This window comes from Thunnus maccoyii, chromosome 9 (genome assembly GCF_910596095.1).
Source record: "Thunnus maccoyii chromosome 9, fThuMac1.1, whole genome shotgun sequence".
NCBI lineage: Eukaryota > Metazoa > Chordata > Actinopteri > Scombriformes > Scombridae > Thunnus > Thunnus maccoyii.
The window spans coordinates 33,040,399-33,184,577 of NC_056541.1; the positions used below are offsets into that span (position 1 = coordinate 33,040,399).

Consider the following 144,179-nt stretch of genomic DNA (forward strand, 5'->3'; position numbering starts at 1 on the left):
ATGGGGGACTGACGGCGGCACAGACCTGAGACCCTTTAAAAAAAAAAAAAAAAGGCCTAAAACCCTTTCTGTTCATCTTAACTCTTATTACTATTTTCTTTATGTTATTTTCATGATGTAAGTGCGGTACAAATTAAACGCATTATTATTATTATTATTATTATTATTATTTAAAACACTCTCATCCATTCAGTGTCTTTACTGTCACTTGCTGGATTGTCAGCTGGCTTCAGTCTCTGCAGTAAAAAGATGGCTTCCCTATCTGCAGGACCCTGATGATGTTATGATGATATCAGTCCTGGTAAAATTTTCCAGACCACTGGCTGTCCTTGAGGAGGTGGGGTCCTAAGAATGTTCGTTTAATTTTCCTGTAATTCAGTTCACTATAATTGTCTCAATGAAACAATGTATCCAAATTAATGTCGGACTTATAGATTTTTCTCTCGCAGTTTAGACTGTTCATTAAGACAAAATACAAAACTTGTATGAGACAGACGAATCCTTAATAATATTCAAATGCCATCTCCCTTAAATTAATATATTTAATACCTCTAATACCCCTTATTCATTAAAAAGCAGACTGAGGGGCATATATATTAAGAAACCATTCCAAAGTCACCCATATGAGCATTTTGATGATTTGGTACTAAGAAGACATACTAGCAGTAAGTACTTTTATTCAACTTTAGGAAACTAAAACAACTTATTTATGATTTAGGTAAAGATTGAAGATTGAACATCAACTTTGGTTTTGAACTCAACTGCATTTAACTTAAAAATAATTGTTTGACATTTGTGGGAATAAACATATTAGCTTTATTGAGTAAGATGAGAATATCTATGCCGCTGTCATATATCTACATTCATCAGCCAGGTAGCTGAAATTAGCATAAAGCAAACATTCAGACAGAGACCCTTTGGTCACCTGAGGAGACTGAGGGGGCTATATAGCTGATTATTTATATATATATATTTATACACACACACACACAATTTATCACTCTGTCTGGTTGCAAGTGGTATCGTTACCAATTAGAAAAATGATTGTGACTCAGTGTGACCCTGAGTGAAACTATATTTAATCCTGTGATTTTTTTTTATTGATATAATGGTGAACAAAAATGTCCACAAATCCATTTAAAACAGACTTAAGTTGATAGTTTGGTTATTATGTGGTAGGACACCAAGGGATACAAAGAAAATACTTTATAAAACAGCCTCATTTTGTTGTTTGTTGCACCACTTTTCCCCACACAGAACTTTGCAATAATTACACATGTTGGCGGTGCATCATATCAAATGCAGGGATTTTATAACAGTGAAATGTAAAGTGAACTCATGCCCTGTCCCTGTTAAAGTTGCCCCGCCTCTGAAATAACTTGCACAGCACATCTCAGCCATAAGACTGTTTGCTCAGCAGAAGGTGCATACGGGGAGATAACTTCTATCTATCAATCTGTTTCACCCCTGACCTCCCAGAGTCACAGCAAGGTCCTCGATTAGCCTATATCTGCACATCCAACTATTAGGGAGCACAGGCCAGAAAACAAGCTGGGCTGACTGGAGGAGGGGCCCCTGCTGAGCTGGGCCCTCTGTCATTGGGGCCAAGAAATATGGCCTATCTGCTGTTTGTTTCTAGCGTGATTTTGTTTTGGAAGTGTGCTGTGGCTACAGGTCAGCGGAGCCCCAGCATCAGACAAGCTCTGTCTATGTCTCCCAGATATATTTGTACAATAAATAAAGGGGAAGGGCTAAGGCCTGGCTCATGTTTTGACTTCATCATTTATATTTTGTTCATTTTGTACCCCCCCACCCACCCACATCCATTTTCTGCTGGAGTGGCAGGGTCTTTGTGGATAAAAGATGATAGTGCTGCAATCACTCTGGGTGAAAGCTACAGGAGGATGAGTTGTGCAAAAATTGAATTTGTAAGATTAAAGATTCTGTGCTTGTTCATCGTTTGTTAATCAGCTGCCTTCATCTCTTCTGTGAAGAATACAACATCAGTTGGTTTAGTGGTTTAAAAAACCATACAGCTTTTAGTACACAATACTTACTCAGAAGCAAAACTTGTGCAACAATGTTACATTGGAATGAATTTAATTTATACAAAAAAACGCTGAAAGCAGATATTCTTACTGGCCCTTCAGTGACATTTAAATGCAACTTTGTTATTCGTCGGCCCTCTACTGAGCTTTTCAGACTATTGTAGCACATTGCTTTTGTATTTGCTACACTGTGACACTGTGGTGTTTTGAATGTATAATATATATATATAAATATATACTGTATATACATATAAATATATTTTATGTCTATTTTTGTCTAGTTGGGCCTACCATCAGTTGATAAATCAGTGAGATAAAGAGTATACAGACTCCTGTGTAGTCCAGCTCACAGAATTTAAATTGACACAATGAGTCTCCAACGTACTGGATCAGAACTCCTTGTTGGATGGTCGAATAGCTTTGGAAAGCCCTTCTCCCTACTTATTACTGTGACACATCCAATATGCGTTGCACTTCACTTTACTCAACATGAAGCACAGCAAACTCAATACTTGTAATGACAGACAACTTTTGTAAGTGGATATCCACTCTGAGTCAGGTTGCTTAGTAACCATCAGCTCAAAGTTGATGGACTCAAAATCTTGTCCAAACTGAGCATCTTGGTCTACAGTTTATCTGGGGTGTCATGTTGCTTTTCTACCCTTTTTCAACCCCAATATTTGTTTAAAAAAAAAAAAAAAAAAAAAAAAAAACTCTAGCAATGAACGGGCCCTTGCTCCTTGCAGGGGCAGCAGCAGTCGCGGTGACATTACTGGAGGTCGGTTGACACAGCTCTGAATTTTCCGGATCATCGAACACTGTGTGAATGGGTAAAATATTATTTTCTGTGTACAGCACTTGGCACTGGAGATGACATATTGGAAACTGTGTATACATTTGATGAACTATGTGTCATTTAGGTTTCACTTCCTGTTGTCAGTAGGTGGCGCTATGAATATGACTCAATATTGGCATGTAGATGTGTTTGGGCCTGGACTCTTATCAAGCATGAGAAATTTGGGGCAAATTGGATAATGTAAAGTGGAGTTACAACAACCAGCACACCATGCTAAGGGCATTCCATAAAAATTCAAAAGCTTTGCAATTTAGCATCGCAAAGGTCTTTAGATGTCACCTACCAAATTTGAAGTCTCTGAGGTTAATTCCCTAGGAAGGGTTTGTTAAAGTACAACGCCTGTAAATGGCTTCACTTTGCCAGAATTTGCACAGTAAATTCAAAATGGCTGACTTCCTGTTGGGCTTAGGGGAGAAGGCTTTTTTTAAAGTCTGGAGATAGTACGTCTGCCTACCAAATTTTGTGTATCTACATCAAATCAGAGGTGGGTGGGCTTTGACTTTAAAATCTTCCAGGGGGCGCCCTCGAGCCATTTTGCACAACCAAGCACAAGACTTATATCAGATATCAAGCAAAGTTTCGTAACTTTTTATGCACCCCTAGCACCTCAAAGATGCACAAAAGTGCCAGGGACCGTTGTGACCTGGCATTCTTGTGCATGGGCCCCGAAAAGTCACTATGGTCAACTGGCTTTCTCAGCTGCCAACAGACATAACTGTAAAATGTATAGTATATAATTAAAGGCTAATTTGTGCTTCAGCAAAAAGTGTTGTGTGACTTTGTCTCTGTTTATAATTTGTGGTTTAGTGACAATATGTTGTTACTATAGCACATAGCATTGTTATTATCATTGTTAAATTCTTACTTTATAACATATTTTAAACCAAGCATGCATGAAATAAGGGTTGACTTGTCATGTGATCTATCTCTGTGCATGCTCTCAATTTTTGACTTGAAGAATGATCACAGTTTCAGTTTGATTTTTGGCTTGCTTAATAATTTTGGCATTAATAATCTTCCATATGCCTCATAATATTGAGTACATTACCAAATACAATTGATCCTCTCATTGGTCTTAGCAATGAAAAGATTTCCAACTCCAGAAAGGCCTGTCTTCCACCTGTGATACACAGTCACAACCTTCATATTTAACTAATTGGTAAATCTATACCGCTGAGGAGAGATGTCTGAACAGGTGAGAGCGCCAGAGCTTCGTGTTCCACAATAAGAAAAGAAGAATGGTGAGATTTTGTGCTAAACAGACTGCATTCAGTGTCCTCATGTCTGTCCTTGACCAAACCGGGGCACAACCACAACAAACCACTTAGAAAAGGGAAATTAAGTAGAACGACTACAATAGCATGGAGAGAAAGCAGACATGGCAGGGGTTTTCCTCAGTGTCATCCTACAAGGTCAAATCAAAAAAGAACCCTAATCTATCTCTCTGATCCCTATAACACACAGCTTCTCAAAATTCACTCAAGAAAATTCAGTCTATCAACTGAACTGCATTGGCATTGCACTGAATGGTGGATTGATTGAAGAGGATAATAAATCATAGCTCATAGTTAACTTGTCTGATTGACTCATGCCCCCTGCTGGTATATTATAATCACTGACAGACTGACAATGTGGTCACATTTTTATAATTGAGCTACTACAGAGTAACATCTGCACATCATGCAAATAAAGAACACAAATAATTGTATATTTAATAAGTCGTACTAATTAATAGCAGACACTAGTTGACAATAAGTAACCAAGCGCGTTAGTATTAGTTGAAAAAAAAATGCTTCTCCTGTGATATACCTAAACTCATACAACTAACAGCTTTCATACACACTTCTACATGACATATATACAATAAAACTACATTACACAAATATGTGGACACCCGAAAATTTCACCTGAATGTGAATGTGGAACACGTCGTTCCGAAGCCATGATCATCAACAGCTTTCGCTCTTCTGGTTTCAGGCTCTCCACCAGATGTTGGAGCTGAGCTGCAGTTATTTGCTCCCATTCAGCCACAAGAGGATCAGTGAGGTCCAACACTGATGCTGGGTGATAAGGTTTGGTTTGCTGTCTGCATTCCAGTTCATCCCAAAGGCGTTGGGTGCGGCAGAGGTCCGGGGTCTATGCAGATCAGTCAAGTTCTTTTGCACCAAACCTGGAAAACCACCAGTATGTCCCCATTTCCATACATGGTACTTGTATACAGTATATACTACTGTCTTAGTGAACTGTTTTTACTTGCAAAGTAATCAACATACTTAAATGTTTCATACAAACAGGAAATGATACATAAGCTCATGCATGTCAGTGAAACTGTCACATTGTGAAATAACAAATTAAAAATAAAAATAAACAGAAAAATGAGCACTTCACCATCTTTGGGAAAAATTTATTTGATGTGTACTTTGATTTTTTAGTTTGGCTCATGTCCCATCTGCTAACATGGAGGGGGCGGGATTTATGACCTATACTGCAGCCAGCCACTAGGGGGCGATCAAGATGTTTTGGCTTCACTGTTGGAGAGCTGTTACGATGTCCATGTTCATATACAGTCAACGGCACTGTGCCGTTTAATATAATTAGTAACCACCATTAACTACATGCTGTCAACAAGTTAATGGTTCACTGGACTTTCCTCATTTATAGAAAACCACAGCAGCAGCACAGTCTTGTGATGTCTTTGTCAGGACCAGGAGTGGAAAGAGGAAAATCAGTGCTGATGGAGAGACACCACAGAGCAAGAAGAGCGTCTCTGAGTCTGGTTCTAGAAGCCACTCTGAAGACAATGTCAACACAGCAGCAAGATGAAGATGGGACTCTGCAGATGAAGCGGGGACAAGGAAGACACAGAGGACCTCTGAGCCTGAATCTTCTGAAGCCATTGTCAGAGTGAAGGACACCAAATAAGAGAGAGACCAAATAAGAGACAGAGGGTCTCTGAACCACAACAACAGCTCTGCGTCCACTTCAGAGGATACCAGCAGACAGCAGTTTGAGGTGAAATACCACCAGCTTACCCGTTGGGTGAGGGACACCACAAATCTGTTTATGCTGGTTACAGGAGAGTAGATAATTTCCCTGTGGCTACAAAACACATTCTCAGGGACAATGTGATCTCCAAACACATCATGCAGAACAGGAGGACGCTCCCTCTTGAGGTGGTTGTCATGAGAAAGATGGTCAGTGGAGCAGCAGGATCAGTAGGGAAATCTGTAGCCATTCCCCTACTGGATTACTATGATCAGGACCAGGATGAACTCCTGGTCCTGGAATGTCCTGTCCCCTCCATTGACCTTAAATACATCAAGGTCAAAGGGGGGTCCCTGCAGGAGGAGGAGGCTACGCTTCTTCTCAAGCAGCTGGTGGAAGCAGCCAGGGAGCTTCAGTCCAAAAACACAAACCAGTACATCAAGGTGGAAAACATCTTGATTTAAACCAGCACTGATGTACCACACCAATTTTGACCTCATCCTACAGGATCTTCTATGGGAGTTTGGCACACATCCCTCCGAAATGGCACCAATGCTGGACCTACAGATCCGGTCCCACCACAATGTGACAAGTGGGACTGGTCCTGTACAACATGCATGGTTCCTGAGGAATGAACTCAAGATCAGTGACAAGTTATCTCAAAATTGCCAGGACGTGTTGCACCTGTATCTGGGTAAAGACCCTCAGCAGCGTCCCTCTCTGGAGCAGCTCCGTCTTTACCCCTGGCCCGCTTGAGCCAGCTCTACACCCTCTGGACTCCCTGACTCAGATTTTTTTTAAACCAAAAATCTTTAGATTTATATGGAACCTGGAACGTGTCATTGAGAAAAAAGTTAATTTGGGTCTATGATTTTTGTGTGAATTCAGTAATTCATGCACTCAAATTTCCAATTTGTGCTCCCGATTTCATAGTTTGTGCACATGAAATACTAATTTAATGGGATTATTAATAATTGTAAGTAATTTATGAAGTTACAGCTGTTGTGCCATGTGTGTGAAAATGTGCACAGACCCATTCCTAATTTGGCAACACACAAAAAATATTTTGAGCAGCTCTAGTTTACTGTTTCCGGTTCAACAAGACAAGATGAAGTCAGTTCAAATTATGCCTGAAGAGTCATAAATGAATTTTGGATTTTTCAGAGGTACAAATGCCAAAAAACTTGCCACTTAAAGCAACCAAACATCCTTAGCAATCATTCCTTCGACAGAGACCTTGATACCGTACTGGAAGAGGACAGCCAAGCAGCAGCTAATGTTAGCCCATCAGCTGCAATTTTAAGTGTTTTGGATCAGAAAATGTCAACTGTGTATCAGACCAGGCTGGTTTGAAAAATGCCCTGTGGTTATATTATGTGAAAGACAGTGATTGTGTTAATTGCTTTGCATGTGTTACAGCAGTAAAGAAAAAACTGAGAGTGGAGACACCCAAAAATTCATGGAACATGAGAAATCACAGTTGCACAGAGTCAATTCAAAGAATAGCTGCTCTGAGTCACTCACTGATTTCTGCCCTGCTATCAGACATAGCTGCTAAAGAACAGAGCATGGCAAGGAGTGTACTGGAGTTGAGGTGCAGTTATGTTTGATTCCTTTGCCAAAAAGGACTCCCATTAAGAGGCAACAGTATATAGGACAGTGTGCTTTATGAGTTTATGGTTGAGGGCAAATACATTTAGCCTCAAAGAACAGGAATGGCTACAAAGGAGACTGGATGTCAGACACCATTCAGATTCACATCATTAAAGAGTTTACTCACACTGAGGGAATTAGTGTCACAAGCATCAGAATGCACTTTTTATGGACTGACAGCTGGTGGAGCATCTGAATTATGGAACAATTTGCATGCAGCCTACATCAATCACAATCCAGAGCCCCATTTTGAGTTTTGGGGATTTTACAATCCCCCAGCTCTCTTGCAGAAATACTGTTCTTGTACACTGTACATTTCAAACTCGTTGACATACACTGTTTTGGGTCTAAACCTTTATCTAGATTGCCTTCAGGGATATTGTTTTGATGGGTCCAGCAACATCCATCCATCCATCCATCCAGCCATTTTCCACTGCTTATCCAGGACCAGATCACGGTGGCATCGAAATGAGTAAGGAAACCCATACATCTTTCACCTTGGCAATGCCCTCCAGCTCCTCCTGGGGAATCCCAAGGTATTTCCAGGCCAGAAGAGATATGTAGTCCTTCCAGTGTGTTTTGGGTGTGCCCTGGGGTCTTCTGTGGGATGGACACTTCCAGAGGGAGGCATCCAGGAGGCATCCTAACCAGGTGCCCAAACCACCTCAGCTGGCTCCTTTCGATGTGAAGGAGCAGCAGCTCTACTCTGAGCTCCCCCTGGATGTCCAAGGTCCTCACCCTCTCTCTAAGGAAACTCATTTCAGCCGCTTGTATCCGCAATCTCATTCTTTTAGTCACTACCCAAAGCTTGTGTGAGAGCTTTGCCGTCTGGCTTGGCTCTTTCTTCACTACAATGGTTTGGTACAGTGCCCGCATTACTGCTGATGCTTCACCTGTCAACCTCATACTTCATCTTACCTTCGCTCCTGAAGAAAATCCCAAGATACTTGAACTCCTCCACTTGAGGCAGTAACTCACTCGCAACCCAAAGGGAGAAGTCTACCTTTTTCCAGCTGAGCACCATGGCCAGCTGGAGGTCACAGTGTGTTGAAGTCAACAGAACCACATCATCTGCAAAAAGCAGAAAAGCAATCCTGAGGTCCCCGGCTGCACCTTGAGATTCTGTCCATGAAAATCACAAATAGAATCAGTGACAAGGGACAACTCTGGCAGTGCCCAACACCCACTGACAACAAGTCGGACTTACTGCTGAGAATGTGGACACAGCTCTCACTGCGGTTATATAAGGACCGAATGGCTCACAGCAACAGCCCAGTACCCCATACTCAGCACCTGCCACTAAGTGCCACAGCTGTAAGCCTTCTCTAAGTCCACAAAGCACATGTAGACTGGATGCGCAAACTCCCATGACCCCTCAAGTATCCTTGCAAGGGTGAAGAGCTGGTCCACTGTCCAAGGTTCGACAATTTGTCAGAGCCTCCTGTCCAGCAACATGTTGAAGCATTTTTCTGGTGTTCAAGCACGAATTAAGCACATATTTCCAGGGTCACTGTATGCACACTGCAGTAACCATTTTCTGGACCTGTGTTACAAGACGTTGCATGTGAGGTGATCCTGATGACTGACTCACTAAACTGTGTGGAAAGTTTAACAGTCATCAGCACAGAATCATCAAAGCGCAAACAGCCTTTTCATTCACTTTTCGGTGTTGAAAAGTTTTATTGTCTGTGATTTTGTAATGTAACAGTATTGAAATGAGAGTAGTTGTTGAGTGGCTTACTTTTGAACAATCATATCCTTCATTGGTTTATTAGTGCTGCAGCAAGATTCATACATTGTAGTTCAAGTAGCAATAATAATAGGGCTGTGCAATTAATCAAATTTTATTTTCGATTACAATTTTGGATTCCAATGATTATGAAAACAAGATAATCAAGATAAAACGATGATTGTTTATTATTGTCATTTTGTAATGATGCTCTCATTTTGTCTTGTGTTGCAAATTTAGCACACCCCTTTCCTTTACAGCAATGCACTTTCACTCCTCCCTAAACGCCTCTGACAGGCATTAAGCGTCTCTGTCCACAGAACTGGCCGTCTATCAGCAGCAGCTGCTGACCAGCGGCCAGCTAACCTGCCTTCACCAGGCTAACTGACAACTGAAATTTACTGAACCAAAATAGTTTGCATGTTGGCTCCACGACAGACCTGCTACTTCTTTCCACCTTAACCTTAACACTTAACAGCCAGTTAGCTTCCATTAGCCTCCCAGCTAGTCCTGGCTCTCCATTTGGATCCAAGTGGAGCACCAAGCCCCGGTTTGTTATTCAGGTTAAAGTGGGAAGAAGCAGCGGGTCTGTCAGGATGTAATAGTCCGTGGAGGTGCTGCGGTGTTCGGCTGCACACATAGGAAACCCCTCGGCTGACAGGATGTACCACTCTGTTTGAAAAACCTTTTTCTACACAGAAATCCTGTCCTGACTCAAAGAAAATTACTGGTCCACCCACTGGGCAGGTTCATTAAAGTTTTAATGCTGAGCTCCACAACTCGAACTCGTCTTCCTCTGTTCTTCCCTCATATATTGCTTTTCTTGATCATTAGTGCGATCTATGATTGTACTAATGTGTAATAGTCTCCTCAGCCAGGTGGAAAAAAATATGTGCTTATATTGACATTGGCAGTCGGCAAAAATGAGAGTCAAAAAGTAATCATGGTAAATAATTGTGATCTCAATATTGACCAAAATAATCGTGATTATGACTTTTGCCATAATTGAGCAGCCCTAAATAAGAATGACAAACATATGTCTACTCTTGAAAATCTGTTTTTGTTAAGGATTTATTTCTATTTTGCCATTTTTTACTGATAATAGCTCGACTGATGGTGACATGCACAGATGCTTGTAATATTGCCATTATTTGTGTCTTGCAGCAACATTTTTGCACTGTCATGAGTAACTCTCTGGCCTGTAGCGACATTGTTTTGCACTGTTATGGATGCTATGCCTATTCATTGAGATTATCAAAGTACAGATCTTAACTATTTTCTTGTTATGCTTTTTGGCTGACATCACATCAGTGGTCCTGAGATTTACATGTTGCATGGATGTGATATACTTGGATATAGATGGATACATGGATGTGTAATACAATCACAACAAAAAGTTTGGGGTTTGTCAGTCTCGAGTGCCACACCTCCTACTCAAAACATGTTCCCATGGCTATGTCAACGTAGAGGTCGGAGTGGTTGGATGTTTCAACAAAACGTTGGACTTTAAAACGGAAATCAAATGCTTCTCATTTCCTTCTGTCAGTCAACATTGGTTTCTTATAACCATAACAATGAACCTTAACAAAGTGTCTTTTTCCTTATCCCTAACCAAACCGTGTTTGTGCCCTAACCTAACTAAATCTTAACCACAGGATCTCAACAGTGTTGGGTAGTAATGCACTGCAAACAGTAATGTAATTACTTTATTCAGTAGCAAGTAATGTAAGGTATTTTACAATTTGAAATTAAGTATTTACATTACAGTTACAAATGCCAATGTTCCATTACTTCAACACTTTGAATGTCAACTTGTTGCCATCTTACCAATAGTTTGATGTAGAGTTGATCTCAGTTTGGTCTTTGTGTGTTCAGTGGACAGAGTGGTCCACTAAATGCTAGCTTGGTGTGAGGGCTGGAGGTGAGGGGACACAGTTAGCCACCACCAAAAGAGGAGAAATGTGACTCCAGGTAACTCCAAAGTTGTTTTATTTACTAGTTGTATCTTCTCAGCTGGCTTGCTAACATTAGGAGGAGTTCAGAGGATCACTGAAAAGATAGGGGCTGACATTAAGCTAGCTGTTGATGGTCAATAAAGACCTCCAAACTGTAGGCTGGCTGCTTGTTAAAGGAGCAGTGCATAAGATTTAGTGGCATCTAGCAGTGAGGTTGCAGATTGCAATGACCTGAATACCCCTCCCCTCACGTTCCCCTTCTAAGCGTGAAAGGCCCTCTATAGAGACAGTGTTTGGTTTGTCTATTCTGGGCTGCTGTAGAAATATGGCAGTGCAACATGGCAGCCTCATTCTAAGGTAAAAAAAACAAAAAAAAAAACTCAACGATTCTTATTTTTCGGTGATCATACACTAATTAAAACATACTTATGGATATTATATTTCATTTCTGCCAAGTCTGTTCCGCTAGAAGCCACTAAATCTTACACACTGTACCTTTAAATTACAAGTAAATACATAAATACAACAATAATCAATCAAGTATATAAGATTGATGTACTTAGATATGACATTTCTTGACATGTTTATTGTATAAAATTATTTAATAACATTTCTACAGTAACATGCAGTAAATTATTTGCAGAGATTTCACACTAATTTCAATGTTATATATTTATCTGGAAACTATTTATGACCTAAAAAAAAATAGTAATTCTTTTATAAATGAGTACCAAGTAACATTTTAAAAGGTCATTTTCAATATTCTGTGAGAAAGTCATTATCAGGACAGTGAATGCCAGATGAATAAGAGCACAAAAATATCATCTTAGCAATATATGCTGTGTGACGCAGGGCATTTAAGAGGTGTGCAGCATTGATGGGGAAGGTGGGTGGAGGGTCGGGGGGTGGGTGGGGGGAGGGTACACAATAAATCACCACCACTTCTTGCCCTTGACAAGGTTCCTGATTTTGAACAGCCCCTATTCTTAACAGTGCTACTTTCAGAACTTGGCTTTTGTGTTCGGTTAACAATAGGAAAACGCTGTTAGTTAAGGCTAAATTCAATTGCAACCTTGCTCGCTCTTAAATATATCTTTTGTATAGTAATCCATCACTGAGGGCTGGAGCTCTTGAATGAACCACTTGGTTTGCATGAATTCACATGTGAAACAGTAAGGCTGTGCTCGGTGATTGTAAACACATTGATTATGAAGAAACTAAGGATGGAAATCAATGTAACTCAAGCAAAAGGGAATATTCATGTTAATTTCAGAAAATCATCTCACTGTCACCACAGCTGTTTATTCATTTAGAGTAAACACCTGCATCGACATCTGACAGCTGCTAAAACACTATTTAAGATTTTTAATCAGTAGGTTTGAATGTTACTCAGTCTTAGTCAGTAGTTAACAGCCATCCTGATGCAATAGGTTTTCATTACACCTACTGGTTATTACATCATAATTGAACTGAAACACCGGTCCTGAATACTCCCTGTCAAGAAAGTGAAATTGAAAAATATATCATTTTATTTAACCAGGACAAGGCCTCGCTGGGATTCACAATCTCATTTACAGGACTATCCTTGCAAAAAAAAAAAAAAAACAGCAACGCCACATAAAACATAATAGACTTGTAGAATAGAATAGAATAAAAAAAAAAGATAAATAATCAAAATTCAGAAGGATGGAATAAGTTTGATAAAATCACAGCAAGAAACACATCATAACAATTCATATAAAAACAGTATTTATATGTTACTATATTGCTGCTGTATGGTCTAGTTGAATTCTAATCTATACTAATACCACAATACCTGCTTACCTCTAAGAACATTTAATAAAATTTCTTATGGGCTGTTGTTGATGTTACTACTAGTTGTTTGTGTTTTGGCTCAGTAATATGATGTGTTATAGTCAACTATATTATATGAAAATAGTGTTTCTGATATTTTGTCCACCTCACAAATTCACAAACTATAATCATAAAAGTCACCATAGACTTTGATCTGACCCAGTGTAAATAACAATTGTAATATTATACGTTAGAATCATTATATCATCCTAACATTGTACAGGGGGTTTCTACTCATATGTCACAGTGTGACCATATGAGTAGTGATGTATCTCCACGTGGGTTTTGGAGGGATCGTCTGAGTCCAGTCCATCACTGCCTACTGAAGACATAAATCTCACAAAAACAGCTCTCAAATATACAGATACATTTTTTAAAAAAGGCTCAAAAACTTCCTACAACAGCTTTAGTTTTTTAGCAAACATCACTCAAAGAGGAGGAAATAGTGCATTTGTTGGGGACCATTTTCCACCGTGAATTAATACACACTTGGTGCTCTAGTGAATATTTCTCAAGTCAAAATAAACTACAGTGTGCATGTGTCCATGGTAATGAAGGAACATGTCACCCAGTGCAGTAGTGTGACTCATTGATGTGTTTTTAATAATTTTAAGAATGACAATGGAGCTCTATGGTACAGAGGAATAAGATGCTGTATATTAAGGCTTTGATACACACATGATACTTGTTAATAGATCGTTTCATTGTTGGTTTTGGTCTTTTCATTTGATTTGTTGTAGAAGCCAAACGGATGTCAATAAATACATTTTTACACATACGTCTTTCAGCAACTGTCTATATGAATTTACAGTCTGAAGAAATCCAAGTCTGCAGACATCCTACAGTGCAAATATTGCCATAAACTGTGCCAAACACTGTCCAAACCCCCTTCAAATAATCCTTGACCCACACACCCCTCTGAGAATTTGGAGAGAGATCTTAAAGGTTTATTGCATACATCTCATAACATCTGAAAATTGGCAATAAAACTGACTCCTTTTGGTTCCTCTAAATCTCTTCTCCTCACCAGATAATTGCAGGTCTTATCACCATTTATGTTGAACATGAATTTATTGCATTATGAGCGTGGTGCTGAGAGATTTTATTATCTGGACACCAGATGTTCAAGTGCAGATTTATGCCAGAATCACATTCATTTTCAAGGCTACAGAAGGCTGGTTGGTAATTAGCTGTCATAAAAGAGGACTTTACAAAACCACGGTCATCAGACTAAAGAACGAGCAAAACACGGAGGATTCATTCTGAGGAATGCATTGACTCACAAAACACAGTGGCAAAATGTGAATTGAATTAAAATCAATTGAGTCTCTTTCCTTGTCTAATTGTTCCAATCAAGACTTCCTTATATGCAAATCAATTCAGTGCAGTCAGGGGGCATGTGTTGGTTCAGGTGCCCTCCCGGTTATTATGTTGTTAGTGACTATTCACATGCACATTATTCCTGATTTCTGTGAATACCTATAAAGCTGTGATAGCTCAGTAAATATCGACAGCACAGGAGACTTTTGTGTGAATCAGATCTACTTAATGTCTGTGTAGTCGTGGATGACATGGTATGTGATTATATACTGAATACACACATGAAGACCAATGTTACATTTCTGTTTGGTTGGTTAAATGTGGTTCAAGGAATTTTACATTTTTGTCTGCTTTTTTACAAAGAACCTTTATGCAACTTTGACTGCATGTCAAGCTCAAATTATACTTTCTGCATCCGCATAGCTGCCGGGGTGACAGACGTGGACAGCGGATGTGTTCACACGGTGTTGGTGATCACAGTCCACACATTTAAGTCCCATGGTCATAAATGGAATCTCAAATCTGAACAGTTGCCAGGCAACCAGCAGAGACTCCAGTAAGTTGCAGCTCACAGCTAAGAAATAGTCCAGCACACAATCCCTCTAAAACAACAAATTGACATTTTTTTCAATTTTAGGATTAAACACAGCAGATATAATGTGTTAATCAATGAGCTTTAGAGTTGCTGGCAGGAGGGTTTATTACCTTTGGACAGAGCCAGGGTGGCTGTTTCCTCCTGTTTCCAACCTTTAAGCTGAGCTAAGATAACCGACAAATATATATATATAAGATAACTGACATATATGAAAATGGCTAAATTTTCTCATTTAACTCACTGCCAGTAAGCAAATAAGAGTATTAACCAAAAGGCTGATCTATTCCTTTATGAACTGCAGTGTTCCAGGTTTGCGTCTGGCCTGGGACTTTTGTTACATGTTGTTCGGCATCTCGTTCTCTCTTTGTTTCCTGTCATGTCTCTTCTATTGGCTGTCTGATACACACTAAAAAATGTAAAGAAAAAAATAGTTAGAAAAATAAACGCCCATGTCCATGACCACCAACGTACAGGCCAAAATTGATGACTGCATGCATGTGTGCAGACATCCCGTGTAGTATGAACACACGGGATGAGTATATCCTGCTCTTTAGAGCTGCACACGGATGTCCTCGCGTACATGGAAAAAGGGGAAATTTACTTCAAGTGGACGCTTGCGGCTATACAGACATAGATAATTTGAGCTAGAACTGCATACTTGTAAATGTCTGCTGTCCAGATCCATGTCACTTTTGGAGTATACCAGGGATTTCAGGTGTTAAAACAAACCGCTGCTCCTTTTACAAACACATCTTGATCACTCCATGAGTTTCGGGGTGTGAGCATAGAATCAAAACCCCCCCAGAGGAAATCACTGTAAGAGTACACCAAGATCATCTCAGAGACAATCAGAACTGACTTACCAAATGCAATGTAAAGCCTCATATCTCATCTGTTGCATCTAAACACAGCAGTGAGGACAGCTGGCTATAGTCCTCACTGTGTCTTAGCTGGTAAGCTGAGTATTTCTTTAAGCATATTTTCAGTGACTATTACTAAGCAAAGACACTTTCATTACGATTCAGATCTAGTTCACAGTTGAATCCAGTGAGTTGATCAGCTGTTACGTAGAGTTAGGACATTAAATATTCTGTTTGGAAAAATCATTTGTTTCTGTTATGGGTTTCTACACAAAAAAGTTCAGCTAACTAGTTAAAAATTCTTAAAATTATCACTTCTTCTCCCTCATTAAAAAATCCAGAATCTATGAATATGTAAATATTTTTCATTTCTAAAGTTTAACAGCAGGTCACACGATGTCTCCTACTTCACCATTCTTAGTGTAGATGTACTAGAAGCTTCAAGTTTCCACATCACACTTGTGTAAGTTGCATACTGAGCTACAATTGGCTCCAAACTAGTTGTGATGTCACAAATCATGCTTGAAGGTGTACACCTTAAACTTTCAATGTTTGCTGAATGTGAAAACAGCCTCAGTGTCAAACTCTGCACAAACATCATTCTGTACAGTGAAGCTCAAACAGCCACGTGAAGGAAGAAGTATTGCATTGAAATCCAGACATTTTGAACAGTAAAGCAAATTTATTAGAGGGAAATGCAATTTGTTGCAAATAAATGGTAGTTTTAGAAAGAAACTAAAGTGTTTCATTCTTGGTATTTTAGGCGCTGTGCAGAATTCAAACACTATGTCCTATGTTATTATATGTCTTGTTGCAGTACGGGTTGAATATGTGTAATAATATTTTTTATCTGGTTTGTTCAAGTGCATAAATTGGTATTTTGACACTTCATCTCCTCCGTACCATTCAGCCCTCATGGTCACCTCAGTATCGTTGTCTCTTCTAACATCTAATTGAAGTTGTGGTTGCGGATTGTATCCAAATTTACACATTTACTTACAAAGCCCTAACACCAGGCCAGTTCCAGGGTTCGGTATTGGTGAAGGTGTTTCACCACAATTGAGATCTTTCTGTGTTTAAAAGCTGCATCACTGGTGAAAATCTCAAAGTGGACATTTATTTGTATGGATATGTCATGCACTTGCAATTAAAATTGAGTGGAAGGAGACATACAGAGTCAGAGGGAGAGAGTGCTCTCAGGAGCACAGAGGAAATGGCAGCAGAGGCATCAGAGAAATGTAAGGGAACAAGGTTATCCCCCTCTGGAAGTGTGTCAGTTGGCGAGGGGTGAGGAATGGCGGGGCTGTCGTCCCGTTATCAGCGTTTAGGTCCCAGTGTGTCAGGGTCAAGGGGAACAAGATGAGAGGGAGAGGGGAGGGAGGAGGGGTGCGTGTGGTGGGGGTGCACGGAGGGAGGAGGACCACACCTGGTGAAGGCACGCTTCGGGAGCGTGGTGGAGCGCACGCTCTGAAAACACGAGCCAAAGTGGAAGAGTTTAGGCAGAGCTGCACAGCCAGTTCTGTCCTTGACATGTGTCCCGACTGACGTAAATACAGTAGGCAACAACCAAACTAATGTGTGTTTGTACGGCAGGGAGAGGGAGGGCGGGGGGGGGGGGGAGGGGTCCTCTCACTACACAGTGCAATCTCTTCATCTGCAGAATAGAATATTGTGGTATTTTAATATTGAATTCAACATACACAAATGATCTGTATATCAGGCTGAATTAACTGGATAATAATAGAGTTTTGAAATGATGGATATAACAGATTTATGGAGATAAAAGAGATATTATATTCCATTCATGGCTGAAAACTACAGATTATTTACATCTTATTATTTACCGACTGGTACAGTCCTTCAAAATCACATATCAGCTTAAGCAGACTTAAACATAATCACACAAGCATATTTTTATTATTTTATATGAGTCACACAAAGGCACACTGTGGTGTATTTTCATCATGAGGTACAAAATATTCTTCAAACAACTCGTCAGATTGGATCTGTGCAGTAACGACTGGCTGAATCAACGCTGGTGTTTTTGGACAGTTCACAGATCTGATGTCAGAACTGTTCCATTAGGGAGACACAAGTGACGCAATATGTTCCCTCAACCTAAACAGGGTCATTTGTTGAAATAACAAGCGATGTTATTGACATAGTGATTGTCACAAAGAATGAACACAAATACGTTATAGTACAAACGTCATTAAACGCAGCATGTGGCCATGATTTGTCTCTTAGACACAATGACGTGATGTAGTGTGCTGCTAGTTTTTGGTTATATTTTTGATTTTTTTTACCTTTTTTTGTCAAATTGAAGTTACAGTTGTGTGGTCCTCCTGGGATGATTTTCAAAGTTTTCCTTGGTGCTGCCAAAGAGCATTGGATTCACAGTCTAACCCAGACAACAAATAATAGTCAACATGGATGTTTCTAGCTTGTAAAAAATGCAATCTCAGTTCAGTCATTGAGAGGGCTGTAAGCCAGCATTTTAGAAGAAGAATGTAAACTGCCACAAAGTAGCAAATAAAATCCCATAAAAATTCTAGATAAACATCATAGTTAAGCAATGCAGCTTTGTTGTCTGATCTGAAAGCCATCTCATATTAAAAGTCATCAGAGAGAGCAGCGATATAGTGTTATCTGTGTATTTGTGAAAGACTCGTTAAAATGTCAGATGTATCATAAAAATAGTGATGTGATTCAGCTTGCAATGCTGTTGGCGAGTGAACTGCACTTCACAGTAGCAAGATCAGCTTAAATTGACTAACATGTGAACAGCGAGGATTTGTTGATGGTGTACTTTAGCTTGCAAAGTATTAGTATCACGGTTAGCAGTAATAGCACTAGATGTATAGAGTGGACCTCTGTGGTACTTAAATGTGTAGGTGTGAAGCTGCCACTTAGAGAGATCAGCTGATGTGGTGGCTGTTAATGACTCCATGTTCCCTCCTGAGTCTACACCGTCAGTTCCTTGTCAGAAGTCCTTGAACGAACAATCAGAGTTTTCAAAAAGAATGGTTTTGTCACAGCTGTATTGCCACACAACAATAATGCAACAACAAATGTTGACTGTGATCAGTGACCTGAGTGATCACACCCCTGTCTGCAGGTTTATTTTCATAGTGTACTGAGAGGACCTGAACCCACTGACTTCTGTAAGAAAATCAATCTGAAAACTTACAGTACGCTTTGGAAATCAGAGGCAGGAACATGACTATGATGTAAAATATCATGAGAATCCATTGCTGTGGTCCTTAAAATGAAGACAGACTTATAAATATATTATAATAAAGATATTCCAATATTCCTTTTTGCTCTGCTTTGGATCATTGCATTCCCATGTTGGCTCAGTGAAACCCCTCTAGGATCCAGCTTTTTCATTATCAAGCAGACATCCTCTTTTCTTACTCATAGGCCATACTCTCTACGTTTAGAATACATCCATCTGTATCCATGCAGTCGTCCTGAGTACAGTAACTGGTCATGAATGAAGCCGACAGCATCCTGCAGATTACCGTACTGCTTTCTTCTGGAGAGACCTCTTGATCTAAGAATTCGTTAAGTTTACTTTCACTAATTATATAACCGTGCCTACTGAGCAGTAGTGCTATATCAGCATCCTTAATGCCCAGTTCAAAGTAAAATTCAATGAGCTGATCCATACTGGGACGTTGAGCTGGGAGCAGCTGAGCGAAAATAGACATATGGCTCAGAAAGAAGGGGCACTTTTCACATAGAGCAGGTCTAGACAATAAATAAATATTGTGACAATAGTCCGACTCAGTGTGAGTCCCAGAGCCCAGAACTGTCAATCACAGCTGTCAATCAACACCCACACAGCAGACATCAAAGCTACTATTAGTCTTCAAATCTTATTAACACAGCAATAATTTCCAAAATGACCACCAGCACACTTATTAGAGGGTCTGAATTTAGTGATTGAGACCAGAATGACTCTAATGATTTCTAGAGAGAAGTTGATGTTTTCTGAACGGGAGTCAGTTGGAGCATCGTCTTCCACATCGGCTTCAGCCTCAAGCCGTGGTAGTTGCTGCTTGGACCAGCTGCCAACAACTATTAATTTTGCTCATTAGCATCCCAGTATGCAAAGTGTACTTGTGTATGGGAGCTATTTAGCTCAAACTTGCAGAGAACACCTTGTAGTTGGGTTGGGTTGAGGTTGGGTCATGTTCCCACCACAAACAAACCGCTCCAGAATTCTTTTGGGACTGGACTGAGACCGCATCATTAAAAGGTCTCAGAACAACAACAACACCGGAGCATGATTGCTGTGTTCAGATATGCCCAGATGAATCGTACCAAGGGAGAAAGTGAACCAGAGTCCGGACTAAACAACACAGGTTTGAAAACACGCCTAGAGGTAATTGATTAACCACATTTTACACACTGATCTAAGCAGTGGTCCCACTGTGGATTTGAGATCCAGCTCAAGCCTTATCATTGTGTATGAAACATCAGTGTGTTTTATCACAGAGAAAGAGGATGTTGGACATTTGGTACAGATAACACAATCGCAGTGGTTAGCATTTGTGAAGGGCAGCGTCTGATGCTGCATGCCAAGGTGAGACCAGAAACACCAACATACCAGGCAAATAAACACCCTTCACACTGATAATAACCCGTCTGTTCTCCTGCAAGATGGCTATCTCCCAACAGATAGTGAGGCTCAGGTCCTGCACTCTTATATAATCATGTACGAAATCCATCGTCCGACCACCCCCCCTCACCACGCACACCCCCACCCACACCCCAGACCAGCCTTGACTGGCTCTGATCTGATTAGAGGCTTGTTGGGGAGGGGGGGTAGGACGGCCTGTCAAAAGCCACGGTGTCAGCCTTGAGGAGATGAAGTGATGCCTCCTGGACCTCTAGCCTGCTCCACACTCATGATGCAATCAGCAACCCCAGTGACAACCATCAGTCACTGACAAGGTAACGAGTGTGTGTGTGTGTGTGTGTGTGTGTGTGTGTGTGTGTGTGTGTGTGTGTGTGTGTGTGTGTGTGGGCTAAGACTGTAGTTTAATTTTGGCAATGCACAGGGTGATATTAGCATCATATTAAAGGTAAAGTCTTTGGGTAATATGTCTTTGATAGTCATGTACAATAGTTATGTATATCCATTTGACCCTCCAGCCCTGTACAGAAAAACTGTTCCTATTGTTTTTCTATAATAATCATCTAATATTCATATTGTTTGACTCACAGTCTTTTTGGACTGAGTATGAATTCTATTAATGTTGGTTAATAAAGTCTTTATAATTGAATTTACTACATTAAAACCCTGTAATAGTCTGGTATGACCTCACACGCTGCACAGTGCTACAGGGAAACATAATCTTTATTACAAGCTGCTAGTGTCTCAAGTCTCAAGGTGAGTAAAAAAAATGCTAAAAAAATATGTTTGGGGATATGCACCATTAAAGCACAATATCAATTGACTTGGTGGTCCTAAGCAAGTCATTTATTTCAGTGTTTATGCATATTCCTAATTAATCAAACTACCACACAGTGAACTTGGGGCCAGATTGTTCCAGCATAGAAAAACTGTACATACTGCACAGTTTAAGGAATAGTTAAAGGAATAGTTCCACATTTTGAGAACAACTCTCTTGACAAGAGTTAGATGAGAAGATAGACACACTCTCATATCTGTCTGTTAAATAAGAAGCTAGAGCTAGCAGCCTGTTAGCTTAACTTAGCTAGGAAACAGCTAGCCTGGCTCTGCCCAAAAGTAACAAAATATGCCTTCCAGTGCCTTTAAAACTGACTAATTACAGGGTTTGAACTGAACAAAAAATGTGTAATTACATGTAAAAATTACAAGTTGTGGTTTTACCAACCTGATCTCACAGAAATACATGAAATGACCAGAAGCTCTTAACATAGCATTACCTGCTGGTGGCACATAATGTGTTAAAATGAAGTTAAAAGGTCATTTCATTCTGTGGGATCAGGCTGCATTCGCTGTGCCTTCCAAAACTGTTACAAATTACTTTTAAAAAATAATTATGTTTAATGGCGTACAAATCTTGTCATCTAACTCTCTGCAAGAAAGCAAATAAGCATATTTTACAAAATATCAAACTATTGCTTTAATACTGTCCTAGCAGCTCATATTTAGCAACAGGTTAATGCCTCCATGCTTCCAACAAAGCTGCTCCAGTTATTTGCATGTTGCATACTGCACAGGTCACCAATGCATCCTGTGCAGCCAGCTATTGTTGGTCGAGATATAGCCCCAGTAGTTCAGCAGCATGTGTATGTAGGAAGTAAACATCAGAACTTTAAATCACTCCTCACAGTAACAGAGTCATATCTGAGTGTGTAGTAAACAGTTTACCCAGTATGTGCACTGATGTTATCGGTAGAGTCAGTTAATAATTTAATCTCAAAGCAGAAATGGTGACATTAGTTGACTCTTATTTATTTATTAAGTGTTGGTGTTTGTAAAGGAAGCATTCATAAATCCTAGCCTTGATCCTGGACTGCAAGTGAAAACCATCTGATACGCTGCCTCATTACTTTCAATCAGCCTCTGAGAACAGCCCTTTTTTTTACTACTTGTAGATGTTTGTGGTGTGTGTTTGTGTAGGAGATATTATTGTCCACCTACAGAGCTGCCATTTGTAAGCTGTAACACTTAGTGTTGCACTCACCAAGGATAAGGAGTTTGCTCTTGTCACAGCCCCAGAAACACTGGACTTGATGAATTTGTCCCCTTTGTGTTTCCAGTTTCCATCCTATTTTCCCTTCGTAGCTTAAAACTGAAGATCTACAGTATATAAAGACTTTAATTCATTCTATATATGTGTGATATTTAGCTATTCATATTTGATATTCATATGTGAGGCCTGCTTTGATGTAAGATACTGCAGCACCAGATGTACTGTATATACTGTATCTCAATGTTGTTGTTTTTTAAAAATATTTCATTATGCATTTTTCTTTCATAATTAAAACCTTTTATTTTATAATTATGAGATTGCACCTAATTAATTTGACTTGTGACTTAACAAAATTCTTTTCACATGTACATACTAGACTACTGCAACTCTTAACTGGCAGGCCTCCCTGCATGTTCCTTCAAACCTCTACAGATGATCCAGAGTGCAGCAGCACGTCACCCTACTGTTCATATCCCTCCACTGGCTCCCAGTTGCTGCCCACATCAAATTCAAAACCCTGACACTCGCTTACAAAGCAGCAACTTAAACAGCTCCTGCTTTAGCTAAACTCCCTCATTTAGGTCTACGCTCCCTCCCGCTCACTACGCTCTGCCAATGAAAGGTGCCTGGTACCACAACAGGGCCCTAAGTTGCTAGCCAGACTCCTCTGTTCTGTAGTCTCCAGGTGGAGAACAAGTTACCAAACTCTGTTTGATCTGCAGAGTCCCTCTCAGTCTTTAAGAAAAGACTAAAGACCCAGCTGTTTCACAAACACCTCTGCACTTGATGGACTGAAGGATCTGCTTCTATGCAGTCTATGCATTGCCTCTGTGCACTGCCTGTTGGCATCTACACCCTACTGGACTCAAACTTAGCTTTATAGCACTTACTCGTGTTGTTCTCTCCTGACTAGATCCCTGCTTGTGTTGTATCAACTCTCAGATGTGCGTCTGCGAAATGAAATTGTAATTTGTACTTTGTACTTCTACTCCATTACATTTCAGAGGGAAACATTGTACTTTTTACTCCACTAAATTTAATTGGCAGCTTAAGTTGCTAATTACTTTTCAATTTAAAATTTGACATAAAATAACATATAAGTTTATAAGTCACATAGTTAAAGATTAAGCCTGTAGATTCTAGCTTTTATTTTTGATTATTTTATGTCTTATATAAAATCAGTGTGTAGTTGTGGCATATTTCACATGTCTCTGGACAATGTGTGGAGAATCAGGTCCAGACATTGTCTAGAGTTGCCTTTTCACACATGTGGCACACAGCAGGAGATTGTTTGTGTCATACACATTTTCACCCACTGGTTTAAGCAAAGGGTGGCGACTGTGTACAGTGTGCAGCAGTACAGTGGGCAGGACATGATGCGGTTGTAATACAGTGTTTTTAAGGTTTTCACCAGAAATAAAACAGCTTTTATTTTATGAGAAATCACAGGAAGTCCTCTCTCCCATTAGTGCTAGCTTCAAAAGCAAGTTTTATAAATATAAATCCTCCATGGATCAAAAATTCATAATAGAAAGAATCATAATTGACCTTGTTTGCAGTTCAAGGTGTCCTGACACCAGTTTTACAGTGGTGATCTGTGGGGAAAATGCTTTCTGGGCCGCAGGGGGATTTTTCATTGCATTACCACGAATGACTACTGGGAAAAAAATGGCTGCAAGGCTGAGAGCTATTAAGCAGTATATATAATACATTCATGGTTGAGGCCCAGAACAAAAAAATGCAGCTTAGTTGGGCTGCTGCGTTTATCCAGCACACGCCGCATGACAGACATCAACACGCCCACTCGCTCACTGTCAATTCTCCAGAAAATGAGCTGCTGTATCCACACCTGGGCTCAACTGGACATTACACGGACTTTGTACCAGGGAGCTAGCAGGGTAAAGTCCATTTAAGGTCTATCTGGTGACCCTTCAGAGGGGCCTGACCCCTTGGTTGGGAACCAATGGATAACTAGCTCCACCTGAATCAGCTACCATCAGTACTGACCATGTACTTTATGAAATATATTTAGTATATGAAATTACTAAAGTGTCAAAACAAGTACATAAAATACTTTTAACTGATTATACTTTACATTGTGGTATTGGTACTTTTACTTAAGTAAAGCATCTGAGCACTTCATCCACCACTCAATATATATCAGTAGCATGAATATATATATGCCATTAGAAATTCAATATTTTTTCTATGTAGAAATGGATGAAAAATTAAAATCCAATGAAGTATGAATGACAAAAAACAACAAAAATGATCTAAATCTACATCATAAGAAAGATGTGATGGCTAAAAGTGCAGGCCCGTTACTGTATATGCTGTTATGCTCTAAACAGTCAGTGTATTCAATCAATTAGTAGTTTGTAATCATTTGTGCATCTTATGTAACAACTGGATAAATATATAAAAGTTTAAAGACACATCACTGCCCAACAGGCTGAAACCCACTGTCCGTGTTTATTTGAATGAAAAACATACTGGAGTGCACCGAGCAGCAGGTCAGGGACAAACACGTCTGTGGAAGTCCACATAGCTCCACACGGCGTTCAGCTCTCTACCCCCTGTCTACTTACCCCTCAGTAAGCTCAGTATCACTGACTGAATAGAACATCATCTCATCAGCTGCATGTTAATCTAAAAAAAAAATGGAGGACAATCTGTGTACACTTGCATAACGTTCACATTTATTTGGTTTCAAGTCCTAACACATTCTAAACATGCTTTTAACACGTAATGGATCACATTCTTCACAGGTAGTTAAAGTAACAAGAGCAGACAAGAGATTTCTGAAGAGAAAAAACATAAAGGCGTTTCAATTGCCTGTTCACAGGTAATGACAGTGTGTAAATCTATTTCTTCCCTGAGATATGTCATGATTTTTCTACTCTTTTACTTCCCCCAAACTCTTCTCATCTTGTGCTCCTGTATGACAGGGTTCTGACAGCGTTACATGACCGGGGTGGGACACATACTGTATGATGGTTCTGCACAAAAGTCTTTCTGGCTTTAACCTTTGATTTCTTTAAATAAGAAATCTGCTTTTTTTTTACAACCTGGGGTCTTATTTTTGCTCTTTTGGACAGTCACTCTAATTAGTTTTATCAGGTACATTACTGAGATCTGTGGACACGTGTCGATTAGACAAGTAAAATACACAAATTAACTTCTGTTTTAACCAAAACACAGCTTAGATCTTATGGACGTTTTAGTCTTTTTGGTTAAAACTGTGCACTCTGCATCCACAGAAGTCAGTGAGTGAAGTGTTAAAAATGACAAAAGCATTAAATAAGACCCAGGGAGTTCACTGGAAAGCAGAGCTGCTTTGTCATTTGTCATGCTGTTATATATATATGAGTCCAACCCCAGTGACAACACTGCAGTAGTCTGTGAGCGAAAAGCATGTAAACACAAGGAGATGTCAGTTTGACCACAATTACATTCTCTGATTGATAATCGATCATAAGCAGCATTGACAGAGTCAGATATGATAGCAGTCCCATTGTTAACACTCCATATAACCTTGAGCCGCCTTAGCATTTAACAACAATCATGGAGCACAATGAAAAAACACTGGCATATCATGATGTGGTGAATATAGTGTACACAGCAAACAGCCATCCACAAGAAGACAAGACGTATGCAGAAAAGGTCAGCAGAGGAAAATAAAGCACAGGTTAACTGCAGCGAGAACGCATCACTTGAATGCTTAATCAGTACTCTGACATTGTCATTGACATTCTTTCATCTTTGGTATTGGATTCACGATAACAGGGCAGAAGTGAAATAAAAGATGACGCTAATTTAACACGAAACAAAGCAAAAACAAGGAGGAAGAGGATCCCTGAAGGGAAAGATTAAGAGTGTTTGAGGTCAGAGGAAATTAAAGCTGCTGACAGAGACGGCCAGCAGGTAGTCTGAGGTAGAGAGGAATATGAGGCAACATGTTTACACGTTTAAAAAAAAAAAAAAAAAAAAAAAATCAGGTGTCAGCGCTTGTTATAAATCTGAGGAAATAAGAGACACAAAATAACAGAACATTGGTGCAATGAAACCAATAAATAAGACAAAAAAATCACCTATTTGAAAAGTAAGCAACATGATGACAAATAAAGAGGTAGTTTAGGTATAGAAATTGCAAATGACATATCCCTTGTCTGCAAAAAATACAAATACAGAAAATAAAAAGAACACTTTCCTCAGCACATGTGTATCAAAACATGACAGGTAGGAAGTCAGAGCAGTGGCAGTAAGGTAGCAGTAGTGAGGTTTTTTTCTGGTTGATTAGCAGAGACCCGTATTTATATTATTTGCTGCTCCATTGAAGGAAAAATCCCCCTTCAGATCCTTTTCCACTGGCAGATCTCAGCAGTCAGTGCATTCCTGGAGTTACTTTGAGGTGAGGAGTTGTTAGTGACTTTGTTGCTGGACAACCTGAACCTTCCTCGTCTACTCTGTGTAGCCCACCGTCCTGACAGCTGACACTTTCTGAGATACATATATTTTTTTAATTCTGCCATGAGACACAGTTGTAGTTGTTTCTTGGAAGTGGTAAAGCATTTAGGGGGATTTTTCCTTTAACATGATACATCTCATCATTCAGACTTTTGTCACATAAAAGTATAAATCCCTGAGATTATGTGGTTTAAAAGGTCGGTTCACCCAAATCACTAAAAATTAAAAATCTCACTCACCAGAACAGAAGTGGTATTTAACCATGCAGATAGTTTGGGCTTTTACTTGTCCAGGTTTCAAATATCGGCCTCTGAGATTTCTTCCTACACTCCAATACCATAGAGGTCAAAGGTCACTTGTGATGCTCACAGTTACATTTTCCAGAAGCAGCATCCCTGTAACAATCCACAGATTCACGGACTATTTCTTTAGTAGAAAGTGGTTCCAGTGAAAATACAGAGATGCTGCAGAGATGATGCCGAGTGACCAGGACACAAAAACACAAAAACAACTAAATCCTGTGTACCTCTGTTGTTTTGGGGTAGAGGCAGACATCTCAGAGACCCATATCTCAATGTTTCAGCAGATAAAATACCTGCATAGCCGGATACCACTGAAGATAAGTGAGAAAATGTTGTGTTTTTTGCAATTCAGGTGAAACGTCCCTTCACCCAGTCCTGAGGCTGTTCCTCAGAAGCCTGTATGATGACTGATGTACATTTTATGAAATGGAGAGAGCTAGTTTCCACACACCCGTCTCAGCTGCTCTGAGAATCCTCGGTGGCAGAAAATGAGTGAAATTTCACCCGAGTTTGGAACCACAGAAAGCTCCAAAACATTACATTTGCATCATAAAGGATTCAAATAATACATAAAAGGCTCCAAGATGTCCATATAAAATGTGGCTGACAAGGCCTGAGTAATACTTATATCATAAACCACTGTGGACAAGGGAATGAGGTTTTTTTTTTAAAATCATGTCCAAAAAAAGTAAAGAATTCAAAGTTTAGAAAATGATAGGAGTTGCCTTCACTCCACAAAAAAAAAGACAATGAATAACGTGAAAAACAACAAAAACCCAAAACATTCACAATAACTACAAAGGTACATGAAAATGTATAAAAATCAAAAGATGAAAAGAGGCTAACTGAAAGTTTTGAAAGAGGAACACTGCATTGGACTGGTGTCGTTGTTAAGGCTGCACACAGACAGGTGGATGGAAGCAGGAGAGAGAAGCCGCCACATCGGCACGAGCCAACATTCTGGAGATGCCACAGCGTCTCGCTTCGCCCATCACGAATGCCAAAGAGAAAAATCTGCCCTGCGTGTCTCACCTTCAAACTACACCCACTTTCACTGAATGAAGGGGGGGGGGGGGGGGGGGGGGGGGTGGGGGGTGACCTTGAGGGAAATAAAGTGGAAAAGAAAACACTTTTCTACAGAGGACCTACTATGTCCTGGAACCTACAACTAAAACTACAAGTACATCAGCATGGTCACTGAGTTACTCCTGAATGCAATACATAACACTCACTTTACCCTGTTTAGATCCAGGTCGGCAGGGACCTGAGAGAGAGGAACACACTGGGTGGGCAGTGGCCGAGCTCAAGGGTCAAGGTCTCTGAACCTCACCGTCGTGTGCAAAAAAGAGAGTCGTTGCGAGGACTGCATTTTTGTCTGCATTTCTAATTGTTCGCACATCATGAAACGGCTAAAAACTCAAGGAATCAAAGAAGACACTTCAAGCGGTTTGAAATGATCATCTCATACTTCAAAAATAAAGACCATTTTCTATGGCTTTTTAAAACAATGTGCATATCTGTCACAGAGGGTACGCAAGCCGGAGGTGAGTCACCTAAATTCTCTAAACCTAGCCTGGATTCATGGAGACATGGCCCCGATCAATCACACCGAATCCACTTCTGTCCAGGTTAAAGTGGTAATCTGCTAACTTTTTGTTAGATGACACAGCAATATTATGAAACCTTGTTGGTTCTCTAGAGATCGTTGGTCCAATCTGACCCCTAACCCTGATAAGACCTGACCTGAACTGGATTTTAGATCCACACTTCCTAAAGCCCCTCGGATCTGGGTCAGGTCCAACTGAAACTGCTACTGGTCTTGGGTCTGTGCAAAATTTTGATTGGACCAAACAAAACCTGAGAACAAGAAACAAACGCTGCGTCTTTACTCAGCCAATCAGAGCACTGCACACATCAATGACATGAATGTGGCATCATGTTAGAGGTTGAACTATTGAAGGACCGGCTGGATTTTAGTTTTCATCAACTGCTTTGAAGATGGCTCAGCTAACTTCACACCAGCTTCAACTAAAGAGGAGCTAGAAGACGCTCCTTTTCATGGACTCGAGTCCTGTTCACGCTCGGTTCCGGCTCCATTTCGGTTCTAGTAGGTCAGGTATTTTTTTGACCACTGAAGACTTCCAGCTGCACCAAGCAATTTGTTTTGTTTCTAGTTTGTTCTGATTAACTTGAAGAACACAGGATGTCAAAGATTACCACTTTAACACAGCCAGTATTGTGAACCTTATTTAAGTGATGGGTGTACCAAGTTCCTGGAAATAACGGCAGCGGGGCCAAAAAAACAACCCGTCTGACAGAAACCAGAGGGAGAAACAAAGACTAGGAATCATGTCTGCTCTGTGTGTGCACAAGAACGTGTGCATGTTCAGCAGCATTTAGAATGAAATCCGGCAACATACTCATCTGTCCAGCAGAGGGTCTCCCTCTGACACAGATTGATTCATTTCTTATCCTGATCCTTCATTGATAAGAAATCTTTTCTTTTTTTTTTTGCGGAGCTATCAGCTCCCTACCCATCAATGGGTGTTTGAGAAAAGCATTGCATAAACACTTTGGTCAAAAAAAGAAAACAATAAAACTAAAAGCAAACCTAGCTATCCTCCCCTTCCCCTGCAATAAAGCCTTACATCCCCAGTCTATGATTGTAAAAAATACCCGTATGCTCCTTTTTCAATGAAGATCCCACAGATCCAAATAACTGTCACCTTAACTCATGGAATGTTAAATTGACAAGACCGCCTCCCATAAGCAGGATGTCTGAGAGTCCATGCAGATAAAGTAGCTAAATTTTGCTAATTCAATTTGCACTTTCAGTGTGACAAAACACTGTTTTTCAATCTTTGATTTACGCAGCTCCTTTGAACATTCAGACTCTGATTGAGGTGCCAAAGCATCCACAGGGATTTGGTTTTAGACTGGACAACTCTTCATTTAACAGCAAGAAAAGGTACCTGAAAATAGCAACAACATCTTCCTGAGGTAGTCTCAAAACACTCGTCACATGTGTCTATCCGCCCCCGTCTGAATAAAATAAACTCTTTTAAAGTCTAGCTCTAACAATGGCAACACTGACACATTGAGCAAACTGGATACACACTTGTAAACTCCAAAGACCAATGCATCTACGAGCATTTGTTTTGTACAGAAGCATGTGCACAGTGTAAATCAGCATACATTCAGCTCTGTCGTGTAATAAATATATAAAGAAAAAAGTTACAAAAAACAAACTAGCTGCTTGTCACATTCACAAGAGGGGAGACCAGTCCCTCGACTTGGGGGGTCAGGGGGGGGTCTAGTTTCCAGAGGAGGCGGTCACACAGGGTGACGGGCCGGTCCTGTAGCTGGTCAGGCTGGATTTGCAGGAGTGCAAGGCTGCTTTGAACAAGAGGGGGAGCTGCTCCAGAGGGACGTTCACCAGCTTCCCTGCAAACACACACAACACACAACACACAGGGCTCAGGATCAGCTTCCATATAGGATCCGGGATTTATCGGGCTCTAGTTCACACATACAGATACAAAGAGGCAGGCGGTAGTAGTAGTAGTTAATTTCTCTTATTTAAGTCCATGAAGCTCATTAAAGAAAAGACTATGTATATAACAAGTGTGATTGATTATCAGCCTTGTGTGTCAAAGGACGTTTACCGAACATTCCTCAGCTTCCACACATCACACGACTCAGAGCGCCATTTGAGTGGATGTTTTTTTGAGATTCAGTTGATAATGAATGGCATCTTGTTGCATCTCCAGTGTTTGAGTCTGTTCGTGTGAACAGGGTATAATACTGCATCAGACAGTTTCACAGGCTGGCAGCCGTAGGTGTTCTGAATCAGAGCAGTTTTATGTCTACAAACTGTTTCTGGTCATTAGTTGAGTTAAACCTTTACTGTGTGAGACTATACAACATCTGCTAATTGTGCTATTCTCAGAGGCCTTACCTGCGATGCAGCGGATCTCCGGCAGACACATCATGATCTCAGGGAAGCGTTTGGGCTGGTGTGGATACTTATACTCAGTGTAGTCCTGACACACATACCAGTAGCGCTTGTTCAGCTGCTCGAGCTGGGAGATGTTGGACAGACCTCTGATATCTGCAAAGGTAGGAGAGAGTCAGGTAGTGATACAATGAGAGTGATGGGAGGCTTGGATTCAGTAATGATAGAGCCTGTCCTGTTACCTTGGTTGAGGAAGTTGATGGCTTTCATACAAGCATACTCCTCGTTGCTGATCTTCAACTGGTGGAACTTGCGGAACAGATATATCAACCTCTCCATCACCTCCATGCCGTCCTCACTGAAGCTGAGGAATCAAGACAGACTTGTCAACTGTGCTGGAAAGTTTTGGAAGTAACTGTCTCTACAGGGTTAGGGTTAATACCATTTTAAAGCTCTATTCTCCAAACAAAACGGAAGATTAGTTTTAATAGGTTTACTGTCCACATGTTCACATTAAAATAGAGCAGCACATCAAAAAAAATGTAAAATCCGCTCAGTGCCACTATCTAAAGTTTCTATGCTTCAATGAACAAGGCAGAAATGAGGGAGGGAAGATGTCAGATCCACTGAAAGTGCTTAAGAAACATCTTGCTGATCACACAGCTTTCAGAGGGAGTTTGAAAGATCCACAAAGTTTAATTCCACTCATCAAGAGTCTCACAATTCTAATCTCTCTCACAGAGGAACATCACAGACAGAAGAGCTGCCTCTGTAAATCAGATACTCACTCCTAAAAACCCCTAAACATCAGGCAAATTGATTGAAACAGTGCTGTATATTAAGAGAATGTTTGTCATGAGGTCAGATAATTTGGGTCTGATTTACACAGAACCAAATCCCCCACACATCCCTTCTCTACCTATAGCGAGGGACATGTGTGTATTTCACATGCCGGATAGATGGTGCTAGCCACAGCTCTGTCCTGAGGAGTCCTCCCGTTCACGGACTGCTTCACTGGCCTTCATCCAACAACAATACTTCTGCTGTGATAGGGAAAATTATCAAACCCTTTTGGAGATACTGAACTCACAGAGTGGAACGTCTGGCCTTTGTAGAGGATTGTTGTTGCAGTGAATTATTGAGTTGGCAATATTCCAGGAAGCTAAATCTAACATCTTGCATTTGTTAATGGTGTGATAGCAAAAGAGAGGTAGGAGGCAATATGGGTCTTCGTTTAGGTAATATCACCAACACATTACAAATGAATTTCTTTAGTCATTTGTTTTGACATATGTGAACACGAAAGTCAAACCACAAGCCTTATCATTGTTAAGACAATGTCTAGCTGATTTAGTCAGCTACCAAACATCTGGCAACATCTGGTACAAATACTTTTTGGTTACTTGGGGAACAAGATGTAAGCACATTAGATTCAAGATTCAAAGATTTACTGTATTTCACCGTATTAGCTTGAAATGACAAATGGTTCTAGCAAACAGTTATCTATTAACACACTCTGCAGACATGAACAAGCATTTATCTGTCCACCTGATGAATGTAAGTCCAATATTCACTCTCCTTTAGCTCTGCTTTGGTCTTCAGCAGCTCTTGTAGGAAATATCTGGCTCTTTAGTTGTTAAATGGTAATTATGCATTTGCCACTATCGATGCAGCTTTAAGTGAATGAATGCACCTCGAGTGCAGTCAGTCTTTACCTGTCGTGTTCCATTGTGTTCAATTTTTTTAAATGGATAGTTAATTCACGTTTATTACAATGTGGGTCATCATTCCTATCCAAAAACATACTACACAGGGTCGCTCGAAGCATACTCCGAGTCGCTGCCACTCACCCCTGCAGCTCGTCATCAGAGGGCGTGTACTTGGCGGTGACGTCGGCCAGGTCTCCAAAGATCTGGGCGCTGTAGATGGTGAGGCAGGACAGCAGGATGAGCTCTTGCCAGGTGGAGCTGAGCAGGCAGGTGTAGTCCTCTATGGAAAGCTCGCAGAAGAACGGCAGCTTCTTGATCCAGGAGATCTGGCGGAAAAGCAGCTCATCTGCCAGGCGGCACAGCAGGGCGAACAGCTCCACCTGTGTCACTTTGTACCTGGGACCCACAAAAAGACAAAAGACTGTTGTGAGAACTATATATAACGGAGATAATGGCTTGTTGAGTAAATCCAGAGCTGGAGTGTTCACAGTGGATCACCTTTGACGAGATGGATATGATGCAATCTGATTGATCACATATTTCAAACTGAAATGACCACACTGATACTCAGAGCTTGAAATAATACCTACCAATCAGCCAAATACGAGACTGAACTGTTCCGGGCTAAGTTATTAGCCAACTTAGCAGATGCTACATCAATTATGAAACATTAAATTCATTTGGAGAAAACTGTTTCGGCTGCTAGTATATTAGCCATTTTACCTGTGATGCTAAAAGGTTGATTGATACATATGGAAAAAGCTCTTTATTTCTCCTGAGCTAAAAAAGTATGGTTCGTGTCTGCCAACCTATGTGACGAGAGAGATGAGGGAAGATTAAAGGGTAAGTTCACAATGTTTCGAGTGTGTCTTAAAACAGCAGTCAGGCGTCCGTATGAACAGTGAAAGAGGTTTTCCTCGCTGTAATCATTCCTCCTGTTCATACTGGATATTAAAAGATCTCCTTCAAATGTGCTTTCAATAGAAGTGATGGAGGCCAAAATCCACAGTGTGTCCACACAGTCATTTAGAAATGTCTTCTGTAATGATGGTTTGTACCACTAGGTGGCTACCTTATCCTGCCCTGTCTGTTTTCTAGTCCTGTCACATCATCAGTATGGAACCGGCTGCATTTTATAAACATCGAGAAAAAAATTTCTTTTGGCACAAATTCCAAAGTTTTACAAGGAGTCTGCAGTCTGTTTAGCCTTCAGCAAACTTTTCAAATATGTTAAGTGTGCTGAGTCACTGACTGAGACAAAATTCCAGCAGACGCACTAAATTCAAAGGTCCTTTGCCATCATTTATTACAAACATTTAGCAGAATTTATAAGAATAATAAATGGACACAATAGGGATATTTTTGAAGTATTTTTGTAAATGAAATAAACAGTCTAATTGTATTTAAAAGAAACTCTACACTAGCGAAATGTGGTGTTGAACTTTGACAAAAATTTGACAAGAATTTTTAAATGACTAATAACACATTGAAGATAAAAGTACGTCAGCATGAACTGTATATCGTGACAGTTCATGGTCTATATTACATATACATACTGTAATCTGTATCTCCTGTATATATCGACTCACCCGTCTTCTATTAGCATCGGGGTGGCCAGGGGGGCCAGGTCTTCAGCGGCCACCAGCTGCAGCACCAGTGGGTGGGACTGTGGGTAGAGGCTGCGGGGCTGGGGGGCCAGTAGACCAGACTGAGCGGCATAGCTGAACAGGTGAGGCAGGAGCTGGTAGTGTGTGGACATGGAGGTGTTGATGTACTGGTCCCTGAGGGCCGCCGTGTAGCCGTTCATTTCCACAGAGCGACTGGAAACACACACAGGGGTCAGTGTTTACATATGAGGGGAAAGGTATTTGTTTTTATATATTGAAGAAAAGTCTGATATTTTGGGAAATATACTCTGTGTTTTAAAAGTGAGGCTAGCAGTTTGTGCTAAGCTAAGCCAAACACGTCCCGAACCTACTGTATCTGTGCACTGGACATACAGACTGCTCCTTTAAACTTCATAAGCTTTATCCTCTACCTAGAGGAAGGTGGTGCAGCTCCAATCTCTTTCCATGTAAAACAAAACTTTGCAGTTCATTTTCTACCTGCATACCAAAGACTATGCTGCATAGGCATAGTCTGTTATTGTTGTTCATTTCAGCTCAGATTTAATGTGATAAAACAACTATTCCTCTGAACAGCTATCAGGCTGTGTGGCTGCAGAGATAAACCTAATGTTTATACAAAATGAGTCTAAAATAAATGACACCATGCGAGTAGCTAGACAATATTTGTCCTTGATGAGCGCAGATAGACAATGCACTCGTCTCCAAGAACAGCAGATAGTGCAGTGAGTTCTTTGTACTTGCTATCATCACCGAGCCTGAGGAGCTGCATATTCAGGCATTCTTCGGCTGATGAATACCTTAACTAAAGTCTGGGTGAGATGGGAACGAGGTGTTAGACTGTCAGGGCCGGCTCATTATCTCAATGATGGGGCGAGTGCCGGTGCTGCGCAGCTGAGTGGATGAGACGAGCAACTCACTTGGATGACAGAGTGGAGGCGGGTGATGGCTGGTTGCCCTCCGAGGCTCCGTTGCTGGGAGAGCTGTGGTCGCTGTCACCGTTGTTGCCCCAGGTGTGCTCGGGGGCGTCCTCCTTGAACTCCTGCCCCGACATGATGCGCTCAATCTCCTCCTCTGTGATCTAAAACACACACACACACACACACATACACACAAAATGAGGGTTCTGGGTGTTTTTGTGGAATTTACAGCACGTCCTCATGTGACCAAAAGCAATGTGTGCCTCAGTTACAATTGATTAGCATCGACTAGCGCTGCGCCGCTTTTCACTCAAATGTTGAGGAGCAAGGACGCCGTCACACAATGAAACAGTCAGCTATAGCAAGAAATAAAGGAGGCAAACAGGTGTGTGTGTGTGTGTGTGTGTGTGTGTGTGTGTATTTGATTGGCTGATACACAAATGCCTAAAAAAAAAATCCAGGTCCGTGCAGGGAGAAAACATAGACAAAAAGCCATTTTGAAAGGCATTAGCATGCCAGAAAATGTTGTGTCTTGTATCTGTGGCCAGGGTCAGCTCTCTTTCATTTCAGCAAATATACTGAAACAGCAATTCATTCCATATTCATGACAGAGAGGTCCTCCTTTCATTAGAGTTTAGAAATAAAGCCGTCTTTTAATGGAAGCGGGCATTCCTGTTATAATTTCTTTTTTTTTCTTGCTGAATTGAACTGGAATGAATTGACCACATCCCTCCCCCTGAATAGTGGCTCAGTGGTACTTGGCCTCATGTCACACATTTTCCTGACCATTTGTTCTGCCGCCAGAGTTAATAATGAAGCCAGCGCTGAATAGGGAATAATCGGTACAATCATGATTATACTGATGATATAACAAGGTCAGGGCTCTCTCTCATTACATGCTTCACGAGTATCCCTACACCAAAATCATTAGCATCACAGCACTCCACTCAGTGTTATTTAAGTGAATGGTTTGCGCTGTGAATGCATTCAGGGTAAGCAAGCTAACTCCGGGCTTGAGCCAGAACAATGTGTACAGCTGGGAGTTGGGAGAGGGTCAGTGAGTGTCACAAAAACAACATTTTTTGTGATGATCAGATTTTCAGTCAGTGATTTACCTGAACAGGGCCGATGCTTTTGTTTCTCCCTCCTGGCATGCCATCCTCCCTGATTGCTGCAAGACAAAAAGAAAGATACATTTTTAGAAAAGAACTTCATTAACGAAACATGATCCATCATTAGTATCATGGCTCTACCTAGTGGCTGAAATAAATCACATAGTGCTTTGCGCTACATTTACAGAATTTACCTCAAAGTGGTAAGTTATCTCTCTAGCTCTAACTGTAGCTTTCCTGTTTTTGTTGGCAGGCAGACATGGATTTTTTTGCTGTCGCCTGGAGAGCAGTTCTAGGGAGTGGTTTGTTAAAAAACTGGGAGTTAAACAAATCTATTTCACATGTCAAGACAAGCTTGGCTTAATCAAAGCATTTGGAAATAAATCATGTAAAATGAGAGTATCAGGCTGGAGCAGAACTGAACATTTACAATTTTCATCCACAAGGGGGCAGTGTAGAACCAAGAATCAAACACCCTTCTTCTGATGCAGGGGACAAACTGCAACTCCAGACTGCTTGCTTTACATTTTACTGCATGTGTATCACTAAGCATTGCAGAAGAGCCGGTGGTATAGATGATTAGTAGAACTGATGTGTTACAGCCTTTTTCAGGGCTTTGAAAGCAGCAAGTCAGAGCCTGAAAACAATGAAACTATGACGTCCCAGTGGTCACACTTTACCTTTACGGTTCATCCCCATTTGCAGACACTTGAGCAGGCGGCAGTACTGGCAGCGGTTACGCTGCTTGCGCGACATCTCGCAGTTCTTGTCCCGGCTGCAGCGGTACACGCGCTTGTTGCAGATGCTGCGCTTGAAGAAGCCCTTGCAGCCCTCACAGGAGATGATGCCATAGTGCAGGCCTGTGGCGCGATCTCCACAGATAAGGCAAGTACGCTGGTCAGCTGGATCATCTGCAGAGGAAAAAGGGAAAGGAAGGAAGGAAGGATTTAGAACCATATCCACCCACTTTTAACTGGGATTTTTAGCACTAATTCATCCATACCATGGAAAAAAAACAGTGGGTGCAAAAACCTTGCTGAAGACACAAGTTTTTAATTGAGATCATGGGGGCGGTTGGGGCTTAAACACTAGCCAGGCACTGGCTAATCCAAAGGGTTCTTAAGCTCTAACTCTCATTTTGTGAAAGTGGAGGTGTAACAGGCAGCAGGACGGAGAGCGGAGACGTCTTGCACATGTTTTATTCAGGAGAGAGGAGGCAGCAAGCTCGAACGACGAGTGATTTGTTTACAGTCTCTCCTTTCTCATCTCCTAACAACAGCCGTATCACATGAAGGGCCCTCTTTCTACAAAGACCTCTGAGGCCTATTACTCAGTCTCTAATGATGATGTGCTTTGTCAAATGTTGTTCCATCAATCCCTTTGTGACATGTGATTCAAGGTGTTTAAAATTTGATTTACTCATTCAGTGCTATATAGCAGTATACCTTTAAAAAGCATCATCTTGCCACTAGTTCCTTGGATGTTCCACACAGATACCCTCTCAATCATTAACCTTGTTTCCTACGAGGGTGGAGACTTTTTGCTGATCTCTCCAAACTGTGAAAAGTTGTTAGGACAGGAATAAGCGAGGGCGGTAATTTGGAACACATGTGAGGGGATATTTAAGGGCTCCGGGTGAGAGGTGGGGGCTCGCAGCAAGGAAGTAGTGTGGAACAGGATGTCCTGAACAAAGTACATTAAAAATAGTAGCTGAAATGACATAGCGATGTGGGTTCGTAAGGCTGGCTGGCAGCATGCTGACCATGAAAGAGGGAGACGTTAAGACGGCAAGGCGAGAAAACGGACCCAAGTCTTACAAAGTGATTCGATATGACGTTCAGGTGTATCGGAGAACCTCGGAGACGGCGTAGGGAGAGGATCAAAGAGACAGATCCTACTGAGGACCTTCCTCGTGAAGCCGCTTTACTAATCGTGAAGGTGCTCTCAAACTGTTAAGACAGCAATCTGAGAACGCTGCTGAAAATCTTCTCTTAATCCCCCATCTACTGTACCTCCAGGCCACATAATGCACATAATCAAACTCACTGAGGAAGCGGAGAATTAAGTCGGAGCGCTTATTCTCTGCTGTCCATGGTGTTAAGCTTTATCACGCACACACACAAACACACACACTAGCAGATGGGTTGGACTCCATGGTTACAGAGAACAGCCTCGCTCTGCAAAGCCCGGCTGCAGCGGGAATGTATGCTCGCTACTGATCTGTATCAAGGCCCAACTGGGATCGAACACATCAGGACCAGATAGAAGTCAGACCGATACAACATGCTGATGTCTCTGATATGATGGATGTTCCTCTCTGACCACATGCCGAAAAGATGTGCTGAGAGAGCTCCATTAGTGTCGGTTTCACTGGAGAGTCAAGCGATGGTCTAGGGATACAATTCCTGAGAAAACCCTAAATATCTGAGATGTCTGTCACGTGTAAAAGGAATTTTGAGAGACTGAATAACTAACGGAAGCTGTAATACAAAATATTTAAGATAAAACACCAATCCCAGCCTTTGGTGAAGCGTTTTTCTATTCAGAATATGAGCGAGCAAGTTTCCTCTTCCATGCTGCCTCCCTAACTCTTGTTTGTAAATAAGAATATATATTGGAAGAAGAATTAAATGATGGAAAATGAAAAATGGAACCAATTTTAAAAATGCCATTATTTTAACAAGCTATTTAGCCCAGTATTGTCTCTTTTAGTGATAAATATGACAGTATTTTGCAATGATGTCACATATTTACTTTGCTTTCTGAAGGATTCTACCTCAGCGGTTCCCAACTGGGGTTGTACGATAAATCTGAGGAGTCTCAAGATGTCTCACCAGATAGGAAAGTAGAAAAAAATTCCTAGAGAAGTAATTTAACCCCTTTAGGCCTCTGAATATCTGAAAACGTAATTATTCTAGTAATAGTCTTCTCCAATCCTGTTTGATTTTCATCATTATCCTCTTTATTACTTCAGGTGAGCTAGCTAACATTTATGACATAGCTTGTAAACTGTAACTTTTTGTTGCGTAGCAACAAGGTAACACTCCTTGTGCAGTTTGAGCTCTTGATTCCTCTGTTGCTGAGTACACTCACAGCTCAGCTTTATGTTTTTGTGCTTGAGCAGGAGATAAAAGCCTCCTGCAGGTACCTGATCACAGCCTGAAGAGGAATCAGGACCACGGACTGTGGCTGATGTAAAGAGCTGAAATGTTCTGCTGAAGAAAGGCTGCGGTCAGGACAAACAGCAGAATGTATGCAGACGGCATGTGTGCTTTCATGAAGAGCCTGCGCATGCGTCACCACAGAGACAGCGTGGAGTAGACATAACAGGTCTAACGCTGCTGTCCAGCAGGTTAATGCTGCCTGCTGAGCCTGGAGATTAACCTGGACATCTGATTAATGTAAGACTCTTGTGTAATGCAACAAACTGCACTACACACGGGCGGGACCTTTACCCTCCTATGGGATTCTGTGGTTGGTAAGCCAATAATGGAGGCAGAGAGGCAGGTTTCCTCCGTGGCTCAATGAAGGCACCGTGTCCACCCGGGGGTTCAATTCCTGCTGCTGGTTGGTTAAAGTGCATCTTTGTTTATTTCTAACTTTATGCACCAGGGGAGGATTTACTGAATGTATGCTTTTTCAGCAATGCCCTACTGACTGACTAATCATTCACTTAAGCCTTGGTCACACTACACACACACACACACACACACACACACACACACACACACACACACACACACACACACACACACACACACACTACTTGTCATTCTCTCATTGGTCCAGACTGGGGATTGATTTAGACATGCTGCCTTTTTATACCATTTAAAATGACACTTTAAATGAAGTCATATCCTTCTCTAATACTGCTTCTATTACTGCATAACAGTCTGAATAAAAAGAAATGAAAGCTTCAGTGAGGTAACTATTTTGGGAGCTTATGTGCATGATTATCAGGGTATAAGCTACAATCATTTTATTATCAATCAATCTATCTGGTAGTTTTTCAATTGATCATTTCATCTATAAAATGTCAGGAAATACTGAAAAAAGCTCATCACAGAGTTCAAAGTGATGTCTACAAACTGCTTGCAAATTGTCAAATTCTAGAGGCTCAAACCATGTTTGTCCTTCTTCCTTGATGAATGACTTCAGCAATTTAATTCATTAATTCATTTTCTGTTGATCAACCAATCAAGTAATCACCTGATCATCTGACAGATGGGGCCTGTTGCAGCTGGAGCTTTTGCTTGGAAAATCTGGATCGTCTTCTAGAAAGAGTCATTTCTAGAAAGGCCGGTGGGTCAAGAATCAACACTTCCCCATCTACAGCACGTCCCCCAACAAAATGCTTAAAATCGCTTAAAAAAAGTCATCATGATAAAGAAAGAAAGGGAATGTGGGACCTGTTGACGGGTGTGGATGTGGTCACCACATGGGACATGATAGAGGAAACCTGACACTGTTGTCAGAGGTTGACCCAGTCACCCACCACTGGTTAAAAGGTGCAATGTTGTGACAATAAACAGGCCACAGTAGCATAATCTTTAATATTCAAATGAGCAGGATTAAGCTTTTGTGTGTGTATATAATTTAAAGGGGCAGCTCATCAGAGGCATGTGACTGAGCTAAGCCTCCCAGAGAGAGAGAAAGAGAAGGGGGGTTCATAGTGGGCTGCAGGGTTCATGTACTAAAGGTAATTAGAAGGAGGCTGGGGGGGTGGGGGGGCACATGGCATAAAGCCTCTCCCAGATAAAGAATGGTGAATAGAGGACTTCTAAAAGCCCAAAGACAGATTACCATTTAAATGGTGTGAGGTTTAAGTTTGCTGCCTGCAGAAGACTGCAGGGGCAGCCATACTGTACAGAGACAATGGGGCGTCACACAGTGAGCCCATCCTGGGATTAGAATTTAACTATTTTGGTGATTAACTCTATACGGCACAGAGGTTAAGTCGACTCCGAGAGGAGGCACTACCAGTCAGAGAAATATCCTCGCTGCTGTTGACTCCTTCCTAAGTCAGCTTTGCAGAGATGATGAACACTGTTCTAACATTAAAAAGAAAGAAGAATATAGCATATTACCTGTTTTAGTCTAAAATCTAAATATATTCAGTTTACTTGTACACAAGGCAAAGAAAAGCCTGACATTAGAGAACCTGGAGCTGAGAGATTTCACAGTGTTTTTCCTGAAAAAAATGGCTTGAACAACCAAGATTATTGGAAATGAATCAATTAATCAACTCAGCTCCATATAACATACAGGAACTAACAGTGTAATGTAAAGTAATGTGTGGATTTGCCTTTAAGGATTCATATAGATGTTGGTGAAAAGATTTCCTCTATTTAGAAAGGAAACATTTTGTGTTAAAAAATGTTACTGAAAATCTTACTTTCAATCCAAAAATGACTTAAAAGCTTCTGTCTTTGGCTTGTTAGCACCACACCATCTTTAACCTTTTAAAGGGGGGGGGGGGTCTGCAGTAAAACAAATGGACTGTTTATTTGTTAGTCCCTTACTTACAGTGGGGACATAAGAGTTTTCAAGGATTTATTACAGTATTGGACTGCCAGACTACTGTGAATGCAAGTAGTAGAGCATGCACATACAGTACATGTTCATATTCATGCAGCTTTTTGTGAAAGATCTACACGTAGTGATAGTGTCCCACGGGCAGTAAAGGGTTAAACGTAATGCTTATTGTCACACATGCGTACTGGTTACAAACTAGATACAGGTTTGTTGCGTCCTCTGTGTTCATCTGCAGCAGCTAGCTCTGTATGAACTTCAGACTGATACAGAGTATTCTCATGTGTGAGTTGAGGGGCAGTTCAGCACAGATTCAGCTAAAGTCTCAATAAAGAGCTTTCCGGCTGCTAAGCTCCAGAATAAAGCAGAGCGACACCTCCAAGAAGCCTGAGAAGAAAACTTCTCACCATCCTCCTCAATCAGCAAAAGTGCAATTTCAGCTGAAAACTACATGCTCTTACTGCAGTGGTCACCTCAACTCTTAGGGATGATTTTACTGTAAGTAGAGCTTAACATGAGGCCACATGAGAGACTCTGGCATCATAAACCATGTGGAAGATCAAATAAACGACAGTATGGATCCTCACCTCCTTAAGCCAGCCATTTGTCAGCCCATGTGCCCATTCAGAGAACACATTAAAACCATATATTTCACTGGCCACCCTATGTGAAACGCCTGACTTCCTTCAATGAGGAAAAAACACAATGGCTATTAGTTGCCTTCACTCGAGCTTATTTGTCAAATCTATCACCCTGTCTTTCAAGTGCATGGCCACCATATAAACAGGCTGATTCACACCTTCACACACTTGATCTCAGCGTGTCACGTCCTATGACTCCTCCTCCTGCTCCCTGTAGATGATAGTTAAATATTCATGACATTTACTGAGGGATTTCACTTGCTAAAGGTTCTGAGTTTAACATGCCTGCAGCATGTTTAACCCTGAGTCTCTGGACGTCTGGAGAAGTCACAGTAAAGAAAGAAAAACACTTGACCTTCCAAATTCCAAAGTATGAATTAAGTGAGGTCAGTTTACCCAAATTAAGAACAAACAAATGTTCTCATTCATCTCTAGTGGTAGCTTTTGAGATATTGGCCAGCCGTCAGATTCTGGCTGAGAATGTGAGTTGAGCTGCTGATTGTAAGGCCCTGATACACGGACAGCCTGCCTACGCGCTACTATACTAGTCCAGTCAAGTCAATTTTATTTATATAGCGCCGAATCACAACAGAAGTTATCTCAGGGCACTTTTCACATAGAGCAGGTCTAGACCGTACTCTTTAATTTGCAGAGACCCGACATTCCTTCATGAGCAGCACTTGGCAACAGCGGCAAGGAAAAACTCCCCTTTAACGGGAAGAAGCCTCGAGCAGAACCGGACTCTAGGTGGGCGGCCATCTGCCTCGACCGGTCGGGTTCATTTCGGTGTCTGTGGATGTGGACGTGTTCCACGCATACACACTTGAAAAACTGCTCACTGAATGAGCAAACAGCAGTTACACTTTCTTTGAAGAGGAGATGAAAAGAGAAAAAAAGGGAAATGTGAGTTGGTTGCTTAGAAGGATATTCAGTCATTTAGCCCAGGATAATCATATTTCAGTCTGTCTAGACCTGTTGATGTTAGACTAACATTAACTTAGCTGATATCAATACGCTCTCCTCAGGTAATGTTGCTACTATGGTTGGTGAGCAGCCCGCCCACATATTTCCAATGGCAAAAAAAAAGTGATTTGACAAACTAAATATTTAAGGTGGTTGTAAAACAGCATGCTTTTTCTATTAACCTATGTAATTTGAAAACCAGTCCACCTTAAACTGCAGCGAGTATCGGTCAACAATGTATGAAAAGCAGAGATGAGATGAGGTGGAGGTGACGATGGAGGACAGGGAGGGCGAGGCAGCACTGAGTTGCAGGTTATATGAGCTGTTTATCAAAACTCATGCTGAGCTGTCACATGATTTGTTAAATAGCTCAATCCATTAATCTCAAAGTGATCACTAATATCATCAGCATTGATTTAAAAGACAAAAAAGTATTTTCTTCTACATTTTTTTCATGAATTAAAAACATCAGGACATTATTATCAAATGAAATAATCAATGTAATGTCTGGAAATGCAATGACAAGACCGTTTAAAACAGCTTTTTCTTATGCATGCTTATTGTGGCAGAATCTAGTATGATGACCAACTTCATTATCCCCCCCCCCAGAATTTGGGTAAAATAGGGCATTGATTATGTCATGTCTTACCTAATGTAAAAATGAATGCTCCTTTTCCCTGATGACAGTATGTGGTGATGATTGGTGGTGAGGGAAAAAGGTCACATGATCATGTTTAAACAGAGCTCTAAGTTTGATTGTCCAACATCTATTACTTTAACTGATAGATAAAGATTCTAAAAGTTGGTTTGTTTTTAAAGGCGTTAAAGGGAAACTCCACCAGTTTTACACACAGAGATTTGTCAGCTCTGATGATGTCATCGGGGTTGTCTCGGCTTGGGCATGGAGACTGCAAACTTTTTTTTCCAACAAGTAAAAAAAAAAAAAGGTGTTTACTAGGCTGAGAAAAGATGCTATTGGTTGCATTATGGGAAATGTAGGATCTGGCATTTTTTGAGCTCGGCCCACACTAGGGACTAAAAGTCAGGATATCTTTGTCTCTACTGCATCGATTTTCATCTTTTTTTTCCTCACTGTTGTGAGAAGCTCAACTACAAAACACTAGAGATTCCCTTTAATGTGTTATTATTATTGTTATTAGATATTATTATTATACATAGTTTATTATACTTTGAAGTCTGTAAGCATGTAAGGTTGATTTAGCACAAATTTTGAAGGAGAGTGGAGCATTCTGCAATTTTGGTTCATTTTTTTAATTCACAGATTGCTGGTATTGTTGAAATAACTGACAAATGATAAATGAACATAAATTCTAATGTGTGAATTCATCACAGGGTCAAAAAAAAGGAGACATGATGATGAATCTTCCCTGATGAAGAGTTATAAAAGCACTGCTTCATCTTGAACTCCACCCTCTTTCTCTCTCTAGCTTGGGTGCAGGCACCCCCGTTGCTCTGTGTCACCCCACCACACACACACACACACACACACACACACACACACACACACACACACACACCCCACCCCCCCCCCGCCCATTAAAGGCTGCATTGTTTCCCAGGGGTCAGCCTGGGTTTCATTCCAAACTTTAACGCAAACCAGGAAATGCAAGTCGTGCATTTTAAGCCCCCGTCAATGGCAAAGACAAACAACACTCTTGTTTCCCACTGCTGCCAACATGTCCCAGCAAATGTTCACTGTAAGCCAGCTGACTGAGTGAGACGTACATCACTTGTCACGTGGAACTACATGGAAGGCTCTTTTCATCTGGCACGGAGGGAAAAGAGTTGTATGTATAAGAGCAGCATGATTTAATAATGATTTAAGGCTGAAAGTGTTGTCACAAAAGAAAAAAAAAAACTTCACACAGAAACGCTGCTGCAGCTCAACTTTTTCATGCTCTCATTTGTGAAAGTGCCTGCTTTAAAAGTGCCCAGGTTTCACCATCTCTTTTAGCCTCTGCGAGCTGCTTCACGCTGAGAACAGAGATGTATCATGGCCAAATCTCCCTATTGTCCACACCCTGCACACACAAAGGCTGGTGTATAGTGTAAAGTAGCCTTTTGAGTGGCTGACAGAGCAACAAGGCCTGCTGCTGAAGGGGTTTTCTCTTCAGGTTTTGTCTCAGGCTTTCCATCACAATCGTGCCCAGCTGAGAAAGGGAGCGGGGGTTGGTGGAATCTGCTGTACTTTTCCGCTGCTGGAACCCTCCCTCCCTCCTTCTCTGCCTTTCTTCTTCCCCTTTTTTTCCCCTCCTCATATCTCTTCTTCTCCTCTGAAACTTATCTCTCCTACCTGGGGGTGAAGGGGAGGGAGGGGAGTAGGCCCTCCCTCACTATGACTGGTATGTACATGCCATGGACACACATCTAACACATTCACAGAGGTTAAAGGCATCTAAAGACCCTCTGGGACTCAGATCCAGCATTCCTGGCAGCCCACATTGTGATGCTAATCTTTAAAGTTACGTGCATGCAGTTGCAGATTGGGCTCCTCCACGAGACAATGGCAACCTGTTGACATTGCTGTCTTGATAATATACACCAAGGCTTAGAGACTAAATCATTAGCATTGAATAATACCACTCCAAAGATAGGCTACATATTAATGTTATGCTAATGCCAACCACATGTGATGCTACTTTGTTAAGTAATGCGGGAAAAGGCCTTGACTGTAGGAGTCTGCTCCACTGTCACAGCTTTGTTTGCATCTGAAAAGCTAATTTAAATGTTTTTTTATTCAATGTAAATTTAAAATAAGAATTGATGTCTGTGTAAGCTTAAAACATATTGTTTGTCATGTGTTATTAACACTGGAGCACTTTGAGTTTCACTATGAATGAAAAGTGCAGAACACATATTATTTATAATAATATTTAGTTAGTATAATATTTATTTGTGTTCACAGGCCATATAATTCAGGGCATTTTAGTACCAATAACAACACATTTCTTCAATGAAAACATGCTTTTCTTAAAATCACTTTTTCTTATTTAACAAAAAAAAGTCCAAACTTCTCAAGTGTTGAATGTTGTTAAAAAAAGTGTCTGAAAATAGCAAAAATTTTGATTCAAATCAGAAACTATCTGATCAAAGAATATGTAAACAAGATTAAGAATATGATGATTTAATAATAGAAATAATTAGGGACAGCCAAATACCAAAATATTTGACAGTTTTGGTTGCCAGCAAAAGAGTATTTAAGTTGAAGTTTTAGGATTAAGCTACCGAAAAGTACATTTCAACAGGTTTTAGATCCATATGTTGCTTTTTTGCACAACATCTTTTGACACAGTTTGTTGTTTTCATTACAGAAAAAAGAGTTACAGAAGTTACCAAATAAATTAAATGGACATTAAATTATTTTCATGACTACAGTCTTTTCTTTTACAACTGTCAATTAAAAAAAGATTACACTGAATTTAGTCAAACAACAGCAAAGAAATTCCTGTTTATTCTGTAAATCTGTAAAATGTAAATGGTGTTTAGTGTGTTGAACCAGACCAACAATAGTGTTCTACTTGTGATAAATGTTATTTTTATTTATTCCATGCCATAACATTTGTTGTTCTTTTTTTCTACACTATCATTAAAAAAAACTGCATGGAAATGAAAGACAGCGGAAACTGGTTTTGGCCCTGAGCTCCAATTTAATGTCGGGCCCCAAACAGCCAACACACGCTGATATGAACCATGTGGTGAGTTTTACAACCCAGGCTTTCTGATACAAACTCATATTAGGGAGTGCTGTTAATGAATGCTGAGTCTCCCCCGTATTAACAGGAGAGGGGGATGGGGGGGGGGACTTCCCAGAGACCGCAGAGCCAGAAGGACAAACTCCTACTGATATTTCCCATGCATGAGCAGACCCTTCAATATACTGTAAAATATCTACATTCGATCATGTGGGAGTTTGTTCTGCAAGTTCCCATTTCTGGCATCTCCTTCCATAAGAATAAAGACAAAAAGTACATTTGGAATGCATCAGATAAGTTAAACCCTCTGTGTGTGTGTGTGTGTGTGTGTGTGTGTGTGTGTGTGTGTGTGTGTGTGTGTTTGTGCTGGGGGGAAGGGCGCAGGGTAGTTGAAATAAAACACCCTTGAAAGACAAAGATCTGCAACATGATGGACCTGATGGTTGGGTTTGACAAGGCCGGGGTTGAGGAGATGGATACATTTCAGTGAAATTAGGAAAAGGAGCGTGTGTGTGGCTGGAATGAGCAGCCTCTGTCATTGGCTATTTATAGGCGAGCATTACAGAGTCACAGGAGTCCCTGACCTCCCCCACTGTTACTATTGATCTTCACACAGCTTCTGTCCCCTGCATCGACATCCAACACATAAACAACCTCCCATGCGCCCTTCTCTCTCTCTCTCTCTCTCTCTGTGTTTACCTCTCCCGCTTTTTCTTCCACACACAGAACATGTGAATTCTCAAATACAGAATAACATGGAAAAGAAGGTCTTCTTGCAGATTTAAGGTGATGTAATGAGTTGTAGCAGTGTGAGGTTAACCCTCCCTCAGCTGGAGCACAACCAACATGGCTGCTGGCTGGGGGATTAACATGCTGGGGGGAGGGGACGAATACAGTAACATGGTTCCTCCACATGCTACACCAAAGTCCTTGAAGGAAAATATCAAATGAAGGACAGACTACCAGAAATGGGATTATTTCATTGTCTCAAAACTCCCTGAGCACCAATTTTGTGTCGAGGATTAGCAAGTTATGTCGAAAATGATGTGAGTGAACTGTACGATCAATAAAGACATTGAGATAAGCACATATCAAAGGACATGCAACCAGTGATGAGCAGCCCACTGCTTAGAAAGGATCACATTCCAAATTCCTGCAATACAAGAGGAGGGAGGGAGGAGGTGATCTGGTGGGTGGGTGGGTGGGTGCTCTGGGTGGAAAGTAGTGTGAAAATTGCCAAAAGAGGGTTATTTTATTCTAGCACTTAAAATAATTCACACAAACAGTCAAATGAAGCAACAAAAGAGCTAAAAGGTCTAAGAGCAATTTGGGGAGAGCAACATCAACAAAGTTCAAGGAAAGATCGGCCATTTAACAGTCACACATCTTTAAAAAGAGTCCTCTTTGTGTGAAACACAAAACATGAAAGGAGAGCAGAAGAAGAGGAAAATGGGAAAAAATTAACAATATGTAAAAGTATTCTCTGTGTTGGGCTGATGGTAATTGGTCAGCAGAGTGATCCTCAATCATATCAACACTACTGACTGTGTGCAAACCCACAGCCACATACCAAAGATCAATACATATGGAGGCACAGCACGCGATTCACCACTGAGCCGAGATAAATCATAACACACACATAAACAAAGCACTCGAAGGCATCGATTGCATAGACGGCTGTGAAAAGCTCAAATATCTCTGTGCTCATTAGCCTGGTCTGAAAACCCTGAATGATTCCCAGCATAAAGGGCTAATCCCATCAAATGTAGCGCAAACCTAAAAGCAAGTTTGTTAACTGCAAACTGCAAAGAGGATTCTTGAGAGCTGCACATATTTGAAAATAATTGTGCTTCTTTTTCAATAGTTTTTCTTTTAAAGTCATTTTAAGAACATTTGACATTTCTCAGAAAATCCTACAGCAGAGATTGGTTGGATATGAAGTCATGTTTGACAGATTAGCAACAGAACAATCAAACACGTTTCAAAGAAAACAAAACTGAAATTAGCCACATTAAACTAACTGGAAAAAGCATAAAAAAGAAAACGCGCAGTCGCCAAAAAGCAGTTAAATACATTCTCTACTTAATCACACACAAGCCTCCTCTCTCATTCACACATAATTACAGAGAGTTCAAGCATAGGCCCATTACAAGAAAGTAAAAGCCTGCTCCACTAGCCTCCCTTACCTTCCCATGTATCCATTTCATGCTTCTCCCAGTCTGCCTGGACCCCATTCAAGCATGGACTGGGCTAAAGAAAAGCCACTGGGCCTGGTCTCCTCATGGCTCTCTTTTCTTTCTCTCTGTTCTCTCTCCGAGCAACCTCTTTCCTCAACAGCCTGCCCCTCACTGACCACAGCCTGAGCAGAGTAACACCACTTGGTCACATGACTGCAGAGTTCAAGCCCCGGGGTCACGGCTTGGCTTGAGGTCCAATGACAGCTAGGGGTTATCTGAGTGGAACTGATAGTCCTATTTTCGCTGCCGTTCAAATTAGCCTCCCCACCCCTCAACTATGCCTCTGGCACTTGTGAGGAGGACCAAAGTGCACGTCCAAGCATAAACACAGGTTCAAGCTGACAAAACACACAGACATTAACTAATTAAAGCACTTAGTGCAACAATGAAGACGGTTCGAGCTAAAGTTTCACAGCTCACTTGGTTACGAACAGAGCTGAGGGCCGATAAGATGGAGACCAAGAGAAACACCGAGGTGAGACTTGTTGAAGGAAGCAGGTTCTGTAGATTCCCTGGGGGCCGGAAAACTCCCGCTACATGTGGCTCAACATGGACACTCCCAATGTTATGTTAACTGATGCTACAAATGACTAACAGTAATAGCAACTTAATCTTTTGAATCTGTAATTTGTTTGATTTCTTCATGGACTTAAATTAAGTTCATGTAACGCAGGGAATCAAACATTAAGAGGGATGTAAATAGATTTAGAGGCTATACTCATTTCAGAAATGATTTGACAATCAATCATTTAGTGGGTCAACTGAAAATGAATCAGGCAGCCTGGTGGCCTTGTGGTCTAAATGAATTGCAATGTCCCTCATTTGATTCTGGTTTTAGAATGATCTAAAACATAACTTTGGGTTCTGGATTGTTTGTCAAACAGAATAAACCATTTGAAGACATCACTAGTGCTTTTGAGAAAATAATCAAAGGTAAATAGTAAAAATAATGGTAATAGTGGAAATAAAGGTAATAGTGAAAATAATGTTATTCTACAGATGTTCAAAGTAATGCTTAGCATGAACCTCTTCATCTTAAACCTGCTGGTTGTGGCTACTGAATCTTTGGCAGGAAGTATCTAAAACTGTTTCTTACCAAAAGCTGACCTTAAACTTCTGATCAGATTCAAAATCTTCTCATTTGATCAGAATCTCGAATTACATCTAAATGTTGCCAGTTTCAGGCAAAAAAAAAGATCCTCAGTTTCTTGTGTTTAGACTTTTAATATGAGATCTTTGGCCTCTTTGTTAAATAAAAAAACAGGTCTAAGATAGGTATAGTGCCTGTACTCAGATTCAGGTATCACAAATCAAAAACACCTCTAACTATACTCAGTCCTACTAAACACAATTAATGGTCTAGAAAGCTTTCTTCAGTTTTGTACTTGCACCACTGACTTAAATGGCCAACCCACTGAAATTCACCTGGTAGGAATGCTAATTTCCCAACGTGTTCTCGTCAGTATGATTTAGCCAAACTGTATCTTGGTGGCACTGTGACCAGCCGTAAAGGTGTGAGAGCTACAGAGGTTTCTTACCATCTAGTGGGTTTTCTTCCTTCATCCCATCCAGTGGCCTGGCTAGGGGACCATAGTGAGAAGCATCCAGTGTTTCACCGGTGTGCCACACCCTAAACTCTACTGCCCGAGCTGATGCTGTGCACCAAGCGATCTCCTAACCTCACACTGTAGTGGACAAACCTGACCTGCTCATCCAGTCAGGCTCCCAGCCCACCCTCTTCACAGCTCCACCCTACTAATACCACTTGTACACTCTCACAGCAGCACCCCACCCTCCCCCAAGAGCCCAACCCGCCCCCCCCTCCACCCCCTCCACCCCCACCCCCATGTGAATGCTAATGACCTGGCCACACTAAGTCACATATAAGAAGCTTTTCACATTCAAATGCAACACAGAGAGATAGCTCATGAGAATGCGTACATGGAGAGAGAGAAAACTGAGATGCGTCGCTCAGCTCGGGAGGATTCTCAAAGAAAAAGGAAAACACAGCGGGGCTGTCACAGATTGATAAGCGAGTAGAAATATGAGGATGTGTGTAACCTGTTGGTGATCAAAGGCAGTCTCGCCGTCTCCCAGTTTACTTTACACTAATACCATAAGAGTGTGCTACCATATGTCACTGCGTCAAAGACATGGCTTAGGAAGGACCTGACCAAGGTGTTGTAATTGGATACGTCTTTACATGCAGATTTGAGCATTAATATTCTTTACAGTTCACAAGGGGTTAATGGCCAGGGAGTAGTAAACCCACCTAAACCTATTTGCAGATTTTCAAAGACTTTCTTCAAGCTTGACGTAAATATTTGCAACATAAATTCTAATGAAGGCGTCACAGTGGTGCAGTGGTTACAGCGAGAGGGTTCTGGGTTTGAACCCAGCGGCCGGCTGGGGCCCTTCTATGTGGAGTTTACATGTTCTCCCTGTGCCCATGCAGGTTAGGTTAACTGGTGACTCTCTCTATACTATATGTTAACCCTGTCCAGGGTGTACCCCACCTCTCACGCAATGCCAGCTGAGAAAGGCTCCAGCTTCCCCGTGACCGTCTAGAGGATAAGCGGTAAAGAAAATGGATGTATGGATGGATGGAATTCTCATAAGCCTCTTTCAAACATAGTTCCTGGTAAATTACTGGGATAACCTTTCAGGCACTGCTAGTGATTCTCACTATTCACACATGCAGCTTTATTCAGGAACATTTCTGTCTCGCGCCTTTTCACGCATGCCATGGCAACGCCGGAATAGATGGGGCGAGGGACAGTCCAACAGATGGTGGTCATGCAACACTCAGACATACGTCGCTTTGGATAAAAGCTAAATGAATTGTAACACTTACGGATGCCAACCGAGCTGCCTTATTCCTGGATCTGTCCAGTTTCCAGCCATTTTGAAAAAACACCCTTTACATGTTTGTCCCTGCAATGTAATGGTTTTCATTCACAACACAGCCGTACTGGCATTTTCCCAGACATGTTACTGGGTCTTGAGGTGGCAAACTGGCGGTACAGACTTCCCTGAATATCGATCCCTGCTCCGACTCACTCATGACCGATGCAGGAAATGTTCCTGAACATTTTAGGGATAGTATGAAAGGAGCTATAGTTTAAACAGCTTATTATTCCTGGTTTACAGAGACATTTCTCAAAGGTTATTCACAGAGAGGAAACCCAGCAGGAAAAACAATTTTCTTGACATTCAATTGAGCACAAAGGGAAAGAACAAGTGCTTTCTTTTACATAAACAACCTTCATTTTTCCTCCATACAAACAGTGTCAAAAGCAGGCTTTGCTGACGAATGGCATAACCTTGCTTGTTGATACTAATAGGAAATCAAACCTGAGTCGTGCGGGGCGAGGGAGGGGGGGGGGGGGGGGGGGGGGGGGGGCACCATATGTCACCCTTGACCTTAGCACCTTTCCTCCCATGTGTTGAAGATGAACAGCATAATCAGCTATGGTGCCTTTAACCTTGAAGTCAATTGAAGCCAGGACAGCGCAGAGACCGACTGGGCCCCAGGCTGGGGGCTCGCGACATGTAGGGTACAGTGCCGGTACATCCATCAAACACTTCCTCTACTTCATATCGGACAGCTTCTCTAAAATGACACCTTTTACTTGAATAAAAATATACTATATGTCACGATTTCTCTTGGAGTGCAGGCTTCCATTTCCTCAGGTCTTCACTATATTTTAGATGAACATGTATTTGAATAAGCAGACAGTAAAATTTAATTCAATACATGTTATTTAATCAGACTGCAATCAATCAAATTCATTTCTTGACTACAGATTCCTTTAAAGAGGAAGCAAATGTGTGTTGAAGAAGGATTTGTAATTAAGAGTTTTATACCATCATAAAAGTCACCATTTGAAAAAAAAATGACACCTACTTTTTTAGTAAAATTATAAAAATAGAAACATTACTAACAATCATGAACAGACATGAAAGAAGCTGAAAGACTTGCCAAACAGTATCTGCTGAGCGTTCTGTGCAGCTTTTAACTAAATGCTAATAAAATTCATATATTCAGCACATACAGTAAATGGACATTAATTGAATTTGCACTAGAGTCCAACTGATATATCTACATCAGAGTTGAGTATAAATCATCAGAACCTTTGTAGCACAGAACTGAAAACTGAAAAAGTTGGCATCAATTTTTTCCTCTCAGATAGTTTCTGATGTAACTTCAAACATTTCTCATTTTAGACTATTTGAATCATCAGTAACAAACAGGGCCTGGTAGAAATACATATTTTTGTCAAAGTAAGTATTCACATGTTTGACTGGTATTAAAAAACAAACCCCTGGAAGCATTTTGTTGGATTTCTCAGACATGAGAAGTTTATTTGAACTGAATATGTGATCTTAAAGCAGCCTCAGGCAACAAGCATACCTAGTACGATACGTTTGTCCCTGTGTTCTGGACTCACACGCACCAAAGCCCTTTTAAACAAGGCTAAGTTGTTAGCTGAAATGCTAATGTGATTAAATGTCAGCTCGAATGAGCTGTTTTGCGGCTTGTTTTCTGCATTTCCCTAAACATAGGAGTAACAAAGGGCATTTCTTTTGTTTGAGCTCCCCTCCCCCCCTCTACACACTGTCACATAGGCCAAACCTCTCCACTCTTCAGACAAAGAGCTTCAAGAAAAACAGGAATAGACCACATTGCTCTTGCTCTCCTCTAAATATGCATATACACAGTCTGATTCCCAGATGCGGGCCGCAGCATGAATCTGTTTCCTGAGTGTGAAAGAAGAACAATCAGTGTTTCATGTTAGAGAAGGATCAGAAGCTTTCCAAAGCACTTCCAGACCTTCACCATCCCTCTGCAGGAGAAAACACACTGTAGGTCCTGCTGCCTACTGAATATACTGTATATAACAGAGCCAGACGGAGGCAGGGATCCCTCAATGTGTTCAGATAACACTGACCTTTTATTCAAATTTAGGGAATCCACTGCTGATTTGAAAGAGCTTCTTCTCTTCTCTTTCAGCTCCAGAGTTCTCAGCTGAAACCTGCCTGAAGGGCAGCGAGACCACCTCAAAGAATCTCTCTTCATATGTACTCTGCTCACGGCCAATGTGTTCCTTTAGTAGATCAAACGGGAGATTGGGGTTTTTTTTTTTTGATAGATATTGATTGTAAATATCTTAAAAAGTACAATAGTCACAAGAAGACAATATTAGATCATTTGGGTTTTTATAGGAATATATTGTTGCTGATAAAAGAACAGAATCATTAACACTGAGATTCTTTTATTAGTTCTTTTTTTCTTTTTTATTTACTGAATTTGTTTAAAAGTTTTGATTTATAGTGATGTGAGGCTAAAAAAAAAAAAAAAAAAAGGACCGAAAAAGGTTTTTGCACTTGATCAGATGCAACCAGGAATCAAATCTGTCACTGAGTAATCTCCTGTCAATCAACTGATCGATTCATTCAGTGGTCCCCAACCTGGGGCTCAGGACCCCAAAATAAATGTGAATAATCACAAGATCAACTAAAAGATAATAAAAATTCAATTTTTCTGACATTTGTCAAATTGTTTTGCTTATTTGTGAAATACTGGATACTTTTCCCTCTTTAGGCCTTTGAAAATCCTTTAGAATAAAAAAAATAACTGTTCACCTATGACGGGGGCACAAGCCAAAAAGGTTGGGAATGAATTGATTGATTATTTTGATGTTTAATCCTACTAAATACATTTTGCTCTAATGTCTGTCCTACAAGTGCCAGAGGATGTGAGTCGCGGCCGTACGGGAGCTGACCTCAGCATTTGACGTCGTGTCCACTCCTGCAGATTGGATTTACAATGATCCACGTTACATTCCCCGGATGCATTTGCTTTTCGGAGCCCTGATGACCAGCAGATCAATGGTGCTGTTCTCTCCCTGAACTTCCAAAGGGCAAATAAAACTGAGGTGACCTGGCCACCATCTTGAAGTTAATGACCTCTAAAAACAGCCACTCACACGAGCCGTCCTCAACAGCCGTTCATCATGCTTTTAATTGCACCGACAGGGAAGAGTTATCAATAAATTCTACTATTCTGTTCCCAAGTGTTTCCCATCTACGTCTCTGTTATGTAAATGTTGTGTAACGGTAACATAAAGGAAAGATTACATCTGGTACATGAGCGGGAGCGCTGTGACAGTGTGTGCTTCATATATAGCAAAAGATGTAAAAAGATCAACTGGTGATCGACTGGAGGAAAATTCATACGTTTGATGATTATGATCTCTAGTAGCATCTTTTTTTCTAGGATTTCAAAGTGGATTTCCTGAAGTTTATCCATAACACATCATGGAGAAACCATCTTTGTAAAGGGTAGCTTCTGCTGACCTTGTCTGTGCATTCTGACTTTGAGATGAAGGAATATGAATTTTGATGTAAAATGCCTCCTTCAGGCACAAAAGGGGTCAAGTATTAAGCATTGAAATGAATGAGGGGGCAGTGCTGATGTATTTATTTTGGACAGGCTAGTGGTTTCCCCCTGCTTCCAGACTTTATGCTAAGCTACGCTAATCACCTCTTGGCTGTAGCTTCATATATAGTGTAGAGACAAGAGAACAGCATCAACACAAGAAAGCAAAAAGGTGTGGTGCCATCTCAACAACACAATAATGCCGGACTTGTTTTATTTGATACTGTACTTAAATAGTACTGAGTATATGTGGGGATTTTGGGGTCCCTAGGGGTCTGTGGTTCCAGGGCTGGTCCTCAGACTTGTGGCTGGATATTCATACAGTAAGCAGGAGGCATGAATGCAAGTTGAAGATTGAGGGAGACGGATGGTGTGATGATTATTGTGGTTTTCTGTGGTTTTTCTTTAATGTGATGCTGCTGTCGTCTTTCTGTTAATGTGACAGCATTCAACGCAGACTTGTGCTGCGGCTTTTAAAATGAAAAAGAGACTTGTGGGATGATTCAATCATGAGTGGGACATGTAAAAAAGATATTCAGGTAATGAAGGGTTACTATCACTAAGGCCTTGTTTGGATATGTGTGACTTTAATAATGGGTCTGCAATGCAGATGTTAAAGGAAAACATCCCCCATCACATCCACTCTCACATCTCACCAGCCTGTGATGTTCACTGCACTCCAGTTATTCTGGGATGAAGTGTTATAATCTACTTTTTTTTTTTAATACCCACTCTCCCTCAACCTGCCTCATCCACTACCTCTTCAGCGACTCATCTCCCAGAATTCCTTTCACCCCTTACTAAAAAACCCCATGTCTTCTTGCTGCATTGTGGCTCTCATACAATGGATTTTTTTTTCTCTGTATGATTGTTGACTGTAAGTACAAAATAGCGGCTCTGGATAAAAAAACTCTTGGATTGTGAGGGACGAAACCCTGACGATGACTGTTGGTGTGTTCGAGCTCTCAAGCATTTCATGATATCAAACTCTATTGTAGCGACAGAAAATATCTCAACAACAGGGTGTCATTTTGACCAGTTATTGACAATAAGAAGAAAAAAAAACGCTGCAGGTTGGATCTGCGTCATAGTCGCTCACTCCGTTGTCTTTAATGTTCCTGCCGTCTTATTTCTCTGCCTGGTTTTTTAGATGGTTTTATTAGCAGCATGCAGTGACCTCTGACCTTTATGCTTTACTGTTGGATGCTTGTTATGTTTTCAGTCGATGAGATTAAGCATGATTTATTACCGCTTATCTATTTTATTTATTTTCTTTGATCTATTTTACTGTTTTTGATTCATTTTAATTAATATTCTATTATTCTATTGTGCATTAGTCTCAAATTGTCTTACTGTTTACATTTGTACTGTCTGATTATCAGTCATCTGTAAAGCACTATGAAATAAAAAAGTTGTATTGATTGATATGAATATATGAATTATTTGATTCATTGTTTTGTATGACACAAGCACATTGAAAGTCCTTCCAGCGAGGGCTTCAAGGATTTTCTCCTGATTGAATACAAAACAGAAACTAAGAAATGAACTTGCGCAACGTTCCTGGAATCGATCTGTCCTGAGTCAGATTCTGAGGCGGTGAGAACAGGGAGCCGTGTCAGCATAAGAGAGAGGTTAAAGGTGAAACTGCCTTTTTCACAAGACTAGGGAGGAAGAGGAGGGAGTTTCCCTGTCGCACCGGTTTTCACAATGAGTTTCAGGCACTTCTCAACACTGACTTACTGTCTCAGATCTACAGTAAGCAATGTGCTGAATAATTCATTTTAGCTGAAATCTTGTAAGAATAAAAGTCAGAAATGCTGAACAAGAAGATTTAAGTTCTTTCATTTTCTACAATTATGCTAATCTAAATGTACATTATTACAAAATACATAAAATAGAAATAGGTGGAAGTATAGTAACAAAAAGAGGGACTTTGACACTAAAAAGACTGTAACGTTGAAAGATATCTACTTGATTTGACTCATTTGGACGCTGAAGCTTCATATTAGCTTTAGATAAACTTTGAAATACATTTTTGCACAGAAGGAGGACTGTGGATTTTGTCCTCCATCACTTCCATTGTAAGGTCATTATGAAGGGATCTTCTGATGGTCAGTATGAACAGGAGGAATGATTACAGCAAGAAACACAGGTTCATTTGGGCTTCTGACTGTTTTTTTGAGACAGACTCGAAAAACAGTGAACCTGTCCTTTAAATAAACTACAAAACTAGCTTTCAATCATTCCATTGATCCTGTCATGCCTCCCTGTCATACATGCAGCATCAGAAGGTGGTGGTGCTGTCTGAGGGCCGATGGCGGCGCCCTTCTTCCCCACCAGAGGGCGGTCTCGTACAAACCTGGAGCCCCTGTGAGCTTTCTGTCAGCAGACAAAGAGCAAGATAAGTCAGCAGCATGAGCTGACTTGTTCGCTCACAAATACCAACAGGCTGATCAAAGTAGAGCAGTGTGTGACCTGTGAGGCAGCAGAGCAGGCATTATAATCTATAGATGTGGGCCAGCAGCTTTAATGATGGAGGGTGCTGAGGCGGGCGGCTCTGACTTCTAATCGTCTTATCTGCTGCCAAACAACCAACACCACCTTTGATGTTGTTTGCTTTCTGTTAACAGAAGTGGTTTCTCCTCCAGTGGTGACTTACTATTCTGGAGCAAAACTATAGATTTTCACCCAGCTCTCAAAAAGCAAAGTATGGGTTTCGTTACAAAACCTAATAAATTCATTTCAGAGACAGTAAATGTTCGCCTACTGATACACAAGACTGTATTTTGTAAGACAAGTCTAGTTCCTAGCTGGATATTTTTTAAGACAAGCTGTACAATTATTCAAAAGCCAGTTGAAACTCCTCACACAGATCAAACAAATGCAGACAAGCCCAAACAAAAAGCTCTACAATCAGGTTTTAGGTTTACAGAGGAGACCCCACCCCAAAGCCCATGTGCCCAACTGACATGAAGCCTCCACACACAGCAGCTGATGGAGGATTTTCCCCCCGTTTCTCATTTTAATTGAAAGACAACAGTTATTTATAAGTGATATTTATAACCCTTGAGCCAAAATAATAATAATAATAATAGTTTTATACAAGAAACATTCCTTGCTGTTAAGGCTTATAAGGCAAATAAAAAAAAATGACAATGCAAAAGTAAATGGAAAATATGACATGAAATAAAAAATGTTTCTCTTGTTTTAAGGCTACAAGACATTTTGCACCGAGTGTGTTTATAAATGTGCACATTCTCATACTTTCCATGTCTCTATGTGTAATATATTTGACAGATCTGAAGACTAACCCCGCAATCAGACATAAATCTCACATCTCCGAGTGCATTTTAACAGAGGACGAGACAATGAGACGCAGCATCTCTGCGTCTTTCTGCCATGTCGGTAATGACAGGTTAGGTTGGCAGCAGGGTGTCTGCTACGCCTCCTTCAAAAAGAAACTGCCGCTGAAGACCGAACGGGACTGGAGCCTGTCAAATTACAGTGGGATCCCACCTCACTTCCCACTCCTTCTTCCCTCCATCTGTCTGCCGTCTATCTCTTCACTGCCACTCCTGCTTTTGCTATGTTTTGTCTATCTTGTCAGTGTTTAAGCAGTACAACTCATTTGAAGGATCCTGAGACATGCAAAAACGGGGGAATTTTTCTCACATCAGCGTGGCCGGCCGTGCCCTCGCTCTCCCAAAATCTTGGAGAAACGTTGGACAGAAATGTGTTGTGCGGTGCTTTGAGAGCATTTCTGGAATTCCCTCAAAGGCAGATTTTCAAAATGGCAGCCGTGAGCGAACGTGTCCCACAGTGCGAGCGCACAGGGGAGTCTGGATGTGCTGCACTCTGATAAGTATTTGATAGAATATCTAAGACTGAGAGATTGCCAACCTTCAGCTCCTGCTTTGAGGTCCGGACTTCATCTGCGTATTTCGAGAAAACGTTTGAATATTTGGACTTTTAATATGTCACGCTGATAAAAAGCGATGGCTCTCAGAGGCCATTTTCTACAGCGGGTAACAATAGAGGTCCCTACAGTATCGCCTCTTTAGCCCTTCCCCTCCCATATCCCTCATCCCTGCTTTGTCCATATCTAGCTCATCCCCTATTTCTCTCTCATCCAACACCCCCCCTCATATTCTCCCACCCCCACCCCCATCCCACTCTATCTCTTAACACCCCCCCCTCCCCCACCCCCCTTCTCTCTCTCCTCCTTTTCTGTCCAGCCCTCCTCTTCTTGCTCCAAAACTGTCAGATGGCATTAGCTCCTTTCACGCTCATGGCCTGTAGGAATAACAGCCGTGAACCTCGCCGAACAGCGCCATTCTCCTGCTCCAGTTGGCTCTCCACTCAGCACAGGCTGTTGCGCAAATACCAATGTTATTCACGTTGTGCCCCTTCACTTACACAACATGCCCCACTAAAGGGCAAAGTTAGGCAGACGCAAATCTCAGCGGAGAAGGTCATGGCGCTGACTAAAGATGCGCGTGTATTGTATAACACGGTCATGCTCGCTCATAATTATCAGCTCGTCCCCCTGACTCAAGGATCGACCCACAGCTTTGCTAAGATCTGGCTCACGTGGATCAAAAACGGATCCACTTCTTATCTACTTATAGAGCCACAGGCCTGAAAATTTGTTAAATATATCGTGCTCAGCTTATTTCCCATGAAGTTTCAGCTGCAGGGCAAGTTGTGGTTGGTATTAAAAGCCCACTGTGACCAATAAGCTGTAAAATGTGCAGAAGTTTTTATTGTGCGGAGAAACAGGGTAAAATGATTCCGATATGGCATGCACACATGTAACAGATGCTTCATGCAGACTGCTGCTTTTCAAGCCAAAGCCTGTCCAGTAGCTAATGTATTCCTCTCTGAAGAGATTTCAGTATCTTTCAGAAGCTTGTATTTTCCACATCAACATATGTAACATAATCACAAACAGACGTATCTGAATGTTAATGGTGTACATGGCTACTGACGATGGGTAGGAGACCACAAGTTAAGAGAGCCAGAATGAGCCAGGCCAGGCTAGCATCCCTCAGGGTAACAAACCCAACACCTGAAACTAATAGAACCCAGTTGGAAAGGAGATTTCTATTTGTAGCTGTTGTCACTGTGTCCTGACTGATTATCTTTAAATTTCATCTAATAGTTTTGGGGGTTTGAAGCCTGTAACACAATGTTTACTTTGATTTTGTTTGAAGGTTAGCTTGCTTTTCACTTAGCATTTTACAGACCCTTATAAACCAGACTAAACACATGTAAGAAAGGTGTATAAAAAATGTGGTCGGAGCAGAAACATCTTTAATTAATAGACAAAATATTTACAATGCAGTAATTGATTAATACACTGCAATATCACCCGCTAGTGTGAAGGGGCGTTTGCACGTGTGAGGACGGAGTAAAACTGCATTCTGCAGTACATTCTTGAGGGGGTGATGTAAACTATGGGCGATGCAATTATCAGTTTGACAAGTAAGCACAGATAGATTAATATAAATATGAGAAGAGTGTAATTTCTCATCACTCCGTACTCGACAAGCCCAGCGTGGAAGGAAGGCTTAGAGGCTAATAATCAAAGCAGATTAGCCCGAGCTCTGATAGATGCTACGCAAGCCTGCTAATCATCCGAGTGATAACCATGAATCATCCAATCACAGTCAGAAATGAGCAGTGTTTCAAATTACGATTTTGATGGAATGATCTCGGTATCAGCGACCCATCAAAGTGCCTCTCTTTGACTTCCATTTGCCTCCTCTAGCCCATGTCGCAGTAATTCCTCCGTGTTAATACAGTATGTGTAAGTTGGTGCATATTAAGTGCGGTGAGGAAGGATGGGCGGAAACACTGCAGCTTCAGAGCACCGGTGTGACTGTGATCTCCGGCCTGCCTGCCTGCCCTGTGATTTAGCCTCGAAATGACAGACTTGCCCCTCATTGGGCTACGGGTGGAGAGCTAATGACATGCTGCGTGGGCTAACGTAACTATTAGCCCACTCTGAGCAGCAGGAACTGACAGGAACACAATTCTGTCATTACGCCCTGAGGAGACCTCTAATCAGGGAGGCAGGGACACTAGGAGAGGCCAGTCGCACTGGTTTCGGTGCGGAGACAAAGAGGTAACGGACTGACTCTGTCATACCTCAACCTTTAGGGAAGGCCTACAGCCTGATGTGCAGGTTTCCTTATCATGACGTGATCAGAAATTATACCGGAAACCATTTCAAAGGATTCAAAGGACTTAAATTAGTACACATTGTTGTTTTACTTGCCAGACAGTAATAGAAAGATTCAAGAATCTTTGACCTAGTTGCTGCCACTTGCAAATGAAATGTAATAAGAATGGCAAGATATATTTTTTTAATATATTTTTTGATTTGTCTGCCTGCAATTGATTTGTGCACAAGAGATTTAAAATGAATAAAATCCTGTCAGTATATTCTAGGGCTGCAACCATCGATTCATCTGCTGAATGTTTTTAATTGATAAATTGATTAAAGCAAGACTATGGAACTTTTATAACCTTTGTTTAATCAGGAAATCTCACTGAGAGAGAACACAAGCACAACCAGACAACAAAAGGACAACACATAGTTCAAATCATAATCAACTAAACATATCCTTAATCAATTCAATATACTCAATTCATATGTTGTGTAACTGACTGACTTTATGACCAAAAATGAACTGAAATTGAATCCTAAATTATTACATATTTGACACTTGTGGCCACAGCGACCACTGTTCAGTTAAAGTCTCACTTTAATTTGTTTGGTCTATAAAACATCAGAAAGGAGTCAAAAAACAGCAAAGCCTCAGATGTTGAGAATGTGGAACAATTAAATGACTTCATCAGTTACCAAAATATTTGCAGATGAATTTTCTTTCGATCAACTACTTGATTAATGGTTTCAGCTCCAGTAAATACCAGTCCAACTAAACATCACCGTGGATTTCCTTTTTGCTAATAGTGAATTGTTTTAGTGATACTGAATACGGCAATGTAAGCGTGTAAGCGTGTAAGCTGCCTTGCCTTCCACTGCACCCCAGATGTTATATAGTCTGTTTCTTAAAACATACTACACATGATCTTCATGTTTTATGGTCTTGGATTGCCAACATCTGTGGATTTTTCCTGTAATTACCACTCAGATAGTGACAAGAAATTCTTTTTCAGTTAGCTCGTATTTATGGCAAATCCTAACATGTGAACGCGACATTAAAGCTGCAAATTTAAAAGCCTTCATGAGCTAGTATATAGTGAATCACTATGGAGAGGCTAATAGAGAGTATGAAGAGAAATCCATTCAAACACTGTCACGTTACTTTGAAGTTTGTACTAAAGAGCTATACATTCAGTGCCATATAAACAGCACACATACATAATCTTTCCCCACTCCCTGAAACACAGTATATACTTTATACTAGCATCAATATAATTTCACCACATACCTGACACTGTGTGAAATGTTCTAAAGCAGTAAACCCCACTCATCTTACACTTCAAGTGGATTAAAGCAAACACTGAGAACTATTAGGAAACCGCACTTCGGCAGGTTTGCCCGAGAACATTCCTCCCTGCAGTAGGTGGAACACACGAGTATGACAAGCCTCCGTCTTGCAGCCCACAGCCTATATCACTGTGTTAATCATACATTATAATCAGTGCAGGCACATACCTACCTGTCTGGGTGCTGAATTGTGACGCTGTAGAAAGTGTTCGAGAAATGACTTGGACTAGTCATCTGTTTCACACCAGATCTCTCCGCTCTGGTGGATGAGCTGTGATGTGTAATGTTCCTTTATTTAAAAACTCTTTTTTTTTTAGCATTGTCCAAAATCATCCAATTTTTAGAGCTCTATTTTCAAAACTCTGCCTCCATGATATTTTTGGATATTTGATACAACCTCTGATTGAAATATTTGGTATCTCAGGCAAGAACGGCCACATAATTCAAACCAAATATATAGTTACAACCTTAGTAACACTATGTTCATTTTACTGAACTGGAAAAACCACCAACCCCCCAGTCACACTCTGTGGTTGAGGGAAGTGATGCAGCACCTTAAATTAAAGGAGCTCAGATGCTTAGTGGCTCCCCTGAAATGTTCAAGAATATATGGCAGACTTCTCTTAATTATGCCATAATGCCTCCACTAGTTCACTGATTTAGACACTGGGATGATAATCTTTATCATTAGTTGTTCAGGTTATCTCTGAAGCAACTACGTGTCTTTTTTGATGGTTTTGTTTTGCTGTTGTCATCTTTGTATCTTCTGTTTTTGTTCAGCATTTGTATGTTCAAAAACCTAATAACAAACTTAAAAAAAAAAAAAAAATCACACTATAACATAATAATTCAGGTGCTCATATTCACACTTCAGAAAGTGAGAAAATGACAGAAGTCAAGGCTGACAAGTGAGAGAAATCTGCAGCGAGTATGTTCGGTAGTAAACCAGTCTGCCAACAAACATGAAAACTCCAGCGAGCAGGTGGGTGAGTCAGCAGTCTGAACCAAGCTAATGTCACAAAGTGTCCTGAAGACCAGCTAAGCTAGGAGCACGATCTGGTAAATGTGTCACTGGGCAGATAATGATGCCGAAGGTGGAACAGAGCGTGAACTACATGGTTTAGATAACTTTCTTAGACAAACATTGTTCAGGATGCAAACAGGGTTTGTCACCATGCCTGTTTTTATCTATTAACTTAAAATGAAGAAAATACTGAAACTGAAAGCAATTTACTAGGAACGTACTAGCAGTTGTCACAAAAGTAGTAGAAAAATATCACAGCATTTTCAGTATATATCAAGGATTTAGTTGCTCTGAGTATTCCACTTACCTAGGTTACTTTCATTGATTGCATCTGTGGAAACATAAAACAAAACCCTTGTCAATACACATGATCAATAGAGATGGAATGTCAGGACATATTTAAGGAGTGAGGCTCTAGCCTTGCTCACCGCTAATGTTATGTCTATGTGCTATGTTGGGACACTTGGTCTGACATGCTGAGGCCTGTACAGCTGGAGAGAACAAGTATGCACGCTGAACTCAGTGCAGTGTTGCACTATGGTGCAAGCAAATCACTGTCAGGTAGGTGGCTCCAGTAACCAGAGTACATTTATCAGATATCAACTATCCTATTATTTGTTCTTATGCTAGCAGACTTATCTGGAAAAAGAGCATTCCATTATTACAAATATTATTTGGTCAAGATTAGTATAGTCACCGAATTCTCAATTTACAGTAACTGGGTCATCTGTGCTGAAAGTTTCTTTACAATACATGTCATTAAAAATGCTTTATCTTTGCTGTTATAGTTCCAAAAACTACAAGTTGATATTTAAAGGATCAGTTAACCCAGTTTATAAAAAACACATTGTCTCACTTACCTCTAGTGGTATCTACTAGTGCACATAATATTGGTTTTATCTGTCCAGGTTTTGAGATATGTACGTCTCTCTGAGATTTCTGCCACCAACCCAATATAATGAAGTTAAGTGGAATTTCATATGAGCTGCTCAGAGCACTGAAAAATTACATCTACATGGTGATATTCTGTATTTTTCTACCAATGGCAAACTGATCTGCTAGTATTGTGAGTGTGTTTCTGCCATAAAAATTCATTGTTGTCCAAAAACTAAAGTACGTCAAAAATACGTCAGTGAGCCACGCTGTCGCACTGAGTGATGTGTTCTTTCATTACCACGAACAAGGAGAGTCCGACACATACATCCCACATACACCGTCCTGGTGCCGTGAATATTCACTAGCACACCAAGTCTGCAGCTGAAAATAGTCCCCAACGGATTCACTACTTAAGTTGAGTAACGTTTGCTAAGAACTACAGTGCCCAGCTGCTTTATGAAATTTTAAAGTATATATGTGCCACCAGTTTTTAAAGATTTACGTCTTCAGTAGGCTTCTTCTCTTCAATGGGCTCCAGGCTGAGTGCCACAAACGGGCTGCAAGTCAGAAAGAATTGAGCAATGGACTAATGCCTTGTTGGTTTTTCATGAGATTTGCTGACAGTCAGAAAAATATAGAAAACCACCAGAGTGATTCTTTAACAAATTCAACAGCAATATCTTCTTCCAGGAACAAAGTCATTGTTCGCCTGGGTAATTCTGGGCAGTAACATATGTATCTCATTATCTGGACACATAAAATAAATATATCTGCATGAATAGATACCACTAGATGTGAGTTAGAAAATATCTGTAACGTGTAATTTGGATAAATCAGCCCTTTAAAAGTATCAATCATGATAGGGTGACCTCTTATAATGAGCACAATAGGGACAATAGCTGTACCCACACCTCAGAAATATCATCGTGCAATGCCTGTTAAACCATTATTCATTATATAAAAAATAAGTCATGTCAAATATAGCATCAAGGCATGTGTGAATATTTAACACTGGTTAATAGATGTCTTAAAAACTGCACATAACAACCCCGGTTGACTTATCAGATTAATCTAAAGGCTGCACAACCCCTGCCCTCCTCATCAGCAGCTTAGCGAAATGCTCCTGACATCCTCACACCGAGCGCCGAGAGCGAGGCAGCCTTACGAGGCAGAAATGGTGACATCACCCGAACAACAGCTAAACAAAATAGGCCACAGCTGTTTGGTTCTTTAGGCTACAAATTAGACTCAATATGTCACACAGCATCAAATCACAGGGAGGACTGCAGAAATAAGCACCGTTGGACTGAGCTGCCGCTATCTCTTCCTGCTTGCTTACTTTCTCTGTTCTGTTGTCAGAAATACAGATACAGGGCTCATGCTAATTTGTGCTAGATGAGAAATGAGCAACGGAGGGTGTATTGAGGGGAATGGATGAATTATGGAGGGATTTAAATAATAAATGGGCCCTCTTCAACCAGACGAGAGAGTCTTGAAAGAGGGGGGTACTCAGGGAGGTAGTGGGACACTTTGTGGAAGCCATAGACTCTCTAAAGAGATCTGGGGCATATGAATTATACCTTACTGGGTCCATTATCGCTTATCAAAGCATCAAATGAATTATTCTGCGGGGGCCCTTGCGAATGTGCATACAGCGCCGCTATAGTTCCACTTCAACAAGAAAACAGAAGGATGGAGCAATGTTTCCATATGCACACATATGGAGCAGAGATGGAAGCACCTGGGAGGAATCAGTTAGCTGTCAGCATGGAGACATTAAGCCTTCATATATAAAACAGTTCATGAAGCCTTTAATGATGCAGACGCTATATTTACGCCACACGAGTGAGGAAACACAAAACATCATTCTTACATTTATCCTCTCAGATAAGCATGAAGCAATCCTTGAAGGGTTTGGGCAAGCCAATCCGGAGACAGATGAAGCAAAAGGAGAAGAGAAATGGGGGAAAGGGTGGGGGATCAGTAGTGAAAAGGGAGCGCCCCCCCCCCCCCAATAAGTGTTGTTTCTCAGACCTCCACTTATAGACTGTAGTCTAAAAATACCCCAACCAGGCTCAGTGGGAAGGCTTCCCCCAAAACCAGCTCAATATTTCACCAGCAGCATGTGGGGAGCACCAGACAGTCTCACAGTCTTCACTTCCTGCAACGCAATGCAGAACATAGAAAGTCTCTTAAAAACCAATTATTTTGATGAAGGCCAGCACTGAATGCCAATCACAACAAGTACAATAGAGGGCTTTCTAGTGACCAAGTAACCAAGGAAATATATTATCTGAAAGCAAGGAGTGTTTGGCCCTGCTCGCTCTTCTGATGATTTTCCACACTTTTCAAAAATGTTCCACAAAGTTCTGAGAGATCTTGCACTTGTACGTTGTGTGTCACTGTAAAGCAGGTTCCTGCTCCACAAAACATTTTTTCGCAAATTCCACCAATATGTTCCCCACTGCTACAAGGTAAGTACAAGCAAAGACAAAGGAGAGAAAGGTCTTGTGACATGGAACGCAAAGAAACTGAGCAACAAACTGCAAAAACGTAGCATAAGAACCTACAGAATATAGAAATGTACATCCAAAACCCTACGACTGTCTTGATATCATTGTTCAGCATTGATGTTGATCATGCCTCTGTTGGGTTCCACTAGCATTTTGCTAATATGTGGAATTGCTTTGTGAATGCAACTGAGCTGCGCAACAGCACAGTGATGATGGTTTTCAAATAGTAAGTAACCTGAACTGAACCAAGCTACAGTAATATTCTAATCCCCAAATGCTGATCTGATATTGGTTATTTACTACCACGCCTCAATCAATATAAAGTAGCTTCCCAACCAGTGTCATGCTAGTTTCTGAACATGTAAGTTAGACAAAACCAATGTTTTACCTTGAACATGAACTGTACGAGGTAAATTGTTCTTTTGAAAGAAATTAAATGCAACCATGTTTTTGTCATTCTTGGACACAAGTAACAAAATTGTGATTGTGTGAATATGCTGTCAAGAAATATGCAGGTCCAACACAACATCAGGCATCACGGCACGGTGCTGAAGCTCCTGCTGGTGTGCCTTAAGATAAACCTCTGCTAATGACTGCTTGAAACTGGCTCCAAAACAACAAGAACTTGCACAGAGGTCACTTTAACAGTCCCCAAAACACAATGTTAGACATTTGACAATGTCAAATTGTTAAATTAACTTCTTATAATGTTATCCATACATCCATTATGTGTGTCCCATTGTTAATTTAGAGAAGTACTGTTTACCTAAGAGGGGCATGTTTAGCAGTGACCTTGCTTGCTCCATTGATCAAGTACCCACTCACTGCATATGTGCCATATACACATACACTATACTACTGTTTATGGGTAATGGCATGCCATTAATAAATCCCTATGGAAATATACTAAGTATTACTGTGACCTTATGCTATGGCCAGTAAACGTCTGATAATGTTATGACTGCTAAATGTGGCTGCTAATGGCTGCTCACCAATATGTTCACTGTTCTCCCTGCTTCTTCAATTACACAGAAGTAGTCGTTACTTGATAGTTGTGCATTGTAATGCAATGTCTGTTATGTTTGTGTAGTTGTTGGGAAAGCACATATGCTTCCTTTGGTAGGTGGACATGATAAGAAGCTTGGGTTTGAAGAGAAATCTGTCAAAATAAATGCTGCTTTAGTGGTTATAGTTTTAATGGGATATAGATCCCCAACACAGCAGTGGACTTTAATGAGATTAGCAGTAATCTGAAGTGCAGCGCCAAACCACTACTACAAAGACTAAATTAAACAAGCACATTTGTGACAAACTGAAACCATCCCGTCGCTAATGTGAGCTAAACACGAGGTGATGCAGTGTGCTCATTCACACAGCAAACATGCACACAGCCAATCAGATCTTTGGGAAAAAAGATTTAGGTTGGTAATCAATAAGCATGTTTACTGTCACTGTTCAACTTTATTTCAGTTTGACTTTGGGCATTTAATTATTTGGAATACAAAAATGCATAGTTACAGTAGTCCCTCTTTCCTTTGCTGAGTTTTTTGTCATTTACATGCACTTATGAAAGAGACCCGTAAGCATATACCTGATCGGTTTCTTCAGCAGAAATCGAGCCGCACTGACCACATTCTTCTCATCACTGATAGAAACCAGGTTTTTATTTTAGAATACATGTTTTATAAAATCATGTTCTTCCAGAAAGCTCTATGGAGTTTCTAGTTTCTGTAGTAGCGCTATGGAGCAGCTTTTTTTTGAGTGGGTCCCGTTTTACTTTACATACGCACATATATGCAGACATGTGCACACATATCATATGTGATACACTGTCCTGGTTTCACACTATTCTAATGATCTACAGGTGACTGTATTGCACCTAAAAACACAGCAATCTATCAACAGAGGCAGTGAAGAAGAAGAGTGCAAACTAGTAAACATGGATGTAAACAACGCAGGATTTAAAATCCTTCCAGAAGTCGGCTTTGCAAATGTTTCATGAGGAAGGAAATGCTTCTTTTTTTTTTTTTCCAAGGACACAAAAAAAATTCTCATTAAAAATGCGTTTTAATGAGTAAACATAACTTTTGTCTGTTTACAAGAAAACTATACAAGATACCTTTAAATGCAATGAACTAATAGAGTCTGTGTGCTCTTTTTCTGCAGCACAGTACAGTCTCAACAGTTCATACACAGCAATAAAAAAAAATTAGGACTGATGAGTCGCTTGCTACCAGCAGTTGGACACCACCACACAAATGAGCATCCGAATACAGAATCTAAAACTAAAGACAAAAATGGAAATGTGGTTGATTACCATTTAAATTAACAGATTTATTCAACATTTTTGGCATAATGAGCACCTAAACAGCCATGTTCTTTGATGTAAAAGACAGAATAGACCAACTGTAGGAGCAGTATGTGTCCCAGCGTGTTGAGACACCTCCAGCAGCTCTGCACTGTTTGTGTTTGGTCCAAAGCTGCAACAGGATCTGAGGCCCAGGCCAGGGATGTCACTCCTCAGCTGGGTCCCCTGGGATGTCCACCCAACCTACAGCTCTCCAGCCCCTGAGGAACCCTGAGAGGGGGGACTGGAAGCGGTGGGGTCACTTCAGTGACGTCCCTGTTCACCCTTGCATTACCCCTACCAGCCTCATCTCGACACCCAACCCCTGAGAAGCCATGGCACTCAAAGTGAAGGTCAAAGTGCTGAGGAGGACACACTGAGACTGTCTGATCAAAGTCCAGAAGGACCTCCGCGTCTGCTCTGGAAATCTGAGCCCTTCACAAGTTGTTTTCAACTCAATTCTCTGGAAAAAAAAAAAAACTTTTTTAAAACCAAGCACTGAAATTTTTGTTATGTGAACTAAACCTGTTTTTTAAAGACAGGAATTTGTTTCGTAGAAGATAAAGAAGTCATCCATGGTTGAAATAAACAATGCCGATTGGGAAAACAAATGTAAAAGGGGAGAGGAAAATAAATGGGAGTCCCCTATTCAAAGGCCAGTACCTCAGCATTTACATAACGTATAATCCACATTCCACATATTTTGACATATTTATCCAGGCCATCCAATGCACCTTGTTATTTTAGCATCTATGGCTTTTCCAAGACGCGGTCATGAATGACACTGCTGAAATGAGGGGAAATATTTTTCATTTAGCAGGAGTTTGTGAGTGTTTCATCTTATTGCTCAAATGACGGCATTTAATGCCGCAGCATTCATAACCCATGCCTCTTATCACGGCTCCCTCCAACACTTGATGGAATTTGCCATCACACAATGGTTGGAAAATACACTTCAAAGGCAAGACGCATCTAATCTCCTCCACTCTGCACATTGCAAATTTGCTGTGATAATAAGATCCTGCCTTCCCAAGCGTTCTTCGGGATCTGAACCAAGGATGAGAATTTCATCTCTCTCTCTCTCTGTTTCTTTATATCTCACTCTCTCCCAGTGTGGCATCACAGGGAGAGGGTGGGGGTGCGTGCTGCAGTTTGAGAGAATCTCCGCAACAGCAGTACTGCATATCTGTGGAACCCATCCCATCCTTATGTAAAAGCCCTATTTTACAGTTTTATTCTACACACACACACACACACACACACACACACACACACACACACACACACATACAACAAGAGAGAGACACGACTGACAGCACAGCACAGTGACCTAGTTTCCATGTGGCCCAGAAAGATCGAGCATGACTCCCTCAGAACTGCTATGGGCACAAAAACCTGGTTCAGTGCATTCAGTCAGGCCAGTGCACATCGGCGAGCAGCCAACCTATCAATCACATTGCAACGGAGAGTTGTGGTTGCTATAACTTAAGCTTGCAATGCACAGATGTGCCACTGAGATCCCAAAACTGCACTGCATTCTCGCCAAAGTCACAAAACAAGTGGAACTGCAAATGGGAAGGCAGGCAGGAAGCCCCGCAGGTAAAGTTGTGTGTTGTGTTTAGTCTGGCGGAGGGCAGGTTGAGGACAGGCTTGTCATCGTAGGCACAGCTGCAGGACATGCTGCAACAACACCCCCTCCGACTCCCACTACCCGACTCCCAGCGCCCTACATACAGCACTCCACCCCCTCCAGGTTATCTGTACACATGGAGAAGGTTATGGATGGAGATGCTATCACAGAGAGTGCATTAGCACAACAAAGAGGTGTTTTAGAGAGAGGCCCGCCAGGGTAATTAGCTGATCCCTTACCAAGATGCTGTGTTCGATACAGAACAACATGCTAATGTGAAGACATAGTGTTGAGTGTTAAGGGAGGAGATGCAATTCGAGCCACAGCCATAAAAAAATAAATAAATAAATCACTGTGAAATTGTGGCTTTCATCAACTAACTCATAACTTGAACTTTAAAACTTTTATTCCTTAAAGGAACAGTCCAACATTTGGGGAAATTGCTTTCTAAAGCAGCAGGTGAGAAGATCAATTGTCAGTTTCATCTCCAGGATGATGAGTCCAGGATGTGTTAGCCTAGCTTAGTACAAAGACGCTAGGGTAAGCTGCTAGCCACCAAAAATGTAAAAGTATGGCCGAGCTCCCAACAGCTCTGAAGCTATCTCAAAGCTAACATCAAACAAAACCAATCCGGACATATTTCATGAGGGGCCTATTTGTATCAAAATTAATATCTAGATAGATTATTTAAGGTTTTAAAGGTCCAGGAACTACATGTGAGTCGCCACATTCTTGCTGCATTGTTATTTTGTTATGTCTTATCTTTTTTATTTTAGCTAGGTTTGTTTTTAAAGTAGCTACGCTAGTGAAAAAATTAAAATCCATTCCAAGAGAGAGGTCTTTTCTTTAATTTGTGAAATACCAAACCCTACTATCCCAAGAGAATCCATCCAAAGATAACGCAGCTTGTGAATGTAACTGATAAAGAAATGAGTAAATAAAGCAACATTTACCAACCATTACTCTCCTTCCTGAACAACATCCAGCTAACTCTTAGATGCTTGGTGAAGAGCTTGTTAGCTAACAAAATACCACATGTCAATAAGGCAGCGTTGGAATTGTTCAAGGTGTATTTGTCTTGAATCTTCTTTTTTATTTTAGTTTCCCACCTATCCCTGTAGCCTTCTGGACAAACATCATTTGAGTCCAGCTTGAGTCTTTAACAACTCTACACATTTATTTCATCAAAGGTGACTGCTGGAGCTACTTCCAAGATGTAGTGAGACATCTTCTTATAACACTGCCATCTTCCAGCATTATGACTGACAGCAGAAACATATATATCCATGACAAAATCTGTATCGTGTGATTGGCTATACTGAAATATGACATACGCAGTAAATTGGGTCTTTAACTTCACTGTCGCTGGTGAGAACAGATCTGCACGACTCTAGAAGGAGCGAGCGAGGATGTGATTCAGGTGAGTAGAGGACACACAGAGCAGATAGGTGGAACAACTTTGCCATCCCGACATCCGCTGAGGTATCTGCTTTAATATCATCTGAGTCTAACTGGGAGGCGATCGGGGCAGTATTTTGTTGAGGCTAAACAAAAGGCTTGTGTGGCAGCGTGTTGCCGAGCGTGGAGCGCTGCATGTTATCCAGGTCAGAGTGATCTAATCAGGTGTGAATGAAAGCACTTGGCAGCGCTCCAGGTCTCGCTATGCCGTCATCACTCAGGGGGACGGAAAACACACACATACACGCATATGTTTGTCTTACTAGACTTGCGAGGACATTTCAGCACTAAAATGAATTTCATGAATTATAGCAGTACATGATTTTATTCTGATGTAGTGAACCTTAAGAGATCACCAGTGCAACGGGACAATGTTGAGTTGCCTTGACAGATTTACATCTTAGAAAACATATCTGGGTAAACTAAATATATACTGATTCAAATCCGTTGGTTTGTCAGTAAATGCACTAATAATCTGTGGAGGATTTTTATTCTCGTGTGATTTTATGTACACTGCCCATAAACATTACTTGGCTTACTATATATAGTGACAATAAAAGAATTACAGAAATGAGAGAGTGCAATGCTACTGATGCATTGTGGTTATTACTGAAAGAGTGCTGAGGTTGTCTAACTGGCCTAAAAGCAGACATCACTCACCTTTCACATAGTGCACGATATGTCATTTCAGATCGGATCAGTCCTTATATCAGCCTGCTCCAGACGCTTTTACCAAGAGTACGAAACACAAGCGTGGAAATATAAATTTATTTTCCTCAGTAAGTTACAGTAATGTGATCATTTCAAGCAAAGTGTGCATCCGACATTAGAGATGCAACTGACAATTATTTTCCATCATTTGCAAATTATTTGTCTAGTAAATGAATTAATAGTTTCAGGCTGTAAAATGTCAGGAACCACCAAAAAACTCAACAGTTTGATACAAATGATACGAAACAAAGAAAAGCAAAAAAAAAATCTCACATTTAAGGTGGAACTGATGAGAGTTTGACTTAAACAATTGATCAAATATACTATTTGTTCCAGATTAATTTCCTGTCAGCTGACTAATCGATTATTTGCATTAAACGGGTTAATTACAGACCTGAAACAATCAACAGCCAATTAATCAGTGATTACTGATAATTGTTGTAAAATCACTGGTTCCAGCTTCTCACATGTGAATATTTGCTGGTTTTCTTTGAATACTGGAGTCACACAACACAGGAGAGTTGAAGATGTGCAATTAGGTTTTGATCTCAGTCTCTCAGTCTTTCACTTATGGCTGAATTCATCTGATGAAGCTGCAGTTTTACTAAAGAATACACTGTACACACACATGTGCATCTGTTACAATTTGAGGCAACAGCAAGTAGTCCATGTTGAAGCAGAGCATGAGGCACAATTTTTTTTAAGCCTCCACAATTCATTTCAGACAGTGATATGTAATATATAATATAATACCTCCACTGTCCAACCACAGCGCTTTAAACTCCAATAAAAAGGCACAAAACTCTCAGGATGTTGTTTTTTTTTTTTTTTCTTCCTGAGCAGTGTCACCCAAACTCCACCCAGAGCGGCAGCCATTCAATAGAGAAGCCTTCTACTTTCAATGGTCTGAGCTCAGACCAATCACAGCACCCCCTGCCCCCCCTCAGCTCCCAGGCCTTCAGCCAATCACGGCGGCTCTCGCCTCACACATGACTATGTGCTGCTGTCCATCAACTGCCTCATATATAGTGCATGCAAGAAAATGTGGAGCAGTTCAATAACTTGCGTCGTAGCCAGGCTCTTGCGTGTGTGTACGTGTGTGTGTGTGTGTGTGTGTGTGTGTGTGTGTGTGTGAGAGGGAGGGGGGGTGCATGCATGTGGGAATGTGTGTGCTTGTTTATCTATGTAGAAGCACGGAAGGAGAGAGAGAGAGGGAGGGAGGGTGAGAGAGAGAAAGAGAAAGAGAGAGAGAGAGATTTGTAAGGCACTTGTATTTGAAAACTACTGGCTGAGTTCCCACTAGAGGCAGGGAGATCAGACTGAAAGACTGTGTGTCAGGAGTATGTATCCGCAAGTGTGTGTGTGTGTGTGTGTGTGTGTGTGTGTGTGTGTGTGTGTGTGTGTTTGTGTGTGCGCGCGCGTCTGGGAGAGACACAGAGAGAGACAGGCAGACAGACAGAGAGAGGAACCCGTTCAACCCATTTCAGCAGCAACTTTTCAGCCTGTCTACATGAGGTTTCACCCCGAATATGGAAGCTTTTCACTCTTTTGTGTTTGATTTTTTTTTTCTACCATCCAGTCACCACAGATTTATGCTGCCCAACTTTTTGGCCGCGCTTTAGGTAAGTATTTGAACTGCTCGTCCTTCCTAAAGTCTTTTCATTTCCAGCCTCACTGATTCAACACTTGTCTTGACCACTTTTTCCCCCTTATTCTATTTTTTTTTTATATATACACTAGTGCACGACTTGTTTAAAAAGCTGTAACTCCATTCAAAATTTCATTTAAAAACTATTCTACTCCCACAACCGCTAATGTGTTCAAATAAGTTTTTATTTTTTCCGTCACTGCAGGCACAAAGATATTTTATGTGTTGATGATGTGGGTGAGTGTGTGTCTGTGCTTGGTACAGTTTGTCTAAAACGGTGTGTGTGAAACCAGACAGAGACTCTGTGTGTGGGAGAGTTTTGAAAAGGATGTATGTGCGAGAGAGAAAGAGAGAGAGAGAGGGAGAGAGAGAGAGAGAGGGAGATTGTGTGCACCGGACAAAGTGTGCCAAGTGTGAAAAGTGTGTGTGCGTGAGTGTGAGTGTGTGTGTGTGTGTTTTTTTCTAAAGCTTGCTCTGTGGGAATGCGGACTGCGGTAGCCAGTAGCGATGTTTGACTGGGAGGAACTGAGCCAGACAGTAGACAAAAGCGAGCAGGGCCGTCCAGACAGGGCAGGTCAGCCATTAGAGGCTGCAGCGGAGGGACAGGTCAGCCAGCTGCTGCTCCGCTCCGCTCGGCGAAGGGAGGGGATACCCCCGCCGCCTTTAGCGTTAGGGTGAAGGTTAGAGCTGCGGCCGGGGTTAGGGGGTGACCACCTCTCAAAATACTCACCTTGCACCTCGCCCTCTTCCACTTTGAGAAACCCCGGCGTGCTTTGCACGTCTAAGAGCAGGCAGATGAGGTATCAGTTGAATGAGCTAAAAATAATTTCCCTTGCAGCATTGTTCAAATCTTTCACCACTGTGGTTTGCGCAGAAAAAATTTGAAGTGGCGACGGTTCCAAATCAAAAGACCCCCAAAATTGTGATGAATGACTTGCTAGAGTCAAGAAAAACTAGTAATGTGAAGGGGGCAAAATGCAGCAAAGGAAGTGTAAATGTAGGAGGCGGTTAAATATAGACAGCAACAAAAGAGGAAGAATAGGAGAGACAGTAATTTTCACAGAGGTTGTTTTTTCTATTCCTTTTTTCGTTGGTTTTCCCCGTCGGCTCACGTGGGGGGTCGTTGGGTTTGGAATGTATTTAGTGACAGGAAATACTGGCCGTCCCAATGTATTTTTTTTTTTTTTTGTGCTGGTCTGCTTTTGTCCAAAGCTCTTAATCCATCGCAAAAAGCTGAGGCGTGAGGGAGTAACAACAACCGAGAAAAACATCGGCCCCGGATCACAGATGTACACCACGGCCGCTGCTGCTGTAGTCTTCAGAAAAACATATTTACAGGCAGCGCAAAGGCTTAACACCAGGACGAAAAACAACAACACACACACAAACACACAAATAAGTCTCGACTGATACGCGAGTGTTGGTGACTGATAACTGGAAAAGCAGCTCTTTGATGCTACACACAGCTGCTGTACGCTATAGGAACTGAAAAACAAGTGTCATCGCTTTAGGTCACGAATACAGATTTTGAAAAAAACAAAAACAAGTCCTATCTGAGGTCTGGAAAACATTAATTTAGAAAGACTGTGTGTTCATCTACGTGTGTGTGTGTGTGTGTGTGTGTGTGTGTGTGTGTGTGTGTGTACATGTAGCACATCTAAGGCTCTTAGACTGAAAGCAGAGTACAACTCATTCTCTGAAATGCCTGTACATGTAGAGTCTTGTTACCCAGATACACATCTCAGCCCTCATCACCGGCAATGTCAACTGAACTCATACACTCCATAACCCAGAGAGCAATCAACAGCGAGGCCGCCACTGAAACGCAGGCCTCACTCTATTAACTTAAGCCTACATGCAACCTCTGATACCAGAGTGAGAAAAAAAAAAAACCCTGCAGAAAATTAGTGAGAGCACAAACTTTGCCGGTTGTTAAAGGATTACAGGTAGCCAAAGTCCTTTGTTGACGAAATGATAACACTTGGACTCTGGAGGTGAACTTGATTGTTTTGTCCCTAAAATGGCTACACAGCATTTTGGGAACCTTGATAATTTTGTGATTTGCGTACTTGTTGATCAGCTAATATCGCCTGGTCAGTTCGAAGAGGGCAGCGGTTGTGTAAGCGGCTCCTGTGACCCCGCAGCCCGGCCTGGCCTAGCCTGGCCTCAGCTGAGGTCTGGATGGACTTTGGTCCCAGGCTCGGAGCTCTATAAGCCCCTCTGCATCCCTTGCTCCCTCCCAGGCCTGTGTGTGTACCTGGATTTGAATAGAAACCAGACAGTGATGCCCCCCCCCCACCTCCCTCCTCCTCTGTCACCACTCCCGCGCGGGACAATGAGGATTTGTTAGTGCTCAGCCGCGAGCCTGCTGACACAAAGCGTATAGCCTCCTAGTCCCCGGCCCTGGAGTGTAGCAAGCTGAAGCACAGGCGGGCAGGACACCAGCAGGGGGGCCCGGGGTGGGGGTTGAGGGTGGGTGGGAGTGGGGGCAGTTTGCAGGGGTGGGATTAGCAGACAAGAGCTCTGGGTTGGGGGATGGGGTCTGAAATGAACAGGAAATTACTGCCTTTGATGAGGCAGAGGCAGATTCGCACAGGCTGAACTCCTCTGGGCCTCTTCCCCCGGCCGTAAAAAACCTGTTTGAGCAGAAAATGTCAAAACACTTCAAGGCTCCCATGTGTCACCTCCCTCTGGCTACGATGGAGTTGTTAAGTCCGTACACAGGTGCTAAGCAAACACTCACAAAAGTTTGCGCTTTTTTCTCCCCCCCCCTCCCTCCACCTCTGTTACTTGCTCCCCCTTCTCCAGCCGTTGCCTTCCCTTCCTTTTCCTCCCCTTCAGACGCCAGCCCCTGACCATGTCATGGGAATCCTATTAAGCTCTGCGTCCCTCCGACCCATTTTCACCCGCTGAAAAATCACGGCTCAGTCCATATCGCACTGCGGGGAAACCGCAGACCCCAGCATTTAAATTTAGCCTTCTGCATAAATATTTCAAAACCCATGAGGGCGTGGAAAATATTGTAAATATACTGGTCATTACATCAAAGTAAGAAGAGCAGAGATGGGGAGATAAATGGGAGTGTAAAATCAGGATTTTTCATGCTTTCAGTGAATAGTAATTTGCTTTGGTTAAGTACAAAAAAAGGAACTGGCTTGCCAGTTTGCCCCACAAGATATGTGCAGGGCCTTTAGCCAACTTTGACCCAAAACAGCAGGAAGAGGAGGCAATGTGCTTTTTTACTTTTTTTTACAGGGTTGCTCTCCCCTCCTTCACAATTAAATAATGATTCAAAGCCTTAAAAGAGAATTACATTCTTTCCACTGACACCCACTACGCTTCACTCTCACGTCTCACATAGAGAGCTCCCTTCGTGCCGTGTGTGTGTTTGCGTTCCTGAGCGTGAGGGGAGATGGTAATGTGTGTTCAGTGAATATCAGGGTCGATTAGAGAGTCTCGTCTGGTCGGGCTACAGCAGATTAGACAGGCGAAGCAGATACAGGCCGCAGGCTGGTCGTCTGGCGCTCTGACCCACATTGCTCTGATGTGCACGTCACTTCCCATTACGCTGACAATTGGACGCCACATCAGCTGAGCACGCCGTGATCTGCATACCCTCCCCGCGGGCGAGGCCTCGCTCTCCGCAACCTCATGTTGTCATACGCCAACCTTGGCCGTCCCGCCGCCTGGCTACAGGAAGTGTTGGATGAGTCACAGTGAGGCATCGTCATCGTGGCTCTTGGTCCTAACTGTGTGGGTGGTAGATTTGGCACGCTAGCAGAATGTTGACCTTGATGCTAATATGCTAATATCTAAGCTTCAGGATGTCAAGTCAAATAAGTAAAAGCTTGTGACAGAGCATCCTCTGTGCTTTATTTTTAGCCAAAAGCAGCGTGTAACTAAATTAATATCAGCTTTCCGCATTAAGGGCTGTCCGAACCAAATATTCAGACCAACGGCTTAAAAAATTGCCAGCAGTATTTATCACCACAATGAGTCAGACAAGGTTTTAATATCAGCTGCCTGTTTGTCCTTGTTGTCTCTTTAAGTGAAGCAATTCCAAGACTGGCTCCAGTTTGTCAAGCAGTTCAAGTGGCCATGATGAACTGGCTGTTTTTCACTTGCAGCTGAAAACCTTGTTTTTCTTCTTCTTTAAATCTACCACTCCACATGTCCCTGCCCTCAGCAGGTGATGCTGAATGGGAGTCGAGGTGAAAGTGCAGAACATTTACAAAACACAAGATTGAATTTGATCTCTCAATTTGACATTTCAACAAGTACTTGGACCCAAAAAAATACACGTATCCAGCAGCCTGTCACTGGTGCGCCTGTGCATGCATACTTGTGTATATAATGCGTAAGAGGCCTCGGTGGCGGTTCTGCAGCTGGCTGACAGAGACAGGTCTGTTTGCAGGCTGCCTGAAAGATAATTGGCAGCTATGGAGTGAAAAGCGGGCTCAGCAACAGATAAGGGCTGTGTGGAAAGCTCCATAATCAGCACGGATTAGCAAATGATAAATCATGGGTTCACACAAGTATGCTGTCATTGCTGGAAGAGTCGGAGAGAGAGGTAGGAGAGAGCGGAAGAGGAGAGATATGGAAAGAGTGGGATAGAGAGCATGTGAGAGGAAGAGAAGAGAGTGAATAGTAGGGAAGATGTGGATGTTTTTGCTGTAATTCAAAAGAAAAACACAATAATACCATCTAGCAGGTCAGCAGGAGAGGCAGGCTGAGAGGCGGAAATGAAAAGAGAGGAAAAATTAAAAGCTCTGCCAACACTCCGGCTAATACAATCTTCTGCCTGTCAGATTACCTTCTTTAATCCAGAAAGGTTTAACGCCTCTTAGAAATCTGAAAGGAGACATGAATTCAGCAGAGATTTTCCTCTGCAAGGGGAGGAAGAAGGTGCTGGGGAGGAGGGTTAAGTCTCTGAGCAACTCTCCAAAGCACTGGCCTCAACAACTCTACTGCACAGTCGTCAAACTGCTATGCAGAGGATCAGCCAAATCAAACCGCCGCAATGCTCGACTCGAACATAGCCGACTTTTACCGCAGTCTTAGTCTACTGTCGGGAGTCACGCATTTATGCATCTCTAAAAATATCACCCATGAGCTCTGTGTTTTTTTATCCACAGCGGAGTGAACGGTTGCCTGTCTTTCATAAATACAGTAGGACAAAAAGATGAGCTTAACTTTGGCTTAGGCAGAGCTGATCAGGTCAACAGAGCACAAAGCACGGTGCAGCGCATTAAGGACACAGTGTCCCTGCTGGTGCGACGCAGAGACACGCTCCCCTACTGGGATGGGGCGCGATGCTTTGTAATGTCACGCAAAAAAAAATTTAAAAAAACTGGGTAATGTGGCTTTATGGGAATAAAATGGCACTGTAGACGAGCTGACCTGTTTATTCTAGTAGGTGTAGGAAGGCACTAACAATGCCAGTATTAGTGGCTTTGATTCCAACTGGAGCTAAAAATGGAGGACGGTGTGGTTTAGGGAGGTGCTACAGCTCATCACAACAGACAAAATGGCAAAATAAAAAATGTTCAGGTATAAAATTTGGAGCTTTGTGTATCTCTCATTGTCTTTGGTGTGTGTATGTTACTGCACCGGTGGCTGCTGTAGGATTATTTTTCCGGGTGCACCACCGCCGCTGTTATAGGAGCTTAATTTACACTGAAATGAGGCGTTTCACCTCCTCCGACAACCTGCTCCTATTCCTTCACTTTCTGCTCAGTTATTTTGTGAAAACACATCAGCAACATAATTTGGATCCACTAGGTCTGTCTGGCTGTTAGCTGGCACAGGCAGCATCTGGGAGGAATAAAGATCGATCAGTATCCAGGTCATTCCCATGCTGGCTCACCCTGCTGGCTCCCACTGATAACGGAAATATGAAATCAGAATTGCCACCCTTGCTTCCCTGCCCCGTGCTATTCCTAAATCTCTCAGTGTGAGGCTTCCCTGCTTTGTGGGTGGGGTGGGTGGAAGAGATGGGGGGGGGTGTTTTTAAGATGATGATGATGATGATGACGGTGATGGCCCGGTTCCCTGCTCCCTGCTGTATATTACCGCAGTCCGGGGTGCAGCAAACTCGAGTGCCGGGCAGACAAGGGGAAACGCTGATCCCTGTGCTCGCCGACAATCCCGCCACTGCACTGCGTCGGCACGACAGATTAAAAACGTTGTATAACCTTTTGTTTGGGTTTCTTGAGGATACATTTGTTTGTGTTCGGCTAGATATTTCTGTGTGCTCTAATGACTCAATTAAGGCCCCGAGATTCAAACAGACGTTACTGTGAGCTCCCGAATAACGAAATATGATAGTTAGCGCGAGGATTTTTTGGGGTGTGAGCTTTGACAATGCCAGTGTTCAAAAGGGGCCGCGAGTCTGACCTGGGGATAAAGTCTGTTGAAGATAAGAAGTGGCAGCAGGCTCCAGAGAAATGTCACGGTTAAATCCAGAAGACAACCACAAAGGGCTCTCTCATCCCGCTTTGTTAGAGATCCTCAAAACTGCTGCGAAAAGAGCCCGGGATACATATTCATCAGCCTCGGCGCTCATGACTGAAATGAGCCGACAAAGCTTTGGAGAAGAGAGAGGAGTGTGACATACAGTGCAGTTCTCTCAGGCATGCTGCAGGAGTGGATAAGTCAACTAGAGCCAGACTGACGTGATGTGATCAAGTGCATCAATGCTGGGTTCAAAGGTGCACAGCAGAGAGAGAAAAGACAGACGGGGAGAAAAACAGGGCAGACAGACAGGGGCGTCAATCAGCAGCGAAGAGAGTGAGGATACTGGCTGCTGCGAGGAGGAACTGAGAAGAAGATGGGGGGTAAAGGTAAGTCATAAGCAGGGAGGTCGGTACGTTAGAGAAAACCGTATGTCACCGTCAAAGGAGAGCCACGGGTTAATGCTGAGAAAAGAGCTGGCAGCAGAGATAGGAGCTGGCTCAGCCACAGTTAAAGTTGCAAATGAAACCCCTGGAGCCTTGGCAGGATGATCCATGGCACGTGGAGGCAGGGTGTTTCTGGAAAGGCTTGGCGCTCCGCCTGAAGGAGTCCCTACACTGAAGCAGGGCCGGCCTGGCCACTGCTGCCAGTACCCAGGTTAAGTCAGTATGGCTTCACAATGGTTATGAATCATTTTTAAACCCCTCAAGATCCAGAGAATCCTACTAAGGCTTGTCCAATCATGCCTGACAGAAAAGTTCAGTAAATATTCCAGTGCAGGGTTTTGTCAGAAATGAAAGTTCTTGAGAGGTGCAGTTTTTTTGCCAATATTTAGTATCTTAGAAGACGGGAATCCAGCTTTCCAAGATGCAAACTGTGACCACAATAACTTATCCCCTCCTTTTCCCTGTCACTGCCAAATAATTACAACAAAAGGCAGGTCATTTTTACTTTTTCCTTCCTTGAATTTTATTCTGATCATGGTATTCACTCCTGAAATTATCTTTAATCCCAATACTAAGACTAACAATAATCATCACATGTTTACAACCTATTCATTCATACCACAATAGCACAGAACTGCCTTCAGTAGCATCAAATCAGTTTAAGATATTGATTAGTTCTACTGTAAATCTACAGTCAATCAAATGACATCACATGTCATATCAGACATGAACATTTATATGTTACTGCTCAGCCACTATTGCTACCATATATTTATCTCACCCTAATTTATTTATTGACTTCCACATTTTATAATCAGCCCTGTTATATCACGGACCATTCCACTTTGCAAATGTGTGACAACAAACGCAGCAGTGTGACAGCTAAATATGATACTGCGCGACCCCGCTGCACCGCTAAATCTCATTATAAACTTCTTAATTCGAGCAGATATTAAAATGTCCAATCTGACTTAAAGCCTATTTTGTGACTGACACAGCAATTAAGGCATATTTGTTGAATTTGATTGAGTTTGCCCACGAAGAGGATCACTCACTGCGCTGGTGATTTTAGCGATTTAATCTCCTCATGCACTTCCATTAGGAGATGTCTCGCAGTGCCAGCGGATTGTATAATAATAATAATTGTCAAGAGGCATGATGGGATGGGAAAGTGTGTGAGAGCATATGCTGGCAGCCTCACAGCCTGAGTATTTTTGAACAGGCGTCTGAGCTATGCTGGGAGTTTCACGTTAACTGTGGGTGCAGTAATGTGAGCAAAATATTTGTAAGAGGAAATTGACAGATATTTGGCATGTTTTGAACGTCTAAAGGTGGTTGTCCTAAGATGGCTCGCTTGTGAGATTCTGTGAAATGGACACACAATGTCAAATGAAAAGTGAAAGAAATACAATTTCATCATGAATTAACCGGAAACAGTAGGAGTGTTGATACTGTAACAGTCCGGTGGAAAGTTAGGAAGGTTTAATGAGTTGATACAGTCACCCTGTGCTCCAGAGATCCCAGAATCACTTCCTGTCTCAACATTTTCAATTCCTGGATTTTTCTGACTTTACCAGAACCATAACCAAGCCTAGCTGACGAACCTTAACCCTAGAAAAGAGAAACCGTATGTACAACACATTCTTGTTCCACGAGCACAAATTGAATTCCCCAGTGGTTCTAGTATGAAAATAGATTCCCACATGGACCACGTCTTCATACTTCAATCAGTATTTTGGTCCTTACAGTTACACTGATAACTCTGCATGTGGAGAACCTTTTCTTTAGTAATGCCTAATCTTCCTCAAGTGAACCCGTTACCTTTTCACACGAGAAACAGGCTAAATGCTGAGTCCAATTCAGACAATCCTAGCATAGCTGACATGTACGATACACCGAATCGAAAAATTTGTGCTCGTTTTGCTGAATTTTGTGCATCTGTGTTGCGTTGGCCTTGTTTCAGGCAGCACGGAGTTCTGGCTGCAGACCAGCCAGCTATGCAGGCAACACGACAGAGTACACTGTGTGCTTCTCATTGTCCAACCCCTGGAATGTGCTGACGACGCAGGGTTCACACTGGTTCAGTCACACTGTTGCACTCTTCACTCTGGCCCTGTCAGGCTCTCATGCTCGCCCAGCTATTTTTACACGCTATACTTTTGCAAGTTTGTCAGTTATGCAAAGTTTCTGGGGACCACGCCAGCAGCGGAATTATCAAGAACCCTGACGCGGAAGTACAGCCACGCCTCAAACCGATGAATAAATCAGCATGCAGTGAGTTAACATACATTTCCCATAAGTTCTCCCCTTGCAGGGAGAGCGGAAGTCAAGTCAGATGAAAAAAAAGAGGGGGGTAAAGGAAAGGGAGAGATATTTGAGAATGAAAAAAGCCTCTGTGTGTCTCAGGCGCACAGCCAAACAGTACAAGTGCCAAGAGGGGAAGCCATTGAAGCCAGAGCCAGAGAGACTGAAAAAACTATTACTTCCCACCTTGTTTGTCAGTGGAAACAGAGAAAAAAATAGGAAAATGCCAGAAACTGTATTCTTTGCAAAGAAAAGGAGGTAAGCGGGCATCTAGCTTTCTTAGAGATAAGAAAAACTGGGGAAAAATTAACAAATATATGGCCATGGTTTGTGTATCGAAGCTAGAAAATCAATGTTACACAAAAGCTATTGTCCAAAAAATAGCTATGATATTGGTTATTTAGATTCAAGGTGAAGATTATTTTCAAGGAAAATTCATCTTGAGACATTTGGGGTTTTGTTTTTAGAGGTAAACACTACAGACAGGAGAAATGGAGGGCGAGGGAAATAATTCATGTTTTAGTATTATATTTTGGCGATAATGACGTCTCCTCCGTGGTCAGTGAACTGTGTCAAACCAGGAAAAAGTGAATTGTACCTCACTCTTCCCAAAGTGATCATTCATTATGCAGGACGCGAGGAGTGTGTGGCTCTTGTCTGAAAGCCTACGGTGTGTGGAGAACACATACAAAAATCTGCAGATCCAATTCTCTCATTTTCCATCTGATTGATCTAACAGAACACAAATCCTACCGAGCTGCGACAACCCTCTCTACAATGAGTTGCATCATACATTCACTACCTCCCTACAAGGTTTCAGTACCCTTCCAAATTAAAACCCCGACCTACGTGAAATGCCAAAATTCGTTGTGAAAAAGAGGATGTAGAACAAACAAAATACTGTGTTCCAAATCTCTTCTTCTGTGTTGAGGGAAGCAGGCAAAACAGTGGAGAGAGAGAGCGAAAAGGAGAGACAGACAGACAGACAGACAGAGAGAGAGAGAGCATTAATAAAACATGACTGCATGATTTTCCAACCTCAAAGAGACGAACACAGGAAGGCGCACTCCCAGAGCAGTAGCTGAGGTTCAACGCAGGGTAAAGGGAACAGTAATCATCTCTAACTAGCTCAACACTGCAGTGCACTAGTTTAAGCTGTGGGGCACAGCGGCATTCTCTGATCACACTTGTACCAATTCGCCTCCTTCCACGAGCCTGACTGACGCTGTCCTTTTATTCATGCCATTTCAGATTACCCTCCACCCCCACCTCCCCCCCCCCCCCCCCCCCCCCCCCCCTCCCCCCTCCATTCCTTTTTGTTCCTCTTCTTGCTGCAGGCTGAAGAAGACAGATGAGAGTTGTGTTAGTAGTTTTACAGAAGCTGAGGACGATGACAATCATGATGGCGTTCACCACGTCTGCAGGGCTATTTAAAGAAACCCAAGCCCTTTGCATCACCGCCTCTCCTCACTCCTGCTGGCTTCCCATCAACGTAATTTGAACCTCACGCCGACATGGGTGGTAACACGCCTTGGCATGGAGTTGCTCCGCACAGGCCAAGAGAAACACAGAAGAACGCACAGATACACACACGCATGATTGTGATACTCAGCACACAGCTATATCTAGCTAGTCTTTCTTGGTGTCGATTAGCATTATAAAATTAGCATTTTTCCATCGTTTTTACCATCTGTTGACAGCTGAGATGGATATATAAATCACTGACACCATAGCAGGCTTACGAAAAAGCAAAACACATGTTTAAATTTGAATTGCAGACATTTTAAATATATGTGGTTTGGATGGGGACCAACAAGCGAGGGACAGGCAAGTGTTTCTGTGATTTTCCACTTGTCTGAGTCAAACTGAGAGGCTGACGACAAATGAAAATGCACTCAGGAGCTCGGTTTTCTTACTTGTATGTTTCATGTGTTGATTTTCTCTGACAAATCAAAAAGCTGCTATCAATCAAACAAACCAATGGTGAGACACAGAGCGCTTCACGGTGCCCACGGTGAACATTCAACGCTGTCGGTGAGTTTGAGCTCTGACCAAAACCATCGACCGTTGACTGTACCCTGAGGGTCACCACAGCACACACGCACACGATCATCTGGAAACCATGCATCATGAGGCATTTCACTTCAGAGCATACAGGCGGGAGCACAGTCGGCAGATGGACTTGTTCGTCGTCGACGGGACCAAACCCGTGACCTTAAGACCAATCCATCAGACGGCGGCTTCACCTGTGACGCAGGAGGCGTTCACTATTAAGGCTGCAATAAACATTCATTGCTGTCGGTGGGTTTACATGAGAATAACTCACTGATCAATGAATGCAGACTGCGGTTCAATCACCCCAGTAACCAATCAGACACGTGGACTGACGACAGCAACTGATGTGTACTCAAGGATTTCATACAACACACTGATGGTAACGTGGAACAGGGAGGAAACCAAAGCTTCATATGGTTACTGATAATCAATAACAAGAGCCTCACATACCTGTCCAGCTTTTAAATATGAGCACACTGTGTGCAGTTCACTGATGTCAACTTACAGGATAAATTACCTAAAAACATTCATACAGTGTTTACATAAATCTAGTGGTTCAAGTTTAGTTTCTTTCCAGAATTGTCGCTGTTGATAATCCACATGCTTCCAATGAAAACTGTTCACTGTTTATGGAAAGAATTGTCGCTTTTTAATCGTGTCTCAGTGGTTTCACCTCATTTGAGTAACACGATGAAAATCACATTGACTGAGGAAATCTAATTGTACAACATGTCTATTTTTATTGTTCTAAGTGACATTATTGATGTGCGGTGACGCAGATCTAAGTGCAGATTGAGTCTGAACTGTTACAACTCAAAATTGAATAATTACCAAATTCAATTGTATCAATTTGAATGGCTGCCTTAAAACTAATGTCATTGTTTTAAAGACTATTGTATGGTGAAATGAAACAGACAAAGACATTTTCTCATTGGATGGATACTGATAGAATACAGACACATGAAGAAAGGCAGCTACACACATCGCCTGTGAAATAAGGATCTAAATGTCTTTTATCAATTCAACAAACATTTGATATGATGCATTGCTGGAAATGTGTTTTTATTCAGCGTCTTGTTCGTTTAGGTTGTCACCACATTATTCTTCATGTTTTAGATCTGTTGTCTCCAGACCTTGCATGAAGACAACAACTGGGTCTCGTCTTTAACAGACATTACTATTATGATTTTACTCTGTATACAGTCCTATGCAAAGCAAGCAGGTAGGAGGTTCAGTGTCTTGCCTAAAGCAGGCTTCCCACCATGACCCAGATGTTAAATTCCATAAGTTTTCTCTCATTTTCCATTACTAAGTGCGACCTCTTCCGTGACCTCAAAATTGCACTCGGTTCTTGTTTGTTAATGTTGTCTGCTTTCCACTTCACTTGGGCTGAAAACCATCGACTGCAACAAATGTGTGAAACAAGCTGGAAAATCCCGTCGGCTATATTACACGAAGCGACCGTTCTTTGCAGATTATTATTCCCTGACCTACAACTTTCCCAAACTTTCCATGTCTACAGCACCTCTCCAAACTTCAATGATATTCCTGGAATTCTAAGACCAGAGGGAACCCTGTCAAGGACACTTTTAAAGACAGACAGGCTGCTGTGGGGGCTGAGCCTGGGACATTTGTAATTACAGGACAGTCATCCAAATGCACTGTAACTAAAATGTAACACAGACGTGAAACAGAGACACAATGAATTCTGTCTTGGTTCAAATCAACCTGATCAAATATATATATATTTTTTAAAAAAGTGAAACAGTCTGTGCCGGTGATTCTTGGAAAGTTAATCAGCCTCATAACCCTATTTCAGTGTGTAATCGGAGGAGATATAGACATATGGAAATAATCTCGCAGTAATTGCCCTGTAAGGTTATGTTAACATGCTGGGAAATTTCAAACACATTGATGTTTTCCAACCAGAGCAGAGCCGAAAGCATGTTCTCTTTCTTGTTTACAGTGGAAAAGTGTCGGAGGGGACAATGAGAAGCAGCCCAGGTCACTTCTTGTCTTTCAACTGTCTCGACAAAGATCAATCTAACACGATACGTCACACACACACCCACACACACACACACACAGTTTACATTAGGTGCTGGACATGAAGATAAAAATCCTAAGCTGTAAAATTAGTCTAATAAAATAACAATTACTATGTTTATATATAAAATTCTAATTTTTATGTCATCTTTACAAGATTTTTGGGGTGAATTACAGATTTTTGCACAATAAACTAATGAGAAACAAATGAAGACAAAAATGGAAACCAATATTTTTAGACACAATTTTTCTAATAAACAAGATTATTTTTGTGTTTGTGTAAAAACACAGCTGAAACAGTTTCTATAAAATTAAGTTCCTTCCTTCCGAGTCTGCAGCTCTTTTTTAAAGCTCTGAGAAATTGTGATACATCACTGACTTTAAATGAAGGATTAATCTGCAAATATATAACTTTAATAACTAAAAGAAACGTCAGCACAGTAAAGCAGTATATCTACAGAGGCCTGTGTGCGGCGGATGGACACTGTTCACTACATATATTAGGGCCACACAAAAGTCTGCTTGTTTATCCCTGTGGAGTTGGGCTTTGTCATCACACACTGTGAAGTTATAGGCACTGACACTGGGAACAGCGTGACCCACTTCTCCCTGACCTGGAAACACTCCGCAGGCTGACCCCGAGTCTAACGCCAACGCGAGTTGCATCAACCGAGCAAAAAAAAAAAAGAGAGGGTGAATCAAATCTAGGCTAATCATGAATTATTAAAGGCTAAAGTGATAAGAAAGCATAGAGGTCAGCACCAGCAGCAGCTCCCAAACACTCTGCGGCACTCACATCATGTTCCAAGTGCAAAAAAGGCTGGGGCACCCATGGGAGAGGGAAAGAAAAAGCCTACTACTAGTGGTGTTTCATTCTTCACCAGCTTACCTATACATTCACTTCAGTCAAACACTGAAAACTCACACTGAAATCCACTTTTACAAGAGAAAAAAAAAAACACAACAAAAGGAACAAAGAGAGGGATCTGAAGCAGCGTCAAGTGTTTGACTGCTCTGCTGCGTAGCACGTAGGAAAATGAAAACCTGGTGATCTTGAATGACTTTTGGACACAGGCACATAAAGTTAGCCCAGTTATGTGAGGACAAAGGAAAGGCATGTGCTGGGCTCCAGCCAAGTACTTCCATATGGGTGTTGAGTTCACTGGGTCCAGGTGGCACGTGGGAGTATACATCACACGCAGGTCAGGAAAGGATCTACTGCCCCCTGCTGGCCTACAACATGTAGTGCTGTAGGAGGCATGTGTTCTGATATGAGGTGGGTTTCTTTAACAAATCAATCACTCTTTGATGTCACAAAGATCAGATTCCAAAACATAATTCAATAAAAATCAAGTCTTTCTTAGCAAACACTATACTTCCTTAAACTTAAAGAGCTATGTCATACAATACACCTATTTTACTTTAATTAACCATTTAATTTATTGCGATGTACACATAACATTTCATGCCTGTTGTGTGCATTTCCTTGGAGATACTGGTTAAAATGTACAGCAACGAATGAAAAGCAGCATGCAGAGAAGCAGTTTGATGAAGCTGAAGAGTGAAACTGCTCGGGGGCAAAGTTGAGAAGAGAAAGTCCCGTCCTTGTGTTGGAATAGGCAGCTGGTAATGATTAACCATGGAACAGAGGTAGTCACCAAAGAACCCTGATAACCCCTCTGACGACCCACTCTGCAGCTATTGGTCAGCTGTGAACTGGGACTAAAGAGAGAGAGGGAGGGGGGGGTTGGGGAAGAGTTTGAACCCGGCGACAGAGCCAGGTCATCCAAGAGGTGATCGGAGGAGGAGCCACGGGAGCAAAACATGTCCTGATACACAGCACAAAACATCTAAATAGGAAGGATATGATTTATGTTGCTTCAGTTATTTATCACTTGAATAAATGCAGAAACACAGGCCTGAACAATGATTACATAAAAGATGAGCCAGAAAAGATAAATAATTGATCCAAATGGATGTGTGAATGATTAAGTGTGCAGCTACAGTTTTTATGGACTCTAGCATTTTACATCTGTGCCCAGGACACTCCACTTCTCTTATAGGTTTATAACCCTATGAACCAATCAATCCCAAATAAATGACCATCTGTAGATCACCATCTCTTCTCATGAAGATGCTGATGCATGCTCCAAGTTTAGGTAGAAAGATTCATATGAACGGTCAAAACAAAACATTCTCATTTGAGATACGCGAGTTGACATTAGGACTTCATCTACAGGGCTAGTGTTGAAAACAGCTGTTGCTAACTCAGCTATTTGGCCCCTGACCTGGGTTTTTTGGTCACTGAATGGGGGTCTCTGAATTCCCACCCCTGTCAGAGCATTTACAAGCCTGAGGAGCCCTGCCTCAGCCCCCCTTGACCCCAGCATCACCCTTGCCCAGTACGTGCACCGGGGCATCCTGGGAGGAGAATAGGGCCAACAGAGAGAGAGAGAGAAGCTGCGGCCGTGAGCCCACCTCGTCAAGTTTACAACCCAATCAGCCTCGGCCTCATAAATCCGTGCCTCCTCCTGCAGCACGCAACAATGCCAGCCATTCACTGTGTGCGCAGGTTTAATAGTTCCTCTCCGGCTTCCTTCCACTTCTTAGCCCCCTCTCCCCACCCTTTTCTCCTCTCGCAGGTTTATAGAGGGAACGATGAGAAAAGCCGGAGAAGAGCTGCACACAATCAGGTCAGTGCAGAGTCACGGCGAGGTCAGCAGTTTCTGAACTGTGTCCGACCTCTGACCCCTCCACGGTGCCACCTGGCGCTGTGATGGCAGCCAGGGGAGTGCCGGGTGAACTTCGCCTGAACCTGGACCTTAACATTGGACCATCGCCTCACCCCTGCCCCCTTGCTCCCAGTTTCCTCCTGGGAGGAACATATTTTTGACATTTTTACATCTCACGTGTTAGGTTTGCATGTCATGCACCATGCAGAGAAACTTCTGATAACAGATTAAACTTTTATGTACAGGATATGCTCACTGACCACTTGGCCAAAATGTTTCTACACAGCAGAACAAATAACAGAAAAAATTTTATTTTCTATTTCGCTTAAGCAAGGAAACAATAATACTTCCTATCATCAATCAATAGCTGCTTTTAGACATTTTGTCTCCCAGTCACTGCTTAAGAGCCAGGGGACCAGAGCTTATCAAAGAGGCAGCTCCATTATTATTGAGTTCATACTCCCCTCTTGTGGATTTGTCAGGAAATTATAACCCATTCATTAAACTTATGGCACCCTATTTTACCACTAGATGGAGCTCTCTGTCTAATGATTTAATTCATTGCCAGAAACTAAAACTGGCCCACAATATACTGTAGCTGTGTTTTATGAGGTCTGTATTCTATCTTTCTGGTATTTACGACTAATATTTATGATTGTAATGTAGTGACAAGTCAGGCAGTGCTACACAACAGGTCAGTGACTGAAGAGTGAAGTGGGAAAACTAAGTAATGACAAATTGAAGACAGCACACATTATTGACTTGTCATGTTAGAAAAAGCACAGGTGTTACTAATAAGATTAACAATGGCTCTGTTCTATTCAAGTATCCCAATAAGCCAGCATGCATAATACCAGGACGCTGAAACTGAAGCAGCTAAATGGAATTCAGCCGTCATTCATTTTATCTTTACCCCTGTGCTTTTCCTACTGTGACATGTCAAAAAGGTCCTATTAAAATATACTCTATTTACTTCAAATATACAGAGTATACAGAGGGCTGTGTCCTTAATTCACATCTGAGAATACATGCATGTCGTGAACTCACCCATGCTGTCGTTCTGTTCAGACTCTAGCGGATGGTCCCCATAAAAGCCTGGAAAAAAGGTCAGACAGATCAAAGGTAGCTATTGGATGCATTTTAAACAGACAGACACAGATACTCACTGGTATTTATTTTCAGGCTGATAACAAAGCAAAGTCACACTTTATCTCACAAGTTTTTTCCTCAACACCACTATTTATATTTGAGAGGTTCCAGAAGTGTGGTAGATAAACACAGAGGAGAAATTCCAAGAAAAAAAAAGGGATTTTCTTTCATTTAAAGGACCAGTGTGTAAGATTTAGTGGCATCTAACGGTGTGGTTGCATAGTGCAACCGACTGAATACCACCCCCCACCCGTCCTCCCCCTCCAAGCATGTAGGAGAAACTACAGTGGGTCCTCTCTAGAGCTAGTGTTTAGTCTGTCTGTTCTGGGCTACTGTAACATGGCGGTGCAACATGGTGGGCTCTGTAGAAGAGGACCCGCTCCTTATGTAGATATAAGGATATCTGCCAATAGATCCCCCTAAATCTTACACACTGGTCCTTTTAATAGAAAACACATACATTATTTTGTGTTTGTGACATCTGTGCAGGAACATGTAAAAAGCAATGCATGATTTACCACAAAAAGGAACAGGGCAAAGACATCCTGATGAAATATTTGTACCATTTAGCCAAGTGCTTGAACTGATAGATAAAAAGGTACCAGTACTCTAAACCTGGTGCCTGCACAAAGCATTTGGCGGGTAAATGTGTAATTTGTAGTAGATTGTAAACAATCCCGCTATTAGATTGTAAACAATTAAAATTTCTCTACAATCTGCCATAACAGAGAGATCATTAGTATTGTGCTACATTGCACATTGTATCAGTTCAGCGCCTTGACAGAGTGCAGTCTGCTAGCAGGAGGCTAACAGGTAACAGCACCGACATGGTGAGCACCTGGTACCATATCTACGGTCTGCTGGAGAAAATGACCTCCGGCAAAAGGGATCTCGCAGCAGAGCAAACTATCAGCACTGTTCACATCATTTGTTTGGTAAATTCTGAGCATCGTCACATCGCCAGCTCACCAGTTAGCCCACTGATTTGCTGCTTGGTAGCGTGTTTGTGATATCTACAGCAGTTTTAATGTCTTGCTAGGAAGCTCACCTGCTGCACATCACGTCAAACTGACAGCTGGGCTGCACGTTAACGCCACCATTTAGCGGTTAGCTCGCCTGCTAACTGGTAGCACTAACTTCTCATACTGCAAGCTAGCATGATGTCAGCTCAGGTGTACTGTGTTTGTGCCCTTTTTTAAACGGTGCACATCCTGCTAGTTATCCAAAATGACACACTGACACTTCTACACATCAACTTTTCAGCTGTGAAATTAGTTTGGTTGTACTGTTGGTTTGGTTTTACACTGCAATATGCAGCTTTGCACACCTGCTCTTATTTATTTATGGAATTATTTGTGTTTTATTGTAATTTTTTGTCTTTCATGATCATGTTTGATGGTTTCATGGTTCCATGTTTTTATGTTGTTTGTGAGCCCCTCAGCTGAGACAAATTTCTATCATTATGTGATAGAAATAAAGTTTTTTGAATCTTGAGTACTGTTCAGGAACTTGCAAAATAGTCTTAAAAACCAACATGAAAAAGAATTGAATGATTGAAGAATTGAATGATAAGATCGTGGATCATGATCCTGCCTAAAAAAAATTGTGATATAATATTTTTGCCATATCGTCCACCCCTGAGTAGTACTAACAGCTCATGTTCACAACTTGTCTGATACCCTTGTGGCACTATACAGACCGTTTGTGGACAGAGGATTTTGGAGGCATTAGCTCCAGATTCAATGTATTCATCCATAAAATGATGGAAATTACAGAGCTCCCAACCCAACCAACCAACTCTAATACAGAACATTTAGTAAGGAATACCCATAAAATAAGTTGAAAGCTCTTAAGCAACTAAGAAGCTACACATTTTGTTTGAGAAGGAAATGAGCTTGTCCAACACTTACAGTGACTACACCATGAGTACCTACACTGATTAGAAAGTGATACATACTGCATACATACTGCATACATATTGTACTGGCGAGTACTTCCCAAGTTGAAGCACTAATTTAGCATGCATTTGAACAAAATAGTAACAAAAATTTCATGAGTTAAGATGTGCTAAAAATCGCCAAATTACAGAATGACCTTTGCAGGAATAAAGCATCGCTGAAGGCTCCACACAAGCTAAAATTCATTAAAATGAATAAGTTCAAATAAAGCCATATACAGTGCACTAACCAGAGGGTGCTTAAAGGACAGGTTCACAATTTTTCGAGTCTGTCAAATGAAAAGTGAAACCTGTTTTTCTTGCTGTAATCGTTCATACTGACCATTAGAAGATCCCTTCATAATGCACTTACAATGGAAGTGATGGGGGACAAAATCCACAGTCCTCCTTCTGTGCAGAAATGTATTTCAAAGTTTATCTGAAGTAGGACTGGGTCATATGGACAAAATCAAATATCACGGTATTTTTGACCAAATACGTCAACATCAATATTGTGACAATATTGTAGGGATGACTATTGGTGCTTCCACAAAATATTTATACAATGAGATTTTTGATAAACAATGACTAAGTAGGTAAAGGCAGATAATAGAACAGTTAGAACAGTTTACATCACTTTACTGTAATGCAGCCTTTAAAAACAGGAAAAGACAACACTTACGCCACATCACGATATTACAATATCCAAAATCTAAGACGATATCTATCTCATATCACAATATCAATATATTATCGATATATTGCCCAGTCCTAATCTGGAGCTCATATGAACCTTCAGTCGTCCAAATCAAGTAGATATCTTTCAACGTTACAATCTTTTTAGTGCCAAAGTTCCTCTTTTTGTTACTAAACTTCCACCTGCAGCTCAACAGGGAAACACTGTCCGAGGAAACACAAAGAGGGAATTTTTGCACAAAATGACTGTGTGGACACACTGTGGATTTTGGCTCCCATCACTTACATTGAAAGCACATTTGAAGGGGATTTTAACAGTCAGTATGAACAGGAGGAATGATTACAGCGAGGAAAACCTATTTCACTGTTACTATGGACACCTGACTGTTCTAAAACAGACTTGACAAATTGTGAACCCGTCCTTTAACTAAAAGGCAAATTACTGTTCAGGTAATATCTATTCAAAATGCTACACAGGTTGCATCTCAATTACAGCTATAAGAGTAAATCCAGTTTCCCCCTCTAGATAAGCACACACAGGTCAGAAAGCAGTGAGCAACACATCACATCATCCTGCCAGCCTGACTGTTCAGTGACACAGCACCAGCTTACACAGATTAGATACTCAGCATCTGTCAATATTCAAAGTTCACTATGTAGACTTGGTATCAGCAGTGATATGAATCCCTGTTTACAGTAATGATGAGCTTCTGCGTTAATCACTAATTTATAACATGGACTCAAACTGAGAGATTAGAAATCAAAGGCAGAGGATTGTTTAAAGTGTAAAATAATGCTGACAAAACTAAAATACACAGTGCATCTCGTCCACTCACTGTGCTCACTGTGTAGCATGATTACTAGATGATGGAGGCTAATCATCCTGCAGGATGCCATGTGTATAGTTTGTAAAAATGTTTAGAAGATGATATCAGGACGTTACAGAGAGAGTTAAATCTGTTTGCGGTCTTCAGTGTTGCCAGATGTACAATTATTATCATATTTGTACTATAATTTACCCCTTTTTACAATGCACTATCAATAATTCTGAAGCTCCTACAATACAATAATTTGGGCACAGTTTCCGTTTTTTCATTACAGTGACTATGTCAGTGATGTACTATGAAAACAGACTCTGGATAAATGATTCGATCATATTTCTGCTGAGACTTTGTGAGAGAACCACTGTTGCCATTTACAACAAACCCTACAGTGTGTGAATGTATTTCACACACACACACACACACACACACCTTTCATTTGATTGTGTAACTGTCAGACCATTTCTTTAGGTACAGTTATCCTCAAGTGTTGTTTGGTGTGTCTGCTTCAAAAGGTTCTAGCTTTAAACATACACCTGCCTCTAAAAGCACAATATCCAGCAGTTCAGTAAAAGAGGATCAAAAATCAAATCTAAATCCAAAAAGTATCTACTTATTGTGTTGTCTGCTCTTTAGAACACTATTGAAAAATGTTTTCTTGAGAAAAAAAATTATAAAAATTGTAACTAATACACAGGTCACATAACATTAGAGTAAGTAGCATGACATGAAGAACATTTGTGGGAAGGCATTGAGTAACATTTGCATTGGTGACCACAGCCTTTAACCATCTTTGACTCACTTTGGTAATAAGTTCTAGCCTCTGTATTCTTTCTAACACTCTGCTGGAGGTTTGTGCAGTTTGGGGAATTTCCCGCTGAAGTTTTCCTCTGTTTGTACTAATTTGCTGTGTTACATTTATTTTCCCAATTATTCCATTAGTTGCTCGGTCTATAAAATGTCAGAAAATGGTGAACGATGTCGATCACTGTTTACAAAAGCCCAAGGTGGCCCAAGGTCCTCAAATGTCTTGTTTTGTTCCTACCAACAGTCCACAACCCAAAGATATTTAAATTACTGTCACCGAAGACTAAAGTAACCAGTAAATATTCACATTTGGGGAAGAGAACCAGAGATTTTTTGACTTAAAACGATGAATCGATTCTCAAAAGAGCAGGATGATCAGCTAATAGATTAATCAACTAATTGTTGCAGTGCTAGTTGGGTGCACAGTTTATGTTTCATCTCTAACCAACAGTTAATATTTGTTTCTTTCAACCATCAGTCTCTACATAACCTTCACCAAGTAGTTTGTGCACCTAAGACTAACCAAACCATAGCTATAGGGACGGTCTTATGAATCATGTTTGTTTAGGTCACATACAAATTATTTCATCAATGACAAAAGCCAATTTTGCCATTTAGGTTGGAGGAAAATCTTTTCATTTGATGCTTGTTTTGAAAGCAAGAAGCACACTTTGCAAATAATGAAATAGTTCCTTTAAAAGTGTCAATTTCCATGTCAAAAAATTAAAATGATTTGAGTATAAAGACTTTCCATAGACAATCATTGTAATATTTATCATGTACAATAAATACTGTAGACCACACTGACTGGACCAAATCTGATTTAATACAGAGGCTGATATATAATCTGACTACCATACGGGTCTAACTATAACCCCACAACAATCTGTTAGCTTCATATTAGTTACCCTCTTGCTGTCCGAGTTTTATTTCATACCCTCTTTTTTTCCCCATCTCGCCTCCATCAGCAGCCGAGCCATCTGTGCAGCCGTCGTCTGGAGACACGATGTCTACTTCTCACTTACACACCGCCCGGTGAGCTCCATCCCTCACATCTAGACGGACCGATGCTCTGACAGCCCAGAGCGTAGGCTGTCAGAGCATCAGATCCCCCTATCTGTGTCAGTGTACCACCCTGCTATCAACAGCTGTAGACCCCTGACCCGACACACGCCAGCTGCCCCCCTCCTCCTCCTCCTCCTCCCCCTACCTCCACCCCTGCCCCACAGTCAACATCGGCATATGTTCTCCCTGGAGCATACACCAACACACAAACACACACATGCCCCAGTCGCCCTCCTTTGAACAGACACACATTGACGTGTAACACACAAACACGCATGCAGACAAGCATGAATGTCTGTGACCACCCCACCTCGAACATACTGAAACTCTGAGATATGTTACAGCGTTTATGTGAGATTTACCCCACAAAACACACACACACACACACACACACAAGTGATCAGATCCATTTAATTTGTTCAATTTGTTACATTGCAGCAATGATTTAGAGGTAAAAAAAACAAACAAATTGAGGCTCAATTATGACTTCTAGTCAGTAATCATCATAAAGCTAATTACTGCACAAAGTCTGTTTTATCAGTTCTGTTGCTTTTATCCTCAATCTTTTTATCCACTTATTTGTTTCAGCTGCAAATTCATTTCAGATAGACTCAAAGGTTATCTGTATTGTCCCTGTAATTAAACCAACACATAAGAAACTAATAATTTCACAGTATATTAATTCATTTTCTCACTAGGCTGCTTTACTCCTGTTTGTAAAATGTCAGTTTAAAAAGAACCATACCATGGTTTAATATATGTTTTGACATTACTGCTAACCACTTTTCAAAGCACGCCACGGTTTTTAAAAAAGGGTCAGTTCACCCCACATGGCACCTCTATATGCAAATAGTTGTTTTTATTTGACCAGGTTTTGAGATTTCTGCAAGATTTCTGCTTCAAACAAAGTGTGATGGAGGTGACTTATGCACAGCAGGGCTTTGGGCTAAATGCTAACGTCCCCATCCTAACACACTCACGATGACAATACTAACATGCAGATGTTTAGCAGGTATAATGTTAACCGAGTTGACCAGCTTACTTTAATGTATTAACATGCTAACATTTGCTAATTAGCACTCAACTCAAGGTGCAGCTGAGGCTGATGGGAAGGTCATTAGTTTTGCAGGTATTTGGTCACAAACCAAAATATTGGACAAACTGAAATTTTGACTTGATGGCTCAACTTCACTCAAGTTTCAAGACTCTGCAAGATTATTTTGATACTGTAAAGATGTGTGTGGAAGACAGAAACACACGGTCAGCCTTCTGCTGAAATGATCTTTCAAGAGAAGGTCGGTGACTGTAGAGGGACACACTGTGAGTCGATATCGGTCAGTCAGTCTTTCCACTTTTCACATTTCCTAGTTTTCTTTCTCAGAGTGGTCAGATCTTAATGGTGGCGTTTCTGGGATCAGGATTAAGCCTTGTTTCAGTCCATACTCTGAGGCAGCAGTGTGTGCTGATAATGGACCAGCGGTAGAGAAGAATGGAGCTCTCCAGTGTGTGGTCTCTGTTGCTAATCCTCATGACAGCTTATTGACCATTATAGCCCGAGGCTGGGAAGGCTTCCAGCAGCAACCAATACAGCCGGAGCCTGCTCCGCTGTGGCCCATTGTGTGTTGACAAAGAAAGGCTGCATCTTTAACCTTTCACCTCTAAAACCTCTGCAACCTCCGGCGCAATCAGCTCGCCATCAAAATAACATACCGCCTCTTGTCCCCTCTGTCTCCCTCCTTGTGGATGGAGACATGCTATTAATGCTCAATATGGTATTTACCATAAGTGGCTCAGCACTGTATCAGGCCTTCATCACAGCCAGCTGTGAGCTCTGACAAGTACACTGAATGAATGGAAGATTTGCAAGTGTAAGCAAGTCAATGCAGACATTTCTTTTTACTTCATATGGTGATTTAACCACTGATTCAAGGTGCCTCCAGCCAGCATGGCTCTGTTTCATCTGGCCAGATAATCACTGCCATTGGAAACCAGATGCAGCCATCATGCCTCAGCTAAAGCTAAGTGAAAATACATATTTTGCTCCAGTCCCTCTAATGGCTGCTACATAGTTGCTCCAAAAATCAGTAAGATTAAAAATGTGTTTGAGTTTACTGATCAACAGAGTCTCAGGTTATCACAATCAGCTTTGAGGTAACTGTCGAGATGGTCAAAAATATCCAGATATATTTACACTCCTTTTTCACAGCAGACATTTTGACTTGCCATAGAAGGAAAAGGTGCTACGAATGACATTAACGATGTCCCAGTGACCCCTGGCGTCCGTGAAAAAGACCTATGATATAAATAAGACATCAGTCTTTACACAACACTGTGGTCAATAATAACCACACCCCCAAGCTGTAATGTATCTTTGCAATACAGCAGGATCCACATTCCTTACTAGAAAGCACCATATGGCTGAGTTGTTTGTGCATGTGGCCACAATATAGCGGCTTCAACTGTGATTTACATGCAACAGATATTGAATGTACACTAAGTCCCCCCTCCCTCTGAAATCCTCAACCTGCAGCCATGCATTAGCACTGCCTAGGAATCCCTTTCAAACATTCATGCAGCCCCTGTATCAGTCCATCATTGTCCCTGCTCCTCTGTCCCAGATGGCTGGGGTTCCGCGTGGCCAATGGAGGGCAACACCAGCCTGTTATCTGAGTAGGTTGGCCTCTACCTGCCAGCCTGGCTGGCCCTGAGCCAGCCCTGCTCTTATCTAACCCACATAGCCACCATCTATCATATGTCACCCTGGGAAGGCCTGCTTTAAAACAGCGGACTGGACTGAGAGGGGAAATGTTGACAGAGACGTAGAGAAGAGTCGGTGAGTCAGTTTAGTGGCTGTAGTTAGATGCCAGAGTAGCCTGGCTATTGGCCATCGCACAACTGAAGCCTTAGCGAGGTCAAACTGTTTCTTTGATCCTCTGATACCCCACTGAGTCTCCCTGTTACCGTGAATAAACCCATTAATAGGATATTCTGTCCTTTGAATGAACAGCAACCTCCTGCTAATGCAGACACAAGCATGTCTGCATTTTTTTCATCTTTAAATTTTATTCCGCTTGTTTATCATTTTGCCACTTGGCTTAACTAAACCATCTGCTGATATCACTCCTGTTTTCAGCTCAAAGCTTTAACATTCTTTGAATCACCCACAAGACACTCCTGAAGTATTCTTTCCCTGCAATGAATCATAAAAACCTAGACTTGCTGTTATTTTGGATTAAAGAATTTTTGTCATTTGAAGTCTATTATTGGTTTGTTTTTTAAAGGATCAGTTCCCCATAATTGAAAAAACAAACATATTTCCTCACTGTCCTCTGGTGCTCTTAGACATGCAGATATGTTCAGGTTTTTTATTTGTCTGTGAGATTCCTGCGTCTACCACAGTACAATGGAGGTAAATGGAATTTAATGTGTTTTGCTCACAGCAATTAAAAATGGCATTTGAAAAATTCAACAGTGACATGTTTCTCCAAACCTCTCGATCACAAGTCCCACATGTCCGATTTAGTGATTCAGAGAGCTCTGGTGTTCATTGACAGCTGCTTCCAGCAGTTGGAGAAACAATCAACAAACCTGGGCTTTGTGGACATGATTATTACTTCCTATCTAGCTAGCTAACCAGCTACATCCATGAAAATATAATGAAAGAACAACGGCCACAAAAATGTTCAACAATTATGAATGAGAAGATGCAGATGCACAGGTTGTATGAGACTTACAGAAAGAACAACTCCTCAATCTGCTTACGTTTTTGTCAATGTGATGGATACGTCACTTCAAACTGATTGGTTAGGCAAAAAAAAAGAGAAAAATAACTAACCTACTCACAAACTGAAAACGGCTAACATACATACAATTAACACAATTACTTGATTAGTCAATCGACAGGATTAAATCAGTGTTTTAGGGATTTTTCAAGCAAACATTTTTTTTAAGTTCACTTTTTCCAATCTCACAAATATTTTCTTTATTTTACATGATTGTAAATTGAATATGATGGTAAGATGGTCAGAAAAACAAGGAACTTGAATGTGTCATCTTGCACTTTGGGGAATTATTTACTATTTTCTGATATTTTACAGACCAAAAGAATAATCCAATGATCGAGAAAATAATTTGCAGATTAATTGATAATAAAAATCATGCAACTGGCCCTTTAAAACTGGGGTAGGTGATGTATCTTAGAAGCATTTTTTGTTATATTTGTTGAAATTTTCGGTACATCCCGACAGCAATCGATAAATCAAATACTCTGACAATAAAAAGAAAGAAATCCAGTTTCTGTGGCTGTTGCAGGCCTGTAATAAGTCCGTCCAATCATTTCATTTGGGCTGTCAACCAACCTGCCTGCCTGCCTACTTGCACGCGCCAAGCATGTGCACTCACAATGTATGACAGAAAATTTGGAAGCCAGGTGAGCGGTGGGATACCGACGGATAGGAAGTGACAGAAATAATGTCATCAGAAAGTAGAACGAAAAGCAAAATGCGATCATCAGACTATTGCCTGTAGTGCAGAGGAAACTGAACAGCATAATCTTATCAATAACACTGAAGTGAGAGACTTTCAATGGAAGTGAACTCAGCCCCCAGAAGTCAAAATCAGTGATAGATTTTTATGCATTACTGTGGTTTCAGGTCAGATACTGAGCCATTTAATAAAATTACTACTTTTTTACTACTACTACATTTCATTTGAATGTATTTTTTCATATTTTATTTTAAGTAATCTGTTCTTTACCTGTCTTTATTCTATTCTGAAATGTAATTTTGAAATTTACATTAAAGCAATTTTAACTGTTTTTCTTTTATGAAAAGTACAATATTAATTAAATTAAATAATAAATAATTGCCATTTTCTGAGTGATTTATATTGTTTACCTACAGCCACTTCATGAAAGTTTTTACATTTTTCTGTTCACAACACTTGGTAATAATGCATTTTACTTAATCAACTGTGAATCTGGGAATCAAGAATCACTTCATAGAAAGACAAACATTTCTTACAGTCCAGCAGCTACTGACTGACTGACTGACTGACGAGGTTTGAACAGCACAGATGGGAAACGTTTTGTGAGATTACACTTGAACAGTACAGTTGTGGGTTGTGTGACATCAGCTCTCTGCTCAGTCAATCAATCAATCAATCAATCAATCAATCAGCCCTCCCAACTGTAAGATGGATGAGAGGAAGCAGCAGCCACAGATACATCATTGTTTTCACTCCGCTGTGGAACAGAGTGAATCCTGTGCTTGCTGAGAGGTCGGAGCAGAGAGGGGCTGCTTTACCCCTTGGGCACCACTCAATCCCCCCCTCCCTCCAGCAGAGACACCCAAGCATGACAGTAAAGAGTTTCAGTTTGCCACAGACAGCCTTGAAGGAGCAGATGGGGTTAGAACCAAGTGGAGAGGGAAGACATTTCCAGTGTTATGCGACCACCTGGCCGTAGAAGGACTGCTGCTGCTGTATCACTCTATCAAAGCTTCATTGTTCCTTAATGGGGTCAGTGTTGCTTCCAGTGGGTGCCAACGGCTCGCTGAATCTGACAGGGGTGCTACAGCACCTTACACCTGGTCCCACAGGTAAACCCTGAAACAAATACTGGAGCCTATTTGTATGTGCCCCCTCTTGATGATAACAAACAGTTTCAGCCCTGATTAGCGATGTGTCTTCAGCTAAGAGCTTCTCAGTGCACCATGGTGGATATTCAAAATGACAGATTGTGAAGGAACTCAAGTGTTGGCTTCATGGACGCTGGAAATAGGGGTGCTGAGGGAGCTGCAGCTCCCCCTGCTGGTGGGGGGGCTGTAAGGCAAAGAGTTTACTAAACAAATCAATAAAAAACATATTTTTTGAGAGCTAACTGATTGAAATCCACTCTTTGTTACTTTTTTTATGATATTTTCATTTTAGAACATTCAATGTTTTTTTCTGTGTATCTGATGCACAAGCGCAGAGCACATAGCTAGGTGCGAAGGATCGTGGATATTAGTGACTGGTAATGGTGGGTTAGATATCACTACCGTGCTTCACCATGTCTCAAAAAACAACCTCTGATTTATTTAATAATGGCCCCAAAGCCAAACAGCAAAAATCCTGGTCTTGGTTACAATATTTATATTATGTACAAGTTCACTGTAAGTTTCAGATGCTTTGTGTGTTCATTGTTTTAACCTTGGTGTGGTGGTACTGCTGGACGATTAGTTTCTGTCAGGATCTGGTGGTGCGACATGCTTCGAATGAGAGCAAGAGGACACCTCTGAGTGTGGAGTTACGTTTTGGAGTGGCGTCTTCAATGAATTCAGAGTTATAATTCATGTTTTTGGTTGCTGTGTGTGTGTGTGTGTGTGTGTGTGTGTGTTATAAAGTTCAAATGCCTTGTTGTCAATAATAAATCATCTTCTGATTAGGAATAAACCTGCATTCCATCTGTGAACTGCTCACAGCTGAATATGGTACTATGGCACTTTGACATACAGCATGTATTCTAAAACTAGTGTAAAATGTTGTTGGCCATTCAAATTAGTACAAAAATTATGAATGTTGTGCAGCATTTCATATGACGTCATTATATAGACTTTCTCTCAGCCCTCCCAACTCTGAATGACTTCCAGCGTCCCTGCTGCTCCGCGGTCATCCCTTTGACCTCTACACCTGACCCTTGACCTCGGTGTGTAACACAACGCAGCACAATGTCTACTCTGTCCTCCCCGCTGCTTCTGGCTGAAAAAACGCACAGCCCCACAGTACTGCCTCCCAGCGCCACTCAAGTTCACAGACTGCGCTCCGTCTCGCTCATGAGCTCACACTTTGACCACCTGAAAATGACAGCGTGAACATTTTCACCTGTAGGAGCAAGAAAGCTTTATACTTTTATAATACCAGTAAAAAACATTATTTTCATGAAGTGAAAAACTTATCTGACAATTTTCATTGAACAGAAACACGTTTTTAAGATATGTAAAAGTGAATTCATAGGGGACCTATTATGCTCACGTCCAGCTCTATATTTTCATTTTTGGACTCCACTAGAGCAGCTCTGCATGATTCACAGTTCAAAAACTTCCTTATTTATCTTATACTGGCCCTTTATGCAGCCCCTCAGTTCAGCCTCTCTCTCTAACAGGCAGTTTTAGCTCCTGTCTCTTTAAGGCCCCCCCTCCGGACGAGCCCACTCTGTTCTGATTGGCCATCTTTCTGGAAGCTGTATCAGAGTTGTGTTAAGTTACCGCAGATGAAAACCCAACAATTCCTGCTTTACTGCTTCAAATTAAAAGCTTTCAGCGGGAGACTTTTACCGTGAAGAATTTACAGGAAATAAAACGTGTTCCGCACCAAATTAGCAGAGCTTCGTTAGCAGCGCTAAACACCAGTCGAAACAACAACACACAGAGATATCTGGAGCTCTTTGTTGAGCAGATCAGTTAGAAAGTGAGGAATACTACAAGCAGAAACAGCCACAGTGATAATGATGTTTGATGAAGAGCTGCAGATGACCAGCACACCTCCAACAGGTAAACTACTTATTTTACTTTGCCCTGCTGTGTAATGGAGTCACAGCTCAGCGTGATGCCCCCAAAACAATGGAAAAATGCCATTATGTTAGCAGAGTGGAGCAGTGAATTTGCATGAGCAGATGACCATATAAAGAAATCCGTCACGAGCCGTCATCATCTCGGGCTGAAAGTAGAAAAAGTTGTTGGAAACCGAGCGTTCAGAGCAGTCTGAAGCTCACAGGGATTACTGCTACCTACGTTTACCTCATTATTTGACACGTTGGCCATGGTTAATATGAACATCCAACATTATAACATTATATATATGATAAGGAAAAGCATAATTGAACCCCTTTAAGACACAAAATCCCTTCATTAATTATCAATTTTTTAAATTTCATGTAGAGTTTTGCAATAGAATTTCAGATGTTTTCATACTTTTTCAGGACCAGTAGACCGCCTACAATGTCACACTGTTTAGCCTCTGGAGGGAACTAGCAGAGGGCACACCACCAAAACTTTTGCACAACTTTTGCAAAACAGATTTCTCCAGCATTTTATTCTAATGGAAATCTGTAGCAGTATTTGCTTTCTTGCAGAGAGTGAGAAAAGTAGAAAGATTTGAATCTTATGTCTGTGCATTAAGTACAGAGCTGGAGTCAGGATGCGTTAGCTTAGCATAAAGACTGGGAGCAGGGGGAAACAGCTAGCCTGGCTCTGTCCAAAGTGAAAAGAAACACCGACCAGCACCTCTCAAGCTCACAATTTGACATGTAGATTCTCTACTCCACTTCAGTTGATGCACAGAAGTACTGGGCAGAGTGACAAACTAGGGCGCTGTTCATCAAGAAATAAACTTAGCACAAAAAGTAAGGAAATTTGTGTTTGGTAGATTATTTCTTTGTTGTAACAATGCTTCTTGGCAATAAATCTTATACCGTTGGAAAGCCTGTTTATTAATGGTACCACATTTGTAAGGAACATGCATTTGTGGGATGAGCAGTAGAGCTGAGTATGTGGGTTGCACCCATGAAAAATATGCCAAATCTTCTCTGCCAATGCCAAACAGCTTATTCTGCCATTGACTCAGCTTGGGCGTGCTGTTCGTGCCAGAGTGACCGATACAACCACGTTGGCTGACTTGACAAATGCTGGTTGAAGAATGGGACGCCATCCCACAGCAGTGTGTGACCAGGCTGGTGACCAGCATGAGGAGGAGGTGCCAGGCTGTTGTGGCTGTGTATGGTTCTTCCACACGCTACTGAGGCTCCTGTTTATTAAATGAATAGATTGTTAAATTGCCAATATGTCTTGTTTCTTCAAACTTCAATCATCCAATCCACCAAACACCAAACAAGAGTCAATGGCAGAATAAGCTGTTTGGCATTGGCAGAGAAGATTTGGCATATTTTTCTTGGGCGCAACCCACATACTCAGCTCTGCTGCTCATCCCACAAATGCATGTTCCTTACAAATGTGGCACCATTAATAAACAGGCTTTCCAAAGGTACAAGATTTATTGCCAAGAAGCATCGTTACAACAAAGAAATAATCTACCAAACACAAATTTCCTTACTTTTTGTGATAAGTTTACTTCCAGGTGGCGAAGCCTTCTGAAAACACAAACTGTTGTTTTTACATTTCTTTTTATTGCTTTCAGAGCAACCTTTAATTCATCATTTTGTTTTTGTTTTTTTAATTTCACTTTGCACAGAGCCAGGTAAGCTGTTTCCCCTGCTTTCAGTCTTTGTGCTAAGCTAAGCTAACCACATCCTGACTCTTAATGCACAGACATGACATCGATATCGATCGACCACAAGTAAACATACAATCATCCTGTTGGAGTAAAAAGATCAAAAAGGCAGCATACATGGATATTAGGCAGAATCTGTGCAGTAATACCAACCATTTCTAGAATATCTCTGTTTAATTTAATGATGAAGGCTCATATAACATTATATATTAACAGGCATTTGGGGTATTTCCTACCTGCCTCATAAAGATCCTAGCAAGTGTTTAACAAGACAAAGTATTTATAAAATACTGTCAGTGTGGATTTTTAACTCATTTAATGCTATAAAGGAAATTTAAGGGGTGATTTGATTTGATTTAAAGGAGTTAATAAAAATAAAACATACACTTGTATTTTTCTGAAAGTATAATCAATCATAGGTGAGGTTTGTGTTACACTGATCTCCCACTTAAGGTTATAGTTTAGCCTCCTTTTGATTCTAAGCTACAGCACCGGCCACAATGCAAATACAATCCTTTAAGATCAAACAATGGGGTGAAGGCCACTTTTACAGCCCCAGAGCCTTTTTCTTTCTGCAGTCATCAGTGTATGTTATATTAAGCTAATGAATGTATGTCTTTATCTGCACTAATCCCGGCGGGCAGCCCGGCTGAGGGTCACGCTGTGGTCAGAGGGGCGGGGGCTCCGTCACCGCGGCTTGACACGCTCAAAGGAGCAACTTCCCTTTCATCATACCAGGGGTCAGAGTTTTACTACCTCACAGAGCCAGCCAGCGTACTGCACTGTGCAAACTCAGGCCTATGGCAGCCATCTGATAATAATCATCTTACAAAACAAACCAAAAAAAGAAAAAACTGAGGCATCTGCCTGCGGAGTCACCATGTTTCCTATTCTTCTGCATCTCATTTCTTATTAATAACAGCTCAGACTATAATGTATCTGACATTAGAAGTTCAGTGAGTGAAAATCAGCTCAAATTGATCTGCTCATTTTAGAAAATGTGGGTATTTCTGGATGAAAACAATGAGTAATCTAAGTGCAGGTAGCAACTCTTGACCTCTTCAGCTGTAGAGTTTATTTCAAACAGGTTTCACTTGTTTCAATGTGACAACTAAACACAAGGAACCAGTTTAGATGTATTTGTAACTTTTAAACTTTTGTGGGGGCTTTTTAAAGGTCAGACATCAAACAAAAAGTATTCATATAATTTACAACTTTAGCTCACCTCTTTCTCTGTCATTGAAATATGCTATCGAATAACTACATGGTGTATTTGTGAATGCCACAGTCATATTAAAAATTCAAATATTTGGACCAAATTTCTTTCTTTTTCACACAAGTTTGCAGCAACTTGCTTCTAAAAAGGTTCATAGTATAAAAACATATCATAAAACAAAAAATGTGAATATAAAATTACATATTATATATATATATATATATATATATATATATATATATATATATATATATAAATAATGCTATATAATCAATACCAAATGCATGCTGACGAATATCAAAGTGCAACTCTTGAAACAACATTTTCTGCAGTGTCACTAAAAAACTGTGATTTTAGTCTGGAAGTTGGTATTTTTTAAATCTTAAATCATTTTACAGTCTGATCAAATTAATTAATATATTAAGAAAAATATGAACAGCTTAATATATCATGAACAGAAAGATGCAGCCTTGGTACTCACACTACGCCTTTTAGTCCTTTCACAGCTAAAGTGCACTGCACTTAAAAAACGTGACCTCAAGTGAGCAATCAGGCAGCGTTTGCTCATAACTGAGTGTTTGTGTTTGTGTTTGTGTTGAGGTCATTAGGACTGTAACTGTTTAGCAGATTCCCGTTAAAAGAGTCAATGTGCACAGTTCTGTGTGTCTTTTCTGTTGACTGTGAAATGACTGCGGTGCCCGGTGAGCAGCTTCATCTGCAGACCAGCGAGGACGGGAGCCTGGAGGGAACAACACATCCAAACACTGGCACCTTCTTTTCAGACAAAAATCACACGTGAGCTGCAGCGAGTTTCTTCTGGAATTCAAATATCCAAGTAAGTGACACCTAACCGCTACGAGACCCTGCTTTCCCCTCTAAAATGGAAATAGCGTTTTTGAACTGGAAGCCCTCAGCTGCTCTTTTATAACCCCCCGACAACTGCATCCTCCAGCGCCACAGTTTCACAGGAAAGCCATTCCTACTCTACATACCAAGTTCAGTGTTTTACAGCTGCCTGTAAACTCATCCTCCACCCAAATTCAAACTCAAATTGAAGACGTTTATGGCCTCTGGCTTGGCTACGTGTTGAATATCACAGAGGCCTGACAAAAGCGTGGCCTGCAGATCGGCAGCGTCACTGTACCAACTGTTCCCTATAACTTACTGTACTACGTTCCCCTTCAAAATATGGTTTATGGCAGTGTGCTGCTTCCTCCCCCGTCCTCCCCTGCAGCTCATTACCAGCTGTTAGAGCCTCAGGTTGTGCCAGGATCAAGCCACCAAACATCTCTCAGAGCACACAGCCTCACTGCCATCGCAGCCTGTAGCTCATGGATCAAGTGGAGGTTGTAAATACTTTCCTGGGTTACCAGGAGGTCAGCAGAGACCGGGCCATTAATGCTTCAAGAGCAACATCCCACTGACCCTGGTCACCGTTCCCATAGCGCTCGCTGCCGCGGTATATTAAAGTCATGGAAATGTTGTAGTGATTTCATGACTTCAAATGAGAAGCGTTTTTTACTTACAGAAGTAAACGATAAGTGTTAACTCACCCTGCCTCCTTGAAATGTATCCGTTCATTCATTTCTCTCTCTGCATCCTCCCGTCACTGATAAACAGCATTTTGTTGTTGTTTTGTTGTAGAACAACAAAAAAGGACTGAAACAAGTCAATTTATCAACTGAGAGGAAATGAAACTGCATCTATTTTGATAAGTGATTGATATTACAGTCACTTTTCAAGTAAAAAATAATGTGAATATTTTGTGCTTTTCTTTGTTTTATGTCATTATGAATGAAATATCTTTTGTACTGTTGTTTGAAGAAAACTGTGATAGATACAATTATTTTATTATTTTATTATATTAAAAAAAAAAGAAAAATCGGGTTCAAAATGTACAACGTCTTAACACTGAGTGATAGAAACATGATGCTTTTAATGAAATGATTGTTTGCATCGACCAAATCACCAAAAAAGATGAATGGCTTTTTTTTTTTTTTTTTTTTTTAATTCGTTCAAATTTTAAATAGTTTATGATTTTTTTCAGGTCACATTAATTTTCTATGTTATCGTTTTCAATACAGAGTTTATATTACAGTCATTTCATTAATTTTTGTACTGGCAGATATCACAGTTTAACACAAGACAAACTGAGTGTGAAATATAGTTGTTACGTATTTGCAGCATTTTTTAAAAATCTAACGTCAGCAGGTTGAACAGAAAAGTAACGATGATCACATAGTTTGGACTTTCAAGTGTTACATTTCTTTCATTTGAAGTCATCTGGTGTTTTATTGGCTGCATTTAGAATTTAAAAAACCCTCTCAAACTCAAAACTCAAACAACAAAAAATATTCACTCAGATGCAGATTAAAATAAAGACTTTCCAATTGATTATGTCTTAAATCTTCATTGTCTTTGCATCTTTACACCGATTTGTTTGCATATTCAATAAAGAAATGACTTTGCAGCTGCAGCCTTAGCTTTAAAATATCAATGATTTATCTATCTCTGTTTTCTCTTTCTCTGATTCTTCATTTAGAGCAGGAACGACTAGTCGATGAATCGATTCATCAGGGAAAAAAATCAAAATGGACTCATAGTTTGTCATTTTTCAATCATAAGTGCCAAATATTTACTGGTTCCAGCTTCTCAAATATGAAAACAATCTGCTTTATTTTGCCATATATCAGTGTAGACTGAATATATTTGGGTTTGGAACTATTATGAGATGTCACCTCGGGTTTTAAGAAATTATGGGGCTTTTTATCACTATTTTTTGACATTTTTTTTATACATTAAAATTGATTCATCAAAAAAATATGCAGCAGAATAATCAATGATGAAAATAATCAAGTTGCAGTCCTCCTGTTGTGTGTATATATACATAAAACAAACCAAAAATCAATTGGATAATAAGAGATAATCTGATTTGTTCCTCAGCAGCAGATGAAAGCAGGTCACTGCAGCTGCAGGAAGGAAATGAACCACATTCAGGTGAAAAAAAATGTTTCTCTTGTTTTAAGAGAAAAAGATTTTAGGAATCAATACTAGACTGAATGTTTTGCAGTGTGCAGTAGCCGTGGCTGCTCACCTTTAATCTAACATGAAGTGTGATTGCAGAGGGTCCTTGTGTGTTGATGTGGCTGCACTGACTACAGTGATAAGATAAGACAACAGTCTGTGTTGTGTCGTGTGTGTGTGTGTGTGTGTGAGCGTTTGCTGCTGTTTTGTCGTCTCTGTTGCATCACCATCTGACCCTCGTTATCCTGACCGCAAAAATGTGTGTTGCCTGGAAACGGCAGCATCAGGATGAAGGACGCTGAGCCTCCAGACCTCTCGGACAGATGAGGACTTTTCCTCAGCAACACTGAGCTCGTTCCTCACACAACATCTTCTCCATTCAGAGCTAGATTAGATTCTTTTTCCCTTTCAATGCTTCCTTTCTTCCTCCTAAAACCCACATCGGTCTATTTGTTCTCCCGTGAAGATGAAGAAGATGAAGAAAAGTAATTAAATGGAAAGATCATGTTGTCCTCTAACTGTGGTTTACAGACTGTTTACTTGTGTAATGTCAGAACACTTAGATATGGAAGTAAAATGATGTTTAATTCATGTATGCAGGACTAAACTGACAGAATGATTCAATAATTCACTCTGTTCATAATTACTGGTAGAATTCATACATCGACAAATAGTCTAATTAGTGTTTAAAATTAGTGTTTTAGAAAATATTTCATTATTCATTATTTTGTGTTTGTTTGTTTCATTTTTTCTGATTTGCTGATTTGTTTTAATTAATTTATTTTAACTTAAAGACTGAAATCAAGAACAATCAATCAAATCAAATTCCCTCAATTAAAAAAAAAAAAGACCAAATCAAAATTCTGAATTTGTTCTGAAAAAGGCAAGAAAAACAAAAGAGTGAGTCATCTTGTCTTTGCTTTATTATAATAAACCTAGATGATCAGATAAATTATTATTATTATCGATAAAGATGATCAACTCGAGTTTTTCTCTGATTTCCAGCATCTACATCTTTAAAATCCCCTCACACTCATCGAGTCTTTAAGCTGGTAAAAACCATCTGCTGAGGAGTGTGTTTGTTTGAAATGCTAATTAACCAGATGAAGAATTAACTGGAACGGTTGTAAAATGATCTTGGAACAGGTGGGAGATTTTTCTCTCATTTCAAAGCTTTGATTTCAACTTAAAAAATACATTTGAAACGAGTTAAACATTTAGATCATTTCCTACAGTTTCCTGTTTTTTAAAGAAAAGGAGGACATACAGTATCACTACTGATTCTCCCTGTTTCTTCATCAACCTGCTTTGGAAAATTGGAGCTGAATTACTTTTAGACACATTTTAAAACGTGACCAATCAGAAGCAGCTTTTCACAGAGCAGATCGAGGATGTGAGACAAATAAAATAAGCTGTGCTGGATTTATTTCCATTTCAGGACATAAATTTAAACAAACCTGCTAGAAAACTGCATTTTCACAACCTCCAGTCAATCTTAACAGCAATCAAATTTGAGAGGAAAAAACGCTGTTAAAATTCATTTCTATGAGGGTAAACTCAGAATCAGACTTTTTAAATTGTGGAAATGAAAGAATGATCTTATTTCAGCACAGAAATATATTCTTATAGCTATTAACTCTACATACAAACATTCAGAGAATTTGTTTTAACTGTACAAACTGCTTCCTGCTGTGATTTCAGGCCTGTTTGAGTTCATATTTTTCTCTTTACTGGATAACAGAAACCTCACTGACAGTCTGATCCTTCCTAATAAATACAGGATCAATGATTAGACTTTAATAAAAATGGTGACTTTAGAGATCCACTTTGGCGTGTGTGTGTGTGTGTGTGTGTGTGTGTGTGTGTGTGTGTGTGTCCTGGTGTTGACACAGATCTACTGATAGCAGAGGGAGTCAAGTTAAAAAGAAGAGGAAAACACAACATGATGGATCACATCTGCCTGCGTGGCCCCCACCCCCGAAGCGACCCCCTCCTCCTTCACCCAGCGGCGGCCCCTCCTCCTCTACTGTACTCCTCCTGGCTCATCATTCAAGCGTCACGGCGGGGGGTTTTTGCATCCTGCCCCTGCCCCACCCACTGCCAGCCGTCCCCTTCACCCTGCCCCGAGGGACAGGACAGATCCTGCAGCCGCCTTCTTTACCCCCGGACCCTGAGCTGAGGGGGCTGACAAAGCACTTTCTTTCACCACGTCTGCCCCGCCGTGCCAGCCTGCAAACCCCCCCCCCCCCCCCCCCCCCCCCCCCCCTGAGGCCCAAACACGGATCCACACAAACATTTAACCCCTCCACCCAACCTGTCCTCCTCCTGCTTTCTGCTCCTTCCTCTTCCAGTGAGTTCAATTACATTAAAACAAGCATACTTCATTGAGCAGAGAGCGGGAGGGACGGGGGGGGAGAAGCTAAATTCCTGGTCAATTCAGAGATCAATGGAAATTGAGTTTGTTCTTAAAATGTGGTTATGTGGAGAGGCCTGAGCAGACAGTGGAAGGAGGGTGATAGAGAGGTTTAAACCAGTCAGTGATGGGTTAACCAGCTGGACTTTAACATCTGCAACATCTGTCTTTCTCCTAAAGTGGCAACTAACAATTATATCCCTCATCAATGCATCTGAAGATTATTTTCATGATTAACATATCGGCCTATAAAACGTCAGGAAAGAAGTGAAGAATGCAAATGACACATTTTTAAAGAGCTCAAGTCGACGTCTTCAGTGTTCTTGTTTTGTTCAGAATCTAAAAGTGTTCAGTTTACTGTCACATGAAACAAAGACGAGCAGCAAAACTCACAATTAACCAGACAGAGGAGGATGTTTGGATTTTTTTTTCCTTAAAAAATTACTAAAACAATTTTTTTATCAAAATAGTTGCCAATTATTTGATTGTTTATTGATGAATAAACAAATCATTTCAGTTCTACATTCTTTAAAAAGCCAGAATTATTATACATCACATTATTAGATGTCAGATTTAACTGCTGAACCACTGTTTCTGTTAAAGATGACGTGCTTTGGCCTGATCAAATATTTTAAAAACATGTTCAGATTCCTTTGGCTTTTTTTTTCTTGTATTCTGCCATGAAAGCTGCAAAAAAATTTGGATAATAAAGACGATGAAATCTTTAATACTGTTAATTTAACGTTAGTAGAGCTGCTTTCATCATCAATTTTTTTTTTTAATTGGTTGATCAATTGTTTTGTCTGTAAAATGTCACAAAATAGTAAAAAAATAAATGGCTGTTGTCATTTTCTAAAGGTGACGTCCTGAAAAAGATTCAACAAACAACAGAGAAAAGCAGCAAATCTTCACATTCAAGAGGCTGAAAAATGATCAAATTAATTAACTAATCAATTAATAGAGTTTCAGATCTGATTGATACTCAAAATAAGCTTTCAATGTATTCAATGTGTGTATTTTTTATCATTTACTCAAATATATATATTTATTTATTTACTGAAGGTTTTTTTTTATACTGTTTTAATGACTTTTATTGGGTCTCCAGTCTTTCTTCTATCTTTATAATAATTGGGCTCATTTGGTCAACAGCTATTCAACAAATCAAATGACACAAACACACACAAACCAGAGCTCCCAGTCCATGTCAGTGTCCACATAAGTCACAGTGAGTGTGCGCGGAGCAGGCACGGTTAGAGGAATTTTAATCTTGGAAATGTCAATAAATCTTCAGTCACCCGCATGGGGGCACGATATGGCACTGGCGCCTGGGACAGACACTGCTGCAAGGCATTGTGGGGCTTAGTTTGGGCCTGGAATTGATCAATATGGAACTTCTAAGGAAATAATAAATTGAAAGCAAACCGAATGAGAAGTGAGCTGTGGGGAACACATTATTTTATCTCCATAGAAGTCTCAACATCAGGCTGTAAATTGATATAAAATAATAAAATAAAGCAACCTGGAATTGAAGTAAAGCGTCTTGTCTTATCAGCGCTTTTTCTTTCCATCTTTAACCATCCTGTGAGGCGCATGCAACACCGGATTTTGGGGACTATAATGGCTCCAGGGCGTTCTCCAAGTTCAAAAGTTCACCTTTTACGATCTCCCCGAGCCTGACTGACCACCTCCAAATAAAAACATTCCGACCTCTGTTCCCAGCGAGCCCAACTCCAGCTATCACACACACACACACACACACACACACACACACACACACACACACAGTTCAATCATTCCCACTGATGCAAAACAAAGAAACAAACCAAATCAACTACATTTTCAGACCAAAATTCAGTCTCTGTTGGAGCTGCAACTCATCACACTCCACGTGTTAATATACATTTAACATTTAGAGGCCTTAACTTCATTTTAGCAGTTACAGATGACAATAAATGCGGGCTTCACACTCTTTCTCTTGTCATTTCCATCGCACTATCAGGTGCAGTTTGCAGAGGTGTCTTTGAGAATTGATTGCAGCGGCGGTGAAAGGCATGAGTGCACTGATGGGGGGCAAATGAAAAAATAATGCAGCCACAGTGTCATGGTAAGAGGTGAGAAAGGTGTGAGCCAGCAGTGTGTGTGTGTGTGTGTGTGTACAGTGGATGATGTATGTGCACATACAGGACCCTGCTCCGGGATGTGTTTGCTTACCGTTGACGGACTTGGCGTTGTTTCTCTCCGGGTAGTCGAACCCATTCGTCCTCTTCTCTATCTCCATCCTCCTGCATGGGCTGATCCCGAGTTTGCCCGACGTCGCCTCTCACCGCCACGAAAAGCCCGCACAGTGATGGTGATGGTGATGATGATGATGGTGATGATGATGATGATGATGATGATCGTGCAGGATGAAGTGAATCGAGCTGGCGCTGCTTTGCCCCTGTCCTCAGCCTGGCTGGCTCACTGCTGCCTCCAAGCCAGCGGGGAATAATTGGATCCACACCCCCAAAGATGATGCGTTCAGGGCCCGTGGGGAAGTTGGAAGATTGCGGCTTCTCACAGAAATAATTAAATTAGGCCTCAGATGTTATGGTGAAGCTTTAATCTGCATTTACACATCTAGGCTGACATGTGATGGTCAAACAATTAGCATACAATGAAAAAGACTTTGGCTTTATTGGAACTTTTTTTTTAATTAAGGCTGGCCCACAATTTAAAGTTTCCTAAAGGATGTGAAATGCAGATCAAAATAACCCCCATAAAAACCAGAGCCAAAGCTGTTTTGTTGTTGAGAAGACGTAGACATAGTACAGGAGGGGCTAGCTACATTACCGGCTGTGATCCAAAAACCTGTCTTTTGTTACCTGGAAACCGGTTGTGTGAACTTGTTGTTCACTTAATGAACACAGGAGAACTTGACTCACACTTCCTGAACTTTGAAAGAAAATAGAAGAAAAGAACATTGAACATACAATAATGGATAAAATATTGTAGCCTATATAATACATATGTTCAATCTAAACTATCGGTTAGCATAAATTAGTTTCCAATCATAATTCTTTAACTTCATATAAAGTTTGCTTGCTCCCACATACCCTGAAGGCAGCACAAACACACAACAGAGATTACGCAACGGACGGACTTTATGCTGCAGGCATTATGGGACATGGAGTCTCTCGTACCCTGCCCCGGCCTCCGCTCTGAATCTGAACAGCAGGTTTGGTTTTATTGAGAGAAGCTGAAAACTAGCAGCATGTTTCCTTCGTATATGAAGAAATATGTTTCAGTGAGGAAGAGGTGACAGTGTGTAGTGCCCTCTGGTGCTCACACTGTAACACCGTGTGAATCATTCATCAGGTTTTCATTCTGTTAGCCTGAGGCCACCACTCATGTTCGACAATAAAACATTTCTTAATAGACTACTAGTTTAAACGCGGCTGTTTCTCAGTTTGACACAACATGACAACAAATACTGCAGGTCATGTCTGAGTACATGACTGAGTTTAACAGAGAGAAAAATAGATGTTGAAGATGAATGATCCTGATTATCTGTGCTGTTGTCTCCAGTGTATCAGCTGAAGTTTGACTGTTGAACCTGCTGTTTTTAGCAGCATTTGTTTTAATGTTATATGGGGATTTGGGTTTTTCTAAAATGTCTCAGAATATCCTGACTGAACTGTGTCAGACTGTAAAATGCATATACACTGTTTTTACAAATCACCACGGCCTGCACAAAAGTAATTCCCAAACTTTTGTTCCATTGTCAGTCTCCCTTTGCAAAGTCTACAAAGACATGACATGTAGGCCTTCATACAGGCCAAATATTTGGGTTTTATTTCAATTTGCCTGTTATGATATCCACATTTCTTACTCTGAGGTAGCCAGAAAACATCTGGTACATCATGTTGATTTTAAGTGTTGGGTAGTATGATTGAAAAAATGCTTAAAAATAACCCAGATTACACCAATTCACTATATGCAACAAGTCTGTAAGAAGAACCAAGTACATTTTCTTTCAGACACAGTGCTGCTAATTTGATGTTTTCCATAGGAAACTAAAATATGAAGAACAAAAAATCATCTTATGATTGAGTTTAGCCTACCAGAGATACTATGAATTATTTTGGAAGATATTAATCTTCATATTATATGTTGATGTGTGGTGAAGGCAGAATGAGGTTTACTGCTGTTTTTCTCTTACTGTCCAGCAGATGTCTCTGTTGCCTGACCGTGTACCTCCAGCTCTTTCCCACAGGGATGAATTTGCCACCAGGCAAAGCAGACAACTGCCCCGGGCCCCAGGAACTCCAGGGGCCCCAAAAGCTCCAAGTTTACTGTGTGTCAGCTGGTTTGTGCTAATGTCATTGAGCATTTGTTTGGTAATAGACCACTGTGTGCTTTATGAACTGTTTTCTAGTTTTACGTTCATTATTTCAGTTTTGTCTTTAAATGATGCACATTCATAAACATATTTAATCAAATTACCACACAGCTGTAGCTTGGGACCAGATTTGTTTCAGAACAGAGTCTGGGAGAAATGGGGAATTTATAGGGGCCACCAGCAGTGGTTAATCCAGCCATGGACTTTTATTGCCACTATTTTTTTTTGCTGACTTTCTCTCTCCCTACACTCTGGCTGAGGTCTGCTGAGCAGTTGTTGTCGGCTGTCCCCAGGTCCCAGTGGGAGACGGAGGGTCGCAGGGCGTTTGTGGTCAGGGGTCCACAGCTCTGGAGCAGCTCAGTGCCCCCAATCTCTCATTGTTATAGATTGGCTTTTCATTTACACAAGTGTTAAGTTTATTTATTCATAGTTTGTATTTACATATTTTTTCCTATGATTTAATTATTTAATATGTATTTTATGTGTCCCGTGAGTGTTGTTTATCTGCTCTCAAGTCTTGGCTTCAGTATGTTGTCCATTTATTTTTGAAAAGTTCTATATGAAGGTTATTATTATTATGATGAATATTATTATTATTCCCTACATGTCTTCATCAGTGTGTCCTATTTGAGCCCTTATTCCTGTTAGTGCTTGGAAGATCAGACTATGTAGTTTATCCTTGCACATCTATTTTGTGATTTGTTCAGCATTGTTTCTACTGAATCTACTGTGTTTGCTGAAGTTCTGTGTTATAAGAGCGTCGAGGTCCAGTCTCAAGTCATGACTGGTCCCCAGAGGTGCAAAGTAACTAAGTACATTTACTCAAGTACTGTATGTAGATACAGTTTTGAGACACTTGTACTTTACTTGAGTATTTCCATGTGATGCTAGTTTCTACATTTCAGAGGGAAATATTGTACTTTCTACTCCACTACATTTATTTGACAGCTTTAGTTACTTTTCAGATGAAGATTTGACACAATGGATAATATAACAAGCTTTTAAAATACAACACATTGTTAAAGATGAAACCAGTGGTTTCCAACCTTTTTGTCTTTTGACGTCTTACAAAAAGCAGTGTGTAGTCGGGGTCACATTTCACATGTCTATGAGTTGTTAACAGCTCCACCAAATAGTGATTTTTCCCTCTAAACCTCTCACATGCTTTCATTTCAATAAATGTTCAAATGATCCAATATTTCAGCAAAAATCAAAGATTAGAGAAAAAGTCCAAAAACTGAAAACAGATTTGTGTATCAGAACTTTGTTTTTTCTTCTTTCCTCTCCCATTAATCATCTCACCACCCCTCAGATTTATCTGCTGACCCTTTGGAGGGGCCCCGACCCCTAGGTTGGGAACCACTGGACTAAACTAGCTAAGTGTATATAAAGTAGTGTAAACTAGCTCCACCTCCAGCAGCTACAACAGTAACATGCTGCTCTAACACTGATGCTTCACTATTAATAATCTAATGATGTCATATATAATAATATATCAGTCAGAGGGACCAAACCACTACTTTTACTGCAATACTTTAACTACATCAAGCTCATAATACTTATGTACTTTTACTGCAATACTTTAACTACATCGAGCCCATAATACTTATGTACTTTTACTAACAATACTTTAACTACATCAAGCTCATAATACTTATGTACTTTTACTGTAGTAGGATTTTTCATGCAGGACTTTTACTTGTAATGGAGTATTTTTACATCGCTGTATTAGTACTTTTACTTGAGCAAAGGATTTCAATACTACCTCCACTGCTGGTCCCAGGTAAGACTGGGATCTGGATTTGGAGTTGCAAAGTAATACTTGACCAGCTGATGGCGCCAAAAGCCCTTCAGATTTGAAATAAGAGTTTGGAATAAGTGCGCTGCTCACATCAAACGATGGAATCTTTTCATGACCACTTATAAAGTCAGATAGTGACAATATTCAGTACGGGACGTTATGTGCACTGAAACATTTTATTATTATGATGATTCATATTATTATGATTAGTATCAATATTATTATAAAACCCCGTCGAGCTGTGCAGACTGCATACACATGTACGGTGTGTGTGTGTGTGTGTGTGTGTGTGTGTGTGTGTGTGTGTGTGTGTGTGTGTGTGTGTGTGTGTGTGTGTGTGTGTGTAAACCCCTCCCATCAGTGAGGACAGCGGATGACAGATGATGCGCACTCTGCTCCTGGCTGAGGACAGAGCGCGCGGTGCAGGCAGGACGCACAGCACAGCTCACACATCCATACAGACGGACACACACTGTATGATCCTTCCTGTGTAAAGTGGAAATGGAGCTAAAGTAGGCGCGATACCAGGCTACATCTTATGGACTGAATGCAGTGAGTGTTGTTTTGGATTTCTGAACTTCACGCCCAGACGCTCAGGAGAGAAAATGTGGAGATACACGAACTTGTTTGCCTGCCTGCTGGTTTTGTGTAAGGATGCGTCTTCACAGAGCAAGGTAAGAAGATACATAAGGAGGCTATTCACTGTATTTACAAGGATTTCTACACATGATTGCACTGTGTTACTGTATTGAAATAAATCCCAAACGTGTTAATGGACTGTTCAGAGTCAGTAATGTTCAATGTTTAATCAAGTTGCTGTCATAATAATATCCCACTCTATATCTCACCTCTTACCTGCAGCATGTTCCATGTCATGGTGCCTCTGCTTCAGACAAATAAGTGACCTGACCAATAGGCCTACCCAACATTTTCCCCAAGCCAGACCTTTAAATTGTCTGTCTTTCGTCGGCAGATGGTTCAGGTTGTGTCACCTCCCAATGAGGGCTTACAGTGTGACACGAGTAACAATTGGTTTATGTAATGATACCTCCAGTGTGTGTGTGTGGAGGCATGCTGCCAGCAGAGTGTGGGAGAGATGGCACTCAGTGGGGCAACAGTAATATCTGGCTGCCCTTGTTTGTACAGCTGCTGGACTCCGGTAACCCCTCACTCTCCCTCAGCCTAATCCAGCTCTACACACACACACACACACTCATACATATGCACACACACACACAGACGCTGACAGACGACAAGTACACATTACAGATATGAACACCAGAAGGTCTTCTTCAAGTATGCCCAAGTATGGTGTGTGACTGTCAACAACTGCCTACTCTGGATACAATGGGAGAGGCCAAATAATGTAGGTCAGTGAAGAGTAAAGCCCCCATGTAGGAGTAGTAGTGATACGAGGTGGTAGTAGTATTCATGGCAGCATTCAAGTAGTAACATTGTAAAAGCAATATTAATAACAGCCGTAATAGTACAAGCATGTGGTAGCATGTATAGTAGGAACAGTGTTTGTACACTATAGGGCCAAAGGGATGAGGACAGCCCCGTCCACATACTGTTTTTTGAGGGAAATCTTACAATAATGTTATAAACAAGAGTGTTGTTCCAACTTTGTGGCAGCAGTTTGTGTTTGGCTCTGTCCTGTTCCAACATGATAAATGCCTCTGTGCACAAAGCCAGCATAAAAAAAAAATGTTTTTTCCCCGTTTGGTGTGGAAGAACTTAACATCCAACACCTTTGGGATGAAGTGGAATGCAGAGAGATCCAACATGCACGTGTTGGACCTCTCCAATGTTCTTGTGGCTGAACGGGATCCCTGCAGCCAGGTTCCAACATCTGGTGGAACGCCTGAAAACAGAAGAGGATGGTGGAGGTGGAGGCTGTCACAAGTGAATGTGATGTTCAGCTGTCTGAACACTGTACCTGTGGCCATGTAATCAACATCTAGTAACAGTCTAGTAACACTATTGATAGATGCAGTAGTGTCAGTACAAGTATTAATAGTAATAGTGGTTGTAGTAGTATTTTTAATACTAGTAGTAATAGTACTGGTTATAATAGCAGATGTGAGGTGGAACACTTATACACATAAAACATAAAATATAAAAAATACTGTGTGTGATGTAATGTAGTGGTTAATATTGTTCTGTTTATTTTGTCCTGTCATTCTGTGTATGTTTTTATTGTGACCTGCCAGAGGACTACAGAAGATCAAATGATAACATTCATATTCAGTGTTGATATTGGTCCCTTACAAATAAATGAAACCAACAGAATAGAAATTATTTTATGAAAACTTTATGAAGTAAATCATAATTAGTCTGCAACAGTGTGAGGTAAGTTTGGATCCAAAAAGCAGGACTCAGGCACACAGCTTGCAACAGTTCAGATGCAGTTTTATTGAGAAGTTGTAGAGAGCTGAGCCGAAATAACAGCGGAGTGGGTCAGGCAGAGAGAGCCGAGCTGTCGGCTGGATCCTGGGCGAGGCAGGCAGACAAAGACCACAGATGGGTAATGAACCTGAGACACAGGAAAACACAGAGTCAAACAGAGTTTTAGGCAAACACAAGAGATATACTGACTAAGAACATTAGTACCACATTGGTGAACTGAACAGTCTGGCCAAGACTGGAGTGTAGAGCCGAGGTGTATATCTACTGCAGGAGCTTGATGAGTGGATGGGACGCAACGTGCCAGTTGATTGGCAGCAGGAGGGAAACAGAGCACCACGCCCATACAGACACACACAGACAGAGAGAGAGAGAACGAACAGGGAGCCAACAAGAAACACAGGGAGCCAGACCATGATAAACAGTGTATGAGTGATGTCTGATTGCTGATTCAGATAGATATGTATCTGAAGTGAACGGACCAAAAGATGACACATTTTACTGATATTCATTCCAATGAAAGCATTCCCTAAAATCATAATTATTCTATTTTTGTCCCAAATTGCATTATTGTGCAGTTCGAAAAGCATTTTCATTATCGTTTCTCACTAAAACTACACACATATCCAAATAAACTATACATATTGATGAGATGAGATTAGAATCAGTTGATGTGATCTTTTGCTTCCAGTGTAGTAATGATCTCTTGTCAGTTGTGTTTTTCACTCTACATCGACACTCTTTTAAGTTCACTCTTATGTCTCTGTAGATGCCCAGTCATACTTTCTGGAGCCAGACTGGTGGCACTGGTATTAACAAGAGACAAAGCCCTCTCAGAGGAGGGCATGGAGGGCATGCAGGGTGGCGTGGGAACCAGTGCGTGCACCTGCTTCGTGTTTTGGTTGTAAACAAACCCGAGGACAATCAGTGCAAGGTCAACGGGGGGCTAGAGAGAAGGAGACAGCAGACTGGGATGCTCAGTCTGCCTCAGTGAAACAGCAGTCTGCAGCATGGCACTCAGACAGATTAAATATGCATGGATTTACAGATTCTGTAATGTGCCCCGCTGCGTTAGATGAGTGCCACAATGTGCATGAAATGAGGTTTTGTCATGCAATGTTATGTCAACAAGACTTCATTTAATTGGGGATGTCACATGGGGCTTGATGAAGTGTCAACATCATCAGCCTGCAGAAAGTCATGTCTCTGTGTTTGTGGTTAAAACAAAGCTGCAAGCTGCTGGAAACGAGGAAGACTAATACCTCTTTCACACTGAGGCAATGATCCGGGAACAACTTTTTGGTGTTTGGTGTGAATGGGTGAACATTTGACATTCGACCTGGGTTCACGACCCTGCGCGTGACCAGGGCTTAATACAGGTCTGACATTGCTTGGCTTTGGTATGAAATGCTGAATATGGATTACTGCATACATATATTTTAGGCTTTCTTACATCCATACATTTTCCTGTTCTTGAACCTTGAACAATGCATTAGTGAATTAACAGCTCCACTGTTAAATGAGTCTGAATGAATGCCAAGACCAATGTGTGTGCTTTATAACAAATATAATCTATAATACTAATATAATAATAGATAAATAATAGGGATAAGAAAAAGAGAACTGGTTCAATTTGCATGACAAGTTTCCTGGTTCTTAGCACAAGCCATCACAAATCAACCCTGTTTTTATTACAGATTACACATTTACAATCCAGATTTGTGCGTTTCAAAGCATGCTTGGCCTTTTTCTCAGACTTCCATGTCTTCATTCACATAGTTTGGGTGCTTTTCTTCCTCTATGCAGATCCCTTAAATCCTTGTGAGCAAGATTTATGAACACAGATAAGTTTCAAATGTAGCTTGTCTCTGTCTGCAGTATATGTCCTCAGTCTTGTACAATCTATAGTACTGTATGTAGAATCTCTCTCAGACTGCATCTCCCTGTGGACCTTGACCTTTTACAGATCAGTGGGCCCTTGTGTCCGGTTGTATTCCGTTGACATGTAAAATTCAAACAAACAGATCTCTTCATAGTTTATTTGCCATAACCACAATCTTTCCCTAATCTTCATCATGCAGTAGTTGCCATGTGCAGATACTGTAGAAAGCTAGGCAACATGGGCATTGGGTGTAATCCAGGGTTTTGTAGAATCATCCAATATTAACATTGTTTTCTGGCAGCAGGGTTAGTAAATCCTGTAGAGAAGTGGCCGACTATATTACAAACAGGCTCACATTTTTTAAAATTCAATGCCTGTGGTATGGATGTAGGTCATACAGTTATGTAGATTAGCTAACATAGCTGCACTGACAAATAACTCTGTGCTAATGTTGTATCAGAGTGAGCTTTTCTCTTCTCCTAACTCAAACACACATTGATTGATTGATTAGCATCTGCACTATTATATCAACTGTCATCTCTGTTGGTGGTTGTTCTTGTAGATTACACAATAAAGTCTGCATTTTTGGTTTGAAACATTTAATATTTGCTTAATTAATTGTCCTGTCACGGAGCACGATATCTTTCACTGAGCAGTGATAAACTCTGCAGTTTTTTAACGTCCCTTTAACATCTGTTGTACCAAATCATCTGGGGACAAGACATTGGCAACATCTGTCATTCCAGTCATAGTTGAGGTCACCAGACATACACCAGTAATTAGGGAAGTATCCCTTTATGCATGATTGCAGTGAAATAAGGGAATAAATTTTGTAAATGTGCAAAAACCCAGTTGAACGGTTTACCAGAGTTAATTTATGTTGCAATGGCAAGGGAGGAACCTTCACGTAAGTAACTCATGAAGTCATTCAGCCCATATATTTCAGTGTCTCATTAATCTGAATGTCCTGATGGGCTGTGATGAGTGAAAAGTTTAGACACATAAACAGACCCAGCAGGAATGTCGATGTGTACCCCCAAAAGCAGCGAGTGCTTGATACACTTTGTGCTCAGCTAATTAACATCCCGGTGCTAATGCCGATGTTTTTGCTTGGAGTCTGGGCCACCGACCTCACGGTTCATCTCCAGACTAAAGGCTTTGATAGAATTCCCCCTTTGTACCACGTTAGTCTTTACGGTGGCACAGTAAGACTGTTTATCATAAGCACAGCTAATTAGATTAAAAAATCAGGCAGACTCTTTGGACTGGAATGTGGACCCCGGTTTTGGTCTTGAGTGCCCTTGACAGGAGATGATGTGGATTTTAAAGGGATATTCCATCCTTTAAAGGCTTGATGGGCTTAAGACTGATTAGAATTGGTATTCATGGTGGCTTTTGTGGGAAAATAGTTTAAAAAGCAACATGCGGGGAGGTTGTTTTAGCTGCAGGTCATAACAGGAATCACTTGAGTTTAAAGAAGACTGGAACATGCAGCTGAACATTTGAGCTTTGCTACAGGATACATGCACTGCCTGACGACATTTTCACCATACAGTTCCCTCACTGATTACCAGCTGGCAAAGAACTGAAAGCAGAGGATATCCTTATTTACATGAACACGGCTGCAGATACAACAGGCCAGCACAACTGACACATTGACTTCAACTCCGAGGCCAGCAGAGGCTTTCAAATGCACCAGCCATTGTGTAACACATCTTGTGTTTTTAGCAACCAATTGGGGTTTCACTTCATCACTGTCAGGGTGTGTTAGCTGTTACAGGCTGCAGCGCTTGATCTAATAGAGCTCTCTGCGGCGTGCAGGGTCTTTTCCTCCCATTGTGCAGACATGAGTTCATGTTTGAGCCCTGTTCTTTTTGACCTGAAACTTGACTGCACTTGAGAGGTCAAAGCCAAAGACTCAAAGTTCAAAGCATGCATTAAATACCCAGTACTCTTAATTATTAGCACTCTTAATTGCGTTGCCTGTTCTCATGCTGGTAGGTCAGCTTGGCATGAAATGCTGGACGGTTAGTTAGGCATACCAGCACATATGATTTGACAGAAGGAGAAGGCAGCTGCTCTGATTGGCAGAATGATTCAGATTCTTCATGATAAGCTATTGCCAAATGGTTCCTCAGTAAAGCCTGCAAGGTAATATTTTAGGCTTTGTTGACTCGACAAAACATGAAGTACTAAAGTAAATCTGGTTGGAATTTCTCTGACTTCTCCAACTTAAAGCAACTTAAGCTGGTGTTGCTATGGAGCAGTTAGTGTTTGACTGGGGTTGAACAATGCAGCTCAGCAGGGCCGTGCGCATAGCCTCCGCTAAAGAAGTTTAATCTGCTAATCCACTCTGTTTTCATGTGGCTGTAGCATTTGTCAACCTGCTGCCTTTTCGCTTGACATGTGTCAGGATTGGCCCGGCTCCGCACACAGGAGTCCTGCCCCGTATCAGACGCCCCCCAGTATGTCTGCAGTAATGGGGGGGGAAAGCAGCCCCACTCCACATCTTCCCCCATCACTCAGCCTGCATTCCTTCACTAATGAGCCCCCACCACCACTTCCACTCCACCCCCTTACCTTCACTAAATCTGCTGCTGCACTGCCAAAAGACATCCAAAATTGTAACTAGCAAACAGCATTCAAAAAACACTTTATATAAATGATAACATGAAATGAATCCATTATCCCTATCAAGTATCATTTATTGTCATATTCAAATCATATTTAATACTTCAGCAATTTAGTATTGCACTTCTTTAAAGTTGGCTGACTCACAAGAAACAGATTTTTAAAAGAATGGTCAAAGTTAGAGCAGCAGAAGCTGAAAAAAGCCTGACTTTTAGTCCCAAGTATAGATCAAGCTCTAAACACTCAATTGTTCCAATATTGCAACCAATAGCAACCTCTGATTAGACCCGTCATGCCTCGTAAATGCCTGCATCTTTCTTATTCCATGTCCCCACTTTGTAATGCAGGCTTTCTGTTGTACATTTGTAGTCTCCAAGCCAAAGCTGGGATAAGCCTGATTACAGACTTATTTTTTGGGCTTAACAAAGCTCCCCCAGAGCCACAGAAGACATTATACACCTGTTTCACAGATATTCTGAGTTATTCTAAATTGCCCCAAATGTGTCCACAGGGTTCCCCTTTAATTGTAGGCTGGCTGTGTAAATCAACATATAGCCCAATTTACTGACACTATACCAACTGCTGTACTACTGTAAAGACGTTGTTGCTTCATTATAAATGACAGCAATTCTATCATTGTTGAAAAACTGATATTGCATTTTACTTACATCTGCTAGTCAGATCAGGAGCAGAAGTACTCTTCTGTACTTTTTCAGATACTTTTGCAAAGAGACGATTTCCAGAAGATTTCCTCCATGACTTTGTTATCTTACCTAATAGTGCCTCCAAATCCCTAAATTTCCTTACAGCTTACAGCTGATATTTTGATACTCAACGCAGTTCTTTCAGTGAAATATTTTACTCACCTATGACAAGGCAAAATGTCTGCATGAAAAAGCACTATTGCAAAAAGATTGGTTGGTAAGGTGCATTCCTATCCATCCTATCTGGGACCTCAGTAAATGTTTGGCCCCACTTTCTACTAATGTTTTCATCATATACTTGGAGTCCTACCTTCATACTGCAGTCATATGATGATAGGACCACAGCTCATTAATGAAGAATCTCTGCGTTGCTGAGCTCTATTCCTGATAAAAGTGATACCACATGTGTGCCTGTCCTGTGGTTTATAAAGACCCCTAAATCTCACCAGGAAGAGATGACAGCCCAAACCTCCTCCAACATGGGATCCAAGAATCTGGACTCTAAATGATGGGAGAAGAGCTCTCTGTTAGTGAGGTGCATCACATGGACTGAAAACAAGAGTGATGGCCAGGGAGAAATAGAACATGGTGATGTGCAACATAGATGAATTATTTGCCTGTGGAATTTAGACAAAATGCTTTGTTAGTACTATGAAAATGTAATGGAAAATGTAAAATATTTGTTCTGTTTGTGCACACCAGAGGATACTATTGAAACCTTAAAATATGGTGCCTCCAAGGGGGTGCAGCATAAATGTGGTGACCAAGTTTTGTTGCAGTCTGCCTACTGGTTTATGAATTTAACATTTAGTTTTTAGGGTGACCAGTCAAAAGCTCCTGGAGTGTACGACATGGAAAGGGTTCATCTTTTTTCTAGAGCATGTATGTGTACTGTTGGTTTGCATTTAGTCTGTGGGTTAGATTTACATATTTCTTGCAATCAAATGGGAATTTAACCTAATGAATATCCACAGCGAATATTACGGACATCCAGCTACTGTACTGTAATAGTTTTCGAGATACCTTGTCTAGAACAAAGTGTTTTTTAGAAGGGACCAACAGCAAACCAAATGACTTTTATGGCCATCCTTTGGTGTGGCTGCTAATAGGACAAAAAGCAATGCAAATAGAACAACAGATAACTACTCACATTATCTCTACTCTCATTTACATGTAATATTTACTTGAATTTCTACATCGGTGCAGGCCTTACCAATACATATTCAACACCAAGATGAACAATACCAGCCAGATGGAACATGAAGCTAACGTAACTGGAATATTTTTGCAGTCCGTGTTTATTTGCCCCAAACAGCCAATGTAGCAGCTGTGCAGATGTTAGCCGTAGCTATAGCAACGTATGCACCAACCATATGTGTGAGTAGTGTGACTGTGCTGTGTCTAATCTCAAAAGTCATCACGAATTCCAGTTCTATATGTCGATATGTCCGTTATTCAGATCAGCTAACAACAAGGCAGCCATAAAGGGCCACATGAGAGGACACAGAGTTAGTAGCAAAACTAATTTACAAGGCTAGGCTAGTGATGAGGTTTCAGTTAAGGTCTCTTGAACTAGCGCGCCTTTAACTGAAAAAGGAATTCATTTTTATGGGTGAAGTTGAGAAATTCACAGAGCTCTCAGCACAAAACACTCTGCCAACTCACCATCACCACCTGAACATTTCATCAAACATGCAATAAATCTGTGCAGTTGAATGCTTGCGTGAAAGATGTCTCCTCTGGATGCCAGCGTGCGCTCATCCCACATAGGAACTGTGTGGAATGTCTGCTGGAGCTGCCGTGCATTGCTTCCTGTTTTTTAAGTAAGCTATGACCATGGCCTGCCAAAGCTCTGTCATCATACATGGCAGCCAAAGGCCAGCTGGTGATGCAGAATCCTTATGAGTTATGTTTGTCTCTGAGGCTTTCCTCTGAGTCACACCAGCTAACATTCAAAATAGGGAAACATGTGGTTATTTCTCAGGATCACTTTCCTTTCCCTTGCTTTTGTTTCCCTACAATAAAACATGGATTTATTATTCATAGAAGTCCAGCAGGGGTTAGACTAATGGAATAGATGACTGGGACAGCTGCTGGGAGAAGGAACAGCACAGCTCAACATATACCTTCAGAAACTGCCAAATTTATGGGGTTGGATAAATATACAGTGCAATCCATGTCATCAATATCCAAGTATGATAAATTCTTGTTCAGCCATGAGGCTTCTTGTTTAGAATTGTGCCACTTCATGCATCTAAGAGACACTTAGGTGCGAAATTGAAGGGAAGATTATGGTGACATGACAAAAAAAGGACACAAAATACCTTTTTCTGTTTGGATTTCTACTAATTCACACTCTCTCTTCCAGATCTTTGGCGAGACAGAGCCTGTTAGGATGACATCAGAGGGCTCAGATTGCCGCTGTAAATGCATCATGCGCCCTCTAAGCAAGGACGCCTGCCTGCGGCTGCGGAGCGGCAGCGTACGTGTGGAGGACTTCTACACGGTAGAAACCGTCAGCTCCGGATCTGACTGCAAGTGCTCGTGCACGGCCCCGCCGTCCTCCCTCAACCCCTGTGAGAATGAGTGGAAGATGGAGAAGCTGAAGAAACAGGCTCCTGAGTTACTTAAGGTGAGGAGATTAAACTTAAAGCCGCTATATGTATTTATGTGAATACAGCAACTTTAAATTTCTTCTGACCAATTTTTGTGTGTAGAAAAATTATTAAATTCTATGTTAAAGATGCTGTGTGTAGAGTTTAGTGGCATCTAGTGGAATGGACTTGTGTATAATCACCTGAAAATAAGTAGTGTTGTGTTTTTGTTACCTTAGAATGAGCCCTTTATATCATGTTTCTACAGTAGCCCAGAATAGACAGACCAAACACTGGCTCTAGAGAGGGTCTTTCATGTTTTTCATGCATTTTGCAGCCATCGTAGGGTCTCCTACACTAAATCCTACACACTGGTCCTTTAAATTTGTATAGTTTGTGTGCTGGTTTCAACACCACAAGGAGTTACCAAAGTCAGAAAACTTCAAAGCTTACAAATAAGAGCTTTAAATTAATGATCAGTTACATTTTTAAATACATAATTGAAAGTATATTCATCACTTTCACTGATTCTTGAAAGCCTTTCTACAAATTCATCAGCGTGTCTCCTCTGAAACTGTCTATTTTACACCAGAGGTGATAACATTTTGAACAAGACAAATTCTCAGAAGCCCCACTAGCAGCCTCTAGAGGCAGCATTGTTTATATCAGCTCATAATACACAAGTGTCAGAAAGAAAAAGACATTTAGGATTTTGCTGCTTTACCAGCAGTGGTAATTTGTTCTTTCAAGACAATATGCCTGTTTTGTCCCTCCAGCTTTAAAGCATAAAAGATGAGTTGCATGTCATCTAACATCTTTTGAACACGTCAGCACACCTCTGCACATACCTAAAGCACACTTTCATTTTTCACAGGCAGTAGAAGCACGCTCTGTACCATATGAGAGAAAAGGCTGTACCAGATGTTTGATCTGACTCCACTTTAAAACTATAGATTAACCCAATAAATCTCTGAAGGAAAGGTGTAAAATGATTGAGGTGGACTCTGAATGAACCCCAGACTGAGAGCTGAGAGTGTGGCTGTCAATAGTGCTAATCAAAGCAAATGTTTTGGGAGGGCACTTAGGCTATTGCTGCGTCCTACTCAGCTGAACAGAGTCACATAAAGCTGTCAGTTTTGTGTTCAGGAGACAGTGAATAATGCCAGTTTCTCCTCCTTTTACTGCATGAACAACCAGCTCCAATCTATGGTGGACCTCCTTGAGGGAACCCTTTACAGTATGGATCTTATGAAAGTCCACTCCTACATCAACAAGGTGGTGTCTCAGATGAACACCCTCGAAGAGGTAGGCTCAAAAACACATAGCAGTGTATGTCCTCATATCATTATATTCAAAGCGTTGGCTGGAGACAGGTTATGATTTTTATCTTGCAGACAATCAAGACAAATCTCACGCGAGAGAATGAATTTGTCCGGGACAGCATGACGAGCCTCACCAACCAATTTAAGAGATATGAGAACTACTCCAACATTATGATGAGCATCAAGAAGGAGATCTCCAGCCTCAGTCTGCAGCTGCTTCAGAAAGACTCTTCTGAGAACAAAGCACAGGTTAGAATGGACACCGACAATTTAAATCCCCCTAATTAGCATTTATAAGCAGTACACAAACAATTAATAAATGGTTTATAGCATACGGCAATGTAGTTGTTAGCAGATATTATTAATGTATTTTTAATAAGTGCCCACAGGAGTTATTAACTTAATATTAAATACAGTAAAAATAGAAAATATGTCTTCATAGCAGTTATAATTGGTGACAACTACTGTGCATTAATCAACATTTAAAAGATCCTCAAATCTGCTTATAATTGCATTATAGTGTGTTATTATGAACCATTTATGAACTCTTTATATCCTGCTTTTAAATGCTAAATAGGGGTAATAAAGTGTTACCAAAAAATTCATAAACACACTGTTAGCATTCTTGGCTATCAACTGTGACACATTGAAAATATCACACATTATAAGTTAATTTGTAGTATTGTAGTATATTTGTAGTGGTGCAAGTAGTTGTACTAGTAGTAATAGTAGTAATATTAGCAGTACATTACAAGTATTACTGTTCCTCAGGGCTCTACTACTTGCTACCCTGGTCTAGCCTACAGGTCTTTGTTGCATTTGCATTGCTGCTGCTCTCATAGACCGGATAGCCTGCTGCACTGTCAGCAATGCAAAATTCTTTAAAGCTGCTCTAATCAATATGATTTACAATGGATCAAATGACTATGTGTATGTGAAAGTAGCCGCTCGTACTAGTGATGAACTTCATCTCAAAACTGTTTGGAAATGGACTTGGTACTGCTAGAGCAGTGATGCTTTTGGAGCAATAGTAATAGTGTCAGTTGTAGTACTTTTAGTGGTATAGTAGAAATCTATGCATCATTTGTATGATTATATACTGTTTGTTTTCTGTTAACACACTGTGAAACACTGACAATAGGGATAGCACATGTCAATTTTAACAATATTGCACATAGAAGCTTCACAAAGCCAACATTCACTTTCAAGTACATTAAACATATAAAACACACCTGCTTCCCAATGTTTCCAAGTGTGCTGACATAACCCAAATGTTAATGTTCACAGGGTACGAATGATGAGAAAACCAAGGAGACTGTAAAACTAACCAACAAAAAGGGCCCTGCATCCAAACCCCCTCCCAAAACGCCCAAAGAAAAGGTTGTAAAGCCCAAGAAAGAGGTCATTAAACCTGGAAAGGCGGTCAAGCCTGACCCTACAGCCAAAGCCAAAGTGGTTGGCCACCAGCCTGGCGTCGTGAGGGGCATCACATACTACAAAGCTGCCAAGACCGACGAGGATGAGCACAGAGGAGGTGAGGGTTTTCAGCTTGGCAGGGAGACTCTGTATACTCTCCCAGAAGTGCTGTGTTCATAGAAAGCCACCCTCTCAGAGCTAAAGCAAACACTGTGCTCGCGCTTCAGCTGAGTTTGCACTCCCATCTGTGTGCGATCATCTGTGTGTGTGTGATCCACTGTGGGTGTTGAAAATGATCCAAATTAGTTTCTTCAGCAATCTAATCTGACCTCTCATGACACTTTGCTGGATCAGGATCAGCCCAGCAGCCGTGGGTTTGCATGTCTCATAAACACATCTTCCTTTGTTAGACGGATTTAGTTTCCATTAGGGGACAGTATAAAGTTTTCCTGAGATTGTTGTTTTACACAAGTGAGGGATAAGGCAGTAATTGCGTGCAAACTTTACACTTAAGCGCAAGGCAATAAAACAGAGAATCTATCGCTGTGTGGCACACAAGATCCCCTCAATACAAGATTTATGCTGGTGTTGTTTCTAGCAAAGCTGGTCTAGTCAGCGCGGGATTGGATTGCTGGTGCGCATTCAGCGAGCAGGAAATCCAAATCTTTCATTGACAAAATACATGGAGCTGATGGAATGCTGTCTCAATGGAGCGCTGCCATGCCCATGACATGCCTCAGCGTCACTCCTCACAACAATGTGTGGGGACCCTGACCAATGCAGAGAAAACATTTCCTGACTCCTTCCAATCCTCTTTAAGTCTAGTTGAGTGAATAGGCATGCTGCGTTTGCACAGGGCACACGCACATGACGCTGTCAGACCGTGTGTTCTGCCATGTATGTGAACCTCAGCGAGCCCAGCCACCCTTGTGAAATCACTGAAACCATTTGGCTGCATTTCCATAATCTCTAGCAAAGAGCAGGATACCTTTTTTTTTATAAAAACCTTTATTCATCTTGGGAAGGTAGAAGCACCTTCATGCTTTTTCCTACAATGCCCCATTTCAAACTCAGTTATAGTTACTCACATTTTTACTGGGAGCTGCCAAGTATAACCACAGTTACAGCAGCTCCAATGAAACACATGGGAAGAAGCACTATTTTTCTTGAAAAGAAGTAAAAATAAAAGTGGTAATCACATTGTAAAAATACATTACAAGTTAAACTACTTTATATACTGTTGGAAGTTTGATCTATAAAAGTCAAGGCTGGATTCCCAACTGGACAATGTGACAATTTGTCAGGCAAATTTGCACCACTAAAATACAACATCAACTAAGGCGGGTCATGTGCACTACTGGGTCATTTTTGAACTTGTCTTGTAACGGTGCCTTGTGGAAAAATCAAATTTAAATAGCTGTAATATTCCAGTTTATATTGTGCTCACATGTTACGATTTCCTAAATATAGTTGTGTTTAATCAAATTCGCACAAATGAATTAATTAAATTTAAAGTATAATTCCAGCATAGTAGTGATAGCACTAAAGAGTGGTAGGAGAGGGGTTAGTAGGAGCCAAAACATTACAATTACAACAATATTTCCCTCTGAAATGGAGTAGTAGTGTTATTGAACATTAAATTGAAATACTAAGTACATCACTTCAATAAATGTACCTTGTTACTTTCCACTACTACTCAAAAGTTATGGAAGGAGAGCAAAATGTTAAACACTCATTCATCACCTACACTCATTTTCCAAGCCTGCAAACTTGAATCGCTACAGTTCAGAATCTCATTTTAAATAACTGCTTTCAAGGCTATTGCCACTGTAACATTGAGATTAAGGTATTTGTAGCCAATAGAAAGGTCCTTGCAAGTCTCACATTTGAAAATGTTACATTGACATTGCATGACAATGCAGCAACAAGTGTAAATACATTTTTTTAATGTCTGAGCTGCATTATCGTGCAGCCAGAATGTAGCTATGACGACAATAAAAGAAGATGACTGTAAAAATTGTCAGCAGTGATGCCAAGTATAAAGGATTGGACATATGGACGGCAAACGCACTGAAATGGTCCCTTAAAAAGTATCAAAATATCTGCATCACAGTAACAAAATATTATAAAGGGGTCTTTGATCTTTATTAAAATAATTAAAAGAGCACAATGTGCACAGCATCTGCATTACTAAACACAGATGGTCACATCAGTTAACAATTAGCCCATGTCCTCTTTCATGTACTCTCCACCTCATTCCAGTCATTTGTTACACTCAACTAGAGATAGGATGTTTTTGACTGACTTGTGTCTGTAATTTGGTTTGTTTTACATTTAATTCCAGGTACTATTTAAAACTTAGATATCTCAAAAGCCATAACTGCTTTCTGAAACATCTTTTAATTTATTATTATAAAACCTTGTCAGAATATTATCTGTGTTGCAGCCTTCATCAGGGCCATGTGTTCAGAGCATGCGTGTCAGGAAGATGCACTGCTTATGCAGCACTGCTGTAATCTCCCCACATCTGTCTGGCAGCACAGGACATCAGTGTATGAAGACAGAAGGAGAGCAGCCTCTCTCTCCTAAGAGTAACTTTGATTCAGCCAGCTGTCTTTTTTATGAAAGGCCACAAGTGACTCTTGAAGCCAGAATCTAGAAAGGAAGAAACAAGAGTTTGACCAATACATGTTTTTGAAGGGAAATAATACAGATTTTCCAAAAGATGATCAGGATTCAGTGTTTTACGTGATTGTGTTCGGAGTCCTTGAAAAAGTATTTAGTCCATCATAGAAAGGTAAAGGCTCAAGTGTGCTTCAGATGAACTAGTTCATAAGTGTTTTTCAAATGACCACAGCAGGGCAAAAAGCCTGCTGTCATTAGAGAATTAGATTCAATGAATGGTACAGATGCATTCATCGTGTTGCATTCAACTGCATATACAAAAAGTGCACTAGGAATGGATGTAGTTGTGTGAATAATGAGAAAATAGAGCTTAAGAGAGAAGTTCAAACACTGTCTACTATCACACCTTCACACACAATCACTGTTGAAAATGGGTTTGACTGACAGATTGTTTGTCTTGGGAAGTTACAAAAACTGTCAGACGTTTTTGTAAATGTCGGTGTGCAGGCTTGGCTGTTTTTGTAGTTTGTCCCGGCTGTTTTGTTGCCGCTTCTTATCTAATTTTCAGCAGGATTGCAGACGCATTTAGTTTTTCTCTTTCAAATAACCGCTAACGTTATGCTGCTTATTAGTGCAACACATTGAGCAGCTAAATCAACTTCTGAAGAAGAGATAGTTTTGAGCAGTGAAGGATACTCAAGGATACAATATGTGATTGTGCAGATGTACGCAGGTCATTGAATAAGACTTTTTTTGTCCGTTTGTCCCTCTTTCACATTATCATTTAGTTTCATTAACTGATGAAAGTCTGAATATATTTTGTCATGGTTTTGTTAAGTTTCTTTTGTATTGTGAAAAAAGGTTGTCAAAGAATATTTGTTGTCATAGTTTTTGATGCTGTTAAACAATCTGCCAAGCACTTCATTTCAAGTATACTGAGGTCTTAACACTCTCCTTTGAAAACCATAGATATCATGCAATCATTTTAGGTTCCAGCTTTTTTAGAAGTTTCTGAAGCATGTTTCATTGTAGTCTTTACAAACTTGCTCCTAATTTTTGTTAAAAGCTACTCTGTATGCTCCATTAAGAATCCAGTAGACAGCAGAAGAGGCTGAGTTAGGACAGAAAGAGGAGAAAGAACTTTAGAGAAGAGAGAGGGAGGAAGTTGGTATTCTCTCTGTGCTGCATTGCTAATGTGCTGTCTTTGATGTGAAGCTCTGGAACACAGCAGACTATTATATGTCTCCTACTGTCAAGAAGACACATACTATATGTTCAGTACAGTGATGAAAAGGTTTAAAACCCCTTTATAAAAGACAGATGAAGGAAGGTTTAGAGATAATGTTCCTTCTCACTACTCTGTCACAGTTGCCTTATATAACCATCTATAACAAGAACAAGGAGCAGGTTGTTTACAGCTATAAAAAGCTAACAGTATTACTCTCTCTCACCACCCCTCAGCCTCGGGTCTGTCTGACCTGATTTGGCCATCTGCTTTATTTTGAATATAAACTAGCTCTGTAGAGTTTTAGATTCCTACTTGTTTTATCTCCTGTCCTGACTCACCACTTCCTCTCCTCTCTACCAGATCACTCTGCCAAATCGTACACAGTCCATCATGTCACGGAAAGCCGGTCTGAGGACGGAGGGGCTGAGATGGTTCTGGAAACCGTGGAGGGTGCTGCGGCTGAACCCACCACTGCAGCTTCCACCACCACTACCACCAAAAGCACCACAACCACAACTTCCGCCACCACCACTACCACCACTACTGCACCCACTACTGTCACCACTCAAAGTTCAGCAGCTACTGAGAGACCAGCTCCAACCATTGTGCTGCTGCTGGACAACTCCAACAACAACAGCCGGCCTATTCTTCACAGAGCAGGTACGTGCTAAATATGCCCCTGTGAATACACTCGGTGTTCTATTTCAGGTTGTGACTGCAGTGACAGAGGCCAATATAGCAGCAGATAAGCATGTCGGTTCACTTTGCCAAGAAATGTAGAAATGTGGTGTGAAATTGATTTAAGCCCACATTAATGCAATTCATTCTTTCCCAGGCGTACTTGTTGAATGTTCTGCATGTTTCTTCCAGGGAAGATACTCAACTGTGAAGGGACTCTGGCATCCATTGAGAAGCCAGAGAAGCAGCACAGTTATGGGCGCAATGAGGGGGCCTGGATGAAGGATCCCCTGGCCAAAGACTCCAAGATCTACGTCACTAACTATTACTACGGCAACAACCTGGTAGAGTTCCGGAACCTGGAAAACTTTAAACAAGGTGTGCTTCAGTTTGGTCTTTTCAGGTTATGCTACACATTACACTACACATTGCAAAGACTGTCGGACGTAAATCCCCTCCCTTCTGATGTCTGAGAGATTACAGGTGCTTAGACAATCCAACAGGCACTTTGTTTGTAGCATACTGACCCTTTTACACTTGGGCTCATAGTATGAAGTGTAAATTATCTATCCTGCATTTACATAGCATTCGAATAGAGTCTGCGTAACATAATTTATATTATCTAGCCAGGTGATGCCCAAGTAGGGGTGTGTGATATGATGATATTAGATCATGAATGATTAAAATGTCTACACAATCTGCCTTTACAGAGAGATCATTAGTATTGTGCTACAGTGCACATCAGTTCAGTTCCATGATGGAGTGTAGTCTGCTAGCAGGAGGCTAACAGGTAAAAGCACTGACATGGCGAGTGCCTCGTACCACATCTCTAATCTGCTGGTGAAATCTACAGCAGTTTTAATGTCCTGCTAAGAAGCTCACCTGCTGCACATCATTGTAAGCAACAGCTAGGCTGCAGGTTAACGCCACTGTTTAGTGGTTAGCTCACCTGCTAACTGATAGCACTAACTTCTGTCATGCTGCAAGCCATCGTGATGTCAACTCTGGTGTATTGTGTTGGAGCCTTTTCTTAACGGTGCACATCCTGCTAGTAATCCGAAACAACACACTAACACTTCTACACATCAACTGTTTGCTTTTCAGCTGTTAAATTTGTTTGGTTTATTGTTAGTTTGGTTTCCAATATCCGTTTTAAACAAGGGATATCTATCAATATGTGATAGACAATAAAGTTTCTTGAATCTTCAGTACTATTCAGTCTTAAAAACCAACATGAAAAAGAATCATGATAAGATAAGTGATATGATGTGTTTGCCATATCGCCCACCCCTATGCCCAGGTACATACAGATGTTTTGTTGATGTGTTGCAGCCCCAAATTTATGACCATGCAGCCTATGCAGACACCAAATCTGCTTCAAAGAGAACTGCATACTCTTTGTAGAGTATATTGGGGCCTTTAGAGAATCAAATACAGATACTTTGCATTTGTCAAAAGTCAAGGATAACCTTATTACTAGCCATGGCTAAACAGTCCAAATGTGAACTCCCCCTCCTTCACATCTATACTTTACAGGATTATATAAACATCTGTATCTCTGTATAGCTGATATCCATTAGTCTGACCCTTACAGAGCAAAACGGTGTCGATTCACATGTACTGATGATACTGTACCCCATCTCATCTGCTTAGAACAACACCCTCAGGCCAGGGTTTAGCAATGGAACATTTACTGTCCAACCATATCTGTCCTTAACCAGAAGCTTACTGTTAGCCTGGGTTGATAGAGGCAAGAGAGAAATTACATTAAGCTAGCTCTGGGCTAGCTAGCCTAGGATTTAAGTTTGTAAAGCCTTAATGACAGCTTGAGCAGTATGAGTTTTTGAGCACTAATGCCAGTATTTTATTTTATTTATTTTGAACATTTAAATGCAGCCATTTTTACAGTGTGCTGTATTGTTTTAGGCAGGGTTTCATTTCAGTTTTTACAGATGTTTTACAGAGACCTTGAAGTTGACTGATACAATAACTTTACTTTAACTTAGAAGGCAAATATTGCCCTAATATATTGGTCTAATTCTTACTATGTTTTAATGTGTAGCTTTGTTTTCTGTAATAACATTATTGACATTGATTCATCTTGATTATCCAATGAGCTCTGTGAGACTGATGAGATCTGTGGAATGCAGGTCCTGGTTGTTTCATGGCTCCAGTGGGTGGGAAAATCAACTCCTTCCACATCCAAATCAACTGAGGAATTGGATTACACTCTCTAAGAGAGTTAAGATGATCTCCCCTCCAAGGACTTGGCTTGTTGATCTAGATGTGTTTGGACAATGGTCTTTCTAAATGCACTTACATGTGAGGCGCCCTGCAGTGCGGTGAGCTCACAGCTGTGTGCGGATGACTAGGTATCTTGGTGAGTGGCGGTGATGCCTGCTGTTCTCTGACATGTGCGCTGGCCTTTCCTTTGAACTGGGCACAGCAGAGAGGGATTAAGAGTGTGGGCTGGCCTCGGGGATGGGGGTGGTGGGCGGTGTTCTACTGCGCATTGTTTTTGTCCTTTACTGGGCTTTTCATTTATTATCATTAACTAAATCAGACTTCCTGAGGTCGAAAGGTTAGGATAGCCGATAGGATGTGATAAGAAAATGACACCTACAGTACACAACGTGTTTGTTCAGGAGTGAACTCCTAAACAAACTGTGTCACTGTCACATGAAGCCAGTGTGTACACAGTCTGGTATTGTAAAAACATTTTCATTGGCTCTATGATGGGCACAATACAAGCGTAGCATACACACAGCAACATGTATCCAAATCATAATAAGTAAAGGATAATACATTCATAAGCACAGCAAAACATCCTGAAGCAGTTTACTTTATTTCGTAATAATGAACAGCTTGCTAGATTTTGTTCTATTTATTTATTCTGACTGTTGACCAAACCAACCTTTATTAAAATGATTTTCTTACAAGCTAAATTTACCACAAGTGGGCCCATCAGGACTGTCGAGAAGACTTTTTGGGTCTCAAGGCCTCATAAGCAAATTGCAAGACAGTCTTTCAGGCCTGAGCCTTTCAAAGTTGTGTTAATAGTGTTTACACAGCTGAGACCTAAATCTTTATGGTGTGCAGCTATGCAAGACTAACCTATAGCTGTCCTACTTCTTTTATTCTATGGGATGTTATCAGATCACTCAAGTCAAGTATTATAGCAGTGAAGTCCAAGTTAACTCTCAAGTCTATTTTTGTGAATTAAATCAGATTTGAATCTAAGCCTCAGCTTCTCCTGTATAAATACACAAGAACCAATACCTTTTTTTACTGTGTCCATCAACAAAATCAGCAGTACTCCTAAAAAAGGATAGTTTAACATTTTGGGAAATGTGCATATTGGCTTTCTAGTGGAGAGTTAGATACCATAAATAGATCAATACTAGCCTCATGTCTGTGCTAATATGAAGCTACAGCCAGCAGTTAGTTAGCTTAGCTAAGCTTAGCTTAGCTTAGCATAAAGACTGGAAACAGGGGGAACTGCTAGTCCAGCTCTGTCCAGATGTAAAAAAAATAAAATTTGCCTACCAGCACCTCTAAAGCTCCCTAATTAACACGTTGTAGGCTATCTCATTACGTTTAATCTGTACAAGAGCCAAAGTGTAAAAACAACAAGTTCTGGTTTTACAGGGGTTATGTGCTGGAGCCAGAAAATCCTGAACTTACTGGAGATGAGGTGTGATAGAAGGATTTTTGAATAGATTTAAATAGTCTGTCTTTTATTGGAGCCATAATGTAGAAGCCACCAGTGATAGTAGACACTTCCACGATGTTCTGTTTTGTGCAACAGAATGAGTCATTAGCAAATAAAAAGAGTATTCACCCATGCTTCATGATTTATAAAGTTAATGTAATATTCTTGTTTATTGTAGGCCGTTGGAGCAACCTTTTCAAACTGCCTTACAACTGGATAGGCACAGGCCATGTGGTTTACAATGGAGCCTTCTACTACAACAGAGCCTTCACCAAGAACATCATCAAGTACGATCTGAGGATGCGATTCGTGGCGGCCTGGACACTGCTGCATGACGTGGTTTACGAGGACACCACCCCCTGGAAATGGCGGGGCCATTCAGACATTGACTTCGCAGTGGATGAAAGTGGCCTGTGGGTGATCTACCCTTCAATGGACTACGACTACAACCAGCAAGAGGTGATCGTCATCAGTAAACTGGATCCCGGAGACCTGTCCTTGAAAAAGGAAACCACCTGGAGGACACGTCTCAAGAGGAACTCGTACGGGAACTGCTTCATCATCTGTGGCGTCTTGTACGCCGTCAGTGTGTACAACCAGAAGGAAGGTGAGGTGAACTATGCTTATGACACCCACACCAACAGTGATGCCATCCCACGCTTGCCCTTCACCAATGAGTACTCCTTCACCACACAGATTGACTACAACCCTAAGGAGAAGGTTTTGTATGCCTGGGACAATGGCCATCAGCTCACATATCGGGTAAACTTTGCTGACCAGTGAGCACAGCTAGTTTGTGCCACAAATACAGTAATCTCACAGTAGGCCTGCCAGTATGGCACCTAAGTAGAAAGATGATGCTCAGTATTTGACAGCCTAGAAGCGGCCATATTGGTCTCAACCAGACAAAGGATGAACCTACACCAGCCTTCCAGTACCAATGCATGCTATTCAAACACCTGACCTCACAGTGTACCAAACATACATGTCTCAAACATGTATTGGGATGTGTTTGTACAATATGTCAATGGAATGGATAGAGAACTGTGGAAATAATCTTACGGGTTGAGTTGAAGCTCAACAGGTAGAGCTAATATAGACTTCTTTACATGTTGATTCATGAAATGTCAGCAGGCTGGCTAACTAGCGAACAGATAGCTTGAATAGTTTAAGGGATGGACTGTAAAAAGCTTGGATTTGTGATATGGCCCATTAGTTTCTGAAGGGAGAGAATTTGACTCTTGCATGTTAGATTTACAACTAGATGCCATTTTGGCAGTTACTGAGGCCTGACAACCCAAATTTGGGCAAAGAGTGGGGAGACTGGTGGAGCTAAAGAAGCATGAGAAAACAGCACCAACAACAACTGAGAGCAATAAGCTCATGTCAATTAAGATAACTCCTTCCCCAACATAAGCCTTAATATCTCTTTATCTCATATCTCTTACTGGTTTATATTTTTTCAAATCTATCTTAACACAGTACTTACAGGGCTATCTGCAAGTTGAAAGAAGTTTTGGCTGCTGTAATCATTCCTCTTGTCCATACTGGCCATGAAGTGATCTCTTCCTAGTGCAACAACACTGTAAAAGATGGCATACAAAATCCCACTTGATTTGGCTAACTCAGACTGCCGAAGCCTCATTTTAGCTTTGGCTGAACTTTAGAATGCACTTTTGCACAGAATTAGGATTTTGTCCCCCATTTCTTACAGTGGAGTTCCACTAGGACACAATCACTTCACAACCAGTATAGACAGGAGGAAAGATTACAGAAACCAGTAACTCTTTAAACATACATTTGGACATGTGAGTATTGTCTTAAAACATATGTTAAATATTATAAAAATACTTTTAAAAATTGCTTCTAAGACACATAGTAAAGAGGTGCAATGATCAAGAGAGATTGAGGAAAGAGAAAAGAGAGGAGTTCAGTCAGGGACAGTTAGATGTGGTGTAAAAAGTTTTGCATTTTGAGAAAGCTCTCAAACAATCTCAAACAAGCAGCAAGGATTCTGCTGGGACAACTAATTGCCCCCAAACAAACACATCAAATCTTAATAAAACAAATGTTTAAATTAACACTTAAGGAATTTGATTGGATGTTAGTAGTCAGCGGGTATCCGAGAAGCTGATCTGTGAGCCGATGATTATAAACCATGAATGAAACAGCAGATGGCAATCAGCCAATAGTTTTCAATGGAATCAGTTCAATGCAGTCAGAGTGTAACCAAAGCCAGCATCTAATTTGCATTGCCGTCAGTATTCAGCCATGGTGATTGTCAATTGGTTTGAACTTTCAAGGTCAGCTTACCTAACTAGCTAGTCTAAATCATTTTGCATGGCTAGATCTCTTATTTTTGCAGTGAGTAGCAACCGTGCCAGGCTTCTAATCTTTCATGCCTCCTGTTTTAACTTTTGCTTTTCAACGGGCTTCAAACATTTTACAAAGCTAATGTCATTTGGCTCCTCCCCGTGACAT

General features: G+C 41.0%; 2 protein-coding genes across 5 annotated transcripts in view; one reads left to right on the forward strand and one right to left on the reverse strand.

The window, feature by feature from the left end:
• Window positions 1–28,398: 28,398 nt before the first annotated feature.
• Window positions 28,399–116,997, reverse strand: LOC121903591 (nuclear receptor subfamily 6 group A member 1-A-like). 4 transcript variants are annotated; one of them, XM_042420745.1, is made up of 11 exons: window positions 116,533–116,997; window positions 92,978–93,025; window positions 65,019–65,042; window positions 37,321–37,551; window positions 36,644–36,699; window positions 35,529–35,689; window positions 34,573–34,803; window positions 33,125–33,379; window positions 31,517–31,638; window positions 31,278–31,430; window positions 28,399–30,763 (listed from the first exon to the last, which is right to left on the reverse strand). In XM_042420745.1, exons 1-11 carry the CDS (start codon window positions 116,597–116,599, stop codon window positions 30,633–30,635), a joined length of 1,479 nt encoding a protein of 492 aa, XP_042276679.1. In that variant the 5' UTR covers window positions 116,600–116,997; the 3' UTR covers window positions 28,399–30,632. The 4 variants fall into 4 exon arrangements, with proteins under 4 accessions (XP_042276679.1, XP_042276681.1, XP_042276680.1 ...); XM_042420747.1 differs by lacking the exon at window positions 92,978–93,025; XM_042420746.1 differs by lacking the exon at window positions 65,019–65,042.
• A 3,864-nt stretch (window positions 116,998–120,861) lies between these two features.
• Window positions 120,862–144,179, forward strand: part of LOC121903590 (olfactomedin-like protein 2A) — a 24,166-nt gene continuing 848 nt past the window's right edge. Inside the window, exons 1-8 of the mRNA XM_042420744.1 lie at window positions 120,862–121,174; window positions 130,492–130,755; window positions 131,915–132,022; window positions 132,112–132,288; window positions 133,327–133,573; window positions 137,669–137,968; window positions 138,179–138,364; window positions 141,877–144,179. The exon at window positions 141,877–144,179 is cut by the window's right edge and continues 848 nt beyond it. Coding sequence (XP_042276678.1) covers window positions 121,106–121,174; window positions 130,492–130,755; window positions 131,915–132,022; window positions 132,112–132,288; window positions 133,327–133,573; window positions 137,669–137,968; window positions 138,179–138,364; window positions 141,877–142,481 — 1,956 coding nt within the window. The 5' untranslated portion in view covers window positions 120,862–121,105 and the 3' untranslated portion in view covers window positions 142,482–144,179. The remainder of the gene's footprint in view (window positions 121,175–130,491; window positions 130,756–131,914; window positions 132,023–132,111; window positions 132,289–133,326; window positions 133,574–137,668; window positions 137,969–138,178; window positions 138,365–141,876) is intronic.

What these genes read in the sequence shown, in the direction of transcription:
- LOC121903591 (XM_042420745.1), bottom strand. Translation starts at nt 116,599, where the DNA reads ATGGAGATAGAGAAGAGGACGAATGGGTTCGACTACCCGGAGAGAAAC. An exon ending in AAAGCATCGGCCCTGTTCAG is followed by an intron (nt 35,690 to 36,643) that starts GTAAATCACTGA and finishes TGTGTGTTTTAG; the next exon opens with ATCACAGAGGAGGAGATTGA. An exon ending in GCCTCCACTCTGTCATCCAA is followed by an intron (nt 34,804 to 35,528) that starts GTGAGTTGCTCG and finishes GTGTGTTTCCAG; the next exon opens with TCGCTCTGTGGAAATGAACG.